The sequence below is a fragment of the Ceratotherium simum genome, chromosome 1 (assembly GCF_057802395.1).
Source record: "Ceratotherium simum simum isolate JZ-2026a chromosome 1, ASM5780239v1, whole genome shotgun sequence".
NCBI classification, from domain to species: Eukaryota; Metazoa; Chordata; class Mammalia; order Perissodactyla; family Rhinocerotidae; genus Ceratotherium; species Ceratotherium simum.
Window position 1 is genome coordinate 29,739,887 of NC_141900.1, and position 144,179 is coordinate 29,884,065.

Genomic DNA, 144,179 nt, shown 5'->3' on the forward strand with positions numbered 1-144,179 from the left:
ATTCTGATAGAGAAAATCCAATAAAGAGAAAAACTCACTGATAGAGCAGAAGGAGGAGAGAAAGATTTCTTTGAGTAGATGAGAAAAGAAGGTATCCAAAGCTCAACTGGAAGCTTTGGCCTTTGCTGGTAGCACCGACAATTCCATCTACAGTTATGGACAAGAAATTGGGGGACATGAGCACAACGCAGGTGGGTGAGTAGATATGGTGTGGAAGCTTCTGGAAGTCATCCTCCATTGCTACTATTTTCTCAATGAATAAATACAAGGGCATCAACTGCCAGCAAAGATGAGGGAGGAAGTATTAAAGGTTTAATTTAGAGAGAAAAAGGGGTGAACCAGTGTTCTGGGAGAGGAGGAAAATGATGACTCACGCAATTTAAAGTAATTCCTAGGCAGCATGAAGGACTTACTTGAGGTTAGTGACCATCAATGCAAAGAGAGACCAGTCAGTATGGGTGTGGGGCTCTCTACTTCTGTTCAGCTGTATGGGTTCAGAAATAGAGTAGATGGAGAACTGGTTTTAATCCTAGTTGCCAAGCAAGTAAAAGTGAAAGTTGGGCAAGAGAGTCTAGAGTTTGTAGAAAAGAGGGATTATAATGATTGGTCATGGAATTTAATCTGCAATATAACCTTTAATGTATTGTGGGATTCATTTTACATATCATGAGAAAAAAGCAGTGATTAATTTTTTCAACTATTCTGGCTTCAGTTATATTTAAACGACTAAAGACTACGTCCAGGTTGCCATTTAAATATTTCCTGTCGATCAATAATTCTATAAATATAACAAAGATATTTTGAACCAGTGAAATGCATATTATGAATCATCAGAAGAAAAGAGATCTTAATATTACACTTCCTGAATCAGTTAAAATTTGTATAACACTTGACATTTGCCAACAGTTTCATAAATATTATCTCATCTTTTCTCAACAGACTGTGAAGCAGATGGAAGAGCTGTTATTATTTCCACTTTACAGGTGAGAAACCTGAGTGTCTCCCCACCTACCTACTCACAACAATTTAAGTGCCTTGCTCGTCACCATGTAGTTTATAATCTCTAATATTACAATGATTTATTTCATTGTAATGCAGGAGAGAGAGGGAGGACAAATACCTTTCAGCTAATTATTTACATTTTTAATGTTACAGTCTTGGAGAATATCTTAATATTCATTCTTATTGACCACATTAAAGAGTTATTAGGAGTAATGGAAAATCAAAACTCAGGCTTTGGAGTCAGACCAGGGTTCAAGTCTCTGTTCAGCCACTTAATTGCCAGAAGACCCTAGACAAGTTGTTCAACTAAGTTACAATTTTCTCTTTTGTAAAATGGGTATAACAAAATTTACCTCAGAGTTTTATGCTGTTTATATATAATGTTGTGTGAGAAGCTTACATTGTATCTAGCATATTGTCACCACTCTATAAACAGCAGCTACAATTTTATAATGTTATTTGGGATCATTTACAAATATGTTTATATGTGTATGTATACATTTACAAATATGTTTATATGTGTATGTATACATTTACAAATATGTTTATATGTGTATACATGCACATATAAACATATTTGTAAATGATCCCAAATAAATATTTTAGTAATAAGTTTGTTAGTTATATAAGTAATTGTCTAGATATAAAAATGCAATTAACACTTGCTTACCTTCGTAGTAAAAAATATATATATATAACAGTACAATTGGGTATAAAAAAACCATTTCTTCACCTACAAATATTCCCTCACTTCCCTTAGGTGACCACTGTGAAGGGACTCTTGTATAACTTCTTCCTTTACTTTTTACACCAATGTGGTCACATTTGCATGCCTTCTTCAAAATGTATTCTTTTTTTAACTAACAACCTATCTTAGAGAGCTTTATTTCCTAAATCCAGTTACATTCGTTTTCAACAGGTTTGGAGAATTTCATTGCATGAAAATACTCTAATTTTTCTAACGGTTCTGTGTTGGTAGGCATTTGCTTTGTTTGTAGCTTTTCAATATTCCAAACAATATTTTCGTGAATACCCTGGTACATATGTTTCTGATGACTGATTAGAGTATATACTTAAGATAAATCCTCAGACGCAAAATTGCTGGGTTAAAAAATATGTGCAACACATAACATTTCTCCTAGCCCAACGCAGAAACTTTTTTGCTTCCCATTTGGGAAGCAAAATGTCTCCTTTGGGTGATATTTAAAGTCAGGTCCATGGGTAATCAAAGTCATAGGGAAAAGCCCCTGTTGTCAATTTTGAATCATTCCATAACAAATTTGCCCAGCTATCACAAATAACTCTTAAATTGATTACAGATGTTTATAGTCCAAACTATTGTTGAATAAGCTAATCTAAATCATTAAGTTGAGATTCGATTACTCTTACCAGTGATCGTAGTGATTTTTATAGAGCATGACAATAGATAGAAATTTGCCTTATACATGGACAAATATTTGATGCAGAAGGAGCTAAATTCTTCTGTTTATGAAGTCTCTACGAACTCTGAAATCCAGCACTACTTTACAAAGTGTCATGATTTGAAAATTTAAAGCAAATTTATCACAGCAAATTTGCCTTGGCAAAACTGTTGTTTGAAAATAATTGATGACCCACTTGTATGCTGAGTTCATGTTTCATTGAACACTTTATTACAAAGAGGAACATAGTTTTATTTTTTTATGTGCATTATCCCTCTAACTTCTCCTTTTGCAAGTTAGGTTGATGAGAAGTTGAAAGTCTTATTTTTTTCCTCTGTAGTCTACATAACCTTAGTCTGTATACCTCAGTATCAGTATATTTTCCTCAAATAAAGAAACAGTTACATTGGTGAAATTTGCAATCTCTCTTCCCCTTCTCATACTCCTAATCTCTAAATGAATTTGGTAGTATTTAACTTGTTATTTTTCAAATTATTTTAAATTTTTTTATCTTTATTTATTTAAATCTATCTTTAACATCTGTTTTTTTACTAATCAAACGAGTCTGAATAAAGTTTCATGTAAAGATCACACTTTTGTTCTTACACTTTGTAAAGGTTAAAAGTTCAATGTTTGGCAAAACAGAACAATCACCAGGTAGACTCAAGATTGTTATTTTAAGACAAGATTTAAAAAAAAATAGTAGCTAAAATAATTGAGTTTCTAACACAAACCCACTTGGATGTTACTCTGTAATGAGTGATCTGCCTTTAAGACTTGTTTTATGGACAACAATAAGGTCACAGGGACCATAAGGGAAAATTGAATCCTATTGTTCGAGAGTTGATAGCACCAGAAATCCAGATAGGATGGCAGGCACCTTGTGAGCATGAGTGGCCATTTGGAAGCATTTGTATGTTATTCCCATAAACATTCATCGAGATAGTATATAGTGGCACAAGTGATAATATAAATCTGGTGTTCTCACGGCCCGGGTAAGTTTCATGATGATTTCTATCCCATTACTTTGCTTTTCTTTTAAACCTAGTGATTCCTTTTTAATTGAGCCTCAGCATGAAACATAAATAATGTTACGTTAGTGTTTACTAAGAATTAGTTTAAAAAGTCTTTAAAAGCCAAAACATGTAGTAGGACACTCACAGGGCAACTATATATTTTGCCACCTGCACTGCTCCATGGGCTGCTGCTGATGAAGGACGTGCAGGCAGCAGCAAGAGTTCACCTACCTGTTTTCCCTGTAGCAGCATAATGGGTGCAAAGTTCATCTGTCACTGACCAGAGGTGTCATTTTTCTTTTTCACTGGAAGCTTGCCTAGACTTGGTGTACTGGGTCACTTGTCATTCTCTGTGACCACTTGTGCAAGTAAACAAGGGTCTTTCTTTTGGAAGTCAATCTTTGTAAACTGTTGGAGTCTTTCCTCTTCTTGTTAACATTGGAAGTTTGCATGGTAACATCCTTATAGATTTGCAGCAGGTTGTTTTAACAGCGATATCTTAAACTTTTTATGTTAACCTAGTCCAAAACTCCCCAATTTTTTGCCTCATCTTTATCAACAACAAAGGAATCTGGAGAGAAAATAAAAGTTGTATCCTTACATACTTTGAATACCTGCTGTTATGCAAATTAAAGAGTGAGAAACATGGAAAGAGAAACTCTGAATCTAGTTTCAGAGGAAATTACGGTTGATGAGACTCGGTTTCAGTCTGAATGACAGGTAGACCTCATTCTACTCCATGCAGTACACGACTGCATCCTCTGTGCAATGTCAGGAAACGGCGTATAATGGAGTCACCTGAAGGAAACACTCCTGTCTTTCCCTAAAGGCCACACTGCATTAAATAGTCTTCCATTGTTTACATTATCTCAGTAAGAAGTAATCTGGAGTTTATCAAGAATAGCTGTTTGCCTTTCTTTGCAAATGTATAAAAGTGCATTTGCTAATATGCCAAAAAAAGCTGTTACGCAAGGATCACATCAATGAATCAATCTGACTTGATGAGATGATTTAATTCCAGTTACACTTTTTCTTTTAAAAGAAGGAGACAATACCCGTCCTTCTTGATATTACAGTGATACTTTAAAGCAAGATAAAGAAAACTGCTGTATTGAAAAATGAAGTAGATGTATTGAAGTAATTATGATTATTAGAGCAGTAAAAAATGCATCCACAACATATGCGCACCAATTATTTGACTTAACTTTTTTAAAAGTTTGCCTCAATTCTTTACTTTGCATATATTCAAAGTGTTAATGGTCCTGAACTTTTCCTGAAAAAGTAAAGCACAAAAGCATACATGTAGGGGCCGGCCCAGTGGCATGGCAGTTAAGTTTGTGTGCTCTGCTTCTGTGGCCTGGGGTTCGCTGGTCCGGATCCCAGGCACAGACCGACGCATTGCTTACCAAGCCATGCTGTGGTGGTATCCCATGAAAAGTAGAGGAAGATGGGCATGGATGTTAGCCCAGGGCCAATCTTCCTCAGTAAAAAGAGGAGGATTGGCAACAGATGTTAGCTCAGGGCTAATCTTCCTCACACACACACACACACAAAAATAGTTAAAAAAAAGCATACATGTAAAAAACATAAAAGAACTATAGATTCTTACTGCAGTTTGGGGAATATTTTCTCTTTCTGCCTTTATTCTGTGATATAATTAAGTTGGGTTTTATTTACAGAAGATGTCAAGTAGCATTACACTAGGACTTGAAAGCGTTTACTCTGTGAAACTGTAAGACATATATCAGCCACAGATAAGTCCCTGCTTGGCCTTGACCAAAAAGGAACTAACTTTAAGGTGAGAGTTTAGTTTTCTTTTCCATCATCTCTTTGTTGCATATTCATTGACTATACACTTTATCGTCATGCCATTCTTTTAAGTGAAGACCTGTGCATGAAGGAGCTTAGTGACCCGTTATTCTACCTAGGGAAGTCTGGGGATTGACAGCTTTTACTCTCATTACAGTCATTACAGTTGAATGTTCCTAAAACAATAACTTTAATTATAATTTTCAAACTCATGATATCAATGATAGCATGGATATATTAAAAGTTATTTATAGCATTATTATGTTGAAAAAATAGAAAACTTGACCAGTAATTACCAAGTATTATTGTCGATTCACATTATATTTATGACGTCTTGGGCTTTCTGCAAAACATCAACAATAGAAAAACACCCAAAATGAAAAAAAAGTCCTTACTCATGCTGCTTACCAGAACTATTTGACTCTGATTTTTCCTGCCATCTGCTGGCAAGATCAAAACGAAGACATGTATCTTTGACCATATAAACAATGCACTCCAATTTTAAATCTTTTTACCACTGTTGGACAAAGTACACTAGAATTAATTTTCTATGATCCCAGTAATGGATTTAATAACTCCAGTAAATATATGTATAACCCAAATAAAAACAGTTATTTTAATGATATTAACAAAGAGCATCTTGAAGATTATGTTAATCTTTAAAACTATAACATAAGTACTATAATACACCAACAATAAAACTCTCTCAAAAAACTTAACAATATGGCTGGTATCGCATTTGTATGTCTATATTACTTCTCATTTTACCACACCAAGTATTTGTTATAAATTTAGTGGACAGTGTTGTACCATATTAATTCCTTTTAATAGAGAGTTGAATTTGATTAACATAGAAGATAGCTTTTAAGCAAGAGTATGCTAGAAATATGAGAACTCTCATTCCAATTCATTTTTTTAATGAATTTGATGGGTGGGATGAATATCTCTTTCTGAAGGTGTTTAAAAATTCAAACAGAAAGTTTAACATAAAAATATATGTAAGTCTATATAAATACTGCATGTTAAATACTTTGAATGCATTCCTTTAAAATGAGAGTACAGAATTTCTTACAGTATTTTTTTTACTTTAATAGAACTACTTTAATATTTTACATCTTATTGAACAAAAATATTTAAAAGAATATATGACAATTTAATACTTCTACATGTTCAATAGATGCTTGATTAATAAAATATTTTTATAACTTCCTTACAATAACTCAAAAGGCATAAGAGAGTGTCATATATTACATGTTAAGTTCAGTTACTCGATCTGAGTTAGTGACAGCAACAGTTAGCAAACTCAGTTCTTCATTTGAGGACTGTTTTCACAGATCATCTCTGAAATTTCAGTGTGCGCCATTTCTCCTTATAATTTGGTCGGATGCCTCTTATTAATACATCTGTATATAATTAAAAAGAATGATCTCAGTTTATTACTCAAAGTTTAGAACTAAGTTATAAGAATTTTCTTAAATTTATAACTTTAAACAATTTTAAAAAGTTATGAGTTGTATTTTTCTGATTTTCAAGAATAAAACATCTGTTCTGTTTTGTATATTGGAGACAGAAAGGTTAGAACAAGATTTAACCAATATAATAACCAACATATACTCCAACTTTCATTCTCACGAACAGTCTTTCTTACCTAGTTGGCAATAGGAAAGAGCTGAAATAGCTTGTGAGACAGCTGAATGGCTGATTCATGCAGGTCATATGGATACATGTTCTGTCTACACACCATAAGCTGAGATGGAAATTTGGCAGCTACCCAATGTATGTGATCCTTGACAATTCAGGCCTTAAAGCAGATTTAACACTTGTGAATGAGATGCCTCAATGGAAGGATGTTTGGGATGATATTCTAAAATTATTTCATGTACTTCACAACTTAATTTCTCCTATGGAAAAAAATATTTAAAAACCAGAAAAATCCCCCTTTCTTATTTCTAATCCACTATACTTATAAAGATATGCCTATAAAAATAAATTAGATACTCAAGACATCTAGGATTTTTGAGTCAAGTCAATTTGGGGGCTAGATGATGGATAATGTCTTAATATGGTAGAATCTATTATCCCATTTTGAAAGCCCAAAGAAAACTCTAGGCTTTAGAATTCTTGGGGTCCTAAATTAATACAGGAGTCATTCACGAAATTTTTGAGCATTTATGCATAGACACCGTGATTAAGTAAATGACTAAGGAGGCACCATCATCTCTTAACCATTTAACTTTGGAAGATATGGGCTAGATATCAAATGATAAAAATTCTACCATGTGAAACCAAGAATCTAATATTAACCACGTAGAAAGATTTAAATTTTGCATATATTTTGTGTTTAATAAATATTAATATATTGATTTATATAACCACAGAGTTATGAATCCCATAGTAAAGCCTTTAAAAAATCACTTCATTGAATAAATTTTTCAATTAAAAAACAAAAGTTTAAATTTTGTTTTCACATGACTTGTACAAATAACCATGGTGTATTTGTTTGTTTACACTTAATATCTGTAATGTCACTTCAGTGCTTTGCAGGGGTACACAAACAAACAAACAAATCCCTGTTTGTACAACATGTTAGAAAGACATTTAATCTTTGAGCGATTTTGTAATTTAAATCTTACACCGATTATGATTATAAAAACCTGAGGCTAATGGACCCTAAGTCACTTGGCTACTGTCAGCTATTAAGCAATAAAGCCAGGACACTGAAACTCAGGTCTTCAGATAGTAAGCATACTGATTTGTGTCTTATATAAATATACATGAATTTTAATATCAAAGATAAGTGGGTCCCAATCTCAGATTCACCAGTGACCACCTAGTACCATTGAACAAATCTGATGATAATGCTATCTCTAGTGTGGAATGGAATGTCAGGAAGGGTGGATAATAGAAAAGTGGCAATTTTCCAGCTTCTCCTGAGTCAGTTATTCCTCAAGTATGGAATATACTCTTGTTCAATTATATACAAATACATTTCATGTCTATCAAGGTATATACGACCATTTGTCAAATTTTAGTTCTGCAGCTCCTCTGCTCAGTCATGAATAATCAAGACCTGAGTGCAGAGCACTCTAGGGAAGTTGCTGATACTAATTAATGGACTTTAGAAAGCAGCGAAAGATTTAATATTTAGAGGAGAAAGATTTGTCTCTATTTAAGTAACTGCGAAAAACCAAAAATAGTATTTATAAATTTTCAAGTAATTTGAATACATAGGAAATTTGAATTGAAATGAATTTTTTGCAGTAATGCTTTAAAAATTAAGCTAGAAAATGTTTTGTTTAAATGAGGCATTTCTGCTAGACAAAGAAACAATCTCAAGTTTTTCTATTTAATCAAATGATTGATATATTTTAAATGGAAGTCAATATACTAAACTTCTGGATAGCAATTTGAGGTGGTATGACTTGAGAATACGAATATACTTGATTATAAATAAGGGAAAACATGTTTCTAACTAATTCTCAATTTCTTCTCAAATATATTAGTCAATCAATCATTGGGCAAAGAAAATCCACAATTTTTGGGCAAAAAAAATCCGCTTATGTTATACAGTTATAAGAAACAAACAAACAGATAGATAAATACATACACACAATGTATGTAAATGAAACAAGGGGAATCATCTCGGCGAATGATGCGAGCCGAAGTGTGCTCGACTTTTAGTCCCAGTCCTTCCACTGACCGATGATGTAGCTTTAGGTAAGACTTTATGTTCATAACCTATTTCTTCAATTGTATGGATGTCATGTTAAATTCTATGTTGGAAAATGACAATTTAAATTATATGAATAATTATTCATCTTCTAAACATAGAAGCACTGTATGCACGGGAAGATTCTGAATTTGTCAAATGAGAAAGCAATGCCTCACGTTTGTACCAAGAAAGTGATTTTCCTTCTGTAGCCTTTTGGAAAAAAGAACACGTTGTAACAGCTCATTTAACGTGTGCAGCAGCTATTATTCGTGTCCCTCTTTAAGGAGAAAAAATGCAGGGGCCGGTCGGTGGCGCAAGCGGTTAAGTGCGGGCACTCCACTATGGCAGCTCGGGGTTTGCTGGTTCAGATCCTGGGCGCACACCGATGCACTGCTTGGCAAGCCATGCTGTGGTGGTGTCCCATATAAAGTGGAGGAAGATGGGCATGGATGTTAGTCCAGGGCCAGTCTTCCTCAGCAAAAAAAAAAAAAAAAAAAGAGGAGGATTGGCAAATGTTAGCACAGGGCTGATCCTCCTCACGAAAAAAAAATTAAAAAAAAGAGAAGAAATGCATATTTAAAAAAACATGTTTATTTAACTCTATCATAATTTAATGCATTGAAGCCATTAATTCAGAGAAAAAAGTTGTTAGTTTTTTGCTATGTAAATCATAGAAACAAATAAATAGGATGAACATTTTAATACTATTGATCGCATTTTCTAAAATGATCTCACAGAATTATTAATTTTTCAATTTACATACTGCGACTGCCCGCCTGGGAGCTTTGAGTTCTTGCATTTTGCCTTGCCTCTCCTTGAGGAAGAGCCTCTAGCCTGTCAGCTTTGTGAATACGGGAGTCCTCCCACCACTCCTCCTGGTCATCCTCCAGGTTTTACATTTGACTTGACTTCTTCCAGCTCTTACTAAATTCTTGTGAGTGTAGAGCTCTAATACCATCACCCTCCTGGCACCTGCTTTTAAATTTTATACATACATATTTATAATATTGTCCTTGCTCTCTATAAATGTCCTCTAAGGACCCACTAAATTTCTACATGTGATTTGTCAGGTTGCAGAAAGTTGTTGTGGTGTCAGGGAAACAAGGTCACGTAAGATGTGAAATGAGTTGCCGTTAAAACACATACTCGTATTTCTAAACATTCTGTTTCAAGTATTGAAAAAAAGAGCATAGCTTCCGAACCATTAAGAGCAAGAAGGATTCACGCTGGAACTGTTAATACAAAACAAATTCTCCACAGAATGTCAGTCATTACACTTTATTTGTGCTTCATTTCTTTATAATAAAACAAAAACAGTAGTGGCGAGTTGCAATGTTTTAAAATGATCTCTAAAGAACTCAAGTAGTTTTTCAAACAGAAAATAATATCAGTAACCTTTGTAGCAGGTGGACGATAAATATTATCAACCCTAATGGAGATAAAGGAAAGTAGATGGGATTCAAGTCAACGGTGTGAGGAAAATCTATAAAAAGAAATACAAAGTCTGAATTTTAAAGTTCCTGAAGATTTCCTTGACTCTCTAAATGGCAATCTTTGCATTCAATACATGTTTCATAACTTCCTCAGAAAATGTTAATGATCTTAAGGAAATAATTTTTTTTCCAAATTAATTATGATTTACTTAGGAAAATTTAAATCTTTGTTACATATAATTTTTCAGAGGCATTAGGGTTTCATCAACTCAATTTAACAATGCTATGAATTCCAATTTTCAAAATGTTAACAATTTTTGACTGAGAATTTTTAAAGCTAAGTTAAAGAAATGTGTTATAATCACAAATGCATCCTTCTGCTGGATTCTCTAATCCTGCAGATTGAAAGGCAAATAAAGCAATGGGATAGAAATTTAATTTTGTTTCCTTAATTCAACAGATTCAGAAACTAGTAATATCTTTGTGTCAGAACTTATGTTTTTGGGCATTTTTCCAAAAATACGATGAAGCGTGGGGAGCTATAATTTGCTAATCAATCCTCAGAAAAAATAAAATTGAGAAGGAAGAATAATAATAGTAATAATTATTTTGGAAGAATTTTATGCAACTTGCAGGCTATGCTGCATCTAATTGTCTACCATCTAGCTGTGAACCAAAAATGTAAACTCATTTACCTTCTCAAATCTCGTCATTTGGTAAAATTGAGGTAAATATTTGCAATTTAATGTCTCATAGCCTTTACACTGTGCCCAGTCCACTTGTTGACTCAGATACCAGCAAAATTTGAATTATAATATGCTGTCCCATTTGGTCAGTGTTTTACAGCTTACCCAGAGCTTTATTATATACCATCTAATTTAAGACAAACAAAGGTCTGCGGATAGACAGGGATGTTTTTCCCCATTCAAGAATAAGGAAGCCAAGACTCAAAAAGGAAGTCCACCAAGGAAGTGGATGAGCCAGGGCTTCAGCCTCCTGGTTTCAGGTGTTATTTGTGACTCTTTGCAACTGACACCCGAGTGTACCAAAGTGCAAAATTGAGTCACATAAGCCTCATTGAATTGCCTACACTGACATGTACAGATTGCCTTACATTTCAAACCAAGAGGATGTTGAAAAGCAGGCTTATTTATTCCTATACTTTAAAAATACTTTTCTTTTTGTAAAATTATTTTAGCATCCTAAATAGAATCTTAAAACTGATAGGGTATATGTCATTATCCTTCTTTAAGAAAGCATAATGTGCTTCAAGTATACTTCATTTAAATGCCGTCTAATAGACATGATGCTCTATACATGGGATGTGAAATGAATTGCAGATTAAATACGTTGATAAATGTTCTTAGAGAGCAGTCTGCAGCTGCCTTATGTTTCAGTCATTTACATCCTTAAAATTTTGGTTCTTAACGTTCAATATGTTTAAACATTCAAACAGAGCAAAATTTCAAGGATCTCCACTGAATATCCTGCTGTGTCCCACCAGGAGTGACACAATAACAGAGTACGAAGAAGACAGGATTTAACTTTTGCAAAATTATAATGTTGCCTGTTGCACAGAGCACATTTTTGGTGGGTAATTTTCCATCATGAATATGTATTTTTGATGCACAAATACTTGGAAAGCTCTTTTTTACAGCTGTCTTCACTTCTTTTAAATAAGACAAACTTTGGATGCATAATTTAGGATACTTACGCATGAAGAGATAATATTTGGTGCACTATAATCAAGCATAGGCATGAACAAATAATGGAGATGTGTGTCTTCTCCACCTTCCTTTAAATTATGTATAGACCTTTAGGGACCAAAATAAACAGACATCCTGAGAAGGGTCACATCCACTCTAGAATATATAACATTAATGTTGAGCTAATTTGAATACTATTAGGGTGGAGTCAATTCAAATAGAAGAAAACTAAACCACATAGAGGAAGTGAATTTATTTTTTGTTTATAAAAAACAAATTTATGATTCATTTGTTTTTCTTTGATTTTAATTTCTCATTTAATTCTGGGTTACTCAATTCTTTCACAATTTATAAGTTTACCATCTTGGCCACGAAGACCAATGTTTCAACAGCAGGATTTGAAATTTTGTGATATTCAGTCATTTGGACATTTCTTTTGATGCTGTTATCTTTTAAGTCACTTTTTATTTTTTTAAAGCACTGTGATAGCTAATATATCTTAATTAGTCCTCTCTCTCTATGACTATATAATGACTAGCACCTTACAATTTATAAAGCATTTTCCCATGTGGTATTCAGCATTGACATGTTACATATTGAATGATGTTTTTTCCTCACAAAAATATACCTTATTACTGAAGCATTCTGAGGAATTAACAAAAGATGTATGGCCTGATTTTCAGCTTATATTACATTTTCAGGACACCAGTGCTGCAATGTTTTATAGTGCAGCATATAATTCAGGGGTTCATATTAATCAAGCAAGAAGAAATGACAAATTTTTACATATAGCAACTGTGACTTCTGGAGTCTTCCCAAGGAATTTTATGTAAAGAAGCCAAAGCATCCCTGAAAGAATGTGAGGAATTAATTTTCCATGATCACTGATACTGACACTAGCTCTACGAGATCATTAAAGACTCTTATTTTTGAAATTAGAATAGCTGTGGTCTGTTCTTTTGTCTGGCTGGTTTCCTTTAAGTCACATTTATTCTTCCTCGTAGTCTGGCATTTTTAATTAGTCATGTTCCTCAGACCTTTATTTTGAGTAGATCTGTAATAATGAAGGTCCTCGAAAGCAGAAACAAGTTACCATGTGTGGATGTCCACTCCACTCTGGCAGAATAGTCCATGTTCACAGCACATAATCAGGGTGGACCCAAAGTAAGAAGGACAAGAGGGAAAGTGAAAAAATGGTCTAGAAAGAGTGTTCCTTGCATATTTACATAGTAGCTGGTCAACTCACAGCCTCCCAAATTATAACTGACATCTTCACCTCTTTCCAGAGACAGAACTGTCTCTGAACCCCTCCACCTCGGCTGTTGACCACATTGCTTACATTTTCAAATATCCTCTCTATACTAGCTCTTCCTTTTCTCTTATAAATAGTTTGGAGTTTCCTTCATCTTAATACATCTTCCCTCAATATTCTAGTCTCTATAAGTTTCACTCCATATCTCTCCTTTAGATAGCCATCAATCTTTTTTGAAATAGTAGTTTAACTCTTTGTTTTCCATTTTTAACTCCTTTCTTTCCTCAACACACTGAATCTACATTCTGCTCATACCCCTCTAAGGCAATAATTCCTGAAAAATTTACCAGTGAACTGCTCATATTCAAATCTTATAATCACTTTAAAATTTTTAAACTATTTAACCTCAGAATTATTAGACCCCATTGACCCTTATTCCTTTAAACTTTACCTTCTGAATCTTCTCACTGCATTCTCCTTAGTGTTAGAATTTGCTGAGGTTCCATCCATAGTTTTCTGCTTGGAATGACTTTTCCTCTACTCTTTGTTAAACACTTGTTCAATATCGGAGAATCAAATCAACCAAACCTATATAAAACTTTCTCTTCCTTACTCTATGTTCCCGTAAAATATTGCTCTTACTTATATTAATAATATATATTACAATATACTTATATACCTATTTCCTGTATAGATTATACGTGTCTTGTTATTTTTCCAGAGATTAAAGTCGGTACCTGATATATAGTAAATACTAATGAGTAATCAATTAGTTAATTAATTAATGGTAGCTCCTGGGCATGGCTGGTGATCTAGAAACTTTAATCTCCCTTTAATATCATTTTCCATTCAGATTTTCACATTTCTAGTTTTCCTTGTCTTTAAACCCTAACAAAAGAAATGCACCTCAAATTCTTTTTGAGCTAAGGAGAGACAGAAATTAACACAAATAACAGTTTCCATTTATTGAGCTCTCACAACACCCTTGACAGCAAAGCAATGAATGCTATCCCTATTTTTCAACTTCAAAAAGGCCCAGAAAAGTCATGGGTCTGCGGTTACACAGCAGGTGAGTGACAGAGCATAGAGTGGAACTCAAATCTTTCTCTCTAAAGTTGTGTACTAAAGTTATAACGGAGGAAAGATAGAAAAGAAAGATGCTCTGAGGAGTTGACGTTTAAGCTGATTTCTGAAGGATGAAGAGCCTGCTCTGGGAAGAAAGGAGGGAGAACACTCTAGAAACAAAGTAGAACAAGTATAATGGCCTAAGTCATTAGCATGCTTAATAATAGGCTTAAGAAGAAAAGTAGTGAATGAAGGGTCTTGTAGTGTGATAATGCCAAAAAGGTAAACAAGGTCCATCATTTAGGACCTTAAAATCCATGGTAAAAAATTGCATTTTTTCCCTAATTGTCATAGGCATCCATAAAAAGGTTGTAAGTGGAGTAGTGATATGATCTGTTTTTCATTTTAAAAAGATCATTGTAATTGATGCATAGAGATGAGACTATAGAGAACAGCTATCAAAGATGGGGAAAGTTACATAAGAAAGATATGTAAGCAAGTCATATTTAGTTGCTTTTGGAGCACAGAGCTATGGGGAAGAATTTTTTATCACATAATCTATATCTTTTTTGTGTGTGTGAGGAAGATCAGCCCTGAGCTAACATCAGTGTTAATCCTCCTCTTTTTGCTGGGGAAGACCAGCTCTGAGCTAACATCTATTGCCAATCCTCCTCCTTTTTTTTCTCCCCAAAGCCCTAGTAGATAGTTGTATGTCATAGTTGCACATCCTTCTAGTTGCTGTATGTGGGACGCATCCTCAGCATGGCCTGAGAAGCGGTGTGTCGGTGTGCGTCCAGATCCGAACCCAGGCCACCAGTAGCGGAGTGCGTGCGCTTAACCACTAAGCCACGGGGCTGGGCCCAAATCTATAGCTTTTTATTTTCGAAGCAGGAGCAAATATTCCTATTAACAAAATAAACAAAAAGAGAGGACTGAAGAAGGAAGAGATGTTTCAAGGCCACCTGATTATACAAGTTTTTCCTTAAGTCTCAACAGGGACCTGAGCAATGTGAGGAGTAAACATAGATTGGCATATAAAAACCATCTACTGTATGGCTTTAAGAGACAAAGAGGCTTAAGGGTAATAAACTTTTAAGTTTGACACTACCATTATTGAATTATATGATCATAAATAAATGTATCTGGATTGTGTGCAACTTTAAACAAATCAGCTAAATTTTCCTATTATCATTTCCTCGTATATTAAATAGAAAGATTATAGGGTGAGGGAAGGAAAATGGGAATTTGTGTTTAATGGGTATAAAGTTTAAGTTATGCAAGATGAATAAGTTCTAGAAATCTGCTGTACAACACAGCGCCTATAATTAACAATTCAGTATTAAATACTTAAAAAATTGAGGGTAGATATCATGTTAAGTGTTCTTATCATAAAACAAACAAACAAAACAAAAAACAAAGAGGCCGGAGGGAACTTTTGGGGATGATGGCTATGTTTGTCACCCTGATGGTGGTGATGGTTTCACGAGTGTATGCATACTCCAAACTCGATAAATTGTATGCATTAAATATGTGCAGGGTTTTTTTGTATATCAATTATATCTCAAAAAATAACACACACAAAAAATGGGGAAGATTATATAAGATCTGCAGTTTTCAAATTATTCCTTGGAGTTTTAAGTGTTCTGCGGGAATGAAAGGGTCTTTAAGATGCATGAAGGTTGACTAGACAGGCAAGGATCTCCTAATGCCCCTCACCAATTAAATAGCTCCATTTTTTTCTATTTTACATGCTAGCCTCATAATATTTCACCGAAATTAAGCTAAAAAATATTGAAAACCATTGCTAAATTATCTCTGAGGCCACTCTCAGATATATATTATATAGATCTATCACTGACTTTTTTTCTTCTTTTCATAGATATTATTCAGAGGTGTTATCATGCATGCCATTGCCACATGAATAAATATAATTTTCAATTTTTTATTTCTAATACAGCCTTGACTCCTGAGCATGGGTGATTACTTCCAACTGCATATGTGTATCTGGAACTCTCAGAAAGATCCCAAACTCAACATACTACAAGTAAAATACTTGATTCCTCTTCATTTATTTCTCATTGCCCAAGCCAGAAAACCAGAAATGTCATCCTATATTCCTCATTTCAATATATGTCCCTGGGTCCTACATTCTACCTCCTAAATATCTACCAAATGTATTCCACCTACTTTGGCTACTGTTTTTATTACAGGCATTAACATTTCTTTAGGGGGCTATTAAATACCTTCTTAAATGACCTCCTCTAACTTCCTCCTCCTCCCCAACATATTTGCCCAAACGTCAGCTCAAGACTATCTTCTGCTATATAAATCTGATCATTTTTCTCTCCTTATAATGGCTTCCCAATTTACCGAGGACACACTTTGTAGCTTGGCACAGCTGCTAACACTACAAAAATTAATTGCTCACTATGTACCAATCACTCCTTTTGGTGTTTTAATGCTAAACTGGTATGCGGAGCAAGTTAGTCTGTGACATAATCAAAATGAAACTTTATTTTGGTCTCCCACCATCTTTCAAAAACATTTTTCATGAAGGTTATATTTTCCTGCCCATGACAGAAAACTGACAGGCCCATGAATTCTCTGCCCTTTCTTAAGTAAAAGATAGCTTTTTGATCACTTAAGTCACAAAACACAGCCTCAATTTAGAATTAGAATATATATCTCCATCCAAGATGAACCTGACTTAGCAGCAAATCTTCCTCTTGCCTGCTCAGGTCAGTCTCAGGCTGGAGGGCTAGATGTTACTTTGGACCTGGAAGATGGTAGAAGCTGACTGTTCTTACTGGAGTGCCTTCATGAGTGACTCAGATGTCCCCAACTGGTACCCTCTCACCTGCAGTTCCCTCTCTAGGCATGAGGCGATGGAGGCAGCACTGCTTCACGTCTTATTCCCATGAGAATGAAAGCCCACAGGTTGGCAACTCCTCTTTTATATAAAATTTCTTCATAAACCCTCTTCCTCTCTCTTCACTCTCATCCTGTAAAAAGTTTCAAAGGATTGCCAGTGTTCAGAAATTTCCTTCAAAAATCTGCATGTGGCGATTTGGTACCTCAATTTGCAATTTTGCATTTTTCAGTTTTTGGTGTCTAGTTGAAGTTTCAATTTGAGTATGCATTATTTAATTAACTCCTTAGCATAGTCCTATAAGGGAGAAATCTAACCGCCTTTGTGCACTTGTGGAAACTGAGGTTAAGAGGAGTTAAATAAATTTTTGTTAAGTCGTGGACCACATAAATGACTACGTCAGAAATCAATTCCAGGCACTGGGTTCTGGGTCCATGACCCCAAGCACTGAACTACGTAGACTCTCATGAAACTCCTTTTATGATTTGGCCTCTATCTACTTTTTAAGTTACTTTTCCACTTTCAGTGCATTCCAACATCACTAATCTTCTGAGAACTGTTTTCCTTTACCAACCTTTCCTCACCTCCTGCCTTTACACAGACCATTTTCTCTCCTAGAAATGGTCTTCCCTTTTTTTTTCTTTGATAGTGGTTACCTACTGAACTCTTACTCAAAGCAGCTGCTTTCTTGATCTCACCAGAAGGCTTAAGTTCTTCCTTCAACATGCCTGCAAATAACAGTACTATAGCCATTTTTTTCTATTCTTTAATAATGTTTACATTTCTCTCTCTCCTGCTAAAACTCTGAGCCCAAGGCAGACAGAGACTATATTCTATTCACCGAACCCTAGAGGAAATGTTTGTTGAATGAATAAATGATAGACTCTATGTAGGTTACCACTGATGAGATGAAATGCTTGCTAAGAATTCTGGAGAGAGGGGTAAATCCTTGGAAATGATCTAGTCCAACAAACTCATTTAAGAGTTAGGAAAAATATAGGGCCACAGAGGGAATGTTACTTGTTGGAGGCACCCATTATTGTATTTTTAATTTGGAGCTCTCTCTTCCTCTATATCTTGGGGGTTTTTGCATTTCTTATTTGTACAAAGCTTTCAGCAAGGTCATGTGGCACAACGCCAGCATGCAGAACCCTTACTCCCAGCTTTCTAAGACATAGCAGATGTGACCAGGCTGTGCCAGGACCACCTGGGAGTCATTCCTAAGTGGCAAGACTTGTCTCACTTCTGTAAAGGTTAGAACTACAGCCCACAGCAGGTGCTTGCTTAGTTTCCCGCATTTAAGGTCATTACAAAGGCACTTGGCTAGGTTCTTAGAGCTGTCGAAGCTCATGTCGCAGTCACAATGCTACCTTCAATTGCTCCCTCTCTTTGTTTTTATCAACTATTTAAGTCTTGGGTTTTCTGTTCTCTATAACTTTTATTTTAAGTCCTTTTCAGAGATAAGGTATAAATTATGAATGAGTGAATGAATGAACAAAAGCATGTTATCAGTTAAAAAGAATGATTTAAAACTAAAAATTTGTGAGAGAGGGAGAGAGATTTCTTACCTTCGTGTTCAGTAAAGGCTGGTGCTAGAATAAACAATCTGGTTCCAAGGTTTTTCTAGCAAAGATTTATGAGTATTGGATTCATATCAAGAGTAGTTGTTATTTTCTTTCTTTAAAAACTGTCTCTCAGCAGTGAAATACTCTTACTTTTGAAAAAGCTAGGTTAGGCTTAGTGTCAGATTTTGCTTACTTTTCAAGTTTTGTTTGTGATAATATCAACATGTAATAAAAGCATAGGCAATTTTCTCTTTTTTTCATTTCATTTCAGGAAAAGTAAATAAAATGGTCAAAATTTAAGGAATTTTTATAAAAAATTTTTGACCTGGAGAGGTTAGAAATGTGATTATATCTTTTAAAAAAATAGAAATGGGTTGACCTGAAAAGCATAACACATGTGTTTTAAAAGTAACGTCCATTTTTTATGTATTGATATTTTTGAATAATAAACTTGCTACCCTTCTCTAGGAATGGGAAAGAGTGGTTATGCATATGAATGATGTAATATTACTTCCTGTCTTGGGGAGACCTTCGCTCTTGTTAGTGCTGCTATCCCATTCAACTACAACTCTGTAATCTTTAAAGAATGTTTTTGGTCATGGGCCTTCACCTTCCAGTGATTTCATCCAGATACAGTTTCCACGGGCTTTACCGGTTTCAACAGAAGAAAAGAGCAGACCATCTGAACAAAATAAAATGTCACCATTAAATTGGCTTTTGTAGCTTAAGGTATACTGTAATGATATTTTTCCAGCAGCTGCTTTCAGTTGGATTTAAAGTTTAGAAAAAGCTTTGCATCTGATACAAAATAATAAAGTGCAGGTTGCGTTAACTTCCTTCTTTTGTGTCCTGAAACGTAAGGAAAGTCTTTGTGCTTTTACATGGTAACTGATGATCATTAAGAATTATTTTTGTTAACCTAAATAATTGCCCACATGTGCTAAATGGGGTAGACGTGCAAAGCGCTTTTGAAAAAAGTCAAAGCATTTTTCTAATAAATATAACTGTAACTTGGGTCAATTTGCATGACTTCTCACATACAGTTGATTTCTTCTATAAAATGGTTTACTTACTGATGTACAATGAGATGTCTTAGTGATAAATCTGTTGTTATTACCCAGAGGTAAGGAGTTCTTTCATATAATCACAGTAATTAATTTTATTTCCCAACCATGCTGATAGTTTGTTCTACTCATAAAGAATGTAGACTTTAGAAAATACAAACAAAAATAATCTGAAATAATGGTTATTTGTGTTATTAGTTTTTTAAAAAAATTTGTTAAGGAAACAGAAAAGGTAAAATGAAACAAAAACATATTAAACATTGTAAACAAAAATTAAAGCAGAAAAACTTTCATTGCTTCTGAGATTAGCACAGGGAATAAATATTCACCAATTACTAAATTTACTGCTAGATAATCTAATGAAAAAGGGGAAGGAGAGAAAAAAATCATTAGAAGATTCCTTAAGTGCTTGGGATTCCCCTATCTATTGTTATAATTCATTAAGAGTTCATAAATCCTCTATTGTCTCCATTATCAGAAGTTTCAAGGTCAAAATTAAGTAAGGAGAAGCATTTTTCTTGTAAACAATGTCCTTAACAAACCTCATCTTTATTTTTCTTTAATTTGGCCACATTTATGTTCCTAATCAAAAACACGTTTCATTCTACATAAGAACTAGGCTGTGTGATAAAGCATTTGAGGAGACACAAATGATTCTGTGGACAGTAGAAGATAGTAACAGTTATGAAATATTGTTAAAAAAATAAAAAATAAATTTAAAAAACACTGGAAGGTGCGAAGATGGTAGAATACAAACTGGGCCTTGGTGGGTAGGTCTCACCTGTCGTGACCCAGTGATTCAACTGAAGGATGCATCGTGATTAATGTCAGAATAAGACTCTGTCAGTTGATGCTAAAAACCCGAGGCTTATATACAGATAATAGCTAAGAGTTACTTACTTATCTACAGTATATAGCAAAGTTTATACATACAAATCCCAGAACTCCTTTTCCAATTATCTTTTAATTTTTTAACACTTCTTATTCAGCAGTATTCCTTAGCATGAGTTTTAGAAAGAACACTATACAAGTAAAAAGTAGGCTTGTCCCAACCTTGTCCTCATTCACCCATTTGGCTGCCTGAGATTTGAATTCTTTCTCCTTTAAGACTATACTTGACATCTTTTTTCATAATTGGATTTCACATATAAGATTATTTGGGTCAGAGGGAAAAATAGATTCTGATTCTCTACTGACTAGCAAAGAGTAAAGAGGGAACACTGAGAGAGACAGAGGGAGGAAAAAAAGAGATGGCTCAGTTTACCACACCTTCCAACAAGGCTTCCAACAAGCCTTCCAACAAGCAAGCAGAAAGACTAAAACGGGGAATTATGATATTTTAAGCATGTAGCCCAGCAAAAACTTTGAAGTTCATAACCAGCAATACACAGAAAAGAAAGTTTTCTTAAGCCAGATAGACACTGGGATTAAATCATTTCCCCTATCTTTTGTGATGTTTCTTTCCTGTCCTGAGTTATAAAGTATTAATGCTTATGAGTGGCCTTGTAGGCAAACTGATATTACATTGTTTTTTTACCCCCAACAGTATTTCTTTTATCAATCAGAGTGACTGCTTGACATAATATCATTTTAAAAGACTAACATTTTTCTGACTCATCATATTTATATCTCCCTTATTAAACAGACACGTAAAGCTTTAAAAGGTTGAAAGGAAATCCCTAAAGGGGGCTCTTTAGGTATCTTTTTCAGTATAAGATTTTTAATAAAATGTTGGAAATGTTTTGCTTAATGCTAATATATCTCATTTTTCCATGGCACAAAGGAAAATATGTATGCAGGAAGAATCAAAAGGCCTTGAAATCTATAGCGATGTTAAAAAAGCAAAGCTTAGATTTGTAGGACAATAATTTCAGTCTTTTGAGGGATAAAAATAGAAATTGTGTTAGCAACCTATCTCAGTGGCTTTATAGCCTCATGGGAGAAAGAGAGCACGAAAACGTTATGAAACCTAGACCTAGAATTGCTCGAGTGCAGCAAAACCCCCAATTCCCCCAGCCAAGAAGAGACAGTCTAAACCATCCATATTTCTATGCATGTTTTTTTCCCCCTGGTTTCTAGGGAAACATGCTTTTATACCTAAGCCTGACTTGGGAAATCTTTTTTTTAGTCTCTTGTTCCAATATTGTCGCTTCTAATTGTGAACAATACATTAGGAATAGTGGCCTTCCACATCATCTGACTCTTAGATATTTTTCCCTTTAGTAGCTTAGGTTAATGCCCAGGATTATTATTAATTGCATTGACTTGACACTGACTGCTAACTAAATTTAATAGAGTTTTAAGAGACTAACTCAATGAACAGTAGCAGATAGCTCTGGGGATTACTTAACCTCAAATTGAGTGCCTAGTCTATAATAAAATATTAATATATACGGCTATAATAGAAACGAAGGCATATATGAATATACATATGTGCTTATATGTCCATACAAGTAAAATCAAGAGAAATAGTAAAAACGTTTTATGAATTGAAAAGAAATTAGCCTAGACTCAGGGCTACAAAGAAAAACACGAGTCACATTGTCCCATTCGTCCCCTCCAACATATGCTTCAGGAGTATGCAGAAATTTCCAGGAAGGTTTTGGACTTTGATAGGATATGGATCGGGGGTAAGGAGGAGTAACATCTAGATATTACAAGACATGGAGATCTTAGCCGACATATTAATCATTTGAGAAATGGGTTAAAACTCATTAGCGCCTTGAATTTTTACTGGTCATGAAGTTGCTAATATTCTTTCTATTTTTAATCCTTATTTTGCTTATCTTTTTCCTATCATACTCTCCAGCCTTTTTCAGATAAAACATGCTCCCCCATTTATATCAGATAAGCTCTTCAGTGTCTGTCAAATTACAAAATACTTTTACATATTTTAGAGCTAAGTAAAAATCTTTTAAAAACAAACTCATATGCCAAAAAGGATCATATGATATAGTAAGAGGTAAACTCAATTAGAAATCAGTAGTCTGCTCTTAAACTTTTACCATGACACACACCACCATATTATTTCAGAGGAACATAAGCCCACTAAACCAAGGCTACAGATAAAGTCCTATCAGTAGGTTTTAACAATGGAAAAAGGAAAAATCTCAAATATAATGAAATATTGACATTCAAAAAGTAAAGCAATATTCCTTCCCCTAAATGGCAGATGATATAATTAATTAAGAACAGCTTTTAATATAGCTATCAGTTTAGAGTGACACACACACCATTTGTAACATTTCCATAATGGTGAGAGTGGCATAAGTAGGGCACTGTATATTGGTGTTACAAAATGGGACTTTGGAGTTACACAGGTCCGGGTCTGACTCACAGCTCTGCCAGTAACTCTAAATATGAACCTAAACAATTTACTTAATTTCTTTGAGTCAGCATATATGCTTTCTTCATAGACATACTGTTTGGGTTTAATGAAAACAAAAAGAAACCACACACACACACACACACACACACACACACAGAAAGATATATACATATTTAGGCAGAGTATCCAATACCTAGGTACTTATTAAAAATTATTTTCCTCCTTCTTATTCCCTCTGAAGTTTTTAACATTAATCTTTGTGTTTAACCACTTTATTATTTTCCATAATTTTAACTTAAAAATGAAAAGATTATAGGAATAATAGAAATAAGAAGGATTAAAGTGCCATCCATGGAGAAATCTTAGTATTCCACATTTAAGTCAAATATAATACCTGTTATAATTACCCTGAGAATGGTTGGATAAAAATATCTGATCATTCAGACAATGAAGAAATTAAGAAGAGAATTTCAAATCATAAATAAGAGCCTCAAAACTATGGAAATTATCTTATACATTGGTTCTAAGAGAAAACTTTGAAAAAAATTAAAAAGACAAATATAATTAAGGATACTATACTGAAGCAGAAATGAGTTACAATTCTATTTTCCATATGTTTACTGAAGGAGAGTCCAGGTGCCTGAGACACACCTGGGTCTGGGTCTTGTTGAGACCCAGATCAGTTCAAAAGCCTACATGGCAGTGGCTGTTCCACCTCTGCGACAATGGCTCTCAGTCTCATCTGCTGGGAAGTGGGAGAATCCTAACTATTTTACTCTCCTTATCTCTCAGTCTTGGAAAAAAGACAGTTTCTTTCTGATTTCTCTGACTATAATATAATATTAAAAATGACATGATTAGAAAAAATAAATGAGCTAACCCCGAACTGTCCTTGCTAGAGGAAACGGTCTTCTCATATTTTAAATGAAAAAAATAGATGAAAGATGCAAATTATGTGTATGCCAAAAATAGCATCACATAGAAACTTCACCTAGAACAAGACCTTCCTGTGTGGTGAGGGTGGCCTTTGAGACATGTGATTTCAAGGTTCTCAAAAAGGTTCTCACGTTCTCAAAAAGGCAGGTTGTTTCTCAGACAGCGATGGACTATAGGAAGCACAGGTGAGAAATTCTGCTCCCTACTCAAAGAGTACAGAATTCGGGGGTGGGGGGTGAGGGGTAGGGTCCCTCATCTGATAGTTATGAGGAGAATTGCTCTTTTTTTTTCTTTTCAGAGAAACATTTGAAATCATTTTGAAATGAGTACAACTATTCCTCCTCATAGCGGCTTTTACACTTGACATTCTATCCTCTAGGTAGGTGTAATGAGGAATATGACTTTTTTCCCCCTCAGGAGGGTAAAAGCTGGTACACTCAGAACCCAAAGGAGAAAAGAGAACTGAATTATGACTTTTTGGCATTTATATAGTGTATTTCCTCTGAAGAGTGTGAAGCACATCATAAAATATTAATTAATAGCCAGTCTTCTCTAGTGCTTCCCTAGAGATGGCAAATGCATGTGACTATCCTCACACCCTTGCTTCTACCCTGGGAAAAGAAGAAGCCCCATTCACAGTAAAAACTGAGAGAAAATACAAAGGACCAGTGGGAATGAATGTTTCTATTTGATCAGAAGAATTGTCCCTCTATTTAGGGGATCAGAGAGCTTTGGAGAAATGTTAAAAGTTTAAAAAAAGAAAGAGGAACTGGAAAGAGGAAAACTCTTCAAAGGTACAAGGAAAAAAAAGGAAATAGAGAGGATGAGGAAAAAACAGTGAGACATCTGTGACATCATTTTTCTTCCAGAAAGCCTCAGATGGGCTCGAGGCGCCAGAGTTCTCACCCAGCCCCCAGGAGTGCTGGGCCCCAGGAGGGCGGGGGGCTGAGGAGGAGGGGTGCGCACAGCCCCTTCACACTCTCTGGTGGAAGTGTATTTTTACTATACACATTCGATCTGAATTTTCCTTGCAATGATGAGTTGTTAGTGAGGACGAATCTGTTTCTGTAGTTGGTTTTTTTTTTAACGTCTGCTTATATGTTTGTTTGTTCATTTGGTGTGAGGGTGTGTGTGAATGTGATGAGTGGTTATGCTGTTTCTTGTCATTGCTTTTGAGGTGGTGGTGGTGTGTTGACTTGCTGTTTTAAGGTTAAAAAAACCCATATGAAACAAATATTTTCTTAAGTTCCTTTCTACTTAACATTTGAAAAAATCTCAGGTGAGAAAATGCAGTGATACAGATGTTGGAGCAGACTTTCTTGGGTTGGGTGGGACACTCTGACCTAACTCTTTTACAGATAAAATAAAATCAAAATGAATTTTAAGAACAGTTTTTCAGAAAGAAAATTCACATAATAACACAACCTGGTGGTTTAGTTGGGAAGTAGGAGACATCCATATTTCCTTATTTTTTTTTCTAATCTTTTGTAAGTAACTAGTCCTGAGCAAATATTTTGTTATAACTGACACGTAATGAGCACAGAAATATGGATTTACTTATAGAACTCCTGATTACCTGTGGCACTCCTTCCTGCTCTCACCCGGGATAATAGGGCCAAAGAAGACAGTCCGCCTCCCTACTTCTCCCTGTGGAATAGTCTCTGCCCTTGCAGTTTTCTCTAAAATGTTTCAGCATTAATCTTATGGACTGCTTTGTTCTCCTGGTTGGCTTTATATAAATCTAGGTTAAAACTCATTTTGGAAAAACATGCAAAGACAGCCTGATTTACAGAAAAGATACAATATTTATAGTAGCAATTTTTTATTTCCATAGAAGTTTTATATTTCCTTAGAACCTGGGGATAAGACGGAAAAAGTTACAGAATTTTTAAAATGTGTCTCAGTCATCCAAAAATAGAGCCAACAACCAGGTTAGGGTCTGCAAAATAATGCAGTATAGTTGTAAAATTAGAAGCTAGTTTTATTAAACTAGACTGACAGTGCTTAACTGGAAGATTAAATAATTTTATTTAACAAATAACATGAATGTCTAATATATGCTAGGCATTCAAGTGCCCAAGTGAAAAGATAAAAATAATAAACAAATATAAAAATTCTCTTTTTCACTAATATTGGGTATACTATTTTGCCATTTAACTATTTAACTAATAAAATAAGATATTAGAATCTTGTGTTTCTCATGCATAACCCTTGAAACTGATAAATAACCAAAAATTGATACGACAAAAGTAGAAAAAACGTCGAATTAGAAAAGAATATACATTTTATGTAGTCTAGACTCCTTACATTGCCCATGAGGACCTAATGTAAGACACTAATTTGTACAATATCAATATGGTTTGATTTGTTTTTAATTGTTATCAGTAAATTAACCATTTCTTGTAAATTGGAGACACGGCTACAATTACTAATTATTCCTAGCCAAGTTCTGTAGGAAAAAAATTGACATTTTAATCAATTTTACAGTATCCAGCCTCTATTATAGCACTTAATACTCATACTAAAGGAAACAAACATGTCTTATTCCCAGTTGTTCCTCTGCAAGTAAAAAGCATTACAGAAGAGTACCTGTCACATGTTTGTAAAAAAGAATAATAATTCAAAAATATATCCTTAATATGTTTACATCACTGTCTCAACAACAGCAATGACCTAAAGTATTCCTGAAGTAACACAACCTCAAGCAATGTTACTCAAATGAATAAATGTATCTGTTGGAGAAGACATTCTGTAAAGATGAAGGACAAACATTTACTGCCGTTTATTTCCTGAAATTCTGAGCTAAATCTGCATGTATTTTTCATCACCTTGCGTGAAAAGAATGTCAGTGTACACGGATATGGCTAAGCTATTTTTCCATATGTATAGTGACATGGAATCTACTAAATAAAAAGTGAAACAATTAGTTTGGTCTTAGGATCTTTGTACCTCCAGGAGCATCCTCAGGGCCATGAATGAATGAATGGCAAAACTGCTTAGAGAGTGAAATAAGCATATGGAGAGTAATTTCTGTGAAAGGTATTGATTAATCCTCAAAACACACGGCCAGCATTTGATTTGCTGTGGCTTTGTGGAGCTCCTTCGGCAAAATCTCTTTTGCCAAGTTCCCCTTTCATTACCACCTTCTGCCTCAGTTAGGTAACTACTTTCCTAGTGAACAGCTAACCAGCCCATGTTGAGCTAACATTTTTCTAGAGTTGAAGTCATTGTGTTACACTGGTTTGTTTTCACATTCATTAAAATATACCTTGAAATGCAGTTGTAAGGGAGACCCTCCCCTGCCCTCAGTTGCTCACACCTTCTAGTGTCAGTTCCCTCTGGGACTTGGAGCAAAACTGAGCACTTTGGCAAATCTAAAAATAATCAGTCCATTAGTATCAAGTTGCTTTCCTGAATACAGCAAGGTGCTCTTTCCCCCTCCCCCACCCCCAGCCACCCTCCCACACTCTACTCCACCTCCTCCTAAGACGTATTATGTTCAGAATACAATGGGAACGTCACTGACTTACTGTTTTCCCCCTAAAGATTGAGGTCGTAAAACATAATTGCATATAAAATTACACACAAAACTTTTTGCAGCTTTGTAATGTTATTTTACTACATTTATAGGTTGTGAATGTAGATCTTGGTGAAAACAAAACCATGATATAAAACAAACACAATAAATTGGAATACATTAACACTTGACATTTTGATTCTTTCCAATAGCATACAATTATTATTTTATATAGTTTTTGTGAAACACCCAAAAGAGAAAATATAGATTTTGTAGACTACAAAAGATTATGCAAATAAGTATTCTTATTTCAATAAAATGGGCTGTATGTATGGACAAGAATACTTACAAGAATAAATCTAAAGTGTTACGTTTAAAGAAGGAAATTTCATTTATCCTTCTCTCTGTTATTTTCTGATATTGGATAGAAAATATTTCAGGTAGTCACTATTCCTAAAGTAATTGGTTGTTTATACATATCTGGAGTTAATATTAAATAAGATTTTAGCCACAGCTATAGGAAAAGGTTATTTATTTTTCATACATTTGTGGGGTCAATTGGAAAGTGATAAGGTGATACTCTTGTGATTATCAACCTTATAAATGGTACTTTAAAAAAGCATTGTCTAGTCTTTCCCTCATGGACTATATCCTAACATGCTCCACAAAATAATTTCCCAATTTTGTATCTTTCTTTGAACACCTGGAAAATTAATTAGTACTTACACAAAGAAATGGAGTCGAATGTCCTCTTTCAAAATACATTTTTTATAACCACTCACAGAACAATAAAAACATTCACTATGATTCTTTTTCATGCTAAAATATGCATTCAGTGGGGTCTGCTTTGGGGGATTGTAAGGGGAGAAACCTGGGGTGCTTTAAGGTTAATGGACGGTGATTAGGGTTAATGGCTGAGTGCTTAAGGTTAAGTGCTGTATTTACATAGCTGCCAATTCTCTTTAAAAAAAAAAGTCTTCATGTCTATCAATCAGTTCCAGCTAATAGCCAATTAAGCAGCAAATGGGGTATAGAGACTGAAGGTAAAGACCTTTCAACCTGCATTTACAGGGTGGAAGTGTCAATTCTCAATCAAAAAGTATTTATTGAACACTTACTTTGTCATAGCTGTGTGGCACACAAAGAAGGAGAGGCCATGGTCCCTGTGTCCAAGAAGCTTGGCATCTAGCAGAGAATGGAACTAGGGATGAAAATACCTCAGTACAGGCAGCTATCAAATAAATGACACAGGTAGTACACGTTACAGAATTCAGAGCAGAGAAGGATACTACTTAGCTCAAGATTTCATAGAATGGGGAAGGGTGCTTAACTTATGCCTTAAATTTTTTTTTTTTTTGTGAGGGAAATCAGCCCTGAGCTAACATCCATGCTAATCCTCCTCTTTTTGCTGAGGAAAACCGGCTCTGAGCTAACATCTATTGCTAATCCTCCTCCCTTTTTTCTTCCCCAAAGCCCCAGTAGATAGTTGTATGTCATAGTTGCACATCCTTCTAGTTGCTGTATGTGGGACGTCACCTCAGCATGGCCGGGGAAGCAGTGCAAAGGTGCGCACCCGGGATCTGAACCTAGGCCGCCAGTAGTGGAGCACACACACTTAACCGCTAAGCCACCAGCCGGCCCAACTTGTGCCTTAAAATTAATGGTTTTCAAAGAGTTGTATTTCATTCTTCAAAAAAGTATACAACCTCAAACAAGGTGAACATATGTCAATGACACCCTGTGCCATACATATAGCCCGGTCATAGTTTAACCGTTAAAATGACATAAACAATTTATCAATAATATTAATAAATAAGAAGTACAATAGTTAGGAATATTCATTTGTACTTCTTTTTTCACATGCAAAATCTCAAGATCAATTTAAAGCAAAAACAACAACAAAAATAACAAGAGCACAACTACATTAGCACGCTAACTTAGAACTCAGTGTAAATTACTTAGACTAGGCAGCAAATCAGAAAACTGTGGGCTAGTGTAAGGGTCTCAGGTATCCGGCAGTTATCCAAGGCAAACTGCATCACTAACCCCCAAATGACAACATGATTAATTATATAAATGAAGTTTACTAAAACAAGATTAATGTTCTTTTCTGCAGCAGCCACTGGGAACAATGCTTCATACATGGAGCAGCCTCACTTTCACTCAATTAGCAACATTCAGTCAGGGCTTTTTGTATTTCTCTTTTCCCTTTTTCACTCTTCCTGAATTTCCAGCTGATTTCAGAGAGAAAGTATGCTGGGAATGAAGAATGTGGGGGTTGGGGGCTAACGAGGAACATGGGAATGGTAGAGAAGGTGAAAAATCAACTTGTAACATAATCAATTAAAGTAAATTTTAAAACTTCTCTTAAAGAATATTTTCTTTCAGTAAGGTCCTTCCATTGGTTAGTTTCAAAATGTTGAGAGCATGAGCATAAAGCAGGCAAAAGTGAATGGGCACCAAAAATTGCTATGGAATTATACTAGATCCTGATCTCCTGACAGGGAGAGCACTGGCCAGGGAGCAACTTCCTGGGGCAGGGCTAGTCTGAGGCAGAAGATCACAGCCCAGAGGTGGGATGCAAGGGCGCTCAGCTCTTGGCCTGAAAGTCAACTCTTTCTAAATTTTTCTGAAGTGAAAAAATGAATGACCCCTTTTGAGTCAGAAGAATGCTCTTATTAAAATGTAACCATCCCAAAAGGGTTAAAACTTTATTAACTAAAAGATGCCCATCAAATTGTATTTTTCAACATACTGTGTCTGTGTTTAATCGGCTTCCCTTCCAGAACCTAGAATTACTACATCAATAGAAAGAGTGTTTTGATTTAGGAATTACTGGGAAGGAGTGTGGCAATGCCAAAGAGTAAAGACTGTTCAGGAGCATGGAGCTTTTTGAACTGAAAACACTGCTGTTGGCAGAAGTTCAAGTTTTGGGGTAATCAGAAGTCGATATGAAGACTATGAGCATGAGGGTGACTCTATTTGAGAGAAGAAGGGAGGAGAAATTGCCCCTGAATTGGGAAAGTTTTAAAGAGGATGGAAGAGTGTCAGAGATAAAGTTCATAACACTCAAAATTTGCTAAGGGTCAATCTTATTCTTTATATTTCCTAGTTCTCCATGCTTCTAAGTAGAGAAAGTTCCACCTAACTGTGGCGTTGACCAGCGGAGAGATACCAGGGCAAATCTAAGTCTAAGTGAGCCACTGGTCTTTCCAACACTCATTCTCTCTATCTTCTTTTGCATGTCTCACTTATTAATGGCTTGTGCTGCACAGGTTCGAATAAAATCTAATTAAAAATAAACACTATTTCAAAGATCTTTTAAGGTAACTTTGAGATGTCCTGTTGAGAGAAATAAATCCAACAATGCTTTAAGTATATTATTCATCGAAATTAAGAGAGCCAGCAACAGCTAATGTTAAAACTTAATATCTGTTAAATAAGAAATGCAGTGTATAATAGAAAAAGATCTAACAGAAACTTCATATATCTCTGACAAATTTTCCAAAGTTTTTTAGCTCTAATTTCAAAAAGGAATATGAAATAATTGCAATATATTTTTCCATTTATTTAAGTAATAGCATTCTTAATATGGTTTCATATGTTTTTTTCTCTTATATGTAATTTAAGATAAATTAGTTCACTATTTTCAGCTAATTACATTGCACCATCTCCATTTTATTATGTTGTCTATAGTTTGACAGAATCAAAAATTATCTTTAATAGAAAAAAGGCAAATTATTATCTATTTAAAGTGCAAGAAATGCATTTCAATTTCTTAATTCATGATAAGCACTTAACAGAAGCCAGCAAAATTAACTGAAAGAATCAATGCCCTCATTTTTCAATATTCAAGTAACTTGAGGATATTTAATTAAGAGTTTATTAATTCAGTCAAGATTGACTTTAAGTCATTTAAAACGTATCGTAAAAAATAAGATTCTTTAAAAAATTAAGACACATCTTTATAAGAGTAATATATCTTCTACCTAAAGTTTATTTTTAAATTATTTTTATGTACTGCTGTTGATTAATGTTAACTATAATAAATGAAATAATATATGTAGAAATTTTTTAAATTAGATATAAAAGAAGCTATGCACATCATCTGTTTCAAACTTCTCATTTTACATTAGAAAATATTGAGGTAGTATTATTGAATGACCGGCCCATGGTCATAATGCTAATTTTGACTTTATGGCAAGTAAAATCTTTGAACTTTTGGTAAATTCTCTACTCATTATAAGACAATGTACATATATAAATGAACGCGCATTTTACAATTATTATATAGCTAATATCTATTCCTAAATCGGAAATTAGTAGACTCAATCCAAACTGCCATAGTCTCTTAGTGTTCATTTATTTAAATATCACTATTACAAATTCTTAGCAGTGCTTTTAAAATCCCAATAATTAGCACTGGCAACCACAATAGTAAATGCACTCAAAATGGTCTGAACCTGCCGAGCGCATAGCCCTTTCTGAAAAACCAGCTGGAGTCAGTCCTTAAACACTGGTAATCATAGTTGTAGGAACTTACAAGGTATCATCTGCCCATCACACTGCTTCCCTCTAGAAAAGCTGGAGTTTCTGCCACATCACATTCACATCCTTCCCCTAAGGCATGCTTACCTCATGTGTGGCCACATATAAAATTATTGCTGCAGTCAAACCTGATATACCATGGATGGGTCCTATTAGCTTCTTCCCATGTCAAAAGTGGTCCTCCAGAACTAGTATCCTGAGCTTTGGAAACCATTCCATGCTTATTGTTTTAAAACCTTATTGATTTTAAGTGGGTACATAATTGACCCTGAGTTTTAGTCTTTTAGAGTGTAGTCTTAACCTTTCTTAGTCTAGTCGCTTGTAAAGAACATAAAATTCCTTTGGAAATTTAATCTAGATCTATCTAGACCTTTTTTAGCCCTTCAAGATGCTGGCATGTAAGTATATTTAGTTTTTTAAAGTTTATAGAGGGGGCAGAAATGCTTAAATGCTTTGGAAGTAAAATCAAAATGACAAAAGATAGCAGGTCTCTGTGCAACAACTATAACCGTAAACTAAAGTACAGTCCGCTTTGTGGACAGAATGGAAATACGCCATGCTAGTCCTTAAAATCAGTCTTCTCAAACTTCATGTTAATCACCTGCGAATAAAGAACTAACAACACACTTTCCCCTTCTTCGTGACAATTTGATCTTTTATGAAATGTCTAGCTCTATTCCCCTGGAAACTCGATAAAAATCAGAATGCCAACTATATTACTAGGAAAATTACCTATTATAAAAATGACCCTTGACTGCTACACAGAATTGGGACTTGGAGAATTGTAAATACCTGATAGTAAGCCTAATGTTGGGTTTCCCTGAGTATGGGGACTATTTTCTCTGGGCAGGCCCCTTGCCTCTGTCGTTACAAAAGATATCCGTTCCTATAGGGCAGGAGGCTTTTAAGCGGAGTTGTTTCCCCCATCTGCCTCATTTTGATCTGCTCTGCTTACACCTGAGCTGTGGGACTGCTGGAAAGACTGCATCAAGGGGAGGCCCTGATGCTGCTGCCCTGCTGGCCCTCTGTTTTTCCCTCTTGTCCTGTCTCTTTCTGAGTAGGCTGGTGTCAGCTGTGACCAATGGCAGTCTTGTGAGTCAGTTGTTTAGGGGAGTGTAAAAAGACTCCAGGTTAGGCAATACACTACCCAAGACATACCAATGAAAAAAATATCTGGGTTTTGTCATAATAAAAAAGTTCACAATATCCAAAATGGACAAATTAAAAAAACAATGTTAATAATACCATCAAAAAAACTTGTGTTCCACCTACAAGACCTGTGTGTAATGCTGTTGGTAGCCATAGTCATCTTTAAAGTTACACATTAAATAATATAAAAATACAATGTTCCTATAGCAGCAGAGAATAGCAAATGATTAATATGAATATTCAAAACTCTGAAACAGCCAAAGTAAGCCAGGAAACAAATGTTTTAAGTTCATAGATTTTTTTCCTGTTGGTGCAAACAAAAGTTTGTGATGATATTTGCTTTTTAAGTTATAGTCTACAGTTCCTAAACAAAATAAAAATCCTTTTTTATTTAATAAAGCTATTGCTGTAGAATATATAATAGAAATTATGCTAATAGAGGGTTTATTCACACAGGCACGTATTCACTTTCACACACAAACTACATACACTCAAAGCAAGTTATTTATCACATTATTATCACAAAAATTAATGAATATATCTAAATATATGATGTGAAGACAGGGTACGATATAAAACATCTATCATTTTCCACATGATAAAATCATCTATAGCATTTGCATTCTCATAAAAGTGTCAAAGTAAAATGTCTTCCCAAAAGGAATGGTATTATTTGATATCACACTCCTTTCTTATATTTTCTTGAATCAAAATATGATGGCAATACTAATGCTTTGTCAGGCATGACTCTTACCATATACACAGTGTATATGCTGATCTTGAGGTTCATAATATATTGAAATAGTTTAAGTCTCTAAATTCCAGTCCAAGAGACTGGAACTATAATAAAAAACAGTTTCTGCCTCAACCTACACTGCATATGTGCATCTTGGCATGTTTGTACACATTTACTGCTTTCAATTGTATATTAGTCACTTGAAAATATTTTTATCAGTTTAATGTTATTCATAAAATTGAGAAAATAAAACACATTGCTCATCTGTAAAATGGAAATTATGAATCTACTTTGCCTATTAATATGAAGATTAAAGGAGATAATGTAAACCACAGGAAGTATAATAGTTACTAAATTAATGTTTCTTCTCTATATTCCCCCACATATAGCTGCTTTTATATCTTAAAGAAAATGGAAAGGTTTGCGCATAAGCTAATCTTACACAAATTTTCATTTTGTATCAATTAAATATTTGGTCACAATATTGGTTGTGACAAAATATCCTTCTCCCATTATTTAAGAAGTGAAAAAAATCAGGATTACTGTACTATCTCATGAAGTAGCTGAGAGCAAAGATGATAATATACATCAATGTTTTATGTGAATTTTAAGACTAGCTAGTGCTAACAATATTCGTCTTCAACATGAGTCAAACCAATATTGGCTGTAATTGGGTGAGTAAACCAAATCTAACTCAAGGGTTCAGTATTGGTAGACTCAGCTGCAAATGGTAAAGATTTTTGGCTTCCAGTGTTAACTTTACTTCATTTCCTAAATTGTTCAAAACAGGACAGGCAAGAGACCCATTGAAAAATGGCAATAATTAAATATGAATCCTTCATTAAATTTACAAATTGGGAAAAAGTTGGAGAAGTGTTTGGTCCAAGAAATAATTATTTATTTAAACTCACATTTTGTTAAATGGAACTTAGGCTCAGATAAAAGTTTTCTGATTAAATATCATTGAAATATACTTTAACCTAAGACAGGAAATATCTGTTATGCTTTATATGATATAATATAAATTATATCAAACATTTAGTCCTGCATTATATGCAATATCCTTTAAAAGTCTGGCACGAGTCTTGTGTGCAACATCATATATATGGCTTGTGCATTCTCCTTAAGTTCTTTTATATCATGATAATTTCTTAAAGTTCTTCCTGGTAACTTTACAAAGTTCTTTCATGTGTAAATAATCACAAAAATGTTGCAGAATGGATATTCTCCACATTTTGAAAACTAGCTAGAAATTGTCAAAAAAAGGACCTGCACTCCAGTGTTTTTATTTCATATTCAGCACTACACTTATAGAGAATTTTGGATTTGTAATTCAGTCAAATATAATTATGAATACTAAAAGGTATATGCATAATTAATAGTATATGAGTTATCTGGGGAAAATAAATTCTAGAGTGACTAAAAATACTATTTATCAGGAAAATGATTATCTAGCATGTGAAACTCAGGCATATCAGCATATCTGGCTAGAAACAAGGTCAAAACCACAAACTTTTAATAGAAGTACAAATAGAACACTAATCATCCCTCTCTGCCTCTTTCATCCAAATTTGATTGTACAATATTAAGGAATAAAACAAAGTGAAGTTGACTGCCAACTAGATGCCCCTTTAAATGCTTGAGTTACACACACCTGCAACTTCTACTCTGAATATACAGCAATGACAAAGTGTACTTTAAAACAAAATTAAAAGTCCATATCCTGCTCAAGATAGGTTATATTTTTCAATGGGCCTAAAATGAAGAGAATATTTAATATCAGGCAGGAGTAGAAACTCAAGAACTGTTGGATATTGGTTGTAGAAATAGACCCAAGGTGTCTAGGAGTCTGATTCATGTAGGGAAACTGGGACCAAGAGCCCTCCATGCAAAGGAAGGACCATGAGTTGAGTTGTGGTTAACTGCCTGCTTGGGCTTCAGAATATATGAAACTGTGGGTGAGCAGAGATAGCCAACCACCATATATGTATGGAATTGTCCACCAGCACAATGTCTAAGCCTACAATGTTCCCAGTATTTTCCTGGAACATAAGCCAGAAGTAACAACAAAAGAATGAATTGTAGACTGGGGCCCTGGTGGAAGGCATGGAATGGATAAGGAGGGGGGAGGGGAGATGAGACGGGGACAGGGATGGGGGAGGGAAAGGAGGACGGGACTCTCTCCCTTAAGATGAGCCTACAAATGAAAATGAAGTAGTTTCTGGATAATTCAAAAAGAATTTATGAGGATAAGATTAACTTCAAGGAGCTAGACTTCTGATCTCTTTGAGTAATGATAGTGATAGAAGAAGTCTTTGACCACTGTTTTTTAAGTAATCATCAATCCTCAAGGCATTTAGAGCTTTCAGATCCTGTCACTATAGATTAATTCTTCCAGGATCTTGAGATTAGTTTGAAAAAATTATTTATTTTCTTCCCCGTCTTCTTCTGTTTAAGAATAGTCTATGGTTTTATAAACACCAATAACATTTAAATATCTTTATCAAACATCTTTCATCAAAACCAAAGGATATATGAGAATTAAAGTAACATTTATATCTACCCACTTTTTCAGAAAAAAATGGGTTGAAGATGCTAAAATTTTGAAGTAATTTCCTCATGTTCATTTCATTTGCCTTGCATAACTCTGGTTGCTTCCAGAAGGAACTGACGTCTTGGTTTAAAAATTATGATAAGATGGGCTTTAAAAAATATTTTTGAAAACCTACTCTTTAAACTGAATAGTCTTTCTTGATCTGGGAGAGGATACATGAACCCATAATTATAAAAGTTATATTGTGAAATACAAAGTTTTTTTATCATAAATATTTTGTGTTTGATCTCTCTACAAAGACTGTTCTCAATCATAATGATGAATGTCTGTCTCGGGGAGAAAGTATTTCAGCAGACAGACATACCACAGATGCAGGTTCTAGGAAAATCTGTATTTGAAGTGAAATCTTTCAAATCGGTGTTTTCCTGACTATGTTTGCATGACAAAAAATATCCGCAAATAAAGAGAAAATTCAATTAGCATTCTATCTTTTAAAAAATAAATACCCAGATGGTGTATTTGAATACTTGAGGCCTGAAAATCTTTGAGGGTGGATAACTGACAGCTCATTTTTTTCCCTGCCTTGGAGGTGGGAATGCATTTAGGTGACTCATTGAGAGGCCATTGTGATTAGAGTCACCCCTGTTAGTGTCAGCAGCAGCTTGGTGGGAAATACCCTGAGGAGATAAACTCTTCTCAGAGACTTAATATTAATAGGAATGGAAATTTAGCAACCGATTGAGGGTGGAAGGACCAGTTCTTCCCCAAATGTCTGGGATGTAACTGCAACTCTTTCTTTACTTGTAGTAAAGCCTCTGAAAAGTAGTAGGGTCTGTAAGTGCTGAATGATGATGTAGTGAGGTCATACTCATTGGCGTTTAACTATTTATGCTTTCTTTGATTGGGTGTTTTATCTATTTCCATTTGTGAATCCCTTTTAGAATTCAAGTAGTCCTGATAAGGTGGGCAGAGATTTTGCAACTTTGCACTGATAATGAAGTCACCTGTTCGGGAAGCAGTGCATTAGTGACTGGAGAAGGTATCTGCCCTCAGACAAAGTTAATTTGAACCCAAGTTCCACTACTTTCTAGTTGTGTAACAAACACTAGGTAAGCCTCTCAACCACTCTGTTTTTACATTATAAACGGGAATAGAAAGAGTACCTACTTCAGTAGGCTGTAAAGACTAAATAAATCAGAGATACAAAATACTCAGGTCAATGTCTGGTTCCCTGTGGGTGCCCACCTACTGTTATTCGTTAGCACCCTATCTGGTAGTAGTTGGCATCTAATTCAAAGCAAAAGTGGAACCATGAATAAAAGAGTACCAGGAAGACACAGCTGTGGGCATTAACAAGGTGGCAGGACATCTAGGATGCACTGTGCCCATTATAGAGTTGACTACACCGTCTCCTCCTTGAGTGGCCATTGAAATTGGACTGTATTTTTTCCCATACTTTCTATCTTGATATGTAATATAGTTTCTTTATTTTAAGTGAAAATGGAGTTATTAAATCCTTTAAGTGTTGATTTAGGGTTAAAAAATATAATAACTTACTTGAGGGGCTGGCTTGGTGGCACAGTGGTTAAGTTTGCAGGCTCTGCTTCAGTAGCCAGGGTTCACGGGTTTGGATCCCAGGTGCACACTTACACACCACTCATCAAGCCATGCTGTGGTGGTGTCCCACATACAAAATAGAGGAAGATTGGCACAGATGTTAGCTCAGGGCCAATCTTCCTCACCAAAATATATATATATAAATTATTTGAAAGAGAATATCCCTTAGAATAAGTTGATACATCCTGTGATTTCTAAAAATTTTCCTCCAAGCATATGGAAATTTTCCTGCATAATACATAGAGTACAAATACTTACATTGTTTGTATTACCTAATTACTCATATTGCAACCTTATTTTAAAACACGTACAGATAAAGACACAGGGGCACAAAACACTTATATAAATGAAAAGATAAAGGAAACTTCTTGAAGGACTATCTAATTTGTGAATTGCCTAAATTTTAACATGATATTTATTAACAAACTATAATTCCCGTCAAAACATTTTATTTTTTTAAACTGTAAGTTGGACTTAACCAGAATGTTTTGCAGCACAAGTTTCAATTGGAATGTTATAACAAAACCACCCTTATAAATTTTAGATGACTAAATTGCTTCTTCGAGGATATCACTAGGAATATAATTACTGTTTTTATCTCCACTTAGCTATATTCTTCAACGAATTTTATCATTAGTGAAAAATCATTATCTGTGTGAGTTACCTGTGTATATATTTACTTGCTAGCATATAGCTAGCATTTAAGCATAATAAATCTTAAGTAAAATCTCAGACCCTTCCTTTGTCACTCCATCTTAATCCCTACAGTACCTCTTAAAGTTTATTAAATTAACTGAAACTTAAGCAAAGGCTATATATTCTACCTATTTGGATAAAGAGTAAAAATTCTCATTCATCATCCTATGCCCTCAATAATTGGCTTGACTGATTTTTTCACTTACTTTTTATTTTTTTACTCAACCAAATATACTAACTAATGTATTGCTATCATATAAAACCAACCACAATGCATTTAAAAAGTGCATACTACTTGATTTTTATTACACTTTGAAAGGCAAATGAAGTAAATCAAGAAGAAACAAATCTAAATGCAGTGCTGAAGTGAGATCCAGCCTTTCAAACTGGCTTCCTATTAATCACAGGGCTGACCTTTTCATTAAGGGGCACTTGTTGGAGTCATTGACTGGGTTACAGCATTCATATGTGTGAACTGTACTCCGTGGTATTCACGTGCTGGGGAAGGCACGGTGAAATTAGACTCTCTCCCTGTAGGGGGTAGACATTGACCGCTATTCAATGCCAACAATTGTCGGTTCAAGTATTTCATGAAGAATGACTTTTAAACTGCATTTACTCCACCATCAGTAATGTCAAACGCAATTCTTAAAGAAATATATTTAACTAGCAGTAATTAATTAAACCTCTCATAGCAGCAACTTTATCCAAGCTAAATCATTTCTGAATATACACAAAGGAGTCATCAGGACTCTACCGTCATGGCTTTTAAACCATCAATTTCAATGATGTCCATCTATAATAGTTAGAAAACAAAAACAAAACATTCGCCAGTGGGGAATTATTTAAACAATGCAACAGTGTTTTATCTAATTCCACTTGTCTATCTACCGATATACGTGCATTATCTTTTGAGATGACAATGCCTTCCAGACTAATTTTTCAAACAAAAAATGCCCCCCCAAATGACTACAAATGACTACAAATAGATACGATGTGTTGACAGGTTTTTTTTTGCATCCTTTTTTAATATGATCACTTTTGCGCAATATTTGATGCATTGAATTTAGGAATCATAACTGGAGTCTTTGTCATGGCATATGTCCCATGTGCTTATTTCTTACACGGAGCATCACATATGCGAACAGCAAACACATTCTTTCACATTGGCTGACACTCCCCCTGAAAAAGTCCACTACGGTTAGCTTGTTAACACAATTCAGGATATATGGGATGGTAGTAAAAAGATTCCCCATAGCCAAGTAAAAATCAGAGTAGGGGGCTCAAGGAATAGGGTTGTACTTAGATCGAATTTGAACTTCAAGTTCAAACATAGTTTAATGGTGAATCTAAAGTTGTAAATGCAAAGTAAACGCAACTGAAGGCTGCTTTAAACCAAGGATGAAAGACCAAAAAGTCAAAGTTGAGATTTCCTACATCTGGTTTTAATATCTTTTCCTATGCTATTAGACAAATGACCATTTGTTTTGTTTGTTTTAAAAATTCATTATCATTGTCATTGCTGCTGCAATCTAATACCGTTTTTAGAGTTTTAGGATAGCTTCTTTGGTAACAGATTGAGCTGTAGAACGGATTTGTTAAGCAAAAATTACAAGCAAATTCCTCACATTAATGTATGAACAGTGATGTAACAATACAGTTATGAGTAAAAGTTGAAATTCATTTTCAAGAAGAGTATGTGCTTCTTAAAGATGTTTTTCTGTCCTGAGAACTGTGACAAAGCACTTGCCACCATCATTTTTGACAATAATAAAGGACATTTCATCCAGAAATATGCCAGGCTGCAGGATTGAATAAGCAATATTATTAGCACCACATTTTAGTTCTGAGACCTTCTGAATAAGGAAGTCACTCACAGAGTATTTAAGCTTCAGTGACCGTGCCAAGGCACTGTGCAAAACGAAACCAGAGCAAATCCACAGGGTTATGAACACAGGCTTTTTGCTAGTTCACTTTTGCATAGTCTTCAGAGGATTCCCTGAGTAAACATTCTTAATTAATTCCCAAGTAAAAGAAGAAAATAAATTTTCCACTTACTGCATTTGCGGTCCTTTGTCCACACGTTGAAGTAAAACGGTCGTTCTGCTGTTCTTACCTAGCTCCAGGTTGCCCTCCGGATTAGGCATAAACGTGACCGGCAAGAAGCGTGTTGATTTTGTAACTGTACAGGGAGCAGCCCATCGCACGGCTGCTAGAGAGCCGGGCAGGACAAAGTGCTAAACTTCAGCACGAGAGCACAGCATCTATTACCCCTGAGGCTCTACCATTTCACCTACACCTGGGCGGATCTATCAAGCTTCATCTCTATTAGAGCTATTTGACTGTGGTTTAAGAGAGAGGAGGAAAAAAAGGGCCTTGCCGTTGTCACACTTGTTTCCTATTAAAGAGCCTTACGGTGGATTGAGTAATTGTGTACGAAGGTAGTCTGGCTGGCAGATGTGTGCAGCCCCAGCGGAGCACTAGATTCAAGGCAGATGGGTTGTACCAGGGCGCAAACAACATTGAGAGAGAGAGAGGCGTGATTAAAACAGCAGGCCTCTGTTTTATAGTGCTGGAAGTGGGGTAGCATTAAAGCTCCTGGGAACCGGAGTTCCCCAAATGGTATTGCTCTACAGCAAGGAAAACAATAAATTCAATAAAAAAGAAAGATGTTCAAGCTACAAAAGTTATAGAGATATTTATTATATTCACTTTAACTATTAATGAAGGATTAAATGAAGCACCCTTCCCCCAACAGCCTAACTGAAATTAATTAAAAGCACTCAATCATGGGTCATAGAAGGTTATTGATAGTGTTAACGTGATGGATTTAAAACAGATCCCTCATTTTGCTATATAAGCCAAGGTTATCTTTTTAATCTGAATTAAATTGCTTTAAGGAGATTTACACTGTCAGGCAGATTGACATTCTGCAATTGGGCTTTTTTAAGAAAATGTGATTGAAGCCAATTGTTAGGAAAAATGTCCTCTTGTAGGTGCTTCTGTGCACCACATATTATCTCAGGCACCTTAGCTTACGGCAACTTTAAGACTTTGTGTCACCACTCCTTGAAGATCAAAAATATATAAGTAATCAGAATGACGATAATTAACTTTCACAAATCAGAACTGTTTGATCTATTTTTCTGTGTTGCTAAGAGCTACTTTCCTACGCTAAATAGTGTACAGCTACTATTATTAATAATGATAATGACGATAATTGAACAGTTGCTAGATGCCAGAAACTACACAAAGAGCTCTACACGCATCACCTCTTTTGAGTCCTACAATGACACCGTGAGCTGAGGTCAATATTACTATTATTATCGCCTTTTTATTTTATTTTTACAGATGAGGGAAACAGTTGGAGAGGTTACTCTACTCAAGGTCACACATTTGGTATGATTTGAAAGAAGGATTCCGTTAGATCTGAATCTAGAATCGTCACTGTTCACCGTGTTATACAGTCTCTATGCAGAATAATTTTATCCTGCACAAAATAAAATGGTTATCATTGATTTCTTTACAGTAAAATTGGAAATCCAAACTCTTATTTCTTTGGCTAGTTATAATTTAGAATTAAATATTCTAGCTTTGTGTGTCCAAACAGTTAAAAGAAATATAGTCCAGTCCACTGACAGAAATTGCACTAAGGTGCTAAGAATCAACAAGAGTAAGAATTCCCTAAGAATGCATATTTTAAAAATAATTTATTGGCACATTTTTTTATAATTAAAATCATTTAAGCAAATGTTTCTTAATATCCTTAATTGGTTTGCAGCAAATCAGTGAAAGAAGGAAGAATAAGATGGAAAATGAAGAATATCAATAAACAAATAAATAATAAATTCTAAATTTTCAGTCCATTTTCCATGTTTCTCTAAATCGGCCAATATCCATTGTTTGAGTAATAATTTCTTATTCTCTTTTTCATATTTTACCATTTCTCTGTGAATAAATGCTTTATTTCTTCCAGTTTATTTTACTCAGCAGTATAATCATACTACTCAGTATTGAAAAAAAAGAGGAAAAAACCTTCTTATTTCATTTCTGGGGACAAAAAAGGCAGGGAAAATAAACCTGAAAATAAAGTAAGCTACACTTCCATGAAAATTTTATTTAAATAATGAGATTTACATTTAGTTAAAAATTTTGCAAAAGATAAACAAAATAAAACTCAGGTCTTGAATAATAGCATAGTCTTATGTTAAATGGCAGATTACACTGACGTACATGTTTGTAGTCCTCTGACTTTGTATATTTATAATAATCATGCTGAAAAATTAGCAAAACTGTCCTCTCTATCATTCCATCCAAAACAAGAGAATAAGAATGAATGTGCTTCAAAATGCAAGAATAAATTTAAGAAAAGTATTAAAAGATGATGAAGGAGAAATATAAAGTATAGTAAAAATGGGGCTAGAGCACCAGGAAAAAGATAGATACAAACAGAGTAGAGATAATAATACTGGAGAAAAATAGGTTGTGATTTAAATGTAACCCAAAGGGCTAGTGCAAATTGAAGAGGCCTAAATGGTTCACAACTACTGTTTATGTATACTGCAATATGAGGAGAGGGCCTTTTTAACAATTTCTGGTTATTTAGAGTGTGTGTTTATGTGTGAGAGTGTGTATGTATGTGTGAGGGTTTGGATATCCTGAAGACGTTACCACCATATGTTGATATTCAAGTTACAGAAAATATACTACTGGAAGAGTACAGAATTGCCTGTAGAAATATTGTATAGGAGAGCAATTAATCTTAATTTTCTTTAATTGGATTTAGGTAAATTAGATTAAAGTTTATCTGTGACTAGCTGAAATCTCTTTCATGAACTTCAGCCAAACTTTAGCATTTTCAGATTTCAAGAATTTTCATTGGAAAAACAAACAAAACATCTGCATTTTCATGGTTTCACATAAAATTCCACGAATACTTTCATTGTGATATTTTCGATCTTGGCTGAAAAAGGGACATATTGGAAACATCCCAAGAAACATTGTCCTGGGGAGTTTCCAGTCTAACTTAAATACAAAAGTTTGGATAAGATTTGGAGAAGCATGCAGACTGTGTTTTGATTTATTTCTGGGTTTATTCGTAACCCATCATATAAGGCTAGTCTCAAGAGAGTACTTTATACCAAAATGTTATCTAATTTATGAAGTCATGATCCAATGCTTGCTGTTTTTTTTGTTTTCCTTTAGAAAGGTGAGCTACCACCAAACCATCTTGTCTCTGATTTCCGTCACCCCTTTCATTGGGTTTATCACCATCCCATCCACACACAATCTCCCCTTTAGTTTTACTGATGGTGACTATGGTTGTGGTGGCTGTAAAGTGTTGTTGTTATTAATAAGATTGTTTCAATAAATTCCAAATGAGATCTGTTATTTCCAATTCAATATCACAATATTTTGTGAAAAATGATGTACAAATATTTCTGTTTGATATATTTGTTCAAATATTTAAGATATTATGTCATTGAAACCAAAATTCATGGTATTTTTCATTATGTGGCTCAAGATTTGATTCTTTCTTTAACGTGTTTCACTTGGGTTTAAAGATTTTAAAGCCCAAATAGTAAATAATTTGAGTTCTACACTGCTTATTTATGAGTTTAAGGGAATAAGCTTTGTGCTGATCTCCAGTAACAATTCTGCATTTCTGGAAAAACTCCTTCAACTCAAATGTAAATATACTATATATAAATATCTTCAAAAACCTTCCATATTGTTCCACTTTTCTACCCCATGATTTCAATGTTGGGCTTTGTTACCTAAGAATATATAATACATAGAGCTCATTGAAGCATGGACTCTGCTGTCTCTTCTACACAGAAGCATTTTTTTTCCCAGTGTGATTTAAATGGGTACAATTATATGTAAGGTGAAGATGGGACAGAAAGTTTTATGTTTTTGTTGATTCACCAGCTCTAATAGATGGGAAAAGTATTATTTTTTTGGTTGTTGTTGATTTATCAGTTCTAAAATATATCACGCATTGGGCAGGAAAAAAAGTATACGTTCCAAACCATTAGTATTCTCTTAACTTTATGATATTATTTTAATAGTGTAGGATAAAATATAAACAGGATAAAATGCATAAAATTAGAGCAAAGGAAATATTTCTATGAGCAAATCTGAAATGAAGTATACAGAAGCTTGTCAATTAGGTGTGAATAATCAATAATTCAACAATACAGGCATACCTCAGAGATATTGTAGGTTTAGTTCCAGACCACTGCAATAAAGTGAATATCACAGTAAAGCGAGTCACATGAATTTCTTGGTTTCTCAGTGCATATAAAAGTTACGTTTACATTATACTGTAGTCTATTATGTGTGAATAGCATTATGTCTAAAAATACAATATACATACCTTAATTAAAAAATATGTTATTGCTAAAAAATGCTAACCATCATCTGAGCCTTCAGTGAGTCATAATCTTTTTTCTGGTGGAAGTCTTGCCTCGATGTTGATGCTGCTAACTCATCAGGGTGGTGGCTGCTGAAGGCTGAGGTGTCTGTGACAATTTTTAAAAGTAAGACAACAATGAAGTTTGCCGCATCGATTGACTCTTCCTTTCATGAACGATCTCTCTGTAACATGTGACAGTATTTTACCCACAGTAGAACTTCTTTCAAAATAGGAGTCAATCCTGCCAATGCTTTATCAAATAAGTTTATGTAATAATCTAACTCCTTTGTTGTCATTTCAACCTTCTTCACAGCATCATCACCAGGAGTAGATTCCATCTCAAGAAACCATTTTATTTGCTCATCCCATAGGAAGTAACTCCTCATCCATTAAAGTTTGATCATGAGATTGCAGCAATTAATCACATCTTCAGACTCCACTTCTAATTCTAGTTCTCTTGCTATTTCTGCCACAACTGCAGGTGCTTCATCTACTGAAGTTTTTAACCTCTCCAAGTCATCCCTGAGGTCTGGAATCACCTTCTTTCAAATTCTTGTTAATTTTAATATTTTGACCTCTTCTCATGAATCACAAATGTTCTTCATGGGATCTACAATGGTGAATCCTTTCCAGAAGGTTTTCAATTTACTTTGCCTAGATCCATCAGAGGAATCACAATGTATGGCAGCTGTAGCCTTACAAAATGTATTTCTTAAATAATAAGACTTGAATGTTGAAATTACTCCTTGATCCATGGGCTGCAGAATGGACGTTGTGTTAGAAGGCATGGAAACAATATTAATTTCATTGTACATCTCCATCAGAGCTCTTGGGTGACCAGGTGCATTGTCAATGAGCAGTAATATTTTGAAAGGAATCTTTTTTCCTGAGCAGTAGGTCTCAACAGTGGGCTTAAAATATTCAGTAAATCATGTTGTAAACAGATGTGCTGACATCTAGGCTTTGTTGTTCCATTTACAGAACACAAGCAGGGTAGATTTAGCATAATTCTTAACAGCCCTAGGATTTTCAGAATGGTAAATGAGAATTGGCTTCAACTTAAAGTCACCAGCTGCATTAGCCCCTGACAAGTGAGCGAGCCTGTCCTTTGAAGCTTTGAAGCCAGGCATTGTCTTCTCCTCTCTAGCTATGAAAGTCCTAGATGGTATCTTCTTCCAATATAAGGTTATTTTGTCTACATTGAAAGTCTGTTGTTCAGTGCAGCCACCTTCCTTAATTATCTTAGCTAGATCTTCTGAAGAACTTGCTGCAGCTTCTATATCAGCACTTGCTGCTGTGCTTTGCACTTTTACTTTATAGAGACAGCTTCTTTCTTCAAACCTCATGAACCAACATTTGCTAGCTTCAAACTTTTCTTCTTATACTTCCTCACCTCCCTTAGCCTTCATAGAATTTAAGAGAGTTAGAGTCTTGCTCTGGATTATGCTTTGGATTAACGAAATGTTGTGGCCAGTTTGATCTCGTACCCAGACCCCTAAAACTTTCTCCATATCAGCAATAAGGCTATTTTGATTTCTTATCATTCGTGTGTTCACTGGAGTAGCACTTTTAATTTCCTTCAAGAACTTTTCCTTGGCACTCACAGCTTGGCTAACTGTTTGGCACAAGAGGCCAACTTTTGGCCTATCTTGGTTTTCCACATGCCTTCCTCACTAAGCTTAATCATTTCTAGCTTTTGATTTAAAGTGAGAGAGGTATGACTCTTCCTTTCACTTGAACATTTAGAGGCAATTGTAGGGTTACTAATTGGACTAATTTCAATATTGTTGTGTCTTGGGGAATAGGGAGGCACAAGGAGAGGGAGAGAGATGGGGGAACAGCTGGTCAGTGAAGCAGTCAGAACACACACAACATTTGTTGATCAAGTTTATTGTTTTAAATGGGTGTAGTTTATGGTGCCCAAACCAATTACAACAGTAACATCAGAGATAACTGATCACAGATCACCAAAACAAAATTAATAATAATGAAAAAGTTTGAAACATTGGGAGAATTACCAAAATGTGACACAGAGACATGAAGTGAGCCAATGCTGTTGGAAAAATGGCATCTATAGACTTGCTCTATGCAGGGTTGCCACAAACCTTCAATTGGTAAAAAAACACAAGATCTGCAAAGTGCAATAAAGTGAAGCACAATAAAATGAGGTATGTCTGCATTTAGGGGCAACTCCTTTCACGAGACGAGGTGTGATTTGTAGAATTCTATGACACAAAATATTTCCAACAGTGGCCATCTTCTTCCTCTAGGCCAACGCCAAGAACATTCAGACCAAAAATTTTACTTTAGTAAAAATGCTAGTGATGTAGGGAAGGATAAAAGTTATTACCTAGAATATTTTCTTAATTTGTTCTTTGTCCTCTGGATTAGTTTAGGACATTAGTTAGTGGTTACTAGAAGCTGATATAGTACACCTTTCAAAGGACAAGTTGTATTACAGAAGAGTTTTCTTGGGGAATATAAATAGTTTGGTTGTCAAAAATGGAACATGAGCCATCAAAAAGGCTCCAGGTTGGCTGGGGCCTTAATACCAAAAATCCCCATGAGAAGGTGAAGCCAAAGAAAGTTATTCTTTTTTTAAGATTTTTTTTTTTATTTATTTTATTTTTTCCCCCCAAAGCCCCAGTAGATAGTTGTATGTCACAGCTGCACATCCTTCTAGTTGCTGCATGTGGGACTCGGCCTCAGGATGGACGGAGAAGTGGTGCCTCGATGCGCACCCGGGATCCGAACCCGGGCCACCAGCATTGCAGCGCGCGCACTTAACCACCAAGCCACAGGGCCGGCCCCAAAGAAAGTTATTCTTGAAAAAAGATACATCTGGGTAAGAGAAAAATTAGGCAAATGTTGGTGGTAGGGGACAGACAGGCAGAGAGAAATTTAAATTAAAGGAAAGACATCTAAAAAATAGTTCTATCAGCTCTATAATTTACTTAGGTCAATTCTAGAAAATATGCAAGTTAATTGGAGAATATTTGTGAGTCAGTTAATCCAAATGCTAAAAATCTAGAATACAAAAAATTATTTTTACCATCCTTCAAGATTTGTTACACAATTTTTAATTTAACTCAACAAATAATAAATATTTCTTATAAGCTATCACTGATGTAGATTTCATAGAGAAGCAATGCAAAACCTAGTGTCTGACTCCAAGACATTTTACAAACTACTTGGGATGAAAATATACACACACCATAAATTAAATGAGATTTTATGATCAGAAAGAATTATACAGACAATAAATTTAATAAGAGGTGAGAAAAATGAGAGATGAACGTGGGTTCCATGAATACTGAGATAGGCAAGGATATTGTGTGGTTCAGAAATGATGACAAAAACATTCTCTGTCAAATAGAGGGTTTGAATTGGGGAATCATGGAGAAAGTTTGAGAGGGATAAGATTGTGTAGAACAAAGAAACATTGTTGGAAATTTTCTGGTAAGCACCTGGCATGATAACTATGTTTTGAAAAGATTAATTGGAAGGGATTAGAAAAAGTCAAGATAGCCTTTTAGTGTGCTGCATTAACTCAGGGACTGACCTACATTTCTCATTTGATCATCACTTTTCTCTCTGCATAGGACTATCCCTGCAGGCTGATATACTCTAGTCCTCATTACATTACATTCCCATTTCTACCCCTTTGTTCATGCCTTGTGCTTGTGGTTCAGTGAAAAGTGCAAAATTTAAAACAAGTCTTTGACTTAAATACTTATTCCATCACTTACTAGTAATTTAACTTTCCCAAACCTCATTAAAATAAGGGATTCCAACCCCTACTTGTGAAGTTTAAGTGTGATGAGATCACTACACTGGAACCGTATACAATGGAATGAATACAGTCATGCACTGCATAACAACATTTCAGTAATAAGGGACTGCATATACGATGGTGGTCCCATAAGATTATGAGCGAAAAAATTCCTATCCCTTAGTGACATTGTAGCTGTTGTAACATCGCAGTGCAACACATTCCTCACCTGTTGTGGTGGTACTCATGTAAACAATGCTACTGCACTGACAATCGTATAAAAGTATACCATATACAATTATGTACAATAGATAATACTTGATAAAAAATGACTGTTACTGGTTTATGCATTTACTATGCCAGACTTTTTATCATTATTTTAGAGTGTACTATTACTACTTATAAAAAAAAAGTTTCCTGTAGAACAAGATGCTGTATCATGCCAGCAGCAGCCCCATACATCTTATGTTTACCATGTCTCTTGATTGCACCATTTTCTCTTGCGCTTGATTTAATCTCATGTTGTTTTTTCATCATGGCCCCTAAGAATACAAAATTCACTGCTAATGTTGCCAGTAAGAGGCCAAGCCAAGTGATTGATTTGGCAATGAAATTAAAAGTGATTAAGGACTACAAAGGTGGAAAATCAGTGATGGTTCTTGTTCACCAATAAGGGATGTCCCATTCCACCATAGCTATGATCTTGAAGAACAAGAGCAAAGTGATGGAAGCTATGAAAGGATCTGCATCATTGAAGGCAGTGAGATAAACAAAAATTTGAGAAGGGCCTGTATCAGACATGGAGAAACTTCTAATAACCTGAATTAAAGACCAGACACAGAAGTGTATCACTCTCAGTACCATGACGATCACAACCAAAGCAAAAAGTTTGTTTGCAATGTTGAAAGAAAAGGCTGGACCCAACTATGATGTTGAATTTACTGCTAGTTCTGGGTGATTTAAATGATTCAAAATCATTTTTTTGGGAGTGACATCAGCATCATGGTAGAGTGAGTTGTTCTGCTTGTCTCTCCCCTCTTCAAGTTACAACTAAACGGGCATTCATTAACCAAGAGCATTCCCTACACAGCACAACAGGATGCCTGAGAGATCCACGCAGCCATACATCTGAAGGTGGGTGGACTGGGTTCCTGTGAAGCAGTGAAACTATGTGAGCACACTCCTTCCACTCCTTGGTGGCAGTGAGCCATGTCACGGATCCTCACACAGTTCAATGAGCTTAGGAATAAAATTAATGAGCAGAAAGAATACTTCACCAAAGAGATTAAAGCTCTAAAAAAAATATCAAACAAATTTTGGATATGAAGAAAGCAATTAATGAGATAAAAAATAATCTAGAAACTATAAAAAATAGAGCTGATGTTATGGAGAACAGAATTAGTGAATTAGAGGGTAGAAATACAGAAATGCTTCAGGTTGAGGAGGAGAGAGAACTAAGAATTTTAAAAAATTAAGGAATTCTTCAAGAAATATCCAACTCAATTAGGAAAAACAATATAAGGGTTATGGGTATTCCAGAGGGAGAAAGGGACAGAGAGCTTTTTCAAAGAAATAATAGCTGAGAACTTCCCAGGTCTGGGGAAGGAACTGGACTTACAAGTACATGAAATCAATAGAACTCCTAATTACATTAAGGAAAAAAGACCTTCTCCAAGGCATATAATATTAAAACTGGCAAAAGTCTATGACAAAGAGAAAATATTAAGGGCAACAAGGCAGAAGATAAAAACCTACAAAGCAACCTCTATCAGGCTTTCAGCGGATTTCTCAGAAGAAAACTCACAGGCTAGGAGAGATTGGAGTGATATATTCAAAATAATGAAAGACAAAAACTTTCAGCCAAGAATACCTTATCCAGCAAGACTATCCTTCAGGTACGATGGAGACATAAAAGCTTTCCCAGATAACCAAAAGCTGAGGGAGTTCGTTGCCACGAGACCTGCATTCCAAGAAATGATGAATGAAGCTTTCCTACCTAAAACAAAAAGGCAAAGGTTTACAAAACTTTGAGCAAGGAGATAAAACGACAGACAAAATCAGAAAATTGCAGCTCTCTATCAAAACAGTTTAGCAAACACTTAATTATAACGAAAGATAAAGGGAAAGAAAGCATAAAAAATAAGTATAAACGCTTCGATTTAGTCATACACTCACAACACAAAAGAGAATAATTTGTGACAACAGTAACTCAGAACAGGAAAAGGAAAGGGATGGAACCTGTTTAGGCTAATGGAGATAAGAGGCTATCAGAAAGTGGACTATATCACCTATGAGATCTCTTATACAAACCTCATGGTAACCACTAAACAAAACATCAGAGCGGAGACACAAATCATAAATAAAGAGAAAACTGAGAAAACCATCCCAGAAAACCACCAAACTGAAATAGCAGTCAGAAATACAAGGGAAGCCAAACAATGGAAATATAGAACAACCAGAAAACAAGAGATAAAATAGCAGTATTAAGTCCTCATATATCAATATTCAGTCTAAATGTAAATGGATTTAAGTTACCAATCAAAAGACACAGAGTGGCTGGATGGATTAAAAAACAAGAATCAACAATATACTGCCTCCAGGAGCACATCCAGCTCTAAAGACAAACACAGGCTCAGAGTGAAGGGATGGAAGATGATACTACAAGCAAATAGCAAGCAAAAGAAAGCAGGTGTTACCATACTTATATCAGACAAAGCAGACTTCAAGATAAAAAAGACAATGAGAGACAAAGAGGGGCAGTACATAATGATAAAAGGGACATTCCATCAAGAGGATATAACACTTGTGAATATATGTGTACCTAACACAAGAGCACCAAAGTATATAAAGCAACTACTAAGAGACCTAAAGGGAGAAATTGACAGCAACGCAATAATAGTAGGGGACCTCAACACCCCGCTTACTTCAATGCACAGACCATCCAGACAGAAGTCAACAAGGAAACAGTGGCCTAAAATGAAACATCAGACCAGATGGACTTAATAGATCTATATAGAACATTCCACCCAAATACAGTAGAATACACATTCTTCTCAGGTGCACGTGGAACATTCTCAAAGATAGACTATAGGTTGGGAAACAAGGCAAGCCTCAATAAATTTAAGAATATTGAAATCATATCAAGCATCTTTTCTTACCACAATGCTATGAAAATTGAAATCAACTACAAGAAAAAAGCTGGAAAAGGCACAAACATGTGGAGATTAAACAACATACTACTGAACAATCATTGGATCAGTGTAAAAATCAAAGGAGAATTACCTGGAGACAAATGGAAATGAAAACACAACATATCAACTCTTATGGGATGCAGCAAAAGTGGTGCTAAGAGAGAAATTCATAGCAATACAGGCCTACCTCAACAAACAAGAAAAATCTCAAATAAGTAATCTTAAACTATACTTAACAGAACTAGAAAAAGAAGAACAAGCAAAGCCCAATTCTGCAGATGAACAGAAATAATAAAAATTAGAGCCAAAATAAATGAAATAGAGATTGAAAAAATAAAAGAAAGAATTGATGAAACTAACAGCTTATTCTTTGAGAAGATAAACAAAATTGCCAAACCCTTAGCCAGAACTCACTAAAAAAAAAGAAAGAGAGAAGGCTCAAATTCAGAAAATTAGAAATGAAAGAGGAGAAGTTACTATGGATACCACAGAAATACAAAGGATTATAAGAGAATACTATGGAAAACTATATTGCAACAAATTGGGTAACCTAGAATAAATGGATAAATTCTTAGACTTATACAACCTCCAAAAACTGAATCAAGAAGAAACAGAGAATCTGAATAGACCAATCACAGGTAAAGAGATTAAAACAGTAATCCAAAACCTTCCAAAAAAACAAAAAACCAGAGGGCTTCTCTGGAGACCTCTACCAAACATTCAAAAAAGATGTAATATCTATCCTTCTCAAACTATTCCGAAAAATTGAAGAAGATGGAATGCCTCCTTACTCATTCTATGAAGCCAACATCACCCTGATATCAAAATCAGACAAGGACAGCACAAAGAAGGAAAATTATAGGCCAATATCACTGATGAACATAGATGTGAAAATGTTCAACAAAATATTGGCAAATCAAGTACACCAATATGTTAAAAGGATCATACACCATCAGCAAGTAGGATTTACACCAGGCACGCAGCGATGGTTCAGCATCTACAAATCAATTGATGTGCTACACCACATTAAAAAAATGAGGGATAAAAACCACATGGTTATCTCAATAAATGCAGAGAAAGCATTTGACAAGGTCTAATATCCATTTATGATAAAAACTCTCAATAAAATGGGTATAGAAGGAAAGCACCTCAACGTAAGAAAGGCCATATATGACAAACCCACAGCCAACATCATACTTAATGGGGAAAAAGTGAAAGCCATCCCTCTGAGACCTGGAACAAGACAAGTGTGCCCACTCTCACCACTCCGAATCAACATACTACTGGAGGTTTTGGCCAGATCAATCAGGCAAAAAAAAAGAAATAAAAGGGATCCAAATTGGAAAGGAAGAAGTAAAACTCTTACTGTTCGCAGATGACATCATTCTATACAGAAAACCCTAAAGAATCTGTCAGAAAACTATTAGAAATAATCAACAACTACAACAAATTTACAGGGAACAAAATCAACCAACAAAAATCAGTTGCATTTCTATACACTAATAATGAACTAGTAGAAAGAGAAGTCAAGAATACTGTCCCATTTACAATTGCAGCAAAAATAAAAGATCTAGGAATAAATTTGACTAGGGACTGAAAGACCTATACAACAAAAACTATAAGACATTATTGAAAGAAATCAAAGAAGACGTAAAGAAATGGAACGATATTCCATGCTCATGGATTGGAAGAATAAACATCATTAAAATGTCCATGTTACCTAAAGCAATCTACAGATTCCATGCAATCCCAATCAGAATTCCAATGACATTCTTTACAGAAATAGAACAAACAATCCTAACATTTATATGGAACACAAAAGACCCCAAAGAGCCAAAGCAATCCTGATAAAAAAGAACAAAGCTGGAGGCATCACAATCCTTGACTTCAAAATATACTACAAAGCTGTAGTAATCAAAATAGCATGATACTAGCATAGAAACAAACACACAGACCGATGGAACAGAAGTGAAAGCCCAGAAATGAAACCAGACATCTATGGATATTTAATTTTTGACAAAGGGGCCAACAACATTCAGTGGAGAGAGGAAAGTCTCTTCAATAAATGGTGCTGGGTTAACTGGACAGCCACATGCAAAAAGAATGAAAGTAGACCATTATCTTATACCACACACAGAAATTAACCCAAAATGGATTAAAAACATGAATGTAAAACTTTAAACCATAAAACTCCTAGAAGAAAATATAGGAAGTACACTCTTTGAGGTCAGTCTTAGCAGCATCTTTTCCAATAGCATGCCTATTCAGGTAAGGGAAACAAAAGAAAAAATAAACAGTTGGGACTACATTTGACTAAAAAGTTTCTGCAATGTAAAGGAAACCATGAATAAAATGAAAAGAGAACCCACCAACTTGGAGAAAATATTTACAAACCATGTATCCAACAAAGGGTTTATTTCCAAAATATATAAAAAACTCATAGAATTCAACAAGAAGAAAACAAACAACTCGATCAAACAATAGGCAGAGGATATGACCAGACACTTTCCAAAGAAGATATACAGATGGCCAACAAGCACATGAAAAGATGTTCAACATCACTAATTATTAGAGAAATGCAAATCTACAATGAGATGACACCTCCCATCTGTCAGAATGGCTATAATTAGCAAGAGAAAAAATAACAAATGTTGGAGAGGATGTGGAGAAAAGGGAGACCTCATACGCCACTGGTGGGAATGCAAACTGGTGCAGCCACTATGGAAAACAGTATGAAGATTTCTCAAAAAATTAACAATAAACATACCATGCAATCCAGCTATCCCACTATTAGGTATTTATCCAAAGAACATGAAATCAACAATACAAAGAGATTTATTACCCCTATGTTCACAGCAGCATCATTCACAATAGCCAAGACACAGAAGCAATCCAAGTACCCATCAACTGATGAATGGATAAAGAAGATGTGATATATATATACAATGGAGTACTACTCAGCCATAAAAAAGACAAAATCGTCCCATTTGCAACAACATGGATGGACCTTCAGGGTATTATGCGAAGTGAAACAATCCAGACAGAAAAAGACAAACGCCGTATGATTTCACTCATATGTGGAAGATAAACACATGGATAAGGAGAACAGATTTACAGGTTACCAGAGGAAAAGGTGGTGGGGCTGGGCAAAAGGGGTAAAGGGGCACATATGTATGGTGATGGATAAAAACTAGACTATTGGTGATGAGCACAATGCAGTCTATACAGTAACTGATATATAATAATGTACATCTGATATTACACAATGTTGTAAACCAATATGACCTCAATAAAAAAAAAAGAATCATTTTTCATTACATAATGTGAAAGTGAGTGGTGAGTCTGCAAGAGCTGATGTGAAGGTAGCTGAAGAATTTTTGGAAACTCTAGATAAGCTGATTGTGGAGGAAAATTACTTGCCAGAGCAAATATTCAATATGGACAAAACCTCCCTATTCTGGAAACAGATGCTTGAAATGACTCATTCACAAGGAGGCCAAGTCAATGCCAGGTTTCAAGGTTTTTAAAGACAGGATAACAGTATTGCTTTGGGGCAATGTTTCAGGCTACAAATTGAAACCCTTAGTGACATGGCACGGTGAGAACCTCAGGGCCTTCAAGCATATCAATAAGCACACACTGCCAGTGTACTACAGGAGCAATATAAGTCATGGATATCCCAGCTCCTCTTCCAAGATGTCCTCCTGAATTGCTATGCCAGTGAAATGGAGAAGCTCTATTTGGAGCATAGCATACCTTGTAAGATTTTGCTTATTGTTGATAACGCTCCAGGACATCCTCCTTTTATTGGTGATTTTCATCCCGATATCAAAGTGGTTTCTCCCTCTGAACACCACCTCTTTGATCCAATCAATGGATCAAGGAGTTTTAGCAGCTTTTAAGGTCTACTACCTGAGAAGGACCTTTTCCCAGGCTATTGCTGCAACTGAAGAAGACACTGAGAAGACACTGATACAATTCTGGAAGGATTACAACATCTATTACTGCATCAAGAACCTTGCTTGGGCTTGGGGTGATGTCACCAAGGAGTGTATGAGTGACATCTGGAAGAAGACACTCAAGAGGTTTGTCTACGACTTCAAAGGATTGGCCAAGGATGAGGAGGTTGCAAAACTCAACAAGGCTGTAGTTGAGATGGCAAATAGCTTTAACCTGGGTATGGATGAGGATGACATTGAGGAGATTTTAGAGGTGGTTCATGAATAATTGACTAATGAGAAGTTTTTGGAACTGGAAAAGGAATGCATAGCCGAAGAAGATACAAAAGAAAAGGAAACGGCAGGAGAAGAAAAAGAATTCCCAAGAAAATTCCCAGTGAAGTGTTTAGCAGAAGTTTTTGCAGACCTCAACGAGCTCCTTAAAAAATTTGAAAACATGGACACCCAATGCCAAATAGTTTTCCAATAGAGAACAATTTTCATGGTGCATTATCTGCTTACAAGCAAATCTATGATGAAGAAAACAAAGAAACCAAGGAAACCACCATGAACATATTCTGGAAAGAGTGGTACCTCCTCAAGAAGAGTCTCAGACAGGTCCTTCAGGAGTATTGCAGAAGAAGGCATTGTTATCATAGGAGATGACAGCTCCAGGAGTATTACTACCCCTGAAGACCTTCCAGTGGGACAAGATGAGGAGGTGGAAGACAGTGATATTGATGATCCTGATCCTGTGTAGGCCTAGACAAATGTGTGTGTTTCTGTCTTTGTTTTTAACAAAAAAGTTTAAAAAGTAAAAAAAAAAAACTAAAAATGGAAAAAAACATAGAATGAGGATATAAAGAAAGAAAATATTTTTGTACAGTTGTATGGTGTGTTTGTGCTTTAAGCTGTGTTATTACAAAAGAGTCAAAAATTAAAAAAAATTAAAAAGTTTATAAAATAAAAAAGTTACAGTAAGCTAAGATTAATTTACTACTAAAGAAAGAAAAGTATTTTTTAAATAAATTTAGTGTAGCCTAAGTGTACAGTGTTTATAAAGTCTACAATGGTACACAGTAATGTCCTAGGCCTTCACATTCACCCACCACCCACTCACTGACTGACCCAGAGAGACTTCCAGTCCTGCGAGCTCCACTCATGGTAAGTGCCCTATACAGGTGTACCTCTTTTTATCTTTTATTTTATTATTTTTTTGTGAGTATGAGGGAGATCAGCCCTGAGCTAATCCTCCTCTTTTTGCTGAGGAAGACTGGCTCTGAGCTAACATCCATTGCCAATCTTCCTCCTTTTTTTTTCTTCCCCAAAGCCCCCCAGTAGATAGTTGCATGTCATAGTTGCACATCCTTCTAGTTGCCGTATGTGGGACGCAGCCTCAGCATGGCTGGAGAAGTGGTGCGTCAGTGCGTGCCCGGGATCTGAAACCAGGCCGCCAGTAGCGGAGCATACGCACTTAACCGATAAGCCACGGGACCGGCCCTTTCTTTTATACCATAATTTTACTGAACCTTTTCTTTGTTCAGATATGTATAGGTACACAAATACTATTGTCTTACAGTTGCCTACAGTATCAGTATAGTAACATGCTGTACAGGTTTGTAGCGTAGGAGCAACAGGCTATACCATATTGCCTAGGTATGTAGTAGGCTATAGAATCTAGGTTTGTGTAAGCACACTCTATGATGTTCACACAACAGCAAGATTGCTTATGATGCATTTCTCAGAATGTATCCCTGTTGTTAAGTGATGCATGACTGTATAAGCTTCTGGTTGGGCTATCAACGCCCTTCTCTGTATCCTTGATTTCTAACATCATGACTGGATCCTAGTACAGATGCCATAAATATTTTTCAAATATTTGTATGCCTTAATATTTCTCAAAGCATTTATCAGAAACACAGAAAACTTACTGAACTTAATTTTTTAGGATGACCAAATGGACTTGGTTAATGATAATATACTGGAAAAAACAAATAAACAAAAAAACTTGGATTCAAAAGGAATTTCAAAGCTAGAATCAACAAAACTTCATAACGAAATAGACAAGAAGGAAAAGCTTGAGTGAAAATTAACCCTGCAAGTAACAGAAAATAATAGTGGATTAAATAAGATCAATATTTATTCGATGTTTCTTCTTTGCTCAAATAAGAGAAATCCAGAAATAGCATTCCAAGTTTTGGCATGATTTTTCAAACAATTAGAGATCTAGCATCTTTCTTTCTGCTCTGCCATTCCTGGCTAATATCATTTTCAAGGCCACAGATTAGCTGCTGGAATTCTGGTCGTTGTTTTTGTGATTATCAGAAGGAAGGTGGGAAGGGTAAAAAGGGTCCCATACCAGTTGTTCAGCTCCTTTTAAAAGGCAAATCCAGAAGGGTCCATCCAGAAACTTTTGCTTATATATTGGCTTTGCAGCTGAAAGGAAGGTTGATGTAGTCATTTTGACAACCTGGAATATAAATCAGGAGTCCACTGCTGAGAGAGAGAGGCTAATACTTTGAATAGGAAACTGAAACTCTCCTCCTTACCAATGAATTGAAGAATGGTATTTTGGTGAAGTACAAATATTTTGGGGAAAAAAACATTTTAGGTTGGATTTTGTGAAGTATTGACTTTAAAGATAAGTGAATGAACAAATGCTGAATTAGAATTAGGATGTTATGTCTATGGGTGGCTGAGAAAGAAATGATGCTGATCTATGTAGTGAGCAAGTAATAAAGCAAATTAGGAGCATCTAATTAATGAAACTAGGTCAGTCAAGTAAAGGAACTTCCAAACTCAATTTAGACCTGCATCATTTTAATAATACTATACAGAAATCATATAACAAGACATTTTTAATAATTAGATATGTTTTAATATATAGGCATATACACATGGAAATATATATGTGTATCCACCTGTCATTAAACCAAATATTGATTAGATTAAATTTTTAAAAATTTTAGGATTCTGTCAAAAATCATCTATATGACATTCATTAGACTGTATCAATCAATTCTATCAAAAAATCAATTTCAAAAACTTGTATTACACAACCTGGTGTTTGTTTTTAGATAACACAATATTTACCAAGATATTTTACTGAGATGCTTCATTGAAGTATTTTTGTAACATAGGAGAGAGCTGAATGGTTGTATTACATGATTTGCAAATATTTTCTCCTATTCTGTGGGTTGTCTTTTCACTCTGATAATTGTGTCCTTTGATGCACAAAAGGTTTAAATTTTGATGTAATTCAGTTTACCTATTTTTTCTGTTGTTTCCTGTGCTTTTAGTGTCAGAACTAAGAAATTAATGCCAAATCCAATGTTATGAAGCTTTTCCCCTATTTTTTCTTCTAGGAGTTTTATAGATTTAGATGTTAGACTTAAGTTTTTGATCAATTTTGGGTTAATTTTTGTATACGGAGTTGGGTAAGGGGCCAACCTCATTCCTCTATATATGGGTATTCAGTTTTCCCAATATCATTTGTTGAAAAAACCGGTACATTCCCCATTGAATGATCTTGGCATGCTTGTTGAAAATCATTTGCTGGGGCCGGCCCGGTGGCGCAAGCGGTTGTGTGCGCGCTCTGCTGCGGCGGCCCGAGGTTCGCCGGTTCGGATCCCGGGCATGCACCAATGCACTCCTTGGCAGGCCATGCTGTGGCGGTGTCGCATATAAAGTCGAGGAAGATGGGCACGGATGTTAGCCCAGGGTCAGTCTTCCTCAGCAAAAAAACGAGGAGGATTGGCAGATGTTAGCTCAGGGCCGATCTCACAAAAAAAAAAGAAAAAGAAAATCATTTGGTGATATATGCGAGGTTTCATTTCTGGGCTCTCTATTGGTCTATATGTCTGTTTTATGCCAGTATACACTGTTTTGATTACTGTAGCTTTGTAATAAGTTTTGAAAGCAGAAAGTGTGAGACTGCCAACTTTGTTCTTTTTTTAATTGTGGTAAAAATCATATACAACATTATATATATTTCAAGCGTAAAACATTATAATTCAATATTTGTATATACTATATAGTGAGCACCACTATAAGTCTAGCTACCATCCATCACCGTACAATTGATCCCCTTCACCAATTTTGCCCTCCACCCAACCCCTTTCCCCTCTGGTAAGCCACCAATAGGTTCTCTGTGGCTATGAGTTTGTTATTGTTTTGTTTTGTTTGTTTTAGATTCCACATATAAGTGAGATCATATGGTACTTGTCTTTCTCCATCTGACTTATTTCACTTAGCATGCCCTCAAGGTCCATCCACATTGTCACAAATGGCAAGATTGCCTTCTTTTTTATGACTGATTAGTATTCCACTGTATGTATACATCACATCTTCTTTATCCATTCATCTATTGATGGACATAGATTGTTTCCATATCTTGGCTATTGTAGATAATGCTGCAATGAACATAAAGGTGCATATATCTTTTTGAATTAGTGTTTTTGTATTCTTTGGATAAATACCCAGAAGTTGAATCATATGGTAGTTTTATTCTTAATTTTTTGAGGAATCTCCATACTGTTTGCCATAGTGGCTGCATCAGTTTACATTTCCACCAACAATGTATGAGGGTTCCCTCTTCTCCACATCCTCTCCAACACTTGACATTTCTTGTCTTTTTCATAATACTCGTTATAACATGTGCCAGGTGATCTCATTGTGATTTTCATTTCACTTCCCTGATAACTAGTAATTTTGATCATCTTTTCATCTGACTGTTGCCCATCTGTATGTCTTCTTTGGAAAAATGTCTATTCAGATCTGCCCATTTTTAAACTGGGTTGTTTGATTTTTTGTTGTTGAATTCAGTGAGTTCTTAAGACATTTTGGATACGTGGTTTGCAAATATCTTCTCCCATTCAGTAGGTTGCCTTTTTGTTTTGTTGATGGTTTTCTTTGCTGTGCAGAAGCTTTTATTTTGATGTAGTCCCATTTGTTTATTTTTGCTTTCGTTTTCCTTCCTTTGGAGTCATGTCCAAAAAAACATTGCTAAGACCAATGTAAGGAGCTCACCACCTATGTTTTCTTTTAGAAATTTTATGGTTTCAGGTCCTACATTCAAGTCTTTAATCTATTTTCAGTTAATTTTTGTGTATGATGTGAAATAGTGGTGTAGTTTAATTCCTTTGCATGTGGCTATCCTGTTTTCCCAACATCATTTATTGAAGAGACTTTCCTTTCTCCATTGTATGTTCTTGGCTCCTCTGTCCCAAATTAATTGTCCATATATGTGTGGGTTTGTTTCTAGGTTCTCTATTCTGTTCCATTGCTCTGTGCATCTATTTTTATGCTAATTCTGTACTGTTTTAATTACTCTAGCTTTGTAATATGGTTTGAAATCAGAGAACATGATACCTCCAGCTTTGTTCTTCTTTCTCAAGATTGCTTTGGCTATTCGGAATCTTTTGTGCTTCCATACAGATTTTAGAATTATTTGTTCTAGTTCTGTGAAAAATGCTATTGGAATTTTGATACAGATTGCATTGAATCTGTATATTTGCTTTGGGTAGTATGGATAGTTTAAAAATATTAATTCTTCCAATCCATGAACATGAAATGTCTTTCCATTCATTTGCATCTTCTTCAATTTCTTTCTTCAATGTCTTACAGTTTTCAGTGTACAGTTCTTTCACCTTTGATTAAGTTTCTTTCTAGGTATTTTATTCTTTTGGATGCAATTATAAATTGGATTGTTTTCTTAATTTCTCTTTCTGATAGTTTGTTATTAGTGTTGTATTAGTTTTGATTATCTGGAGCCTCTTGAGATTCCATTAGGATTGAATTTTCTATTTCTGCAAAAATATCATTGGGATTTTGATAGAAATTTTATTAGATCTGTTGATTGTTTTAAGTAGTATTGATATATTAACAATATTCAGTCTTCCAATCCATGAACATGGAATGTCTTTCCATTTATTGATGACTAATTTATTTCAGCAACGTTTTGTAGTTTTCAATGTACAAATCTTTTGACTTATTGCTTAAGTTTATTCCTACGTATTTTCTTCTTTTTGATGCTATTATAAATTAAATTGAAGAATATATTTTTAAGAGTAATTATTACAGAAGTTGTGGAAGACCCTGATATTCTCTCTTCTTCCCAGTCCTGTACTCCTCTGTCACCAAAATCAATACTTATCATGAATTTGGTATTCATAGGCTTGAAATGCCATAGTATTAACTTACATTAATAGTATACCTTGGATTTTGAAGTTTATTTATTAAAAATCAACATCAAACTTTCCAGATTTATTCATGCTGATACAAATAGATTGAGCTCATTATTTAATAACTGTTATAAAGTTTAGCATGTGACTCATGTAATTTATATACTCATTTTCTTACTAGTATTTACTTAAATTGTTCCAATTTTTCACTCATAAACTGACTGAGTACTTACGCAGTGCCAGCCCAATTCTTGTACTTGTAATGGGTTGAATAGGGTCCACCCAATTTCATACTCATAAGGAACCTCAGAATGTGACCTGATTTGGAAATAGGGCCTTTGCAGATGTAGTTAAGCTAAGGATCTTGAAATAAGATCATCCTGAATTTAGGGTCGGCCCTAAATCCAAAGACTAGTATCATTAGAAGGAGAAGAAAGGATACAGAGAGACACAGAGGAGAATGCCATGTAAAGACAGAGGCAAAGATCAGTGATGTTTTTATGTGCAAAAAAATGTCAAGGATTGCTGGGAATCACTAGGACCTAGGAGAAGGTTATGGAACAGATTCTCCTTCTGAGCCTCCAGAAGGAACCAATCATAGTGGCCCCTTAATTTTGGACTCCGGACTCCAGAATTGTGAAAAAATACACAATTTCTCACAATTGTGAGAAAATTTCTGTTTTTAGCCACCAAGGTGATCATAATTTGTTACAGCAGCCTTAGGAAATAAATACATTACTCTATAAGTATTAACTCATTTACTTCTCGTAACAACTCTATGAATTAGTTACTACTCTTATCCAGTCTTATAAATGAGAAAATTGAGACTATGAGATATTAAATAATTTACCAAAAGTCACACAGTTGGAAGGTGATAGAGACAGACAGTGACACTACAAGTCGTTAGAAACATGTTACATTGCCTTCTAAATCTGGGCTAATTTTAGTAATTATACACATTCAAATGCATATACCTAGCTTGACTTGCTAGCATTGACTATCAAGAATGATTGCTAGGGGGCCAGCCCCGTGGCTTAGTGGTTAAGTGCCCGTGCTCCGCTACTGGTGGCCCGGGTTCGGATCCCGGGCGTGCACTGACACACTGCTTGTCCGGCCATGCTGAGGCAGTGTCCCACATACAGCAACTAGAAGGCTGTGCAACTGTGACATACAACTATCTACTGGGGCTTTGGGGAGAAAAAGGGAAAAAAAGGGGGAGGATTGGTAATAGATGTTAGCTCAGGACTGGTCTTCCTCAGCAAAAAGAGGAGGATTGGCATGGATGTTAGCTCAGGGCTGATCTTCCTCACCAAAAAAAAAAAAAAAAAAAAAAAAGATTGCTAAATCTTTACCTTCTACCTTATACGTATTAGAAAAAGATTGCTAACTGTGTTTCCATACTTCGAGAATATTTTGATAAGCTTATATAAAAGAAAATGTTTTTCTATCACCAAGATTTAAAACATGTCACATGATTCAGTGGAAGTTTACTACAGCACATTTTGGTTAAACATATTTAGACATCGATTTTAAAAAGGACTGAAGGAATCTGAAAAAGCTAAAGCAATGCTAAAAATCCTTTAGGCAGGAAGTATCAGAGGAGTGAAAGCTGGTTTTCATTGTTCAAATAATCATTCTACAACACTTTAATATTTCACGGTGGCATGTTACATGTGTCGTTTTATTTATGTGATGGAAAAGTACAAAGCAGTACAACCTGTTCAGTAAATCCAGATTTTCATAGAGCAGTAATAAAGAACAAAATCTTTGTTATGATATACATTTTGATCCAATAATAAACTAGTAAACTCTTTCTCATAAACTTTTAGGAAACTCATCGAAGTTTCCTCACATCTGTATTTTAGCAATAAAACATGTTTATCAAAAAAATCAATTGTTTGTCAATACCTTAGATTACCCATAAATATATGCTTTTTAAAAAAATCTTTTTGCCTTTTTCATTTTCCTTGGCACAAAGTCTTTCTTGGTAATTGCAGTTCTTACAATCTTTAGCACTTTTAAACATTGATTGAATATTTAGTATATGCTAAATATTTTAGCATCAGTGTCCACGTAAGTTTTATTTTGTACTCTTTGGTTGCTTAGGGAATGAAAGTAACTTTTTCCAACAAAGTGGTTCTTTAAATTTTGAAATCAGTATGCATCTTTTTATGAATCTTTCTACTTTCCTTCATTAATGAATCTTAATAATCATTAATAAATGAATTTCAAAAACTACCATTATGTTGCAGTATTTAATGGGTGCTATGTAAACACAGCATTTCTATAAGATTTCCTTGTTCTCTCTCCTCTCAGTTCCCTGCATGCATTTGCAAAATAGAAAAATGGGGTTAAAAATGTATACCTTTATATAACTATACTATCAATCAAATAATTGTCCATTCAACAGATTTTTATTGAGTATCTACTATACGAAAGTCTAATATGTCCAGTGGGGTGAATATAAGTCAAAACATTATTACCACTATTTACAAAAGACAATTAAATTATTAGTAGCCTTTTAAAAAAATACCCTTTAGTTAACTGGTTTTCTGAATTTATGAGCATTTAGCTAATATCTTTAAATGTCCCTTTTTTTCTTTTTTGGTGGTGTTGATTATCAATGATGGTAATAATAACATTCTTTCTTACTTTTAGTCTGTAAAGCCCACCTATAATTACACATTGTGGTTAAAGGCTCTGCTTTTGGCTTAATGAGTTATTCCAAAGGATCCAAAGAGCTTAATAAGAAATCATAGACAAATGCACAATTTGTCAGTAGCAAAGATCAAGAGATGATTATAATATTATAGAGAATGTACATAACCAGTTGCAAGTGCTAACAAGACTGCTGTTCATAGGAATACTTAAAAAAATAGTGAATTGTCAATATCACATTGGTAAATATAAACAGACTTGTAAAATAATAACACTGCTAGTAAAAGCATGTTTTAAGTTACCAGCAAATGTTATTATAAGATAATGTTGGGGATTATGGAGACACTACATTGGTACCCGTGCTTGATTATCAGGGCACTAAGCATGAATTGATCTTTAAAGACTGGAGAATAAAAGCTAACTAGGAGAAGGTCCTGAATGTCATATTAGAAGGTTTATTTTATTTTGAGTGGCAATTGGAAGCCGCTTATAGAAGTAAGACTCACGAAACAACATAATATTTGACGAGATATTTCCCTCTGAGAGCATCACAAGAATTCAGAGGTAAGATTAACGTCAGTTAAGAATTTTTTTGCAGTAGTTTGGCTAGAGGTAGAGATGGCTAGAGCTGAGGCTCTAACTGTAACAACAGAGCAAGGAAAAATTCCAAGAATTAGTTTGATGAACAGGACTTGGTAATTACTCAAACACAGAGGACAGAAAATACAGATACAAAGGAGACTTGAAAATAAATAGAAGCTGTTCTGTGACAAAACAAGGGTGACCAACTATCTGTCTAATTACAGTGTTTATGAAAGGCCACATTGCAGAGTTCACTGCACAAACAAAAAATGTAATTCTCCGTATACAAAAGAGATTCAGCTTCTAAACAGCGTCATCTACTTTACTACATTATTTTAGTGAAGCAGAAGGCAAAATGTTTTTCCTGAGCAGTTTTTGCTGCTGTTACTTTTGCCAACAATAGTCAGTAGACTGAACGGCTGCCCATACCCAGAGAGAGATTACTGATGAATAAGTGTCAGCCCAGGGAGACATAACAAGTGATGTTTTGAAGGGGTCACCTTTGGTTCCAGGGCTGCTTAAGTGTTTCTTCAATGACCTGGAAAATGGAATAGAGAATAGGCTCATCAAATTTGTAGATGAGTTCATTCTTCTGAAGAGAATAAAGACAGGGCTACTTGTGGAAGATAGATTCAGTATTCTAAATGAACTTGGCAAATTAGAAAAGAGGTGAGAAATGGACTGAACAAAGTCTAAATGTATCAAATTCAAGGTAGTGCAACATAAGACAGAGACCTAACCCCAAAGGACACCTAACAGTATCTCTACAATAATGGAAGGAAAGGTGATTTGGAATAGCTTTGGAAATGCCAAAAAGAGTGGGGAATGATACCTGAATGGCAGCAGGACACAGAAGAACTAAACTCACCACATTCCAGTACTTTCTATGAATTTAACCTAGGCGCCCAAAATGCTCACATAAAACTTTTCTATTTAGCACTTCAGTAGTAGCTAGATATTTACTAGATAGAATTCTCTGTGTAGTTTTAATGTTACATAACCAATGGAAATAACGGAAAATAAGTCTAGCTCTAAGACTTAGGATCAAGTAATTTAGCGAAGAACAAAAGGCAACTACACTCACAAAAAATTTTGTTTATTTTTGAATATGAAAAATTTCCTTAATCATATTATTTTCAATGCTAAATCATTCAACACTCATTCAAGAAATAATAGTTAAGTACCAACTATGTATGGTACTGTGTCAGGTATTTGGTGTACAGTGGGGGACTGAAAGAGAATCATTGACCTCGGGAGCCCATAATCTAAGGCAATGGTCAGCAAACTGTCTATAAGGGGCCAGATACAAATAACTTAGGCTTTAAATATCATACGGCCTCTGTTGTAACAACTCAACTCTGCTGTTGCAGCACAAAATCAGCCGTAGACAACACAGAAACAAATAGGTGTGGCTGTGTTCCCACAAAGGTTTATTTACAAAAACAGGCAGTGGGTCAAATTTGATCCATAGGCCAGTGTTTGCCAGCCTCTATGCTGGTGGATAATATAGGTGTTAAACAAGTAAAAATGTGATATTAATACAAATAGAGAGGGTGTCATATCGGAGAACACTCAGGGGTGAGCAGGGAGACTACTTTAGATGGGTTGTTTGGGAAGATTTCACTGAGAAAGTGACATTCAGATGAGATCTGAAGAATGATTCCCAGTTGCCAGTCCATGCCTAGGGAACAGTGAGTGCAATGGCTCTGGGGCAGAAAAGTGTTTGTACAGGTGATGCTCTAGAAAAAGGCCCGGCAGCAACAGATATCAGAGGGCCTCCTGTGTACTGGGCCTGATCTAAGTGAGGGAAATGAGACAGTAAAGGGGAAAAAGTCACTGCCCTCCAGGGTAATATATTGCAATGGAATGAGGCAGTTTAAAAAAAGTTATAAGCACATAAATGAACCAAAGAATTTCAGATAGTGAGAAGTGCTATGAAGAAAATAAAACAAGTTGATATGATGGTACGATTTGGAGGGAAGGGTCGTCATGGAAGGAGTCAGTGAGTGTGTGGTATTTGATCTGAATGTAAGGAAGGAGACAGACTTGAAAACACGGGAAGGAAGACAGTTCCAACCTGAGGAAAGAGCAAATGCCAAGTCTCGGAGGTGGGAATAAGGTTGGCATGATGTAGGGCCAGAAAGATGGCTGAGGTGGCTACAGCACGTCATGGATGGTGGTGACATTTGGGGTGATAGACAAGACTGAGGGAGGAGCAGAACTAGCAGGAAATGTCATGAGTTCTGTTTGGGTTGGGTTAAGTTTGAGTTGCTCCTTAGGCATCTGGGCCAAGATTTCCAATATGGCATTCGATACATGAATTTGTGGCTCAGGACCAAGGAAGAGGCTAGGGCTGGGAGGATAGATTTGGAAGGGAGTCACTGACATACAGAAGATCAGTATGCTTGGGTGTAGTGGGCAAAAAGAAATTAAAAAGGTAGGCAGAGTGACATGACGCAGGGCCTACAGGTCATGGTAAGCAGGTTGTATGTATTATTCCAAATGTACTGTGAAGCCATCAAGTGATTTTTCAGCAGGGCAGTGCCATAATTCAAATTAGAGTTGAGCCTCCTTATTTGTGGATTTCTCAATTTCTGTATTTTAAAATTTGTCTACTCACTAAAATCTACCTGTAACTCCCAAGTCCATACTATGGTATTTCCATGGTCATTTGCAAACATGCACATGAGCCTCAGATGCGCATGCTCCCAGTTGGGGTTGAACAAGGTGACACTTTGCTTTCTTGTTTCAGCTCTCATACTGTAAATAACTGCCCTTTTTGTGGTCCTTTCAGTGCCAGATTTTTCACATTTTTGTGCTTTTTGCTGTTGATTTTGCTGTTTAAAATGGCCCCCAAGCATAGTGTCAAAGTGCTGTCTAGTGTTCCTAAGCTTGAAAAGGCTGTGATGTGCCTTATGGAGAAAATACGTGTGTTAGATAAGCTCTGTTGAGGTATGAGTTATGGTGCTGTTGGCTGTGAGTTCAGTGTTAATGAATCAGCAATATATATTATGTAAAGTGTCTTTAACAGAAATACATCTAAAACAAGATTATGTTTTGATCAGTTGATGACAATTTTGTCACCAGAGCTTTGTAGGAACCTAACCTTGTATTTCCCCTCAGAGCACTGGTTCAGTATTCATTAATTCAGAATTTGCAGTGACTTTATAGAACATAACTACTATGAATAATGAGAATTGACTGTATGTCTCAAACAGGATACATTGAATTACACTATGAGACAGTTGGGTTAATTAGAAGGAAGCTTTTCTTGTAGTTGTATAAAACATTGGCAAGACTTCTTTAGGGGAAAAAAAGTAATTTCTTTTTCAAATGGTATATGTATATATATAAAAAAATTTCAGCCAGTAATTGAGAAACTTTAGCCTTCAGATTATATATAGCAGTTGGTTTGTTTTATTTGTCATTAGATAAAACGTAAAGTGAAGTTTCAGTTGGCTTTTTTCATCTTTTCCTTGAAATCAACAAATACGGTTATGTGCATATGTGAGACTAAAGCCAAGTGCTTAGCACAGTGTGTGATAAATAATCCTTGCTCCAATAAGTGTTAGCTGCTGCTGTTCCAAGTGCCCTGTGTAGAAATGCCCTATTTCAACCCTGAGATGATATTCCCAAGGGACAAAGGTGGCAACTCTAAGCCGATTAACCATAATATGTTCCCTAAAGGTAGGTGTGACCCAGGACAGTCTCTGCTCATACCTGTTATTCTAGCCAGTGTCTCCTTCTGTTGGTGGCTCCTAGTTGGTACAATAAATTATATACTCATGCAGCCAAGAGATATTTTGTAAATAAAAATATGGAATATGGATTTAGTGGTAGAGCAGCTGCCGCTTAGCCTTGGAATCAGAGTTAGCCAAGGGGCCAAGGGATTGGGGAATGTTCCAGGCCAGTGAATTCTAAACAGGAACCAAGTAGGTGGTGGCTGACATATGGGTGAAAGAGAGATGTTGGAGCTAAAAGTAAGGGAGAGCTCAAGTTGTTAGAGCTGTTAGAGGAGGGTATTGGGAGTGATGGAGCAGGAGGCCTGTGTTCTGATGGCACCATGGGGGAAAGGAGGAACAGGAAGGCTGAATGAAGTCAGGTTTACAGAAAGTTAGCAAATTACAGCATGTAAGAAGCAAGTTTTTAAAAAATATAGAAAAATGTAGAGTCATAGAGATACAATGGAAACAGGATTAAGTAAACGTAAGCATCAAGTACTTTATTCTTAGCTTTTTCTTTAATTTCTTTAACTCTCTCCATTTCCTGCTGTCCCCCACTTCTCCTTCGTGACCTCTGTTATTTCAGGCAGCTGGTCGTCTTCAGAACCTGAACTCACAATTATCTATTCCATCCTCCTTTCTTGTTTCCCTCTGCATTTTTTTTCTACCTGCTTGCTCTTTGTTTCAATTGGCTAAAATAATTATTTTAATGTTTCTTGCTTTTCTTTTCTTCCAAATTTTAAGTGAGTTGTTTACTCAAATTAAAAAAAAGGTTACTATACATTTTAGTCTTTACTAAGTGGAAGACTTGGTCTATGGACGACCTGCCGCTGTTCACCTCTCCTGCTGTCCTGAAGGCCACTCTCCCCTAATCTGCAGCCCCCCAAAGCCTTCTTTCAGTTCCTCCCTAGAGCCAGATCTTGCTAGTTTCAAGGACTGTCCATTCACAATTCCCTTCTCTGAATACCTTCCCCCAGTCTTCGTTACTCCTAGTCGTTATTCATTTCTCAGTTCAAATGTCGCGTTCTCAGACAGGTCCTGACTAGACCAATCAACAGATATTTATTGATGACTTCCTATGCAGCAGGCCTTGGCCTAGGCAATGGGACTGTAGCAGTGGGTGAAACAGACAAAAACTCTTGCCCTCGTGGAGTTTATCATTGGGTAGGAAGACAGATAATAAAGTAAGGAGTAAATTCATGTTATGTTAGATGTTCAGAGCCATAGGGGGAAATAAGAGAGTGAGGAGGATAAGGAGGACAGGTGGGTTTGGGCTTGGGGGTTGCAAGTTTAAAAACGTTGTTCAAGGAAGGCATCTCTGGGAGAATAGTATTTAAGTAAAGACCTAAAGAAGGAAGGAGCCACGTGGAAATCTGGGGTGTAACAGGCCAAGGAAATGTTAAACCCAAAAGCTCTGAGGATGAAATAGCAGGGAAGTTCAAGTAGGTGGAGCCCACTGCGCAAGGGCAAGTGTAGATGAGGGCAGGCAGGCAACCGGGCAGCAGATTGTGGAGCGTCATTGGCTCCACCCTGATGTTCTGAGTTATATAAACCGTACGACCGTGGCAGCTGGGTTAGGACTACACTGAAGGGAAGCAAGAGTGGTATCTAAAGGGGTACCCTTACCCCAATTCTCTCTTCTGCCCATTTTTTCTTTCAGGGCATCCTCCTCTTTCTCTTTCAAAAGCACGTATTAAAATGTATCATTCTATATTCAATTGTATATTAATTTATTTAGCATGATGTCTCTTATCTTTTGGAATATATGCTCCATAAGAGCCAGGACAGTGTCTCTTTTGTTGACTGGTGACATTGTTGACAGTTTCGTTTTTTTTTTTTTTTTTTTTTGTCAACTGGTGTTGAGCCTAGCTGAGTGCCTGGATTATAGTAGGTACTTAATAAATAACTGTTGTTGAAAAGGTTAAACAACCCTCTGATGAATTATCTCCACCATAGTAATGAGTTAATTGAGTCTCTGGGAAGTTAAACAACTTGCCCTAGTAAAATGGGATAGTAGAAATTGAACTGAGATTATTTTTTCTGATTCCAAAGCCAAATGCTTTTAATCCACGCAGCATTCTGTTAATATTTTAGATACCTTTTCTCTAAAAATATAAATCAATACTTGAACTATAAATTGTCACAGAACACATCCAAATTCAAGAAACTCATTTTGATTTTTCACTTTAACTGGAAAGATTCTTATTGCACATTGTACTTTAACACTGCATTTACCAATTTCCTAGTATTACTCAAAGAGTATTACTCCATTACATGGCCTAAACATACATATAAGGAATAAAAGGAAAAAAAGCAATCTTTCCTCTTCCTTTAAGAGTGATGGAATAAGTTTCAAAAAATGATTGTGGTTTTTGTTTATGGCAGCATGCAGATCTCCAGAGACTTGAATCTTTGCAATATATCTTAGACTCAGCGAAGGTAGAAGAGAATCACATTTCCAGGAGGTTACCTAATATTATAAAAGTCTCTTGCTAAATCTCAAGTGATCTGCAGTAACGTTTTACTGCCTTGTTGCTATAGCTTTCCACATGTAAATGTACACAAGCTGTTTGAAAGTCTTCAAAAGCGAACTTTGGCTGACAATACATCATTGGTACATCTGTCCCATTAAAATAAAAAAAATAATGTATTTTGCCAATGGTTCTCAAAATCCTAACCTAGATTTTATTTTTTCCATTTTGAAAATAAAAACTTATTGCAAACTGGGCTAAAGTAAGAATTTTTTTAAAGTTAATCTTAAATATAAAAGCTTTCAATAATATATTTACCTGTCTCAAATAAGCAAAACATCAATTAAACAGTTTTTAAATGAAAAAATGGGGAGGAAATCATAAATTCTAGGAAATATACTCTTAGAATCTGGAAACTCATAAAAATGATATAATCTGATCTGTAATATTAATGTGTTTCCGTATTTGATACATGTGCTTACAAGGAGAAAAATAATCAACAAGAATGGGGGAGAGAAATGCTTCTTAGTGACACGAAAGGTTTCTTATTCAGAATCTTGAAAATACCACCACAAATACCAGCTGACCTCATACTAAAAATTACCCTATGTGATATATTCTGTCTCATGAGCAGTGAAATAGCACAGTTTTATCATGCCCTTCCTCTCACCTAGAACATATTAGTTAGTAGACAGACACAAGTTTCAGGGGAAAAAATGCAGTGTCGAAGGATTGTTTTTAATTTCTTCTCTCTTTCTGTTTCCTGCTCAAGAACATGTTAGAAATTGTAAATAAGACCCAGATTGTAAATTCCTTTCTAGCAAACCTCATTTTCTCCTTACAGCACACTGAATCTCTATAACACACCAGCTAGTCAGTCCTGGCAATTCAGTCATCAATTGCACAAATAATTAAACTAATCCAGATGTTTTTCATTATATGATGATACATCCAGATAGCTAATTGTATTTTAAATTAAATTTATATTTTCTGTGAACATAGTTTCAGGTTTATATTAAAGTGATGAGATTTTCATTTCAGAATTTTGAAGTTTATCTATTTTCCTGTCAAAAAATAGAACAAGTGGGGGCTGGCCCGGTGGTGCAAGCAGTTAAGTGCGCTCGGTCCACCATGGCGGCCCGGGGTTTGCTGGTTCAGATCCCGGGCGCACACTGACTCACTGCTTGTAGAGCCATGCTATGGTGGCGTCCCATATAAAGTAGAAGAAGATGGGTACGGATGTTAGCTCAGGGACAATCTTCCTCAGGAAAAAGAAAAAAAAAGAGGAGGATTGGCATCAGATGTTAGCTCATCTTCCTCACACACACAAAAAAGCAGAACAAGTGAAGTAAGAAGTAGGAATTCACTTTGAAGCATATTGTTCAAAAATTCCTTGAGACATAGTTATAGCATTGAAGAGCCTTTCTCTGTTGCTTATAAGGTTTCCCCCAATTAAATATTGCCTCATTGCACTGGGCACACCCTTATTTTTTTTTTTTTTTTTTGTGAAGAAGATCAGCCCTGAGCTAACATCCATGCCAATCCTCCTCTTTTTGCTGAGGAAGACGAGCCCTGAGCTAACATCTATTGCCAGTCCTCTTCCTTTTTTCCCCCAAAGCCCCAGTAGATAGTTGTATGTCATAGTTGCACATCCTTCTAGTTGCTGTATGTGGGACGCGGCCTCAGCATGGCTGGAGGAGCGGTGCCTCGGTGCACGCCCGGGATCCGAACCCGGGCCGCCAGCAGCGGAGCGCACGCACTTAACCGCTAAGCCACGGGGCCGGCCCCCGCACCCTTATTTTTTATAACTTCTGATATCTGGGATCTGTCACAATTCTATTTATTTCTTCTCTATGTCTTGCCACTTGGGAAGAAAATCTATTTTATGAAAAATACTTATTCTACCCTTGGGGGCCCCAGAGAAAGAAGCGAAAGGTTGAGATGGCCTATAGCATATTGTTTATGGCAGTATCCAACAAGCAAGATTTTGTATGTCTACATATGGTGCAAGTCTTGTTTTAATTCCACCCTTGGGACTTCAATCCAATAATGCTGCCAAAATATACTCTTCGAAGTTCAGTGATAATAGAGTCTGAGGAGAGAACACTTCCAAGGTTTTCAACTTATAGGAAGCCCAATTTTTCTCCATATTTTATACATATGCCAATTTAAATATATGTTATAGGATTTGTGACTTTATTTTGTTATTAAGCCTGAACTCTGATGTGATAATAAATGTCTGTTTACTTTTCAATAATAATATTAAATTATGTCTTTACTATGTTGGGGTATTTTTCCTTTGTTTACAGTGCATCCAAATACACATGACATCTGTTCTTCTGTTTAGGTGTTTGAACTTTTTCAAACACAGGTACACATTTTTTTGGTAAGTTGAATGCTTCTTATACACAGTGAAATATGAAATGTCCAAACATATTGTAATCTCCCATCAGAACTGTTGCTTTCTCTGGATCAGTTTCAGGGGTTTTTGGCTCAAGCATTGAGAGGTGTCCGCTGATTTTACAAGCCAAGCCTGACATATGTTTTTTTCAGAAGTCTAGAATGGAGTAAAGAAAGTTGTTCATATTTAGGTCAAAGTAATGCTCGGGGGAAGAGCAAGCACGTTCACCAAATCTGTATTACACTGATGCTCTGGGGTATATATCAAATTTTGTGTTTTCTAGATCAGGGTGTTAATTATTACCAAAGTAAATCACATATTTGTCTTGATCTTTATGTCTTAAATGATTGTGAACAGAGGAGCAGCCTAAGTCAATGTAGCCTTCACTAAAAGGCAAACAATGTACAAGCTTTTGGTTTTTGGTTTTTTCTCTTTTCACTGTCATATAATCAAAAGTAAGTGACAGGAAAATTATTATCATGGCTTTGTGGCATTTTTTTCCCATAATGTCCTTAGTTTACCTCTGGGCTTGAAATAGGTAAATAATCATTTAAAATTATATTTCCCAGACTTATCACTTCTTATTAACAGCCTAAAGAAACTAGATACAAATATTTTTCTTATTCATAACACATAGAACTTCTCAGCTCAAATCTAATAGTAATGACAATTTTAATTCAAATATGGTGGATGTAATTTCATTACAGGTTTACCAGAAGTCATTCACACAACTACTCACATAGATCAAATAACATGGTATTTAAACAGAGCCACATCTGTAGACTAAGTAATGGCAAGTTCAATATTCTTTGTCTTACTAACAGTTACAGCCTAAAATAGGTTATCTAGGGACTCCTCACTACTGTCAGCGATTAATTTCTGAAAATCAAAAGTCTTGTGTGAAAATGATTACTGGAAGCCCATTTCCTATTATTTCAATGTGATAAATTATGACACATTGCACATCAATCTCAAATCTTCAACCAATTTTCTAAAGTGACTGTAGATAAGTAACAAAGCACCATGTTAGGATGTGATTGTTTTAAAACATTAGTTTCTAACAAAAAAAATGATATGGGTTGTTTAAAAAATAAGCAGTAAATGCAATACATTGTACTTTTTGCACACTTTACAATAAGCATTCATTTATGATACAACATGTCAAGTGCAATGTAATAAAACATTTTTAGAATAAAGTGCAAACAATAATATACAATTAAAAAGAAACTATGTGATTGTTCTGGTTACCTCTTACAGCCTAACACATGGTTTAAAACAACAATGGTGTTATCATTCACAATCCTGTTAGTTGACTGGACTCAGCTGGGTAGTTCTAGTTTAGAGTTTCTCATGTGACTGCAGTTAGTTGGCGGCTGTCATTGTAGTTATCGAAAGGTGTAATCCGACTGGATTTCCAAGATTTTCGTGCACATAGCTGGCAGTTGATGCCGGCTATTGGCCGGGAGCTGGGCGGAGCTGTCTCCTGGCGCACCTACACGTGGTCTCTCCATGGACTTCTCTCGGCATAGTGGCTAACTTCAGATATGAAACAATTCAAGAGCAAGCACTGCAAGAGGTCCAGGCAGAAGCTGCAAGGCTTCTTGTAATTTAGCCTCAGAAATCCCCAAACATTATTTCTGTTGTATTCTCTTAGTTACAAGTGAACCACTAAGACTAGCTCATATTAGAAGATGGGGGATTAGATTCCGCCTCTTAGTATCAGGTGAAATATGCACATACAAGAAGTGAAGTAATTGATACTGATCGTATTTTGATATTATCTGTCACAGAAGTTGGCAAACTACAGCTTCCAGGTAAAGTTCACCTTGCGACTTGAGTTTTTAAATAAAACTTTAACACTGCCACGCTCATTAATTTATATATTGTCAATGATGCTTTTGCTGCTTTACAAGGGCAGAGTTAGGTATTTATCTAACGTATTTACTGTCAGACAAATAGTTTGCTGGCCACCTCCTCCACAGCAATTTCCTGGACTAAGCTGTTACTAGCTTAGATGGGGTCTTGAAACCTGAAAAAAGTTTTGGAAATAAGGTGGGAAAGAGGTTGAGCAGAAACTGTCACTGGATGTAGAAGACAATGGTGTGGATGAGTTGGGTTAAAGTGGGACAATTTTAGGTAAACTACATATTAGAATCAGAGGATCTAACTGAGTTTTCCATTATTTTCATGCTCCTGTTGACATTACTGAACAGGAAGATTTTGAAACATTTTTAGGGAATTTAGCAGAGGCTTTTGAATTTTTTTTTTTTTTTTTTTTGTGAGGAAGATCAGCCCTGAGCTAACATCCATGCCACTCCTCCTCTTTTTGCTGAGGGAGACCGGCCCTGAGCTAACATCTATTGCCAATCCTCCTCCTTTTTTTCCCCAAAGCCCCAGTAGACAGTTGTATGTCGTAGTTGCACATCCTGCTAGTTGCTGTATGTGGGATGCGGCCTCAGCGTGGCCAGACCCGGGCCTCCAGTAGCAGAGCGCACGCACTTAACCACTAAGCCAGGGGACCAGCCCCTGAATTTTAAAATCAATGCAAAATGGAGCTTCGCTAACACTCCTGTTTTTTCACATTCGGAGATCTTTGATTGGTGTTACAAGAGACATCAGACCATTTTCAAAGAAAGGTTGCTCATCATACATGGATTATTGTTGCATAATCCATAGTTTAAGTCGATGTCCAGGGTTTTCATTGACTGCTCTTTCAGGTTTTTATCATTGTGGTCTTCTTCAGACTACTATTGCCATTTCTCTGAGTGAAATCGAAAAGCTCTTGATATCTTTTTCTTTGACCTCCTCAAAGCCAATTACTATTGCAAATGCAACAATTTCCCCTTAGCATTGACCATGTTTTCAAAGCTTTTGAATCTGCCACAAATTGCAGGATTCATTTCTTCTGTATCTGTTCATCATTTGTAGAGAAACTCCCTGCCATGACACATCAATGAATTCTAAAGCCTTTTTTATGTAAAAGTTTTTCCAAAGGTCTTTCAATGAAGCTTCTTGGTTAGCATTCATATCCTAGACTACATATTGCATAGGCAGATGAACATAATAGGCCATTAAGGATGCAATATCTTCCTAGTCCATGGGTTGAAACAGTGGACTTTGGAAGGAGGAAAACCATTTGCATGTTGTCATCATGTTACAACACTGTGTGGAAGTCCAGGAACATTGTTGATATTGAGTAAAGCCTGCTTTGTGAGATTTTGTTTGGCTATATTCTCCATTGTGAAGCACATCAATTAGAATTGTATGTAATTCACAAAAATCTTTTCATCAACCAATGTTGGTGTTGAAACTCTAGATAGCTGGTGATGTTCTTTTGAGCATTTTTTGAGGGCAAAGAAACTTACAGAATGACCCCTAGAAAGGATTTGAACCTAATCCCCAACAGTTAAGTCAGCCTCAGCCTCCCCTAGAGGCTCTGTGATCAGATGCTTTCTTCTTGTACTATAAGATAAATGCTGAGAAAGGCATACACTCTAAAACAAAACATTTTTTTTTTTTTTTTTACAGTGAACAGTTGCTCAGTGGTGTAGCCTCCTTCATCAATTTCTTTTGTAAATGAAACGGGAATATGGTGTCCAAGTCACTGTCAGCGGCAGCTACTTTCCCTGTTGTTTTGGTAAGAAGAATGATGGCTTTAATATGCAGCAAAATTCAGGGCTTGCACCTTGAATAGTTCATCCTCCTCCCCCACAGCTTTCACCTTCAGCTTCTCAAATGTGTTGTTCACTTTTTTGTAGATCAACACAGTACAGAATAGAGTGTATTGATCACTCTGGCTTGATGTCCACCTTTCCAGGTTTATCCCAAGCTTTTCTCCCATAAAATTGTGTATTTTTTAATCCCATTACACATATTATTACCAAAATGCTTTAAGACTTTTTGCTTATTTTTTTCACTGTTTGTTATTATAGTACATAAGACGGTGACTGAAGTGCACAGTCAGCATGCACGTCAAGTCTTTGGTGGCTCTCTGTTGTCAAACACTATTATTTTTAGTTTCTCTTCTATTGCAAGTGCTCTTCTCACATGCTTTACTTAGCTCCCTACACTTTTCTTCAAAACTTTCTCAAACTTTTGAAGACAATTATAACATGAAGCAAAAACAAGGGCTGAGTATAAGTAGACATGAATGAAACAAGTTGAGGATATCTGTACAGGGAGAGAGAATAATGATCCCGTGAAATACTCATCCCACTAAGTATGAGCCCATGATGGTCCTCTTTGTGCTAGCAACATTTAAAGTCATATTCCCTGGGGTGGGCCTGGTGACGCAAGCGATTAAGTGTGCGCGCTCCGCTTCGCCGCCCAGGGTATGCCAGTTTGGAACCCCGGGCGCCCACCGATGCACCGCTTGTTAAGCCATACTGTGGTGGCGTGCCATATAAAGTAGAGGAAGATGGGCACAGATGTTAGCTCAGGGCTACTCTTCCTCAAGAAAAAAGAGGAGGATTGTCATCGGATGTTAGCTCGGGGCTAGTCCTCCTCACAAAAAAAAAAAAGAAAAAATAAATAAATAAAGTCATATTCCCTGTACCAGCACTCAAAATACTTTTAAAAACATCTACCTGTGATTTTGCTAAACTACAATTATATTTGGAATGTAACACGAGAATTTCACTCCATATAATTTTTTATAAATCTTTAAGCTTTGAGATATACATATAAGTTTTTCTCAATAAGCATCAATATAAAACTGTATCATTGAGATATATTTATATTTTAAGGAATTTGATATAAAAATTAAGTAGTGTTCTATCAGGAAAGTGTTAACTGGGGAGAGTGTTTACAGGATATGCCTATATATAGTTTTCATTAACAGTGTTTATGAAAAACTAGTTCAAATATAACTTATGGAACCATATATAACTTTATTAAATTTTATTCGCTTGATTAAATACATAGCCCTTGCTACACTCACTAAAATGATTTTGAAAAGAGAGATGTAGGTTTTGTTATAGATAGAATGAAAAACATATTCAAAAATATAGCGAATTATGCCAGTAATGAAAAGACTAAAAGTCAAGAAAATCAGAGTACTTTTCTTGTTTTTATTAATCCAGCATTGTAATGAAAGCTGTGGTAAAAACCACTAGCTGTCCATCAAACTCCATTCTTCCCTTCCATGGTAATAGAATCAAAGCCTGCACATGACTGGGCTACTTTCCTCTTGAAGGTAGATGTGGCCACATTATTAAGTTCTTCCAATAGCACAAAAGTCTGGGCATCTAATAAGGGCATACACGCCTCCTTCACTCTGATTGTCCCCTTTGGCTGGCTGGAGGTGGCAGGTTGACAAGGTCCCAGGAAAAGGCAGAGTCTGAGACTCATTTGAATCAGCACATGAAAGAGAGCTGCCTTCCAACCAGGAATGTCTATTTCAGATCACCGGTGAGTAAGAAATAAACTGCTGTGTTTATGTCATTAATTATTTTGGGGACTGGGGTTATTGCAGTTTAGCCTACCCTCACTAATACAGAAGCAAGTTAATATATCAAAATTTTTGTGCCAAAATTTCAGCTTGTAAATGGTTTGCTTTTTCATTGAGAAAGTAAGAATTAAATTCAATTGTTTAAAGAATTAGGAAAGTAGAATTTTTAATTTGTGTATAATCTCCAAATACGCTAACTGCTTTAATACTTTTATTTTGGCTTCTTCCCTGAGAATCATCGACATAATGGTATGATGGCTAAATTTTCCGTCATTACTCTTTATTTTATTTTATACTTTTGTGTGAAGTTCTTCCCCACACAGAAACTATAAAACTATAAAAGCAGGGCCATATCATGTAGGTTTTATATCTGTCCATTCCACCTGATATATTCTAGGCAGATGGTAGGTTCATAACCAATCACTGTTAGATGGAGTTGAGAACTTTTGTCCTTTCTAACATGATTCCCTCACAGCATATTTGCCAGGCTTCGCCCATAAGGTAATTACATGGAAAAAGATAATCACATTCATCTCAGGCATTAAAGTAAAAGTGCATAATTTTCAAGTTTTTCCTATTTTACCTCAGAAATGAAGATACTAATAATTTTTAAAAAACTCATTATGACACTAATTTATCTTGGAATCACTTTGATATATTTAAGATTTTTTTTCCTTTGGTGGTTAAAGCAAGCGGTATGAAAGTACTAAGTGTAATTCCTGGTCATTACCACATATTGTGTTGTTTTAAATTACTTTGTAAGGATTCATCATCATAGAATTGAAACAAAATTAACTGTGAGCGATATTATATAAGTACAATAAATTATTAAATTATTATTTTATCAACACAATATTTTAAAAATAAGCTACTTTGGGAATATCACAGTTACGAATAAATTGAATAGTCATCAAGCAATTTCTATTTAGACAATAGTTTTCACTTGTAGACATAAATATTATAATAAGCAAGCACAAGTTTTGAATACATATATAACGGAATAAAAAATGTTTTTGTAAATAATGCAGCCTAACAATATCATTAAAAATAATGAGATCTCATCAAACGTTGAAAGTGCAGTGAAAAAAAAAATTCAATATTGTTCTTAGTTTCTTTGTTATTTTATTTTTATAAAGTACTTCTCCATTGGTATTAGTAATTATTACCTGGACAGAACAGGACCATTTTTTGGTTAATTTTTATGGGGTTAAACCCCTCACTGAATAAACACATTTGGAAAAATAAACTGAATAATGTGTGTTTGTCCCCAAAGTTCTGATTTCATTAGTGGTTCACGTCATTTTTTTTTTTTTAACTTGTTTTAAGGTTACAATTAGAAACATGTTTGTATAATTAAACACTGCCTAGGGTATTGTATAACTGTAAACACACAATAATCCTTAGGAGTTCCCTATGTCACCATCTGCTACATTTGGGGTTGTTAATAATATTAATGACTTATATGAGCATTGTAATTGAGAGCAAACTTGCTATTTTGCTGAGTCATTTCCAATATCAGTTCTGGCATCCTGTTGAGTCAAATGGCAGAACATACATAGTGATGTTTTAAAAACGAATCAACGAAATTAAAAAAGAGACAAGAAAGAACTAGACAGGTTGCCAAACATTCAGATGCCAAGAATTCTTTCCAGCAATCCATCCTCTCCATTACAAGAAAAAAATACCCAGGAGGAGCGACATTAGGTTTTTTGAAGCACTTTTCAGCACCTCAAGTTATGCTAGCAATTCCTAGTAAAGTTAATGGAAAATCTATGACACTCCCTAGCACAATCTTAGATAGTCTGTCCTTGGATCTCTCTCTCATGCCATTTAAGAACAGCTAACAAGTTTCCTGTAATGGTTGGCACTCTCTTTGGGGAAGTTTTTGTGAAATTTGGGATGCTAATTCCTCATTTACATGTAGGTGATGCAAAGCAATGCCTGTGTCACCAGAGAGCCAGGAACGACGGCCTTGTCATTTATCCTGCGTTTACTATATTCATATGTCCTGTTTCTCCCTGTAAGCCATGAACAACATTGTGTACTTCAACTAATATGCTTTTCATACTGTGTCACTGCTATTTATGTTCTGTTACTATTCAGTTTCTAAAGCCGTATGAAAACATCTTAGTAGAATGGTTGGCATTCCTATGTTTAGGGCATTCATTGTACAGATTCTTTGTTATTCATAAGAATGAGAAATATTCAAATAATATTTGAAGGGCATTCAGCAATTTACATTGCCCTCAGGTTTACCCCAATACAGCTAGCAAGTAAGATTTTTTTAATACTTGCTGGAAATAACAAGTTGGAGATAAGTTTCCACCTTAAATTTACTCACTTTTAAAAACAATTTCTTTTAACACACAGTGGGGGCAAAGGAAAAATGCTGATTGACATGGCAATGTCCTTTTTTTTCCTAAAAAGTAGTTTGCTATAAAAACAGGTTAGGATTCTTCTGTATTTTTGGCAAAAGGCAATACTTTTGAGGTATTGCCTTATATTAGATTTATTAAATTCCAAGGAATTAATCATTTATGTTATATATTAGCTCTGGAGAAGAAGTATTACAGTCTTTTGAAGGATCCACAATTAGGAAAGGCTTTATAGTCTGTAGAGATTAAGATGTGGAAATTTAGTCTAAGCAGTTAGAGTTACTGAGGTGTCACTTCCACACAGATGGCTGAAAATAGGACAGGCAACCTCTCCTCAAAGGATTACATGTCTTCCATGTTTAATGGCTTTCAATTCTCCAAAGTTATTTCATCCTTTTCTAAATATAAAAGCTTATGACCTAAGTCTGAGCAAAATTGAGAAAGGAAATCTAGATAGAAAGGGATATTTAAATGTCTTTTAATATATAAAAAGTAATTATAGACAATTCAATACTAGCAGCTATTATGATTTTTTAATTTATCATCATATATTTTTAAATACCCTTCTTATCTTTTCCAACACTATGAACATCCCCCCCAAATTAAGTCACATTGCTTATATGTACATAACTTGGTAGGCTATTTACAAAGGACATTGGCAGATATATTTCCTTTTGACCCGGAATTTTCACACCTAAGAATGAACATAAAGAAACTGAATGATGTAAGTGATTGAGATTCAAAGCAATTGCTATAAGGACTTTATCATGGTATTATTCATGACAGGAAAAAGTTGACAACAATCTAAAATACGAATAATGGTTAAATAATCAGTCAAGTATTATTTGGTCACGAAAACGATGTTGTACATGTTTATTTACACGGAAAGATATTCTTGCAGTATCAAGTAAATAGAACATTATAAAATAGCATGTGGAGTATAATCTTACTTTTTATAGAATATACATGAAGACAAGAATTTCTGGAAAGATATAAAACGCATTAATTAAAAAAGTAATAATCAGATGTCCAATACTAGAGATAACACCTCTGTTATAAAACTTAATTTAAGATATTGTATACACGCTTTACTCTTTTTCTAAATTCTTTTTTTGGAGGAAGAGAGCTTGGTAGTTAAGTGTAAAGTGCTCTAACTTCTATTAGGTGTTAAGGCTGAATTAACAAAATATTTGTAAGTGTTCATGAGCCATAGCCTTTATCTTCACTAACGGAAAAGATTGCATGATGCCAGTGGAGAGATTGCAGATAAATGTGACTTCAAGTAAGCGGTTCTTGGCTTGTAAAGAACAACAAATAAAACCAGAAACTCAGCAAAAAGGTCATGTATATAGCATTGAAAACTTCTTCAGAATAAACATCTATGCATATGGGCTCTTTTATTTCACCCTGAATTTGTTCATTCGATTAGGAAACTCTTTGTCAATGTCTATTTAAAAAAAAAAAAAAAACTGAAAAGAACATTGAAGCTATATTTAGCTCAAAGAATTCCACTTTGAGCTCTATTAACCATGATTTCCTTGTTAAATATAGGAAGCTGTGTTTGGAGTTGCCTTAAATTTTGTCAGGCCAATCAAATTCAGTTTCATAAGAAAATGTTTTTGAAAGATTAAAAAAATGGAAACAAAGGCTTGAAGATTCCCCTTTTGAGTGTGGAGTGAGGAGTAGCTGAGCCCCAAGGCCTGAGAAGCAGGCAGGCCAGGTGGGCCCCCGGAAAGGCAGTGGCACAGAGCCCCTCCCACACTGTGCCGTAGTGGAGAAAGCACTGATCTGTCCTGATCCCCAAGTCCCCCTCTTGTGACATGCCTTTTGTACCCCTTCCGTTAAGACAATCATTCCCCACCCAACTGGGAGCCCCCTTTTCTTTCTCTCCCCTAGCCCCTCCTGGACCTAGCCACCGGCCCAGGGGTGCTCCCTCCTCTCCCATCCTCCAGCCTTGTGGCCAGACATCTAGCTAGTTTTGTATGGTACTGGGTTGGTACACAGTGATTTTTTTCTTGTAATCTAAACAAGTCCAGCATTGTTGGTTCTATTTAATGGACACGAGATAATGTTAGAGGTTTTAAAGTGATTAAATGTGCAGACTATGAAAAAAACAAGAAAAAGAAGGAAATCTTGCCATTTGAGACAACACGGATAGCCCTTGAGGGCACTATGCTCAGTGAAATAAGTTAGACAGAGAAGGACAAATACTGTATGATCTCACTTGTATGAGGAATCTAAAAAAAGCAAAAATAACAACAAACACCAACTCATAGATACAGAGAACAGATTGGTGGTTGCCAGAGGCTGGGGGTTGGGGAGTACAGTGCAAAATGGGTGAAAATGATCAAAAGATACAGACTTCCAGTTATGAAATAAATAAGTCATGGGATGTAATATACACCATGGTGACTATAGTTAATAACACGATTTTGTATATTTGAAAGTTGCTAACACAGTAAATCTTAAAAGTTCTCATCATAAGAAAAAAAATTTGTAGCTATGTGTGGTGATGGATGTTAGCTAGACTTATTATTGTGATCATTTTGCAATACATATAAATATCGAATCACTATGTTGTACACTTGAAACGAATATAATGTTATATGTCAATTATATCTCAATTAAAAAAAAAGGAGGCAGAGGGCAGGACTGTCGTTCTCATGATGGGATCACAGAACTTGCGCCAAACTCCACAGACATGTTCTAGAGATACTCCCCGGCCTACAGGATGTAAACACTTGAATTCTCAACTATTAGAGTTTGAACAGATAGGTGAACTTTGGAAGTTCGGTGAATCATTTTAGCGCATGTGGAAATATTAGTAGCTGAAATCTAAGTAAAAAAGTAAAATGGTATACAATACCAAACTCACATGAAAATTTGTTTCCATCTTAAACATTCTTTTGGCCTTCTGTATATCAAATACAGGTCACAACTGTTCGCTACATATTTGTGGGTAGAAAAAAAATACCCTAGGATATCAGTACAGGAAACAATAATTGTGATCAACATATATGAGGGACATGGTTGCTTTTTCCATTTGAGAAGTTGTCATTATTTCAAAGCCTTGAATTAAGTATTTCCTTGGGGTAAGAAATATGAAAAGAGTACTAAAATTCACTGTGAATGCAAAGAGTTGTCAATTTTGGGCTGGCAAACACCTTATTCTTAAAGCATGACAAAGAAATGAGCAAAATTTGTATATGAGCCTGATAGATATCACTTTCATGTTATTTTATCCTCACACCTGTATAAAACATTGTTCTACTTCAAGGTTTCAAAAGTATTGGTGTGAATATTTAAGTCTTACTCAAGCTACCTGGGAATGTTAAATAATCATGTCAAATAAGAAAAGCAAACATTATGGATCCAGGTGTGAGTATCTTTGCCTTGTTTCTAGCTTTAGTTCAATATTTTTCCTCTCTCTGTCAACTAAATTTTTTTTTATAGAAAGAAATCTTTTATTCCTAAATAAAAGTTTCTAATTTCTTACTCCAAGCAGAACAGTACCATTAAGAAAATCCCATTTTTTGTGGGTTTTTTTTTTTTTGAGAAATAGATTAATATAAGCAAATAGAAATGCCTCATGTTTAATGTGCTACCCTTGACCTGAGATCAAAATCTTGGATTTGTCTTTAAAGGAGGGATTTTGCTCTGCCCTGCAGTGTTTATGACCAAAGAATATATTTGCTTCCTTCATCACTGCTGTGGGGTTATCACATGCAACTGGCTTAAACAAATGGAAAGTCCATTACTATTACACACCCAACTCTGACTCCAGATGAGAAACAAAACAGTTGGACCATAAATGTCATCATTAGCTTGATTTTATATATATGCACATACATTAAACGTGTGTTTAGTGTACATATTGGGCAATGACTCAAAAAATAATCTCCTAGCATCTCTAATAACTCTTATGTAAGCAAAATAGGGCATAAAGAAGTAATGTGATCCAGAACTCTGAGTAATCCCAGCCACAGTTCACTAGGATTTTCAGTAGTTATTGAAGCCTATGAATGTTTCTAGCTTTTCTTTGAGTCCTCCTGAAAACAGGTCTGTCCTTGAGGTGTCAGATTAACACTCCACTCAGAAGACAAATTGTTCATGGGCACACTGGACATATGAGAGCCATTAGATAGTGTGCTCTGCATTCTTGAAAAATGAAAAATTCTAGGCAACATTACATTTTATAAATGCAAGATGTTTATTATTACAGTACCAGCAATAAATGTTTAGAAACTGGAGAGGGTTCACAATGGTTCTGACTAGGAACATATGCCTATCGAGTTCATTGGAAGCAGAGCCATTGATTTTTGGCATTAAACAAAGGGTCTGGAAGCTATTATGCATTTAGGCTTCTATGAGTATTTAGTTATATCAATAGGAGAACACAATTTCTGTTGTGTGCATAGTGATGAATGTCTCCATTTATTCATGTTACTATGCGTGATAGATGAGTTCAAACCAGGTGCTGTAACTTTCTTGCAATTTGACCAAATTATTTAAATCACATTCTTTGAAAATTTAGAGGATACCCTCTTGAACATCACTGAGGAAACCTTGCCCATGGAATCTGTTTACAAATTTCCCTCAGGACAATATACAAATTAAAAAACAAAACAACAAAACTATATAGAAACATTTCCACCTCTTGATGCAAACTGATAAATGCTATTATACTGCTCTTACCCTCATGCATTTTCCCAGGTCTGTCATATTTCTACCTTGCAATGATGCCTGCTCGGATATGTGATTACTACTGTTTATTTTATATTTGCCACTGCAAGATCAGACATTATCCAATGATACAATGGAAAGCCTGTTGTCTGGCAGCTTTCTTTCCACGTGACTGCAGTTGAGATATGGACTCAAGCCCTCTTCTGTTCGATTGATTGATATTTACATAGAGAATAAACATCTTTTTAAGAAATCCATTCCTCATGTGAATAAGAAAAATAGATTTTATATTTAAACCAACACTTTGCCCAGCACCTAGATCATTAGAACAATAAATGACTCGCACGTCATAAAGACATAATAAATATATACTGAATGAATGAATGAGCTTATGAAAGCCTCCAAACAAATGGAAAGAAATAAATTGAAAATGGCACAATTTTCAAAAGTGAAATGAAATTCTGTTTATCAGTAAAGGTAACCCGGTTTAAAATTCCAGAATGCCTCCATACAAATGCTTATTCCAAGGCTTCAAAAAATTAAGAAATGTTTAAAAATTACCTATCTATTGGAATTTAGAAAATCTTCCCTGCTCCTTTCTCTGTCCTCTTTGATTTGGCTCTATTATGGACCTATGGTTAACGAACCTCAGTGTATTGCAGTTGTACCTAGTTGAAAGTCTTTACATTTGGTTCAGCAAATTCAGAAAATCTGTTTTTAGATCACCGGTTAGTGATCACCAGTTAGTGATCTGGTTATCATTGACTCATGATAACCAAATGCATGCAAGTCTGTTTCATTAAAAATAATGCTACTCTTTTAAAGAAACTAAAATGAGAATTTGGTGGCAAGTTGGTCAGTCAAGATTTCTAATTTTTCGGTCATATTCTTAAATATTTTTGGTAAATAGTTTTATTTTTACACACAATCAAGAATATTAAGAAACATCTAAGACATAATTTGCCTTTTGGCTATCATAATGAATAGAAATAAATAAACTAATTAAAAGATTGAAGTGAGCATAACTGTCAAGATAGGCCCAGCTTTATATTAAAGAGCTTCCAGCAAGTTTATTGCCTGTATAAATAGAAGTCTCTGAATACTAGACGAAATCAAACATCACTGACAACAGTCTGGATGATTTTTTTTTTAAAAAAGTGCTCAAATGCTTACATGAGCAGACACCAAATGTCACCAATGTCACTTTCTATTTTGAATAATTATGTTGATAGTTCAGAGAGCAATCTATACTGGGATAAAACTCATGAAACAGGAAGCAATATGTCATTTCAAGACACCTTCACCCTATTTACTAATATATTATTTTAATATTTTAATTTTTACTATTAAAGTCAGGATTTATTAAAAGATCAGGGGGCCGGCCCAGTGGCACAGCGGTTAGTTTGCACGTTCTGCTTCGGCAGCCTGGGCTTCACCGGTTCGGATCCTGGGTGCGGGACCTACTCACTGCTCATCAAGCCGTGCTGAGGCGGTGTCCCACATAGAAGAGCTACAACTCTAACTATGATGCACAACTCTGTACTGGGGCTTTGGGAAGAAAAAAGAAAAAAGAGGAAGATTGGCAACAGATGTTAGCACAGGGTCAATCTTCCTCAAAAAAAAAAGATCTAATTATTGTAAGATGGCTTTGATTAACAGAGAATAAAAAAAGCAAAACGTATGATTGTAAAAGATATTTTATCTCTGTGATGGTATAATTATGAGGTGCCATCACAATAATAAAGTACACACGTGTTTACTTAGCAAAAATAAGTGATTCTCTCTTCCACATAGTATACTGCACTATCGGGACCTTCTATTTCCAGCAGTCTGTTTACAGAGCATGATCCTGTTCTTCTTGTAACTTACTTTTCACAATGTTTCATTAGCTCCAAACTTAAATCATAATTATACTGATTACATTTCAAGTTGGTTATCATCTAATTGCATTGGGGAAGGCGGGAATTGGATCTTTGAATATGGAGAGAAGAGGAAAGAGAAGGAAGCTAAATTAATATCATAAGAAATATGCAAATCTAAATTTTAGCTTGGTGGCCTCCTAATTATAGCTATAAGGACCCTTAAGCTGCTATGGGTTGCTCAGTCACTAGAGAACACACCTTCTTTGATCTAATTGTCTCATTTGTGTTCCCACTACTTCCATACTCATATTCTAGATTAAAAGAATAGAACTGTGGTATAGACAAATGGTTCTCTACCTTGTGTACACACTGGAATATCCTGGAGAACTTTAAAAAGACAGAGACTAGTCCTATCCCCAGAGATTCTGCTATAATTGGTGTGGGGGTGATTCTGCTGTGTAACCAAGGTTGAAAACTGCAGGCTTGTTTGTCTTTCTGGACATATTTCTCTCAAACTCAAACAAAAGAGGCGTAGGAAGAAGATAGGAAGATGTTCACTGGATCTTGCATCTAATTTCTGTAGATACAGCCTGAATTTTAAGATTTTACACACATAAACCATGACATATTACTTCACACAGTCATTCTTTCATTCAAACATGAGTTGAGGCACCATTGACCTGCAGTGTCTGAGGCACAAAAATACAAAAATGGGGTTTTCCTATCCTCAAGGATCTGCGTCGAGAGTACTGAAGGCAATACATAAACAAGTAGTCACTACCGTCAACTAAGAACAGTAACGGAGGTGTTAACGCCGTACAGGAATCTCATGAGGGAGGCAGTAGTCAATGAGCACTTCACAGGTGACAGAACAGCTCGAGTAATTCTCTGAGGACAAGTTTGGAAGCTGGGACTTCAATGAATTGATGCTCTGAGTTCTTCTCAGAAAGGGGAAATGTTGATAGCATGTGCAAAAGAATGAGGTTTGAAATACTCTGGTAATTTCAGGGGTAATCAATTGTGTGTGTGTGTGTCTTGAATCATTTGAGATTTTCAGGAAAATTTGAATCCCTTAGATTGCCTGGTTTCCAAGGGCTTATTATTGTGATGTTTTTATAAATTAGATTGAAAGTATGAATACATAAATATACAAAGAGGTAAAACATATAACTCTTCCATATATCATTTTGATTGAAGTAAGATGCTTGCCCTCTGAACTGTTTTATTGGTCTGTTAGTTAGACATGGCAGGAACTATTGGTGGAGATTTAGCATTCCATTTAAGTTTATATTTTATTCAAACTTCTGGATCATTACTGCTCAATAGATAATACTAGTCATTATTCATTAGGCATTTTGCTGTATCCACATATTTCTTATTTTCTGTGACTTTAGACAGATCATCTGTTTGTTCTATTTGCACTTTCTTATTCCTGACTCTATGATAGGGAATATCTTGGTGCAATAAAACTAATACAGACTCTGAATTTGGCTTTATTAATAGCAATGAATTACTCATTTCTAAGATAAGCATAAGTACATAATTTAGACTTTGAAAATGAAAAGAAACAATGTTTATAAAGTGCCTAGCCATATAAGTACTATAAATTAGACCCCCCCATTGGGCAGACTACCAGAAAATCGCTTCTAGAAAGCAATTATTATCTATCCTCTCCAGGCTCTGAATGGTGCACACTTAATATCACTTATCACTAGGAACCTGGTAAAAGGAAAAAGCAAGTCTGGATCATTTTAAATGGCAAAGTAGTTAGCAAAACCGAAATTCAAATTCATATTGAATCTTAAAAGTTATATCAATATAAAACATCATATCACATTTCTGTATTCATTCTTGTTTTTTTTTTCCTATTCCAATGGCTTAGGTAAAAATTAAAATTCTGAATCTAGTATGATGGAATCAATGACAAACTTACATGTGCAAATCAGAGGCAGTTGAGGGAGCTCAGAAAAGTTTAACAAAAAACAGGAAATCTTTAAAAAATTAAATGGTGAGACTTTGTATTTATGGCAAATATCAGTGTTCAAATTCAGAAAAATTTTCCACCAGGATGGCATGAAAATTGTGAGAAGAAGGCACTTTGTCAGTGTTGTAAGTATACGCCTCTGTGAGAAAAAAGTGAACAAAACAGAAGGGCAAGGGGAAACAACAAAACTAGGTCATTACTAATGGGTTAGAAACCAGATGATGAATAATCTGAAATACTACATAATTATTAATTGAAAATATTACATGGTCTAATTACTTTAATAATTTTTATACCTGTTTTCTCCCTTGATACGTTTTTCTGGCCTTGAATGACTTTTTTATAAAAAGTCAAAAACAAATGATGTAATCCTTTTCTTTCATTAGTAATCATTTCTTCCACGGTATTCTAGGAATTTAGATAACTAATTTTACAGCTGTCTATTATTTTATTGTGCCTCAGGCAAGAGAAATGCTTTTTTAAAAGTGCTCATTGTAGAAGAAAATCAAGTATGGTTTTCAACAAACTTCTTAATATCACTGTGTGTTTATGTACTAGTACAGGTGCCTCCAAAGCATGAATTTGACAGCTCCTCTCTTGTAATCTAAATTTCATGTTAAGAATTTTGTCATTTAATTGTTTTTCTATGACATAATGGAGTATTAATATTTTTTAATAGTTCTGACACCTTATTTCTGATAAGACAAATCTACTTGAATTGCTCGGTTTGGCTTAATTAGCCAACTAACTCCATTATTTCAATAAGTGTGACTAATACTAAACACCATGGGAGGGCCGGCCCCGTGGCTTGGCAGTTAGGTGCACTCGCTCCGCTGCTGGTGGCCTGGGGTTCGGATCCTGGGCGCGCACCGACGCACCGCTTCTCCGGCCATGCTGAGGCCGCGTCCCACATACAGCAACTAGGAGGATGGGCAGCTATGACATACAACTATCTACTGGGGCTTTGGGGGGAAAATAAATAAATAAATAAAATCTTTAAAAAAAAAATAAACACCATGGGAATATAAAATAATATTTATTATAGTAGGAGGAAGAGAGGGAGAAGTAGTAGCAACAGTGACTAACAAATAACTTATTTTATGCACTGTTCTAGATTCTATTCTCTCTACTTCACGTATATCAATCTAATCCTATGAGTAATTGCCCATTTTAAAGATGAAGCAATGGAAGTTTAGAAAGATTACATAATCTAGCAAGTAAGTGGTAACGTCAGTTTGGATATTAATGCTGTTATTCATGAAGATATATGAACTAATTTTTGCTCTTTTTGAGTATATAATTTAATCAGGTGAATCCTTCACTCTATTGGCAAAAACAGCCTCTTTTTGGGAAATATTATTGAATATTTTTCTTCCCATTAGTATATGACCCATACATCCTGGCCCTTGCTAGACTATGATCATGAAACAAAATCATCTTTTTTTTAACCTATGGTATTTTAGTGCAGTACTCCACCTGAGGGGAGTTCAGTTCTGCTCTCCTGTCATCCAAAATATCAACCTGGCCTTCCTTTGCCGCTTCCTAATAGTGATGGAACTCAGAAGGGCTCCCTTGATAATGGAGTGCTCTACAGCTAAGGCATCACATGGTGGCTACCCCAGGAAAGGCTGCCTGTGCACACTGCTATGCCGTACTGCTGACTCCACTGCAGAATACTGTGCTAATGGTGATTGCCCTGTGAGGCCCACGGGGAAAGACCATGCCATAGTCTGTGGGAGTGGGATTTCCCTACTGTCTATTATCTTGGGAAGAGGTCAATCACAGTCAGGAATACTATAGGTCTGTGCTTTGAGGTGAGGAGGGATATACTCTATATGGATCCAGTAAGAGGCTGGGCCTGCACTATGAAGTTTGGAGAGTCCTGGATCTCTTCAAATAATAGGGGTAGCGAGCATAATTAGCTAGAAACAAACAGACCAGGAGTGGTGACAGGAATGAGTGGTAATACTCAGAGTCAATATTTAATCAGAGGTGGCAGCACAATAAATCAATACTGCTTGAGACTATTCACCAAAGAGATTACTGAGTATCCTTTCCATCAGGTGTTAGGTGTTGTCTAAGTGACCTTCCAGAGATTATCTGATTCTATAGGGGTGTGACTTTCTATTGATTAGACTATTTTAAGGCTCTGTAGGGGTGAGGTTAACTGGTAGAAAACTAATAGCACTATGAATGATTCTTGCCTGAAAGCAATGCAAATGATTCCTGTTCATAGCAACACAAATTAATTTTATTTGATTGAGATACAACTGATCTTCACCAGGTAGAAAAGATGACTCCAAATGTAACAAGAGTTCTGTGAAGAATCACCAGAGTGAGAGGAGTCACTAGCAGAGGTTACATATGGACAGACCAAAGCCAGATGAGAGACAGAGTTGAGTTTCAGAACGTATTCCAAACCAGCAAGAGCCAAGAAAGACCCAAGTCAGCCATGAGGTGATGGGAGAAACACTGAGACTCAAATAATATCTCTGATGTTATGTGTGTTCATTTTATATTTATATGAAAATTATATTTTCAACTTTTTGCAAATTATGCTTTAGCACTACATTTCAGCAAGATCAGACTATTCTCTCTCATGATACTTTGTCACAAAACATAATCAATACTATAGGTGTTTTATTATTGTCAAGTCAGAGGTAATTTGTGACTAGATTTCTTTCAACCTAGCCTAAAACTCTGACCTTCAATATGCAACACTCTCCACCTCCAGCCGGATAGTTTTAGGTAGTAGATGATAATGGGATTGGAACAGAAGCAGAAGCCTGGAGAAATGCCGATCGAAGGTTTAAGCAAATGGTCACAGCAGGAGAGAGTGGTAGTATCAGTTCATTTTTGAATGCAGAGTAAGCAGTTGTGGTTAAAGTTCAACACAATAGAGGGTACATAAAAGGTATATATGTTACAAAAGTAGGCTTTCATCCAAGAAACTGGGAAATACACACATCACATCATTTACTTAACATCAGAAATCCATTTCTGAAAATTCAGACATTCTTTATGAAAATAATAACTGGAGACCCGTATTAGTTTCATGTGGCTGCTGTAATAAATTACACAAACTGGGTGGCTTAAAACAACAGAAATTTATTCTCTCCCAGTTCTGGAGGCCTGAAGTCTGAAATCCATATTACTGGGCCAAAAACAAGGTGTCAGCAGAGTCTCACTCCCTCCAGAGGTTCTAGGGGAGAATCTTTTCTTGTCTCTTCCAGCTTCTGGTGCCTGTCAGCATTCATATAGCCCTCTCCTCGCTGTGTGTGTCTAACTTCCCTCTGCCTCCCTTTTATAAGGATACATATGATAGCATTTAGGGTCTACCTAGATAATCCAGGAAAATCTCCTCATCTCAAAATTGTTAACTTAATGACATTTACAAAGACCCTTTTCACATATAGGGTAACATTTACAGTTTCTAGCTATTAGAACCTTATATATTTGGGGGATGTTAGCCTACTGCAGGACCCATTTTCTATTATTTTAAATTGGAAAAAAATATAATGGGCTACATGTTAAACCAAAAATCCTCATCAAATATCTTTTAAGTACAATACAGTAAAACACTTTTGTGTAAGAAATACACTACCATGTGAGGATATAAAATACCTAAAACATTACCTCTTGATCGCTAAACAACTAATATAGTTATTTAAAAATAGTTGCTTTATATTCCATAACATAGTCAATACTGGTTCCAGCAACATTCCATTTACTGACACTCAAAGTATTCTTCAAGACATCTGTATGAGATTCCAAGTTTTACTCATTGTATTTGGAATGTAACTCAAGACTTTTCTTGAATATCTTTTTTGTTGTTATTGTTGTTATTTACCATGCTTAATTGAGGGTAACAAAAAATATTTTTTCCAGTATTATTTTTAGGTGAAAATATTAAATGAGAGATAGATGTTTGTTTATTAAAACAAGAAGCATTCTACTAGGCTATATTAGCCAGGAATATGTTCTATGGGGCATGCTTATAATGAGAATATTATATTGGGAGTTAAGTTATAAATGGGTCATAATGACTCATGTCATAAATGCGTCAGAGAAGAGAAACAAGTTCTCCTCAGAGACAAAGAATGATTCTCAAATGAACAGATGACCATTGTGACCAGATTGGATATTTTACATCCACCAAAATGGACTTGTGAGTCTTTAAACCATTAAAAAAGAAGAGTCAGAGGACAACATTGGCAGAGTCTACACAAGCACCGATCTGCCTTCCAGCAAATAAATAATTGTTCTTTGCTTCCCAAATTGTTGTTGTTGGTTTTTTTTTTTTTTTTTTCATATAGAGACAGACTATTTTGATAGGCAAGATTTAGGCTATCTTCCTTCTTAAAAATTTAGCATTCTGATTTTATACATCAGTCTCTTGTGACATAAGTAGGCAAAAGTAATAAACCCTGGGACACCAACAATTTTGAATTTCTTATTCTGGAAGATGCTTTCTCCAAAATATAGCTAGAATTTATCAATTTACTTCACTTCTGTTCCTACCACTCTGGTCCAAGCTATCATTTTTTGCCTAATCTGCTACAATAGTCTTCTAACCAGTCTCTCTGATTCCCCTCTTGGCCCTCTGTGATACACTTCCCACACAGAGTGATCATTTAAAAATGTAAATCATATCATGCTGATTCAACAATTTCAAACCCTCTAATTTTAGGATAAAACTCAGATTTTACTATGAGTCTAGGTGATTTGCCTCCAGCTATCTTTCTTACCTCCTCTTTACCTCTCACTCCCCATCTCACTTCACTAAGTGCTATCCACATTAACTTTCTTTCTGTTCATCAAATACGTATTCTGAGCTTACCCTCCCCCTGCGAGCTTGCTGTGTCCTGAGCTGGGATGTAATTCCCCTGATGGGCACGGGGCTGCTTCACATCACACAGGGCTCAGTTGACCTTGAGGCAGGCTTGTCATGATGGTCCAATCTAAAGCAGCCTCCCAACCTCTGGCACTTCAAAAAGGCCTTGGTCTGCTTTGTTTTCTTCCAAGAACTTTTCAGCCTCAGAAATGATTTTATTTATTCATTTATTCATAGTTTGTCAGCACCAAAAAAGCAGGTGCTGTTATATTCATGGGGCTGAGGATAATTTAACTTATCTTAATGAGTTAATCATTTAACTTAAAAAGCAACAACCTGGCTTTTTAGAAGTACATTCTTTCCGTCCTAATGTCCTACTTTTAAACACCAACTCATCAGCTGGTGAGGGGAAGGGTCTGGCCACCAGGGATGACTTGAGGGCCTGGAAGTAGAGAGGAAGAAGATCCCAAGAGTCCAAGAGGACCAGAGAGAGACCTCACTTAAAAGCTTAACCTCTGTGTTACTTTAACTCCAGTAATAAAGTTTTTGGCAAAAAGTGTTTTACTGGGATGCAAATTCTCTATGAGTGGAAATATTTCTGTAGATGTTCCCTCTATCTCAGTGCTTTGGGGAAATTATATGGAAGCAGTTGTCATGTCTAATAAAAAAATCACAATAATTGTACAGTGCCTATTGCAATTTGTATATTTTTTAAATTTTCTTATTGGCATTAAGAGTGCACTTTTAAAGAGTAAAGGTGAATAAATTTAGTGGTTTGAGGTGGATGACACACAATAGAAGAGTCAATAAACTCCATTTGATAAGGGAAAGCATACAGGAAATGTTAGTACAAGCAAAATAAAAATATAAACAAAAACAAAGGAAAATCATTTGAAAGAAATTATAAGTGGCATTTATTTTTGTTGTGTCTCATATCGGGGACATTTATACCAGTGACCTAGATTACCTTAAGTTGCCCAGGCTTTTAAAGTCACCTTATCCTTTTTGATACAAGTAACAATTAGGTTGAAACACCATTCTACACATACAAGGTTCCCAGCTTCCGTGAACATCTCCCAGGTTTTGTGAGAGGCTTGAGTTTTGTCTGGTCATCTTTGGTTCCTTTTTACCTGTTCTTACCAAGTTCTCCCCCTCCCTCAAGTCTTTCCATCTGCGCTGTTTCTACTCTCCTCTCACGTAACCCAGAAGAGAGCAGTCTCTTTTCTAGCCGGCTGTTGAGTAGCAGACCTCCACTCAGATTGGGGGGTCGCAGAGGGACAGTGCGTGAGGAGCTGCTCTGAACAGCAGATCGTACAACAGTACTTAAACGCCCCTCTTTTAAAAACAAAGGCAAGGTCAGTTCTACAACTGAAAGCCATTCGCTCTTTTCACCTCTCCTGGGATTTCAGAGCCATCTCTTTTTTGAATCACAATATTCCCAGACATCCATGTATTTTTTAGTAGAAAATTGACTACCTTTTTATTTTTACTTTTTTTCACTTTTGGCCAGTTTCTCCAGTCTAGGCAAATACAAGAGTGCTGCCTTGTCACATATTAAATGGCCCCTCCAGGTAATTTGCTAAACAGTGAGCACACCTTCTTAGAAGAATCCTCCACTCAGTTCTTAAAGTAATTCTTTTCCTGTCCTACCACTCTCACTTTCTCTCTCTTTCATTTTTGAAATTATTTAATGTGTTTGGTAGGAGCTCCTTTAAGAGCTGTGATGCTACATGAATCTTCATAATACAAAGTGAGTGCATTTTTTTTTCATTATCCTAAGTCAGTAGGAAAAAAGCATTAGGTCAGAATTTAGTAACCAGATCCTAGTCCACCTTCTGAACCTAGCGGCCCTGCTTTTATCTTGGCAGAGAGCAAGTCAAGCAAAGAGAGCCCAGAGTTACTATGTGGGACCAGTTTCTTCTTTCCCAAATGACTTGAGACATTGGAAAAACCTATGGTAATTGTAATCAAGAGCCAAATTAGGCAGAATGAGTAAGATAAACTCAGTCGAAATCAGCCAGCACTTGAATTGAGAAATGCCCCTTTTGAGCCAACCTGTTTTTAAAGAGCATGCACTCCCCGTAGTATAGAAAGGTAGATCTTAGCCTAAAAGGGGGTAGCCCAGAAGACTTAATGAAGGAGACAAATATCAACTGAGTAGGGCCCTTCAAAAGTGTAGGGATTTATAGAGTACATTTCCAGGCTGAGGGAACAACGCCCTTAAATGCATTCCTTTTACTGCTCTTGAGTTTCTCAATCCTTCATGCCTTACATTTCACGTCTTAGTCTACTGACTCAACCAGGCACGTTAGAGAGGCCAGAACACAAGCGTAATGTTGGGTAATACACTTCTATGTGAGTAATTCGGAGGAATTCTGTGGTTCTCTGCGCTTTCATTTCACTTGTCAGTACAATTTCAAAAATAATTAGTAATCTGCATAGAGTTACTAACTTTTGTATTCTGAATGAATAAGAAGTCAAAAATAATAATAAAAACCATAACAATACAACCTGTAAGGATAATCATTTCACAAAAGAAAGGGTATTTTAACAACAGAAGAAACATAGAAAGCTTTCTTAAGCAAAAAATAAAGAAGTTGTTAGGTGAAACAAATTTAGCTTTATAAATTTTTTTATATCATCTTTTAGTTTTCATTTAGCCCAGACCCAAGGAGCTTTCTTCACAGACTGACTCTGAAATATAAAGTGATTCAGAGCACTGGAGGAACCCTTCGCTAACTCGCCAGCTTTATCCTCACCATTTTTCTCACTATAATTACCTGGTAGAAACTCATATCTTCGAGCACGTAGGTTCACGTAACTTCCAAGACGCCTTCTGGTTTTCATTTGCTTATAGCCTTAAACCACTATTGACTTTAAAGTGTTCAGCATAAAACCCAATTTGTGCTTTTATTCATGTACAACAGATGGGGTCAGAGTGAAAAGGGGGAGCCAGATTATAGCTTCCCTTTTTGGTAGCCCCTTTATTAAAATCACTTGCATCATTTTTATAAGGATCACACTTTTTTCTCAGATGGGATTCTTATAAAGAATATGCAATTCATTTTAGAATAGTGTAGTAAGTAGTAAACCTGGGCTCTCAAAGTCTCTATAAAAATGTTATGACCAAACTGACCATCTTAATCACAACACCCAAACCTAATAGTTTTCCAAACATGCGGAAGCCCAGAGCAGGACAAAATTCTAATAACATAGGCTGAAGTTGCAACTGCTGACAATGAATGCTGCCAGTCCTAAAAGAACCAAGAGCTGTTGTTTACCGGGGTGAGAAATGGAATAAGAAGGAATTATTACTCTTTTTGACTGAAGATATATTTTTAAAATATATCTTAAAATTCTTTTTAAAATTATGCTTCTGGGGATATTGGTAACTATACCTATAATGAATACGTCTTTTCCCCCCCAATTTTGACTATAATTTGAAGGAGAAACTCAAGAAAAAGAGTATGAAAGAAAGAAGTAAAACATTATAGGTATGAAACAAGTTAGTATATAATATTAACAAAGGAAAATATCGAAAAAAGAAATTGTAGTAAAGGGAAGCACACCATCTCTCTCCCTCAAAATGGCATGCCTTTTCGGTTATTTATGTCACTGGACCATGTAAAATTCCCATCAACTATTCTCATGCTTTGTCATGTAGCTCACAATATACAGGATAGACTGTGGTGGCAGATTGTGCTGGTCTAATAGGGTCACGTAGATCTGGATCACTGAACATGTCTTCACAGTAACAGTTGTGTAAAAATGCTTTTAGAAATTAATCAGCAGTGATGGAGGCCTTTTTACTACTTACATAAAAGGTAAAAAATGTATTTTCTATTTTGTAAAGAAGAGTAGAGGAGGAAATAAAAATCTCATTTTTATCACTAGTTATGCCCCATAGGAACAATTACATGGCTAAAAGCAAGTATAGCTTCTAAACGGCAAGTGGTGAAGATAAACTAACTTCAGGAAAACCAGTCTCTGTGCGAAGAGTGGTTTAAGAAACCTTATGTATTTAAAATGATAAAAGAATGAGTGAAAGACTTTAATTTTAATTCAATGATATTTATATTATTCTTTTTAAATAATCCTTGTATAAAAAATGTAAAGTATTAACATTATCAGATACAATAAAAGAAATGGGGAATAATTTTAAAGATTGTAATCATGTTTTACATTGATATACTAGAAATATCACTGGCTTTATGATAGAAAAAATGAATTTATGTTTTATTTCTTAAATCAAATAACCATATATTCTTACTGAGACAGTAAATATCTATTGTAGAAAATTAGAAAATAAATGCAAGAACAAAATTAATAGTCTCCCAACCCAAAGCATAACTAGTATACTGACTTCCAGATCTTTTTCTACATATAAATACTTTTTTTCCTGAAATGAGATCTTACTGTATATACTCTTTTGTGATCTGTTTTTTGTCAGCATTTATCTCCATTTCTGTACTGTACATTTATCTCCATTTCTGTTGCACTTTTTAACTCTTTAAGACACAGATTATATTTAATTATCTTAATTGAACCCTAGATTTTTGAAATCAGTATCTAATTCCAGATAAAGCATTGTTTCTGGTTTTGATGCCTCTAAAACTTCTTTTCATTTTTATCTGGTGTTTCTTAAACTTTTTTTAATCTATCGTGTTTGCCTACCTCTCCATCCTTTTTAAAACTTTTTATCACTGAAAATTCCTAACATTTATAAAATAGGAAAATAGGATAACTCCCAATGTACTCATCAAATAACTTCAACAATTGTTAACTCAGGCCAATCCTGTATCATCTATATCCCCAAAGATATACTTGCTCTCCCCGAACAAAACTGAATTATTCGAAGTAAATCTCCGTCTTAATGTTATCATATCATTTCATCTGTAAAAATGCAGTTGTATCTCTACAAAATGAGTACTATTTCAAAAACATAACTACAATAATATCATATATATTATATGTATATATAAACATGCATATCAATATATACATATATGTATAATATATATGTATGTATATATGCATTTGTAAATATATACACACACACAATTCCTATGTTTGAGTTTGTATGTGTATTTGTGTATGTTAGACTAACAGTATCATTATAATTACTAACAAAATATCTACTGAAAACAGTTTATATTTTTTAAATTGTTTTCATCCTTGCTCTATATTCATAGGTGTGCACAAATTATTGTGTTTTAAAGGCCCTTGGAATAATTCCACTCTGTGCATTTATACTATTAATTCAGTACATAGTTTCATTTGCTTCAATTTGCTTTCAAATTTTAGGAATTGCTGTTTTTCTCATTTTAAATAAATTTTGTTTTAAATTATACAGAATATTTACATCGTTCTAGAATAAAACCTACAAAACAAAGCATATTCAAAGAAGTCTAGCTCTTATTTCTGTTCTCTTCATCCTCTTCTCTCCCATTCCCATAAGTATTCATATGTTTTCTAATTTTAAAATTATTTTTCCAGCTTTTAACATAAGCTGTATACGTATGTATATATTGTCAGTCAATACATGTTGCTTATATTTTAACATATTGCTATTTAACATGTTGCATATACTGTCCCCTTCTTAGATAAACAATAGCACATTATACCCATTTTTCTCCACCTAGCTTTCTTTATTTAACAATATAGGGGAAAAATCATTAGTAGTTTATAGACATATTCCTTCTGTCATGTTAGTATAACCTAGAACTCTGTTGTGTTGCTTTACTCTGTGTATTCACCTGATTCATGCCCCATAATAACGTACATTTGTTTTCTTCCCCCCAGTCTTTATTATTCAGATATTGCTGCTATAAATAGCCTTGTACATATCATTTTATTTTCATATTTTTGTCAATGTACCTTTGGGATATGTTCTTAGAAGTAGGTTTACTGGGCCTCAGAACAAATGCACAAATGTTGCTAGACATTACTAAATTTCCTTCAAAAGTGGTTTTAACGCTCTGCATTTCCATTACCTATATAGGAGAATGTTTTAGTCATCCTTACCCAGAGGATATTCCCAAACATTTGGATTTTAGCCAATCCAATATGTGAAAAATGGGATCTCAGGGTAGTTTTAATTTGCAGTTTCTTTTATGAGCAAAGCAAAATATCGCTTCAAATTTTTAAGGGCATTTATAATTCTATTCTCTTTGAGCTGTCTGTATATTCTGCCTGTTTTTCTATAGTGTTGGGAATTTTCTTTATTTTTAGAAGATCTTAATATATTTAGTATACTACCCTTTATCTATTATACAAATTACATTTTTTTCTGGTTTGTCGTTTGTCATTTTGCAATGGTGGAGCGGGATTTTTTTTTGCTTTTTGCATTTTTTTACATTTTTATATAGACAGATTTATCAATTTATGGACATTTTCCATTATTTTGTCCATAAGTCAAGTCCATAATTCACCTATGTTTTCCTCTAGCACTTGTATGATTTTACTTCTTTTAATTTTAAATCTCTAACCTATCTAGAAGTTATCCTGGCATGTGATGTGAGGACTGGATCTAAATTTATTTTTTTCTACATAGCTCTCACTACACAATCTCAGTTGTTAAAAAATTGTATCTTTTCCTCACTGATTTGAGATGCTATTTTTATCTTATACCAGTATTGTATTCTCAATTTGGGCTATTTCCAGATTATTTATTATTGGGTTTTTTTTTTTTTTTTTTTTTGGTGAGGAAGACTGGCGTTTAGCTAACATCTGTGCCCACCTTCCTCTATTTTGTATGTGGGATGCTGCCACAGCATGGCTTGACAAGTGGCACGTTGGTCTGTGCCCGGGATTCAAACCTGCAAACCCCAGACTGCTGAAGTGGAGCATGAGAACTTAGCCACTATGCCACTGGGCCAGCCCCTATGAGCTATGTTTTTACTTAACACTGACTTGTTGACATGAATAGGACAGTTGTCAAAAAGTATGTCCTGCCTTCTGATTTTGTCTGCTTGCTTCCTCTTAATGTCTTTTAGCTTATTCCTCTTTCTGCCATATTTTCAATAAACTGTAAGTTAAATGTGAAAGCTTGATGGATTCAAATGAGACATTTTTGACTAGAATAAATATTGGTGAAATTATATACTTCGTATCACATCACAGCAGAAGTTACATAATATCTGGTTGACCTACACTTGATGCTAAAATTATCCACTACATTTGTTAAAATAGATGATCTCTCTGTTGTACATTTTTCCTTTGAGATTTTGTTAACAACAAAAATTGGATTAAGTTTCTTTAAAATAGATTGATATATTTTATAAAAATAATACACAGATTAGAGGATAAAAATAATTGAAAATGTTTGGCAAGGTAGCTAAGATTATAGGTATTTTCTTCTCAAAATTATCCTTAATTTTGTATTTCATCTACTTTTATTTTTAAAAACTGACCTATATCATTACTAAAACAATGGTCTAATGGTCTTTGGGTCTATCTGACCCAAATCATGCCATTCATATCATTAGTAGACATTTTAATGACACCGGTATCATTTAAACAATTTCCCTTTTAATTGTTCCCTTCTTCCAGACAAGCAAAGGGAAATGGAAGTATAGAACCATATTCAACAAAAATGTGTATATGATTTGAAAAAAAAATTGATGATTGTAAACTCTTATTTAAAAAATATTTACTGTTGTGAGAGATCAGATTTGGCCACCCCAAAATGTGTCTCTTTGGCATGAGGGTTATTTTGGGCTGGTTACTTTAAAGGAACTGCAGAAGGGAAAGAAGCTCTGAAAGTAGAAGTTACCCTTTGTAAGAGACATTTATATTTATAAGGGAAGTCTCCACTTTTAAAGGTATCTCCTTCTATGTACCAGGAAGAAGGGGGGATGACCTTATCTCTAGAAACTCTTATCAGCGTGGAAGGCAGAAGGTGAGGACTTAAATCTGCATACTCCTGTTTACTGTGCTTTCTGGTAATCTCCCATAGCTGACACCCCCCACCACCAACATCCTCCTTTGCTTTAGCTGAAGGTAGTATTTAAGGTGAGAACCTCTGCCATCTTGTAGAGATACTCAGTTACCCAGTGGGTCTCTCCCATGTATACGTGTTATAAAGCTTTGTTTGATTTTCTTCTGCTATTCAGTCTCATGTCAATTTAATTTGTAGCCCACCCAGAAAGGATCCAGAGTGGGTAGAGGATGGTCTTCCACCCCTTTACTGTATTCAGTTTTATTAGAATTATTACCAGTACACATTCAATATAAACAAGTTTTGATAAATAATTATTAAATAAAATGTTATTCATTTTTAATGAGATGCATTGGTTTTTCCTCTAATTATTTAATGCAGACATAGATTAATATAACTTGTTGCTAGAATCATCCAGGATTCAGCCTCAATTTTACTCCTTTTTCATTTTTATAAATGTCAGCAGTAAGCAATATATTTCATATTTCAAAAAAATAAATAGATGCAAATGAAAAGAATTCTAGCATAGATATATCACTCAATTATTTAAACTCTTTCTATGTTGCATGCAAAAATTTAATTGTGATCTTTTACCAAAATTACTTTTAATGATTTATTAGCTGACAACTCAATTAGATCCTCTTTTAATTTTGTTGAAAGCAAGCATTGGAAACCACTTGAATTGTAAAAGCATTTGTTACCTAGTTGTCAAAGTCATGCACATCCTCAACTTTTGGGAAATCTAAAGATAGGCTTTACCAAGACCAATCAAATGTCTTCATTTTCAAATAAGTGTTTGAAGTTAAAGGAGGTTTCTCAGGCAACTGTTTGTTTCACTGCTTCTTTGATTGGTGCACTAGGAGTTTTTACACATAGGGTCAAATGCACCAGGGCAAGATTCAAGATGTGGGAGACGTGGTCAGAAAAGGGAGCTGGCACAACATCTTGACTGCAACTGTATTCTCAGGCAAATAAATCTTAGAGTATTTATGAAAGTTGGGAATTAGAACTGGAAAGTGACTCCTTAACACTGTCCATGCCTGCTCCTCCCTCGGAAAGCGTGGATTCCAAGGAAACGTCTCTCGGTTTCAAGAGCACGGCCATAGGTCATAACAAAGTTATGTACAGTGCCTGTCAAAGTAAAAGAAATACTGAAAGAAGAGACGTTGAAAAATTTCAAGAAACTTACATAGCAGCTAACACTTCGAAATCGTCTGTATCAATGCTCTCCTTGATCTTCTAGAAGCCTGTACGTTCTCTCCTGAAAAGACTAAAATTAGTCAGCTGGAATCTGTTGCTCCTTAGATGAACATGGTTTGATTCAAATAGCAGGCCTTCACATGAAAAGCCTCTCAAGTTTAAAGGGTCAGAATGTTCACTGACACCTGGCACTTGGCTTATTACAATAGTGGCAAGCAGAGTTCATAAAGTATGAGATAGGTGAAAGGAACTTCAGTAAATATTATCTTCAGTATTAATATAGTAGGTACTAGTACCTTAATATACTAGATATTAATGCCTTAATATACTGCTTAAAATACTATATTATGCGTATGGATACTTATACATCGTTATGCATTATATTTAATATATTACTTAATATATTATATACTAATGCCTTGGGGAAGACTGTATAGAATTCTACCTAATTTTTGGTGTGTTTTTTGGCAAGCTGAGAGTGGCCTTCTCTGTGAACAATTACTATTACTACCTATGTGGATTACTTAAAAGGCAATCAGGAAAGCATTGGTGGAAATGACATACATGTGTCAAAGTACTTAAAATATTTGTGGTGTTAAATGAGATATAAATTAGACAGAGATGGCAAAATGAATATAAAATCGCATGGATGCTATGCATGGCAAGAATGTATTTTATTCAATTTAAGATTTAAAAATATTTTGATTTATGGTTTAGACAAAATTCAAATCTTTGAAATTTTGGGCTCATTGGCAAATATGAATTCTTTTTTATTTTTCATTTTTCTCCTAAAAATAAGTTAAGTGACTGATCATAGTATATCCAAGGGGCCATTTGTACATTTAATAGCTCTATTCATTCCGAAACACTCAGACTGTTTCCTTGAAAATACATATGGGTGTAAATACTAATGGAAAATGTGCTTGGCAAGGTAACTTTGGAGCTTGCCAAACCCCAGACATCTTAGAAATGCTTGAAGATGTTATAATGAACAAAACATACTACCAGTTCACTGAACCTTGGAGTTATGTGTCAGGAAAGTAGACAAAATACCAAATATGTTGTCTTGCTTTCACTAAACCACAGCCATTCTCTTGTGCTTGAATTTAGACTGAAGGCTCTCCCATTTTCCCTTCAGCTGTAAGATGAGTCAGTGAGATTAAACCAATAGCAGAATCCAGTAAGACTTATCAGTTGCTCATAATCATCTCTGAAGTGGAATCGTGCTTGCATTTCTTGGAGATGTCCATAAAAGGACGTGGCAGCGCTTAATGAGTTGTCTAAAATTTATATTGGGGGGTGAATTTCCTACCAGTGATACAAGTATTTTAATTAGAAATAAGTTAGTAAAAATACATGCCGTATGCTTTTTTTGCAGGAACTTTCAGAGCCTTATTATTACATCCCTTATAATAGACCACAGGGCTGTGCAACTCATCTACTTTCACATAGTGCCCTGCTGTTCATGATGTTAAATGTGAACAAATGAGTAATAGTTCCTCTTCTACCTGAGCTGAGACTATTTTCTCCTTCAATTTATTGCCTAAAGCCTACACCTAGATAATCATTTTTTTAGATGAATTAAGATTAGACACATATTTTATACACTATACCAAGCTCAGCACAGCCTATGTGTATATGAGGAATTTTACTTCTAACTTGAGAACAATCCACACTCCGTCATACACCATACGTTATATAAAGCTGGTTGGGAGAGAGGAGACTCGAGACTGTACGAAAACTACTTGGTGAAGATTTTGTTTTTACTCTGCTTAAATTTGGATGCCTCCAAACTGAGATAATAAGAACTCTTTCTTGGGGTTCATTCTGAGGAATTACTAAAAGAATTTTGGCATTCAGGTAAGCGGACAGAAGGAATAAAAAGGCAAGTAAAGCTAGCAGTATGTAATGCATTCTGATTTAGAAATATCCAAAATGCTGGGCCATGAGGGGAAAAACCATTGGAACACGAGTGCAAATGTTTTAAGAAGACAAGAATTCTAATTAGATTGGATGGGAAACTGAGCATAAGGCTAAATGGTTGGTTTGATGTTTAGAGTCATTATACTGGCCTGTGTCAGTAGGATTACGTAATACTATTTGATTAACAAATGTTAAACAAATCACCTATCTCAGAATTTCCTAAACAGCACTTTGCAGATTTTGGAGGGAATTTTTTTTTTTAAGTATTGTAGTGTTTTTCTTTGTTGGATTCCCTAATGAATTTAGCAGTCTTTATACTTTGCAGGAAATCTGGACTGATCATTTGAGGCCTGTTTTCTTTATGCATTGTGGAGTACGGGTTTACTTTTGGACACCTAATAAATCATGATCTAACATCTAAGAAACAGACTTATTGCCACATTGCCAAATCAAGGGAAGAAAAAACAGTATCAATGGTTGGTTTGTTTTTCACCTATAGGACAGTAATGAAGCAAGAATTGCTATTGTCTAGTAATGATATGTTAGACTCTATTAATGCTATGTCAGTGCCGCAGTCTTATTATGTGGGGTTAGTAATGGTTTTGTGTTTGAAAACGTTAAACCCTGCCTTGTTTGTAGCTCACCAAGGAATATGACCATATGTGATGTTTTTCTATTTCAGGCAATGCCCCCACTGCTGGATAGATTGCTGTTGACAGCTTTTGACCAGAGGGAGCCATTAGATTTTGCTGGCTAGCAAACAATTACAGCTTTGATATGAGCTACAAGGTAAAGATTAAAAGGAATACCAATGCAGAAAAATATGCTAGCTCTGTGTGGTCTCTAGACCCTTCTTGTGCAAATGAAAAATTGTTTGGATGTAAAAACTAACAAAGGAAAGGCAAAGAAATAAAACCCCAAACTTTTCAGGATTCTAACGGGTAAAATGAACACTGAAAGAGACCTGGAAGACGCATAGTGGAAACTTCATACCACTTAAACAGAATATATTTAGTTTGATTTTAGCATATTAGCTAAAAATGTATAATTTTACAATTATATACTGTTTTCAAAAGTGAGCATCTTCTATAAAGGCAAACCTACGTTCCTTTAGAACAAATGCATGTTAAATATTTCCCTCTGCATTTTCTCTTGCAAGATTTCTGAAGCAAACTTAGGCTGTTTTAATGTGGCTAGTACCCTCTTCAAGTAAGGAAATACAAATAAGATCATGGTAAAATTGTCATGCTGAAACCTAAAATAGACCTTCTTCCTGGAATCTAAAGGCACTATTCAATAGTCTGCATGGGTGAGAAAATGTAGTTTCCTTTATAATAATGTGGAGCCAGATAATAATCACATCCTAATCCAGGTCTGGAAGCTTGCCTCAATTGACACTCCTCCTCCAGATTTGAAGGTCGTCTGGCATGTAGAACAACAAGCAGATAATTTCATTCTAATAGGAATATTTAGTTTTTATATTTCAAAGTACACTATTTTTTCTACTTTGCTTATATTTCCCCATCTGCTAAAAGAGAATAATAATATTTAGCATATGGGTTGTTGGGAAGGTTATAAATTGCTTTGTCCAGTGTCTGGCACATGGTAGGTGCTCAAGAAATGTTAGCTAATTTTATCTGATCATTATTATTTCTACCTATTTTTAGGGCTCAGAGTACCCATCATAATATTAAAAGAGTAAATTATTGGGCCCGTACAGTGGTGTAGTGGTTAAGTTTGTGTGCTCCGCTTCGGTAGCCCAGGGTTTGCAAGATCGGATCCTGGGCACGGACCTATGCACCACTTATCAAGCCATGCTGTGGTGGCGTCCCATATAAAGTAGAGAAGATGGGCATGGATGTTAGCCTAGGGCCAGTCTTCCTGAGCAAAAAGAGGTGGATTGGCAACAAATGTTAGCTCAGGGCTAATCTTCCTCACAAAAAAAAAAAATAAATAAGAGCAAATTAGGGAACTTAAAATCAATCAATCCTCAATGGAAATCTCATGAAAAACATGTGATTAAATGACTTTAAATATCATGATGTTTTTCTCCTTGGCTGCCATGTATCCAATTGCAAGTCTTCCTCTTTTCTCTACATGAAAACATCTTAAAAATTTTAAAGTCCTATTAAGATGTATATTATTATAAGTAAAAAATTATTAACATTCTCCAAAAGAATCAAAACCATAATAGTTTATAGGACATCCAATCAGTAACATGCATATTGTTAGAATGTTGGCAAGTGAATTTTAAAAATTACAACTAAAGAAGATCAAAGTTATTTGAAAACTCAATACACAAAAGCAACTCAAATATGATAAGAGAATGATTTTGAAAAGAGTGGGAAGATTTTGAAAAGTGAGAAGTAAACATTCCCATTTTAAAGAATACTAAAAGAGGAAGTAAGCACTACATTTTCTTGGACTGACACATATAGGTTGATCGTTACTTGGTTTTATATCTGTTTTGGGGCATTTAAAAATATCCTTCCACTTTGGTGTCTAAATTGTTGATCTCTCCTTATTCTTCCCCTCCCTCCTCCAACCTGTCCCTTCTCCAGTTTTCCCTCTCTTTCTGGTCAAAACAGTACCGGCCCAAGTCAGAAGTCTGAGAGCCATTACTTCAAACACTTCCTCTCCTTCCCTCTCCGCAGGCTGTCTATCACAAAATCCTGATGATTCTGCTTCAAACTATTTCTAAACTGGTCCACCTCTCTCTGTCTACACTACCATCATTTCTTGCCTGGACAACAGCAACAACCTCAACTTAGTGTCTCCTAGTCTCTTCTTGCCCCTTTTCATCTATTCTTCTCACAGTTGAACAAAATCATAAAACAAACCTGATTTCAATGCTTCAGTGCTTAAAATCATTCGCCTGGTTTCCTATTGCTCTCAAATGAAACGAATATCCCTTGCCACGTGCCTTCACTCAGGTCCACTCCACCTTTCACTCCACTCAAGACGACCTGGCTTCTTTTCTATCCCTAGAAATGTCCAAACTCTTTCCTTTCTCAGACCTTCAATATCTGCAATTTTCTTTGTCTAGAAGGCTCTTCTCCCATCTGTGCCTCAGGAAATCGTTATTTAAATAATTAAAGTCTCAGTTTAAAAGTAAAGGTCTCAGAGAGGACTGTCCTAAGCAAAGAATATAAATTATATCCTTTCTGTTATTCTGTCTTATAGACCCAATTTGTTTTTCTTTCTTAGCACTTATTTACTTTGTTTTTCTTATTTGTTTATTTTACAATGACACTGATCAAACAAACAGAAAAATGCAGGGAATAATAAAGTACACAATGGTGTACCAACAGCTGATATCAACTGCCTTGAATATTCTGCCCAATTTTCTTGAATATGTTGTGATGGGAAAAAAATTACCAATATCAGCTTTCCTGGTAGTGGACCTGTTTTAATAGCCTATAGCAGGGTATGGAGGGATTCCATTTTCCTGCTCCTTGTTAACACTGGGCAGTCTGAGGAGTATGCAGTGGAGTCTCTTAGCTATAATCTGCTTCTCACTAATTGCTAGTTTCTTAGACAAATTTTTACTGCCCAAAAAAGATTTGCTTATTCTTCTTTCGTGACTTGTTTTCATAACATTCATCATTTTCCTTTTTTTTTTTTTTTTTGGTGAGGAAGACTGGCTCTGAGCTAACATCCATTGTCAATCCTCTTCTTTTTGCTGAGGGAGATTAGCTCTAAGCTAACATCAGTGCCCATCTTCCTCTATTTTGTATATGCGACGCTGCCACAGCATGGCTTGATGAGCCAGGCATAGGTCCACGTCTGGGATCCAAACCGGCAAACCCGGGCAGCGGAAGCGGAGCACGCGAACTTAACCACTATGCCACGGGGCCGGCCTCCCATCCTTTTCCTTTTTTAGTTGCTTCTTTTTATTTATTTATTTTTTTGTTATTGACTTCTGGCAGTTTTTTAATATGTTCAGGCTGTTAATTCTTTGTTTGTAATATATGTTAAAAATACTTTCTCCTAGTTTGTGTGTTGTTTTAAATTCAATTTACTTTTAATTTGCTTTACAAATTAAATTTTGTTCCATTGAAATGCTTAATTTTATTGTAATAAGATTGTCAATTTAAAAAAAAATTATGAATTTTATTTTGGTGTCTTTAAAAAAAGCTTTTTCTACCCATTGTCATTTACATTCTATGTCTTAAAACTGTATTTAATATCCTGGCCATTTTGTCTTCGGTATAAAATTTGTCATTCCTTGACAATATCCGTAAAAACCCCTGCAAAGATTGTGATAGGAATTACATTAGATTTGTAGAAAAATTACGAAGAGAATTGTTGGTAATATCAACAGTTTCTATCAACAAACACATCTTATTTCTCCATATTAGAAGGTTTTTTAATGTACTGCAATAAAATTTTATAATGTATTCCATAAAATCCTTGTACAACTTTAGATAGATTTAGTCCTTACAGGTTTTTTTATTTTTGTTTTGCTATTATAGATAGTATATTTTCTATTATACACATATATATTGCTCTTTAGGAATCTATTACATTTTGGGGTACATAGGATTCTGATAATCTTATATCCATAAGCCATACTGCATTCTCTTATCATTCCTAATAATTTTGCTATAGATACTTTAGTATTTTATTTGTAGAAAATAATATTACCTGCAAAAAAATTACCTAATGTATTTATTCTTTCCAGTTTTCATATTTTCTCACCATATAACATTGTCTAGGCCCTCCAGGATGACGTTGAATAGTAGAAGTGATTGAATGGGGCTAGTTATACATTTTTGTATAATCAAATTTACTGAATGTTATTAGTGGATACCCTTAATCAAGTTTAAAGTATTTGTTTCGCTTATCTCTTTGCTAAAAAGATTGAATTGGATAGACTTTGTATGTTTGAGATAACTAACTTTTACCTTTGACTAACGTAGTATATGTATAGTATCAATAGAGGGCATGAAGTTGTATATGCATGTATTCTTAGGATTAAACTCTACACGATCAAGATTTATTTTTTAATACTTTGCTGAATTTCACTTTAAAATTTTTTATTAATATTTTTTATCAATAATTGTAAATGAGGTAGGTATACAGTATTATTTTCCTGTACAGCCTTCACAAAGCCTTATAAAATGTCTTAGGCAGCCAAACATGGAAATGACGTAAATGTCCATCAACTGATAAATGGATAAACAAAAGGTAGTATAACCACGCAATTAATGAAAAGAAATGAAGTTCTGACACATGCTACAGCATGGATGATCCTTCAAAACATTATGCTATGTGAAAGAAGCCAGACACAGGCAGCTACGTATTGTATGAGTCCATTTAAATGAAATTTTCAGAATAGATTTCCTTTTCCTGTGGTCTAAAACAGTTTGTAAAAGTTAGCCATTATTTATTTCTTGAAGTTTTAATTTAAAAAATACTCTTTAAAATCATGTGTGCTTGAGATATTTTTTGAGGAGTAGACATTTACCTACTTATTTCACTTTCAAAATGTTCGCTGGCTTAACGCAAGTTTTATTTTCCACCATGAGACAATTTTGGTAGTGAATATACGTTTTAGAACATTGTTTGTTTGATTCAAGATTAATGTATTGGATTTGTTAATTATATTATTACATAATATATTATATATGTTATATTATTACATAATATATTATATTATATTTTAATGGCTTCTATATCTTTTACATCAAACTTTTTAGTTGTTTTATTCGAATTTTCTATTTCCTTGCCCAAACGTGTTTTGTTTTATACATTAGTTCCTGTTTTATATAATCTGTTACCTACCCATAATGTAAATCTCCGACTACGATGGTGACTTTGTTAATTTCTCTTTAGATTTCTATCAATTTTTCATTGTATATTTCAAGGTTACTTTATTTAAAGCATAGACAGTCGTGAATTTTATATTATATTGGTACATATTTGCTTTTATTATTAAGCAATTCTTTTCTCTATTCCAATTAATGCTTTTGACTGCTTTTTACTTTTTTTTTTTTTTTATTGCAGTAACATTGGTTTATAACATTGCAAAAATTTCAGGTGTACATCATTGTACTTCTATTTCTGCATGGACTACATCATGTTTGACTGCTTTTTAATTTGTCTATGAGTAAGATTAATATTATAATACTTGTTTTCATGTATTTAGTATCTGTTTGCCTCATCCTTTACATGAAAATTAATTTCAGTCTTTCTAAATGGCTTTATTATACATATGTCTCTTTACACTGGATATAACTTTTACATTGGCTCTAGTTTTATACAATCTGATATTCTTTGTCTCTTAATTGATAAATTTAATCTTCCTATTATTGATATATTTGGATTTATTTGTTAGATTTTATTTGGTGTTCTTTGTTTAACAATTTTATTTCTGCCTAACTTCCCCTTTCTTGACATTTGTTAAATTGATAAAGATGTCTACGCTCCCCCTCTCCTTTTTTTTTAAGCTCAGTTTGTTTACCAGGTATAAGTTTTATGTCTATTATTATTATTATTATTTTGTGAGGAAGATTAGCCCTGAGTTAACATCTGAATGCCAAGCCTCTTTTTGTTGAGGAAGATTGGCCCTGAGCTAACATCTGTGCCCATCTTCCTCTACTTTATATGGGACGCCACCACAGCATGCATTGACAAGTGGTGTGTCGGTGTGCGCCCGGGATCGGAACCTGTGAACTCTGGGCCTCCGAAGTGGAGCACGTGCACTTAACCACTATGCCACCGGGGTGGCCCCTATGTCTATTATTTTCAGTTATCCTTAATGGTTTAGACATGCATATTTAGCTTTTGAGAAAATAAAAAAAGACAACTCAAATGAGAACAAAGCAAGGCTATTTATTCAGAGCTTGGTATATTAAAGGATTTGGCCACCATCACTTGCTGTATTTGGGTTGCCAATATTTTGTTGAGGATTTTTGCATCTATGTTCATCAGCGATATTGGCCTGTAATTTTCCTTCTTTCTGAATTTATCTATTTCTTCTAGGTTATCCAGTTTGTTGGCATATAGCTTTTCACAGTATTCACTTATAATCCTTTGTATTTCTGTTGTATCTATTGTATTTTCTCCTGTTTCATTTCTAATTTGATTTATTTGAGCCTTCTCTCTTTTTTTCTCATAGAGTCTGGCTAAGGGTTTGTCAATCCTTTCTATTGTTTTTTTAGTCTGTATATCATGTATTTTTGTTCTAATTTTTATTATTTCTCTCCTTCTGCTGACTTTGTGCTTTGTTTGTGCTTTTTCTAGTTCTGTTAGGTGTAGTTTAAGATTATTTATTTGAGATTTTTCTTGTTTGTTGAGTAAGCCTGTATTGCTATGAATTTCTCGCTTAGAAGTGCTTTTGCTGCATCCCATAGCAGTTGGTGTGATGTATTTTCATTTACATTTGTCTCTAGGTATTTTTTGATTTCTCCTTTGATTTCTTCATTGATCCAATGGTTGTTCAGTAGCATGTTGTTTAGTCTCCACATATTTGTACCTTTCCCAGCTTTTGTCTTGCAGTTGATTTCTAGTTTCACAGCATTGTGATGGGAAAAGATGATTGATACAATTTCAATCTTCTTAAATTTATTGAGGTTTGCCTTGTTTCCCAACGTATGGTCTATCTTTGAGAATGTTCCATGTGCACTTGAGAAGAATGTTGCTTTCGGATGGAATGCTCTCTATATATTTATTAAATCTATCTGCTCAAGTATTTCATTTAAATCTACTATTTTCTTGTTGACTTTCTTTCTGGATGATCTATCCATTGATATAAGCGGGGTGTTGAGATCCCCTACTATTATTATGTTGCTGTCAATTTCTCCCTTTAGGTCTCTTAGTAGTTGCTTTATATACTTTGGTGCTCCTGTGTTAGGTGTATGTATATTCCTAAGTGCTATGTCCTCTTGATGGAATGTCTCTTTTATCATTATATACTGCCCCTCTTTGTCTCTCATTGTCTTTTTTATCTTGAAGTCTGCTTTCTCTGATATAAGTATGGCAACACTTGCATTCTTTTGCTTGCCATTTGCTTGTAGTATCATCTTCCATCCCTTCACTCGGAGCCTGTGTTTGTCTTCAGAGCTGAGATGTGTTCCTGGAGGCAGCATATTGTTGGTTCTTGTTTTTTAATCCATCTAGCCACTCTGTGTCTTTTGATTGGTAAATTCAACCCATTTACATTTACAGTGATTATTGATATATGAGGGCTTAATACTGCCATTTTATCTCTTGTTTTCTGGTTGTTCTATATTTCCATTGTTTGTCTTCCATTCTATTTCTGACTGCCATTTCAGTTTGATGGTTTTCTTGGATGGTTTTCTCTTTATTTATGATTTGTGTCTCTGATCTGATTTTTTGTTTAGTGGTTACCATCATATTTGTATAAAAGATCTCATAGATGAGATAGTCCATTTTCTGACAGCCTCTTGTCTCCATTAGCCTAAGCATGTTCCATCCCTTTCCTCTTCCTGTTCTGAGTATTGTTGTCACAAATTAATATGTTTTGTGTTGTGAGTTTGTCACTAAATCGAAGTGTTTATACTTATTTTTGATGCTTTCCTTCTCTTTATCTGATATATTATAATTAAGTGTTTGCTAACCTGTTCTGATGGAGAACTGCAATTTTCTGATTTTGTCTATTGATTCCCTTGCTCAAAGCTTTGTAAAACTTTGCGTTTTTGTTTCAAGTATGAGCTCATCCTTGATGATTTCTTGTAAGGGAGGACTAGTGGTGATGAACTCTCTTAGCTTTTGTTTACCTGGGAAAGCTTTTATTTCTCCATCATATCTGAAGGATAGTTTTGCTGGATAAAGTATTCATGGCTGAAAGTTTTTGTCTTTCAGCATTTTGAATATATCATTCCAATCTCTCTTAGCCTGTGAGGTTTCTGCTGAGAAATCTGCTGAAAGCCTGGTAGGAGTTCCTTTGTAGATTATTCTCTTCTGCCTTGCTGCCCTTAGTATTTTTTCTTTGTCATGGAGTTTTGCCAGTTTTTCTATTATGTGCCTTGGAGAAGGTCTTTTTGCATTGATGTAATTAGGACTTCTATTGGCTTCATGTACTTGTAAGTCCAGTTCCTTCTCCAGGTTTGAGAAGTTCTCAGCTATTATTTCTTTGAACAAGCTCTCTGCTGCTTTCTCCTGCTCTTGTCCCTCTGGAATATGTATAATCTTTATGTTACATTTCCTAATTGAGTTGGATATTTCTCAAAGAATTTCTTCATTTTTTTAAGTCTTAGTTCTCTCTCATCCTCCACCTGATGATGCATTTCTGTATGTCTGTCCTCTAAATCACTAATTCTGTCCTCCATAACATCAGCTCTGTTTTTTTAAGGATTCTAGATTCTTTGTTTATCTCATTCCTTGTGTTCTTCATCTCCAGAATTTCTGTTTGGTGTTTTATAAGAGTTTCAGTCTCTTTGGTGAAGTACTCATTCTGTTCATTAATTTTATTCCTGAGTTCATTGAACTTTCTTTCTGAGTTTTCTTGTTAACTCACTGAGTTTCTTTATGACAACTATTTTGAATTCTCTGTTATTTGGATTGTAAATTTCTATTACTTCAGGATTGGTTTCTGGAGACTTGTCATTTTCCTTGTGCTCTGAAGTGTCACTATAGTTTTTCATGGTGTCTGATGAACTGATCCTTTGCCAAAGCACTTCTAACAGATCAGGTTGAAAATTCCACCTGCCACCTCCGGGGTGGCAGGAGATCTATTTTCTGAACCTGCCATGTCTGCTGGATGTTGTGCCCATAGGGCTCATCTGCATTTGCCCACTGGCTGCAGCCCCTTGATGGGTCACACATGCACACACAAATGCTGTGATGTGGGACCACTGTCTTTGCCAGGGACCTACCAAGCTGGTGCCCTAGGCAGGAGGGATGGGGTGATTTCTTTGGCATGCACAAGTCTGTTCTATTCTCACGGCCATTCACCTGGGCTGCTGCACTTAGTGGGGGCACCTACATGGTGGCTGAACTGCACCACTCGTTGTGGAGCATTCCCACGGGTAGGGCTGCCGTGGCATGGTGGGCACTACTATGGGACAGGCTGCAACTCCAAAAGTGAAAGCAGTTGTGAGCAGCCTGGCCTGCCCCCCCACCTCCTCTTACAGTCACACGCTGGCTGCTGTGTTAGGATCCATGACCTAGATTGCTGCCACAATCTACTTTGGGAGGAGGCGGAGGGATCCTCTCACCTACTTCCACTGCTTCCCGGGGATTCATTGCCCCACCTTCAGAAATATGGCCATGTGGATCTCTAAGATGTCCTATTGTGCTTGGTAGGGAATCCTCTGTTGGTTAATGAATGTCTTTTTGGTTGTAACTTACTTAGGGGGCAGAGACTAAGGGAACAACTCACTCCACCATGATTCTGTCACTCTCTAATATTTTTTTATCTCTGTTTTAATGCTTCTTTTTGTGTTAATTCCTCAACACAGTTTACTTATAGTTTACTATACCCTTTTGGAGTCAATCTAGACTTTATATATCATGATTTTTTTCTTTCAAAAAGTAATATTTTTATTTCCAAGATTTCTATGTTGTATATGTTCACCTATATTTGTTTCACTTTGCTTCATTTTATTTCAAATATATTTTTAAACTGATATTATTTCTTAAGTTATACTTTTTGAGGATCCCAAGAGTAGTGATGTTAAATATGTTTAGATTATTTTGTTATTTTAATTTCCACTAGAATCTTGTGCTTGTTGCTGTTCTTAGATATTTTTTTTTTTGTAGTATAAGATTTTTTATGTGTTTTTTTATTTTGAGTTCCAGGCACAGACTTGCACACTGTCTCTCAATCTCTCTCTGTTTCTCTGCCTCTCATTCTCTAGTGGTATTGGAGTTGCTTTTACCTCGTCCCTGGAACCCCAGTCCATAATCAAGTCTTATTTTGGAAGTTTGAGGAATTTACACCATGGGGATAGTTCAAAGATCCAGGAATCCAACCAGGGAGAGTTTGTCTCAGTTTCTGGTTGGGAGGTTGGCCCTGTATCCTCCTGCCTCCCCCAAGCAAATTGCTTCATACTAGGCAGAGCCCCAGCACCAGAAATTGTTTCCCTCTTTTACATGCAGGGTAGAAAGCCCCATTCCAGCCACTGGTTTCCAGCAGAGAGTTTGGCTCTTTTCCCAGTACTATTTACCCAGAACACATTTAATTTCTTCTACTCCACAGAAGTTGAACTCCTAGTAGCTTCTGACTGTTTCCAGATCTAGAATCCAACAGGCCATCAGCTTCAATTCTGATTATTTTATTCTACTTCTTTTCAATTTCTTGAACATGGAGATATCTTTTTTTCATCATTATTTGAGGGTGACTTTATTTAACATGTGCTTTTTATATTTTATCTATCATAGTTACGTATTTGAAGTGGGGCAGGGTGAGCTTCAAAGCATATACTTGCAATGTCATTTTCCCAGAGCTGCATTTTATTTTTATTTTGCACGTATTTTACTTTGGCTAAACTATAAACTCAGTGAAAGCAGTGATTGGTCATGATACTCAGAGTTAGTCTTTAATAAGTATGTGCAATACCATGCATTATGTATTCATTACCAAGTGACCTAGGAACAATTTGAAAATAATAATGTAATGCCTAATAAAGCTTCAGCAGGAAAATATAAGAAAGCAATGCAATTTAGCATCATTTGGAAGTTATTGTACATAGAGAGGTTGATCACAGAATTTTATTGCAATTGACCATATATACTAAAAGCAGTATCTCAAGAAACTAGCCATCTTTTTTCTGTACGTACAAATAAAATTGTCTTCATGCAGTAAAATGAGTGTGAAAAATTAAATAATGAGATAAACAAGGAAAAGGAGAGGAGTCAAGATGGCGGTGTAGGCAGACTCAGAACTCACCTCCTCCCGTGGACTCAGCCAATTTACAACTACTCGTGGAAAAATTACCCCTGAGACGGAACTGAAAACTGGATAAGAGGAACTCCTGCAAAAACGGACAATCCTAACTGAGGTAGAAGAGGCAGAGACTCCCTTCTGGAGAGGAAAAACGCTGCCTTCACAAGCCGCCAGCGTCATGGCCACCGGGAGCAGCGCACAGGTACGCAGCCTCCCTGGAGGCACGGGGCCCTGAGCCGGGGAGCGCCCCCGCTGTGGGCATTTTGTGGACCCAGCACAATCGAGACCAGCAGCATAATATCTGACTTTGCCTGCTACTAAAGCATTGGAGAGTACCCCCAGAAAACCCGGTTCACAAAGAAACTAAAACCAGCTCTTAAAGGGCCTGCGAACAAACTCACCCGTTTCAGAAAGCATCCTAAAATCACCAGAAAGAAAGGTGCACAGTGCTATGGTGAAAAGAGACTCAGCTAATAGGCCCTGAGTGCATCTCGGTGAGGGGTGAGACCTCTCCAGGGACTGGGACATTGGCAGCGGCCATTGTTGTGCCCTGGTGTGGGCGTGCTGACACAGATGCCATTGGAGTTCTCCCTGAGGCCTGCTAGCCCAGGTCTACCCCACCTGCTAGAGCACCGATTTAATCCAGCTCAGCCAGGGCAGGCAGCCCACCCTAGAAACTGGCCCCACCCAACAACAAGCCCTCAGGCAACTTGTGGGCCTGCATATATTGGTGACTGGATTCTCTGTAGCCTGGCAACTGAGCCGAATTTAGCAGGGCAGGGCGCGCACAAGGAGCCGGTGGAGAGTGTGGGGCGGTGACAGAATGTGTGGGGCTCCCGCCGTGGAGAGACTGGGTCCCCTTCGGGAGGTCGGGGCACGCACACGGGGCAGGACTGTGTTGACTGTGTGTGTGGACCTGTGAGCGGCAGGGCTTGTCAGCTGCAGAAGACTTGTGCTTCTCAAAGACCCACATAGGGGGTTTGCCCCACCTTCCAAAGCCTGAAACGATTGGGTGCTCCCGTGCCTGAGGCCAGCCCCACCCAGCTGCAATCCTCAGAGAGCTGACAAGAGACCTAAAGGTTGGAGGCTTACAGCAATTGTAAGGCCCTGAGCCTAACAACCTGCCACGCTGGGGGCCTACTCACTTAAAAGAAATACTGCAACACAAATGTGGTATTAGAACTTGCAGCCAACTGTGCTCAGGCTCCCCACACCTGCTAAAGAGACTGAAGGGCCCACAACAACTACAAGCAGCTGAGCATTACAACAGCAGGCCAGGAGCATAACTCGGCCTCCCTGAGTGCCTACAGGGAGAGCAAACAGGCCACAACAGAAGGACACATGTAGCCCACATAGGGGTCACCCCTGGAACATTGAGAACTGAGGGAAGCACAGTGGAAGCCTCCTAAGGCATCACTTACATAAGGTCACCTATCCAAGGGCAGGAAACATAGCTGACCTACCTAATACGTAGACACAAGCAGAGGGAAAGAGGCAAAATGAGGAGGCAAAAGAATAAATTTCAAGTAAGGGAACAGGACAAAACCCCAGAAAAGGAACTAAGTGAAACAGAAATGAGCAACCTACCTGACAGAGAGTTCAAACTAAGAGTGTTAAGGATGCTCACTGATCTGGGGGGAAGAATAGATGAACTCAGTGAGAATGTCAACAAAGAAATGGAAGATATAAAAAAGAACCAATCAGAAATGAAGAATACAATACTGGAAATGAAAAATTCATTAGAGGGACTCAAAAGCAGAGTAGAGGATACAGAAGAACGGATCTGTGAGCTGGACGAAAGACTAGAAGAAATTACCCAAGGTGAACAGGTAAAAGAGAAAAGAATTAAAAAGACTGAGGACAAATCTACGGGACCTCTGGGACAACATCAAGCACACTAACATCCGTGTTATAGGTGTCCCAGAAGGAGTAGAGCGAGACAAGGGAGCAGAGAATCTATTTCAAGAAATAATAGATGAAAACTTCCCTAACCTAAGGAAGGAAACAGACATCCAGGTACAGGAAGCACAGAGAGCCCCAAACAAGATAAACCCAAAGAGGCCCACACCAAGACACATCATAATCAAAATGTTCAGAATTAAAGATAAAGAGAGAATCCTAAAAGCTGCAAGAGAATGTCAAGTTACATACAAAGGAAACCCCATAAGGCTATCAGCTGACTTCTCAGCAGAAACCTTACAGGCTAGAAGAGAATGGCACGATATATTTAAAGAGCTAAAAGGAAAAACCTTACAGCCAAGAATACTCTACCCAGCAAGGTTATCATTCAAAATGGAAGGAGAGATCAAAATTTTCCCAGACAAGCAAAAATTAAAGGAGTTTGTCACCAAGAAACCAGTGCTACAAGAAATGTTAAAGGGACTGATTTAAGGGGAAAAGAGAAGACCACAAATAGGAAAAATTATCTATTTCCATGATAAGAACGTAATGGATACAAATGTACAAAAAAGAGGTTAGATATGATATCAAAAACATAAAAGGAGGGAGGAGGGTAGTTAAAGAGTACAGCTTTCAGACAGAGGTCAAACTAAAGTGACCATCAATTCTGTATAGAAGAAGAAAGGAACAGAGAAGGACTACTAAAACACTGAGGAAAAAAAATAAAGTTAAAAAATGGCAGTAAGTACATACTTATCAATAGCTACTTTAAACGTCAATGGACTAAATGCTCCAATTAAAAGGCATAGGGTGGCTGACTGGATAAAAAAACAAGACCGATATATATGCTGCATACAAGAGACACACTTCAGACCTAAAGACACTCACAAACTTTAAGTGAAGGGATGGACAAAGATACTCCACACAAATGGCAATGAAAAGAAAGCTGGGGTAGCAGTACTCATATCAGACAAAATAGACATTAAAACAAAAACTGTAAAAAGAGACAAAGAAGGGCATTACATAATGATCAAGGGAACAATCTAACAAGAGGATATAACACTTGTAAGTATCTATGCACCCAATGTAGGTGCACTTAAATATATAAAGCAATTATTAACAGACATAAAAACAGAAATAGACAGTAACACAATAATAGTAGGGGACTTTAACACTCCATTTACACCAATGGATAGATCATCCAAACAGAAGATCAATAGGGAAACGTTGGCCTTAAACAACACACTAGAACAGATGGACCTAGTAGATATATACAGAGCATTCCATCCAAAAACCGAAGAATACATGTTCTTTTCAAATGCACATGGAACATTCTCCAGGATTGATCACATATTAGGCCACAAAACAAGTCTCCATAAATTTAAGAAGACTGAAATAATACCAAGCATCTTTTCTGACCACAACGGTATGAAACTAGAAATCAACTATAGGAAGAAAATCAGAAAATCCACAAATACGTGGAGATTAAACAAAATGCAACTGAACAACGACTGGGTTAACGAAGAAATCAAAGAAGAAATAAAAAAATACCTGGAGACAAATGAAAATGAAAATACCACATGCCAGAATTTATGGGATACAGCAAAAGCAGTTCTAAGAGGGAAGTTTATAGCGATACAGGCCTATCTCAACAAACAAGAAAAATCTCAAATAAACAATCTAACAATGCACCTAAAGGAACTGGAAAAAGAAGAACAAACAAAGCCCAACATCAGTAGAAGAAGGGAAATCATAAAAATCAGAGCAGAAATAAATGACATAGAGACCAAAAAAACAATAGAAAAAATTAATAAAACCAAGAGCTGGTTCTTTGAAAAGATAAACAAAATTGACAAACCTTTAGCTAGACTCACCAAGAATAAAAGAGAGAAGGCACAAATAAGTAAAATCAGAAATGAAAGAGGAGAGGTTACAACAGACACCTCAGAAATACAAAAGATTATAAGAGAATACTATGAAAAGCTATATGCCAACCAATTCGACAATCTGGAAGAAATGGATAAATTCTTAGAATCATACAACCTTCCAAAACTGGATCAAGAAGAAGTAGAGACTTTGAATAGACCAATCACCAGTAAGGAGATTGAAACAGTAATCAAAAACCTGCCCAAAAATAAAAGTCCAGGACCAGACGGCTTCCCTGGTGAATTCTACCAAACATTCAAAGAAGACTTAATACCTATCCTTCTCAAACTCTTCCAAAAACTTGCGGAGGGGGGGAAGCTCCCTAACTCATTCTATGAAGCCAACACTACCCTGATACCAAAACCAGACAAGGACAACACAAAAAAAGAAAATTACAGGCCAATATCACTGATGAACATCGATGCAAAAATCCTCAACAAAATACTAGCAAATCACATACAACAATACGTTAAAAAGATTATACACCACGATCAAGTGGGATTTATTCCAGGGATGCAGGGATGGTTTAACATTCGCAAATAAATCAATGTGATACACCACATTGATGAAATGAAGAATAAAAATCACATGATCATCTCAATAGATGCAGAGAAAGCATTTGACAAGATACAGCATCCATTTATGATAAAAACTCTGAATAAAATGGGTATAGAAGGAAAGTACCTCAACAAAACCATATATGAGAAACCCACAGCTAATATCATCCTCAATGGTGAAAAACTGAAAGCTATCCCTCTAAGAACAGGAACCAGACAAGGATGCCCACTGTCACCACTCCTATTTAACATAGTACTGGAAGTCCTAGCCAGAGCAATCAGGCAAGAGAAAGAAATAAAAGGGATCCAAATTGGAAAGGAAGAAGTGAAACTCTCACTATTTGCAGATGACATGATTTTATATATAGAAAACCCTAAAGAATCCACCAGAAAACTTTTAGAAGTAATAAACGAATATGGTGAAGTTGCAGGATACAAAATCAACATACAAAAATCAGTTGCATTTCTATACACGAACAGCGAAGTAGCAGAAAGAGAAATTAAGAATACCATCCCATTTACAATTGCAACAAAAAGAATAAAATACCTAGGAATAAACTTAACCAAAGAGGTGAAAAATCTGTACACCGAAAACTATAAAACATTTCTGAAAGAAATTGAAGAAGACACAAAGAAATGGAAAGATATTCCGTGCTCTTGGATTGGAAGAATTAACATAGTTAAGATGTCCATACTTCCTAAAACAATCTATTGATTCAATGCAATCCCTATCAAAGTTCCAACAACAATTTTCACAGAAATAGAACAAAGAATCCTAAAATTTATATGGAACAACAAAAGACCCCGAATAGCTAAAGGAATCCTGAGAAAAAAGAACAAAGCTGGAGGTGTCACACTCCCTGATATCAAAATATACTACAAAGCTATAGTAACCAAACCAGCATGGTACTGGCACAAAAACAGACACACAGATCAATGGAGTAGAATCGAAAGCCCAGAAATAAACCCACACATCTATGGACAGCTTATCTTTGACAAAGGAGCCAAGAACATACAATGGGGAAAAGGAAGTCTCTTCAACAAATGGTGTTGGGAAAACTGGATAGCAACATGCAAAAAAATGAAAGTAGACCCTTACCTTACACCATACACAAAAATTAACTCCAAATGGATTAAAGAGTTGAATGTAAGACCTGAAACTGTGAAACTTCTAGAAGAAAACATAGGCAGTACGTCCTTCGACATCGGTCTTAGCAACATCTTTTCAAACACCACGTCTGACCGGGCAAGAGAAACAATAGAAAAAATAAACAAATGGGACTACATCAAACTAAAAAGCTTCTGCACAGCAAAGGAAACCATCAACAAAACGAAAAGACAACCTAACAATTGGGAGAAGATATTTGCAAACCATACATCTGATAAGGGCTTAAGCTCCAAAATATATAAAGAACTCATGCATCTCAACAACAAAAAAACTACCAATCCAATTAAAAATTGGGCAAAAGACCTGAACAGACATTTCTCCAAAGAAGATATACAGATGGCCAACAGACACATGAAAAGATGTTCAAAATCACTAACTATCAGGGAAATGCAAATCAAAACTACAATGAGATATCACCTCACACCCGTCAGAATGGCTATAATTAACAAGACAGGAAACAACATGTGTTGGAGAGGATGTGGAGAGAAGGGAACTCTCATGCACTGCTGGTGGGAGTGCAAACTGGTGCAGCCACTATGGAAAACAGTATGGAGATTCCTCAAAAAATCAAGGATAGAACTACCATATGATCCAGCTATTCCACTGCTGGGTATTTATCCCAAGAACTTGAAAACATCAATGCATAAAGATACATGCACCCCTGTGTTCATTGCAGCATTATTCACAATAGCCAAGACTTGGAAGCAACCTAAGTGCCCATCAAGGGACGAATGGATAAAGAAGCTGTGGTATATATACACAATGGAATACTACTCAGCCATAAGAAACGATGAAATCCAGCCATTTGTGACAACATGGATGGACATTGAGGGTATAATGCAAAGTGAAATAAGTCAGAGGGAGAAGGTCAAATACTGTATGATTTCCTTCATTAAGTAGTAAATAATAACAACAATAAACAAACACATAAGGACAGAGATCGGATTGGTGGTTACCAGAGGGGAAGTGGGGAGGGAGGAAGGTGAAAGGGATAATTCGGTACATGTGTGTGGTGAGGGATCGTAATTAGTGTTTTGGTGGTGAACATGATGTAATCTATGCAGAAATAGAAGTATAAGGATGTGCACCTGAAATTTTTATAGTGTTATAAACCAATGTTACTGCAGTAAACAAAAAATTTAAAAAATAAAAAATAAAAATAAATAAAAGAGAAAAAAAGAAAAGGAGAAATAATAGATAACAATTAAAGGACTTCACCTTTGGACATCAGGAACTAGGCTTTTTAGTTAAGGTGACTCTAAGAAACCCCTGTGATCATCATTCGTTGATAGATGTTAAATAATGTAGCATTTTTTGGCCTATTACATGCCCAGCCTTCTATTAAGTGCTTTATCTATAAGCAGTCATTTAAATCTCAAAGCAACTTTTTGACATTGATGTCACTCTAAAATGAAACCCTGAGGGTTTGAGTGATCTGTGCACGATCACACAACTCTAGCGCAGAACAATATCGGAATCTGCATTTGTTTTCAAAAGTCATGCTTCTAATCACTAAAAGTAAAAACACTGAAATGCAGAATTCTTTGTATAATAAATTTTCCCCACCTAGGAAAAATCAGAAGGACAATGTTCTCATAATTCACTTATTTGTTCCATCATTTAACAGGTAGTTGTTGATTTCTTCCCTGCCCTGTGCCATATACTATGCTGGATGCTGGAGATAAAAGAGTGAGCCGGAGAGATATAGTATTTTACCTTACACAGATGTGGAGAAAAGCAATTCAATAATTACAGGAATACCATATGAAGAATTAAGAATAACCTAAGGCTTCATATAGGTTATTTTTAACATACAACATGTAAAACAAGTTAAACTTTTGAAATTTATCTGAACAGTCTCTAAAATTTATTATTTTACCAAAAACTATAGGCTTCATTTAAACTAGCTTATATTCATTAATTTTTATAAACTGAGAGAGGCTACTACCACCTCTCTCAGTATGTTGAAGGAAATGTGTTATTTTCCTGGGACATTAATCAAAACTATGGTGAAATAAGCATAATGTGCTCATAATAACAAAAATTAATCATTTTCAGAAGCATATAAAATTAAAAATTTACTGATTTAGTATCAAGCATCTACAACTCTCTCCTTCTTCTCAAGGATCAATTTCTTCCAGGTAACAGTTGGAAGTGGTTTATTTAATTTCTTTCCTGTTTGGTCCCCAGGAAACCTTTGCACTTGACTGATGCTTGATGTTGTGGCAGGGCCCCCTCACTGCTTGCCTTGCTGCTGGTTTCTACTGTACCCCCCTCACATGTCTTCTTGACTCACGCAGTGGGGGAGTTGGTGTCATGATGTGTCAGGCCACATTTCTCCTTACTGCCCTCCCATTTATTCTCCACATCACCTCTCAGGTCCACAGGAGTGGATCAGCCTTTAGGTAACTCAAGAGAATAATAACTTAGGAAGGTAAAACGTACAGCTGATGTGAAATGTCTGTTCCTATAGTTCCAGTGGGAATGCACCTAGTAATTAAAGCCACAGAGAGGAACTTGGTCTCTTACAATTATACCCCATTTTCTAATCTGGCTTTCTTGAACTCAAGTTTGTACATCCCACTGTGAAAGATGCCTCTTCCTTCATATTTCCATGTTTCAGATCTCTACCCACAATTTAATCATTTTAATCCTTTTTTATAAGAATTTAGTTTTGACTAGGACCCTTTCCCCTCCCTCCAGTAGTACATTTCCCCATATTTAAGTCATTAAGTCTAGACCAGACGTCAGAAAATGTCAGCCTGTGGACTAGAAACAACTTGTAACTGTGTTTTGTGGGTAAACACAATGGTTAGAAATGTTTTTGAATTCATTGCCAAATAATTAAATTTTGGAGATTTTATATAAAAAGTAACATTCTTAGCTTCTCTTGATAAGTTGAAAAATTTAGAAACCCAGGCTCCAATTTCTACATGAAAACAATTAGCAGATATTGTGGAGTGGCTGCACCCCTCAGAGGAAGAGTGCAATCTTTGGTTTGTCATAGAACTGCTGTTCTCTATTGATTATACCCTGCCTATTTTCTTTATTTTTGCTACCTGCTGCTCCCTAAAAGCATATGAGTTTTTGTTCCTTGGTTGGAGAAATGTCCCAGGTGTCTCAGATGGATAATCAAGACCCTAACCAGCCCATGATTGTGATGAACTCTTCAAGTCCAACCCACACCGAAATCTACCCACCAGCCAGAGGAGTAATTTTATCTATTTTCCTTATTTCTGAAATGACATTTCCCATATGTTAATGAAATATGGGAACATTCTCATATGTACCACCTTCGCCATTTTTCATGTCTACGTAACACTTGTACATTTTTTTTACTTAAGGAATCAGTCAGTCAGGTATTTTTTCAGGAAAATCAAGGACATTTTAGGCATTTTGAGAGGAAGAAGCCCCAGGGAGTCAAAATTGAGACTTATACAGTGGGAAGGCCTAGAGAAATGAAAGTCAGGAAGACTGCTTTCAAGAAACCTAGGAGTACAGGAATCACAAGGAAGCTAGAACTGATGGCTGGACTATCTACAAGGGGGGATTCTCGGAAATATTTAGTAACTCCCCAGGCTGCTGTAAACTTATTCCTATAGCCCAGACTGCAAATGCTGTCAGAATACAATGTCTTCTCCTTCTTTGCCTTACAAAGTTTGCATGATTGCTTCTCATAATTGGATCTGAACCAGTTATCTGCAGGCAAGGGAATCTGGGAAATGTTGTTCTCCAGCTTTCCTCCTCTGCAGAATAGGGAATTGCCTGTAAGGGTAGTAATAGGACTGAGTATCAATGACTATCTGGCACAAAGGGGTTTGCTTTTAAAAGAAATCTGGTGGTTGAGGAAGACAAACAAAGGAAAATAGATAGAAGATCCCCAGATAAAAGTATGAGAGCCATTATTAGCCGATGAAGACTAGAAGGTCTACACAAGGTCTGGGCTGGTAACCCAGGTTGCAGGAGTCTGACAATAGGAATGATGGGGGGACCTGGGGTGTCTGTCAATTTGCCTGAAATAAGGGACACCATCATTGGAGGGAAAGATTGGACCACAGTTAGGGGTACTAGGGATGGAAAATTGAAGTTACAGCATCAAAAATTGACTGGGAATATGAGGATGAGGGATTGTGGGTAGGGTTGGGCTGCAACACAGGAAGGATTTGTGGGGTTGAGAGAAAGGACAAGCTCTAGAAGGAAGAAGAGAGTTATGGGCTGAGAGGGTATGGAGGCCAGGGGAGTGACAGGGCTGGAGCTTTCTTAAGGTTGCAGTAGTTTAGGGAGGGGGCACAAAGGCAGTGTAGGGTGAGCTTTGACATCTACAAGAGACTACAGGACAGCAAAGATTAAGTGAGGATTGCTAAAAGCTGACCCAGAGCTGGGAACTGGGGACAGATTGGAGGAGCAGCCTTGTAAAGTGAGCAGGTCTCCAAATGAACAGAGAGAAAGGGGTAAGTGGGCAGAGAAAAGTGTGTGTGTAGCACGAGTTTCCACCAGACCATTCTGTGCATGTTGTTTCCTGAGACTAGATAGTCAATGCCATGGGTTCAATCAGTGTTCACTGAGTGTGAACTAGACGTACAGTCCCTGTCACACCTAAGTTCTTCTGCACACCATGAGTAATACATGCCATGCATTCAGGGAAAGACTTGCCTAGGGAGTAATGGTAGAACCAAGAAATACTCACGCGCGTGCGCACACACACACACACACACACACACACACACACAGACATACACCCCTCCCAAAGACAAACACTCGTTCTCAGAGATAGTACAATTTGAACCCAGAAAGAATAAGAGAAATATTTTTTTAACTGCCTCACAATGTGCAAGGCTCCTCTTTCTGGCGCCATACTTCATTTTGGCAGTCAGGTCAGAGGAGTGTCAGTTCCTTTCCTTTATCAATGAGTTCAGAGTGAACCTTTCAGGCCTGTCCATAATAAGAAAGGAGCTGAAAACTAAGGGGTTGTTTGTCCACTCTCTCAGCTACAAAAAGGAGGGGCCAGAATTTTGACATTGCTCTTCATACGGGTTAAATTGAAATCTGACTCAAGATTCTCATTTTCCTTACTTCCTGTCTGGTGGGCAGGGGAGGTGGGAGAGAAAAGGGATATTTGTAATCTACTTATTCTTTTGGTTACATTAGATTAGAGCAATAATTCAAAAGTGTGTTATAGAACCAGGATCACTTAAATAAATATATGTGGTATATCTGATAGTTGATTTCTAATTTACATGCATCAAACAATTACTAGTGTTCTATATGCGACTGCACATAAATTACCTCATGTAGTCCATTCATTTTTTTTCAGCGAGCAGTGATTGAATGTACTATGTTCCAGGAATGTGCTAGGGGCTGAGGTTACAAAAACATGTCAGATGTAGTATTTGCCCTCAAGGAATATTTTAATAAGGGAAATAGGCATGTAACTAATGATTATAGTGACATAAGTGCCACGATTTGAGTATTATATAGAAGATATTGAATTACAGAAAAGAAGTATCTAAATAAGAGGAGAGGTTTAAGAAAATTTTCCTGAGGAGATGAAATATTTCAGTTATACATAATAAATGAAAGGAATAATGGGAAAGGTATAGGGCAAAAGTTCACAAATTTATTAAGTAATTAGAGGGATTAATGACCATTGAGTAAATTAAGGACTGCTCTTATTTATCAATAAATTATGAAGTAACTGTATTTTATTTGATATGGATTTAGTTAAACTTGATTATTAAAAAATGATGTATTTAGTTTTTGTGGCAAGAATATTAATTGTCCCTGAATCTACATGGTCTTTTTCCTTGGTAAGAGAACCCCAACTTTTAGATAGGCACATGATACCTAGCGTAAAGCTTGCAGCTAAGACTGGCCTGTGATTAGCTTGTGGCCCATGGGATATAAACAGAAGAAATGACCTTAAAGAACAGCAAGATGTCCTTCTCCACCCCTCCCCCCTTTCAGGTGGCAGGCATATAGACATGGTGGCCAGAGCTGGAGAAGCTTTCTTGGACAATGCAGTGAAAATTTCAAGCTGAGATTAGCAGAGAAAAACACAGGAGCCCAGGTCCCTGACCCCACAGAAGACCACCTTACCTTTGAATGAGCTATTTTGAACTTCCTTTATTGGAGAGATAAATAAATATGTATATTGGAGTTTTTCTATTACTTGGGGCCAAAAAATTATAATGCATACAATTTTATTCTTACTCATTTTAAAATATCATTTGTAAATAAACAACAAAAAAAAATCAAGGAGAATAACACTTAACATTTATAGACCACGTCCCATGGACTAACACTTTACCAGGGTATATGTATCTCATCTAAGTCTCCCTACATCCTACAAAGTAAGCACTACTATTACCTGCTCCCATTTACAGGCGACAAGGCTCAAGGTCACAGAGTTATTGAGGAGCAGAGTCAGGATTTGAACCAGCCAGTTTAAATCAAATGTCTGGCTCTTCCTGTCTAGGATGTTCTGCCTCCCTAACTAGATACAAATTTAGAAGAAAGACATTCATTTTTCCCTATAAATCATGAATATCAAATTACAAAATTTGATAAATTTATGCAGTTTCCAAGATATATTCTCTATATTTGTCATTAAGCATGTAAAACGTAATATATTTCAAAAACTAAGGCATATGAAAATAATGAATTATATATATATGTTATAGCAATTATGTACATAAAATAAAAATAGAAAGAGACAAAATCTAATAGCAGACATAAACAGAGACATAAATATAAATTAAACAATGATTTAAAAAATTTCTTTTTAAGTGGCCAGATGTCCAATTTAGTATAATTCTATCATTTCTGTAGAATTTTCTCTACTGATTTAAGACTTCTCTTATTATTAAGTTAGCAATCAATAAGAGTGGGAACTTTTTCCTGCAAAACATAGGTAGTCATATAATTTCTTAGAGGAATGGACCTTAGAGAAAACTTTACCAAATCTCTTTAATTTATTGATAAAGAAACTATTGCCCAGAGAATTGAGAAAACTACACATTGTAGCAAGTTAATTATAGTTAGAATTGGAGTTAGATTTAGTTCTCCTAATGATCAATGTAGTAATAGTTCCACTAAATCCCATGCATGAAGAGCCTCTTCTACTCCTGTTTGACGGAAAAGTAGGCAACATGTTTAAGTGTGGCCAGGTAACATCTCCAAAGCAAAGTAGAGGATTAAAGGTCACTGTATGGAATGAGGGTTCTAAGTAATAGTTCATTGTACTCAGTGTATCAGCTGGTCCAGGGTTCTTAACCTGGAGATAGCTATTGTAGGTAAATGAACCACCTGAAATTGCATTGCTAAATGTTTACATGTACATTTTTCTGATGAATGAGTCCACAGTTTTTATTAGATCTTCCAAGTGGTCAGTGATCTAAAAAGATTGCGAGCCAGCGCCCTCTTCACATGCCCTGACTCTCCTCGGAAGCAGTGCTCCTTCTCACTGCCTAATGCAGTGCTCTACCCTTACCAAGTTTTTTCTGGAGGATAGATGTGGATTTTAAGGAATCATGTCATAATTTGGAAAGAGAGACATGATCCAGGGGAAGAGAAACAAGAATGCCCATAGTTGCCCCAGGATAATTGTCCAAGTCAGTAAAACAGTAAAAAATGATGTTTTGTAGATGGCTTGGATAAAGCAGTTGAGATGAGGAGGCAGTAGCTGTGAAGATACTGTGTGGTCTGGCTCGTATAGGCAATCCCAAGAATGGGGCAGTAAGAGGACTGTGCCTTGAATCCCTTCCTTCCTTAACCTTTATTTAGCAAAACAAGGTAAACTGGCTTTTAAATATCATATCCTTTACGGGGCTGGCCCCGTGGCCAAGCGGTTAAAGTTCCATGTGCTCTGCTTCAGTGGCCCGGGTTCACGGACGTGGACCTTCACCACTCTTCGGCCATGCTGTGGTGGCGTCCCACATATAACATAGAGGAAGATTGGCACAGATGTTAGCTCAGGGCTAATCTCCTTCAAGCAAAAAAAAGAGGAAGACTGGCAACAGATGTTAGCTCAGGCGAATCTTCCTCAGCAAAAAAAATAATTAATTAATTAATTAATAATGACTAAATAAATAAATATCACTTCCTTTATGAAAATCCATTGAGAAGCTCATCTGATTTCATAGGTATACCACATGAGCTTATTCTTCAGGTATAGTGATGGCTTTGGAGCTGGCTGAAAGTTACAGATGAAATAATTGTTCCTGAGACTGTCAAAAACACCGGTCATGCCACACATCTCACACTCTTAACTAAGAACAATTCAGCACAGTTAGGGGCCTTCATCTAAAAAGAGTTTCAGTATAAAGTAAACATGGCGAATGAATGCCCCTCCTTTCCTTGGAGAGGTCACATTCAAGGTTCACTGGCAATGCAAGATGGGAAGGCCTGGCCGGAGCCCACCTGCTAAGAGTTAAACAGAGGGCTGCAGTCTCTTGTGCAATCAATGTCTAGTCTCTAATGGGAGGCCCTGAATTCGTCACCAGTAACTCTGACGTGCTCATAAGCCATTTTTTAATTTGTGTTAATTTGGTCATCATAGAATTGCTCTAACTTAAAAATAACAACCTCCCAAAATGCGAGAAAATTCTCAAGCAAAATAGATGCATGCATTGCTTTGGGTAATCAAGTTTACCAAGCACGTTTTATTGTGCTTTTCTCAGCATGGTGCTTAGCAGCTAAAGCCCCACCACGTGTCGCAACAATAAAGTTATTGCTTATTGACCAGATCAAGTTGACAACCAACGAACGCTGCCATGATTTATTTCAGGCTGGATTACGATCCTCTCCTTGGTGAACTATCAATGTGTGTCTGGTAAGTAGGGTTCAATAATGTTCAGGGTAGCAAACTCACGGAGAAACACCCTCAGAAATAAACAACAGCCACCACCACAAAACAAACAAAAACAGGGAAGAAAGCCTATGTGTGGAGAAATAGCCTCCAGAAACAATAAACTAATTGTGCAAGTACACATTTTCCACAAGGGCAGAAATACCTACACTCTTTTCTGAAGGCATGAATAATTCTAGACAACACCATGTTTTTTATTAAAACCTAACCTTACGAGTAACACTGGACTATTCTTAGGGATGGATGGGCATTCATCACCCGTCTCTTTGATGGAAGGTGTTGATACATTTTTGGTGGTAGCTTAGCTACATTGTTCTTTAACTTCTTCAGAAGTTTTAGATGAAGACCATTTGAACTTTGTGATTTATGGCCACTTAATTTCTCATATTTTTTCAATCAGGTCTTTGTTTTGATTTCTCTGACAGTTCTTCGCCTTCCTTCTCTGTATAAAGTAACTCCGGGGTAGATGCTGCTTCATCATCCTGGAGGAAAGGCCGGGCACAAAGCACCCATTCAATTCGTTTGCCTTCTTTGCAATCTCTGTGGATTGTTTCATTCCCAATGTGATAGTCTAATAGACCAGATCAATCTTTAGTGGATTTTGCATTTCTGATACACTTATTTCAAGGGGATTGTTTTCTTGTGCATTTGGTGATGACTTTGATTTTTTTTTTGGTTTTAAACATTAGCCCTAAAAGTGAGTATTATAGGCTTTTATCACTTGTCTTTCATCCTTCCCAAACCAAAACTTCTTGCCTTCATTTATTTTACTTTTCTCAGTGGTCATGAATCTCTAATACTGCATCCTCAAGCAAGTTCTATGCTGTTTCTGTGGATTTTAATTTTCTACCTTGGAACCTTTCGGGCTAATCTTCTTTTTTTCTTAAACTTTTCTTTTGAAAATTTGAGTATCCATATATGTTCCTTGCATATCATGTTCTCTGAAAACGTCAAACTTGGTTATGCCATTGCTACCGCTAATTTTTAATTTCTCATCTTTTACTCTCAGACCAATGAGTCAGAAGTGACAGAAGCTATACCGACACTCTGTAAGTACCCAAATACTGTTTTTATTTTTTTTAAAAAAAGAAATCTTTATTATCCAACAGTGAGACAAACTTCATGACTTAGATTTTTAACAATGTACAAATCTCAATATTGGTTATATCACCTCTTAAAATGTGCCACTTGAGTCAAAGTTGCGAGAATAACAAGTTTCCCCCTCTATCAACCCTGCACCACCTCCCCCCCGCCCGCCTTGCTCTGCATAACAGGCCTCTGCTGTAATGGAAAGCTTATGTCCTATATTTCAATATGATAAATCAATCACAATGAAACATAGCTTTCTTATTAATATATGCCAATCACTCTTGGGTAATCTACCAACACTTATGTATAGTAATCATAGTTTATCCTTCTGTATATAAATAAAACAATGTGTCTCTCTCATTTTCCTAATCATTTCAATATAACGCCTAGTGGCAGACAAACCAAACTGAGCAGAGGTGAACCTATCTTACTCCTTCCAGATTGAATACATCTAACCAAATAGTTTTGTATTCCCATAGATTTTCTTTTGCAAGAAACCATGGAAGAGCCGCTGAATTCCTAGTATAACTGAAAAACACAAATCTTGCAGCAAAATCTAAAAGCGACTTTGTAAAAAAACAAAAAAATCATAAATCCAATACATACTTTGCTGTTACTAGGGAAATCTTCTCTAAACTTGGATCTCAGAACCCCTTGTAATCATCTATTTCTCTTACACAGATCGTTCAAATCTCCAGATCCCTTGCAAACCTCGTTAACAATACTTCCCAAGTGCCCACAGTGTACAGAAAGCACACCTGGCTTTGTATTTATCTGGTAATATTTGCACCTAAATTCAGATTCAGAGCATCCCATTCTTGCAAGAAACTCAGGCCTTTTATCAAACAGACAGTTTAAATAAACGTTATGGGTTGAGCTGTGTCCCCCCAAAATTCATAAGTTGAAGTCCTAATGCCTGGTACTTTAAAATGTGGCCTTCTTTGGAACTGCAATTGCTGCAGATGTAATTAGTTAAGATGAGGTCATACTAGAGTTCGCCCCTAATCCAACATGACTGATATCCTTATAAAAAGGGGAAATTTGGACACTGAGTCATGCACATAGGGAGAGTATCATGTCAGGACTGGAGTTATGCTGTCACAAGCCAAGCAACTACCACAAGCTAGGAGAGAGGCCTGGAACACATCCTTCCTCAGTGCCTTCAGAGGGAACATGGCCCTGCTGACATCTTGATCTCTGATTTCTAACCTCCAGAATTGTGAGACTGTGAAAATAAATTTCTGTTTTTTAAGCTACTCAGTTTGTGATACTTTATCATGGCCTTCCCAGCAAATTAATGCACAAAATTCAGTATGGTTCATCAACGTCAAAAAATGAATCAGGTAAATGTGGTTGGTAGGTAAAGAGAAATTTATAGGAAGATTTTGAAGGATTATAATTTTTAAATTGAAGTGTGAAGTTTTCCCTAATTTTTAGGTAAATAATCACTGTGCTCCTCGGTATCCCCATAGCATTTATTACACATCTAAGTTAATAGCACTTCATCACACTATTATGATCACTTGTCTGCAGATCTATCTCTCTCTTGAACCTGAGATCTGAGAGGGCTAGGACCACGTACAGCTTCTTCATTTTAGAACCCAATGATGATACATGACACATAGTACATGGTCATAAAAACGTCTTCAAAAAATGATGAAACTAGATTTGCCACAATATTTTATAATTTTAACCAGATTGTTCTGTTAAGTAAAGTTTTCACTCAAAACAGTTATTGGTCTTTAACCAAGACATATGAAACAGTTCAACAGACTGGAATCTGACCATATTTTTTCTCAATGCCATAACTAAAAAGGAGATGCACTGTCTTTTTTAAAGGGTCCTTAGAGATCAAATGATGATAAAAACTGATGATATTTTAGGGAGACCAAACAATCTCTCTGATGATAAAGTGGACTGAAAAGTAATAGTAAAAAGACAGAAAACAGTCCCTGGCCTCCGAACTAGATTTCTATTTGTAGATTTGTTGTCTGTTTCTCAGAACCTAGTATTAAGAGAAGGTATAAAAATCTTGCCATGTGTTAACCTCTATTCTAGGCCCAGATTGTCCTGCCTGACCAAGGATGGAAGTGTGCGAGCTGAAACACACATCTTAATGTGAACCAGACTTGGTGAGGGATTCACCACTGTATCCTGCCAGGTATTCAAACCTTCCAGATACTCTGCTGTCTTTTGATGATCTACCTATAAATTCTTTCAGTCTCTGAGGCTGAGCCCAAGTCTCTCCTCCCTCTCCTCCTCCCTCTGACCTCACTGTGTCTCATCTGGATCATGCAGTCTGACACAGGCTACTATGGTTTAGTCTCACTTTCATTTTGCTGCATCTGTTTCACTATATAACCCTGATTTCTGTGTTTCTAAGCACAGCCTGGTAACTTGACCCCTGTTCCTGATAGATAATTCAGTTTTATTTTTCTGACTCTGGATCTTAACCTACCTCTAGTTATCTAAGACACAGCCATTCGCCATCAGTGTAGAAGCACAGATTCCTGATCTCTGTCCCCAGGCCCTTTATTTCATCCAGGAAGGTGTGTTCCCCTGTTACCTGTGCTAGCCACATGAACTACTATTGGCAGGTTCCTATATATCAACCAAGTGGGAAGAAATAAAGCATTTATAAACACAGTATTTCTCAATCTCATTAGTTTATAACATATTGGGTATATTCATACAATAGAGATGGATAAGTCTTTGCACAGAAACTATTTCTTGTAATTCTTAGCGATTTTCAGCAATTTTCTATAGGATTTAAGTTATTTAGATAAATTTGCATATTTTGCTTTCACTGTCATTACTTTCCATCATCTCAAAAATATTTGATATAGCTACAATGGAGATGAGAAGGAAGGACTCTAGATTAAATGCAATTTAGACTTGTACTTTGTTGGGCTACTTAAATGTTTTTGAAGTGTATTTGTTGATGATGATCATTTTATAACGTACTTAAATGTTGAATCACTATGTTGTACACCTGAAACTAACATAATATATAGTATAGTATGTCAACTGTACTTCAATTTAAAAAAATAATCATAAAGTGTATTTGTTGTTAAGATGTAGGCTAGTATATTTTCTATCCTACCTCCCTCCACTTAAAAATAAAACCAAAAATTGTGAATTTCCAACTGATCTTGGGAAAAAACCAAAAGATCTGGCAACATTATGTTTACATTCTCACATGGCTGAAATTCAGCTCTGGTGTGGTTTTTAGTATGCCACAGTCCTCACCACTCCTTATTATTCCTACCAAGTTCATTTCACTGTCAGAGACAGCTGTTGACTCTTGTATAAATTTAAATAGCCTACAATAAGCATGATATTTTGATGTACCATGCAAATTTTTATGCCCGAAATGCTACATCCTATTGAAAAAAAATTTTTTCAATGGTAGAATTGTGCTTATTGTCAGGTGTAACTTCCATGTGAATTGACCCGCTCAGTACAGTTACATATGTCCCAGGTTGTAGGCTTTCCTAAAGTGCAGAACTTTGACCATATGGATATAGGCTTTTTGTGCAATAAAGAAAACCATCAATTACATTATAGTGTTTCGTACCAAAAATGATTTGATCTTTTTAAGGATATTTATTACAAAGAAAAGCAGGCTGAGTGTCCTCTGATAGAAATGAGGCTTAAAATGAAAACCTCAAGTGTCTGTGACTTACTGGCCTGAAACCATTGGTAGAAAATGTTTCAGATCTGATCCACTTCACTTTTCTGGATCTGATTTCTAGCTTTTCCACTTACTCTGTGTAGGTGCAGACGAATCTCCATCTCTGTAGACCTCAATTTCTTAACTTGTCACGTTATCTCTAAAGTTCCATATATGATCTCTAAAGACTCACTGAGGTCTTTAAAAAACTTCAGTGAGTCTCCATAATTAGCACATTAGAAATTCTTGGCCGTAACTCAAATATTTACAATAGACCTATTTTGTAAAAGAGTTGAAAATTGTTGAATCCATTGTTCTTTCATAGGTGGAATATTGAATTATTTTTTATAATAACTATATATTCATCAGAAAATGTTCAACTTCCACTTGGAATTTCACCGTAGAATCCTTATTCCAATTATCAAAAGTTTTAAATTTATTAAAGTGCAGTACAGCTGTCTGACACCTCAACTATATGTGAATCTAAAAAAAAAGTCAAGCTCATAGAAATGGAGAGCAGAAAAGCAGTTGTCAGAGGCTGGGGGAAATGAGGAGAGGTTGGTTAAAGGTTATAGACTTTCAGTTATAAGATGAATAAGGTCTGAGGATCTAACGTACAACATGATGACTATAGATGATAACACTATTGTATAATTGAAACTTGCAAAGAGAGTAGAAGATAAATCTTCTCATCAAAAATAAAAGGGGGGGAGATAAATACGTGAGTTGATGGACATGTTAATGAACCCAATGGGGAGAATCCTTTCACAACGTATATCTATATCAAATCATCACATTGTACTCTTTAAATATCTTACAATTTTATCAGTCAGTTACACCTCAATAAAGCTGAAAAAAAAAAAAATCCCCCTCCCACCTTAGGTAATTGAAGTCTGAAAGGAAAACTTATTTCTACCAAGATGGACAATCTGCACCTCTTCCTGTGACCCTAACTTGGCTGATTGCACCACATCTTCCCCAAAATGATAAACTAGGATCTTGGAGTTAGTTTAGCATCCCCTCCCTCCCTGACCCTAAGACACCAGACCAGTAATGAAATTTGTATATTACTTATATCTGGTCCTGCCCAACCTTCTGCAGTCTCCTAACCAGCCATCTGTCCAAGCCTTGCCCCCTTAAAACTCTGCCACAGTGTCTTCAGAGTAGTATTTCTGCAACATGTGTTTAATTATTTCTTTTTCCTTCATGAAACCATTGTTCTCTTTCTCATCAGCAGTGTGAAAGCAGTATATCATCATTGCCAAAAGCACAGGACTTGGTGAAGGTGGCAAGCCAGGGCTTCTATTGCTGCTCTGACAAATGATAGTAGGTAGCCCCAGGCAGCAGCTGCATATGCCTGAAAGGTAGGGTCTATTTGGAATATCATTTTGGGGAAAAGACTATGTACCTTATAGAAGTCACCACAGAAGGCAAAATTAAAACCTACTGATGGATATAATTGGAATATGTATTTTCAATGCAATGCACTGAAGAATCCTCATGCAAGCAACCTCAAAATGAAATTTAATGTTTTATGAAAAATGATTTCTCCATCTCTAAGTGTATTGAAGTACAGAAAAAATTACCACAAATTAAAAAAGGAAATTCAAATATTTGATAAGAAAGAAGAGAAGTTGCATGAAGAAATAGTGAAGGCTATTTCCAGTCTGAGATTTTCAGATTCTGTGGATTGAATTTAATTGAATTGACTCAAATTAAATTCTAGTTCAAGTATATTTTATACGTGAATTTCAGGACTATTTTCATTTATAGAATCAAAGTTCAGTTTACTGAGTGTTAAACTTCTTTATCATACAACTATACATTATAAAATAGTTCTTTTGAGCATAAAATTATTATATTTAGAGATGTGTGAGTATGTTTAACTCTATGCTGGGTGTTATGAGAAAATTTGTATACATTTTGGGGGAATATATTCATTCACAGACACACACACACATATGCAACAGGATTTGTGATAATTCTGCCCAAATATGTGTTGCTCTGTTTTCTTCCATTGTCTCCAAATACTGACAAATTCAAAGGATCATTTTCTGCTTTGAAATGGATAGATTATTTATCAGAAGAATTGAACTATTTATCTTAAAGTTTCTGTGGTTTAGATATCATTTATAAAAGAGTTCCATTTTGAAATAATATTTTTTTATGAATGTATTTTAACCAATCCATTTTTTGCCCTTGAGAGATTTTTTGCAAGTAATTCCTTTGTTTCTTTTAAGCCTGGATGTAAAGAGATAAATTACTGCAAACTCTGATGGCCTTTTTAATGATGTGGATACCTGTCCATGGGATTAAGTTGAGACCACCAACCAATTTCCTATGAGCCATTAAGCAACATCATGTGTTAACAATTTTTGGTCTCTTTTTATCTGGTTTAGATTCAAAATGGTAACCTAGAGGTGAAAGGTCTGATTTTAAAAAAACCAACTCCCCTGAGCCAACCAACCTTTTTAATTTTCTGAATTTAACTTAATTATGTCATTTGAGTTTAATGGAATTATCAACATGTTCACCTTCATTTCAAAATAACACTTCCCCTGTTCAGAATAGAATCAATCTTTTAATGTTTACCTAGGTTATAAAGAGGATCTAGTGTTATGTTTAATGTTCTTTATTATTTGATTTAGGAATGAATGTACATTTTAGGATTTAATGAGGGTAATATCTTTTTTCAGGGTAAAATACCATTTTATTATGTTCTCTTGGAGTTTCTATATGATATTTGCTCACTGGTTAAATATTTATTTCATTTCAGTGTTACTTTTTGATCTGAGCTTTATTATATTTTTATTTCAGTAACTTATTTATAAAATGAAGGGAATTTTTAGCATTAAATAGTTGAATGTATTGACTATTGTATCTTCTAATCCATATAAACACACAATTAGTCTGAAGTGAACAGTGCTTTATTCTAAACCTTCATAAATGAGTAACCTTTTGAACTTTGATTCTAAAAAGTGAAGATCAGTTTATGACTGTATTACTGGTTTCATACCTCACATATTACTGGTGTTTTGTGACGGCTCATTGGCTCCAGTTTAACTTTATGACTTTTAGTCACTTTTTGTGTCACATTTTGTTTCTTGTAGTTGCCTTCTTTTACCATTTTAAAATTTATTTGTTCAAAAACTGAGAACTGTGATACACTTCTGGTGGGAGCGCAAACTGGTACAGGCACTATGGAAAACAATATGGAGATTCCTCAAAAAATTAAGAATAGAACGACCATACGATCCAGTTATTCCCCTGCTGGATATTTGTTCAAAGAACAAGAAAACAAGACTGCATAAAGATACATGTTCCGCTATGTTCATTGCAGCGTTATTCACAATATCCAAGACTTGGAAGCAAACTAGGTGCTCATCAAGGGATGAATGGATAAAGAAGATGTGGTATCTATACACAACGGAATACTACTCAGCCGTAAGAAAAGATGAAATCCGGCCTTGTGATAACATGGATGGACCTTGAGGCTATTATACTAAGCGAAATAGGTCAGAGGGAGAAAGTCAAATATCATATGATCTCACTCATAAGTAGAAAATAAAAACAACAACAAACAATCACACAGAAACAGAGACTGGATTGGTACCTACCAGGGGGAGAGGATGGGTGGGAGAGGTGATTAGGCACATGTGTGTGGTGATGGATTGCAATTAGTCTTTGGGTGGTAGTCTACACAGAAGTCAAAATATAATGATGTACATCTGAAATTTATATAATGTTATAAACCAATGTTACTGCAATAAAAAAAAAGAGTGCTCAATAAATATTTGTTAAATGAATAAGTGAAAAAACAAAACAAAAATATATTGGTGAGGATACTATTAAACTGATAAGCCTCTAAACAAGGACATGCATGACCACTTCATCCTTGAATAAATATATTGTGAACTGAAATAAACATTTGTATTTTAATAATAAAAAAATTATAATCAACTATGATCAATTGTGATCATTCTCTTCTCTCTATTGATGATGAAGGTGATCTTTATAGACTTGAAGCTTTAAAATATTTATATTTTGTTGTATTTTTTCTCTTCAAGAAATCCTTTAACACCCCATGTTGTATTTATAATTTTGTCTTTTATTTTCCTTAAAGAAGAATCTCAAGGTTGTTTAGGCTTCAGCCTTCATAAGACTTGGATCTCCTCCTTTGTTCAAAGTAATATTATTGAAAGAAATATTTAAAACCCACCCAGACTTGCTAGGCATTTCTATAGTCATAGACATCTTCCACTCTGTGTCTGGGCCAGATATCTCTTGAGACCTAGGTTTATACTCTAAAATTTACTGCATACTTTTATAGATTTATCTGATTAAATCAGTAGGCCCTAAATTAAAGATATATATTTGCAAGAGGTAATATTTCAGAATATTCTAGAGATCTTCTAAAAAGTAGTTTCAATATTGTAAATAAAAATATTTTTTAAGATTTAGTTTCAGTTGCTGAGTATTATTATCAATATTTGATTCAACAAATTAATCTGAGACGAGAAATTTCCTCCCTTATCAGAGCCAAATTTTACTTTGAATTTATTTACAAGATTTAGAGACACTAATCTCCTTTAAAGAGTTCAAGTCAGCAGGCATCTTTTGTCCTACTTGATCAGATTTTCAAAAATTGGCAGATTCACCACTACTTCAGACAAGCCTTCAAATCGCAGAGAAATAAGAATATGGAAATATGTAGATATTAATTAAGTTGTTCTCTGTGGAATAATTATTTTAAACTTTATGGAATATTTTTAAGTGCTGTGAATTGCGTAAAAGATGCATACTTCATAGAGGCTTTAACATCTTGGCTTCCAACTGGTATAAATTTAAAAACTTGCTTACCCATCCAATTCATTGACCATATTAAATTGGTGATTTAGTTTTCTTTTATGTATGTTTTGAATTGCTTTTATTTTTTCTTAGCACCTATATTACATTTCTCAAATTCAAATATGAAAAATAATTATAATACTAGATACTTGCATTGTACCTAATATGTCATTCTCTCTTCCCAGCTCTTAATGCTTTAATCTTTCAACAACACTATTATTTAAGTACCAATATTACAATCATTTTACAGTCGAAAAGAATAAAGCAACATGGCTTGCTCAAGGTCATGTACACAGTATGCTGCAGAGCAAAGAATTTTTACCCAGGCAATATATTTCCGGAATCTATGCCCTTAACCAACTTCACATACTCACAAATACTTATTTTTCAAGAAAGCTTCATTCCAAATTCTATTTTCATATATATATATTCAAGTTCATATATTCACATTCATATTCATATACATATTCAAACTGCCATTTTCTAATCCTCAACTCTTGATAAATAGTTAAAAATACTAGTTTTAGAGCCAGATTCCAATTTGGAAAAAATCCATTCCAAATCCCACCAGCACCTTCATTTTTTCCTCTCAAAATGCTAAAATGGGCACATATATTTTTCCACTAGTTAGGAAATAAATGAACCCAAAGACAAACAAAAAAATCATAGTTTAAGAAAGATTTAATAGTTGGCAGATTTTAAGATTTATTTGTGAATCTTGACATGAATCAAAGTACACAAGTATGACAAGTACCAAGAATTTGAGCAGAAAATGTTTCCTGAGTTTACTTGTTTTTCCAAGACCTATAACTCAATGTTCCCTGAGATTTATAAAATGGAAATATGACAACACTCATAAAGACTGACTGATGAATGGAATGTCCATGAAGTGTAAACGACAGCGTATTTGTGACTGTTTTTTCCCAGTTCATCACCTCTAATGTGGTTAACCAGTAATTTGAAAGTAGCCTGCTCAATTCTAGTCCTTATACAGAGTTTCCTTTCTTTTGGGAATGAATGAACTGTGGGTGTCATTCCACAGCCATTATACAAATTCTTTGCTGTATTTTTAGTTGTCATTCTTAGACAGTGTAATTTAAGATGTGATGTTGGTGGTTCTTCTTTTTCCTTTTCCCCCATAAGACTACACTTAGAAGATGAAACTAAGAGAGCACAGTTTTCTCAATACAAATGTACTCTTACAACTAATGAGGAATTTTTTTTTATATTCTCTGCAATCTAAGAAATAAAATAAGAAATTAGATAATAAGAAAATTTTAAAATTAGATATATCAAAGATAAGATGACTAAGTAAAGGAGGAATATTTAGTTAATGAACTGGGGGAGACAGAAACTAGCAGAGATGCTGGAAGTTTCCAATAAAAGCAAGGAGAACAAAATGGTGAGGCAGAAGGCAAAATAATATGTTCATGTTTATATTAAATGGGAAAAGAATGACCTCAATAATATAGTTGAAAATGGGGAGGACATGAATAACTTTAATGATTAATAATACAAACAAAAAATACAACATCTTAATGAACAATATAGAGGGGGAAATGGAACTAATATAATTTTATGCTCCGGTTGTTCTTTATTTAAAAAAAAAATAGCTGTGGCAGTCTCTAGACTCTGGGAATAAAATGGTGAATAAAACAAAGTCTGTGACCACAGGAGCTTATATTTTTTGTAGTGAGAAGGGCAATAAGCAAATAAACAA